This window comes from Cupressus sempervirens, chromosome 1 (assembly GCF_028749045.1).
Source record: "Cupressus sempervirens isolate cs-2001-9-10 chromosome 1, ASM2874904v1, whole genome shotgun sequence".
In the NCBI taxonomy this organism is placed as follows: domain Eukaryota; kingdom Viridiplantae; phylum Streptophyta; class Pinopsida; order Cupressales; family Cupressaceae; genus Cupressus; species Cupressus sempervirens.
Genome location: NC_143118.1, coordinates 663060532 through 663204710, shown reverse-complemented (window position 1 = coordinate 663204710; position 144179 = coordinate 663060532).

Genomic DNA, 144179 nt, shown 5'->3' with positions numbered 1-144179 from the left:
TGTGGGCTAACAATAGGTGCCCTAACTACATTAGGGTCATGACATGCCCCCGGCCTCTCAAATGATGACCCCCCCACCTCTACCTTGAGATTCTAATATATCAAAATAATTGGGGATCTACCCAAGGAAAAACTCACAATACGATTTCCTTAAGAAATACATTGGGACCTCATGATTATTGTAGGGAGGGGCATCAAAGACCATCCACCATCCATCCTAAAAATTATTTCTAATACCATCATTTATGCACCAATGGATGGGGAACTATTTAGTTGTCTCTCTAACAATATTTTGTTCACTAGGCTTTCTACACAATGCACAAATGCTATCTTTTGGTATTTCTTTTCTTTTTTTACATCTTGATATGATAATTTTTTTTCATAATATCTTTTTTGTTCATCCCTCTTAACATGCCAAATATCCATTTGACCACTAACAGAAGCTACATGGGTCATAATGGACTCGAGGGAGGATGCCAATTGTGCTCTCATTGGATTGGTTTGCTCGCAAGCTTTCACCTTACCAATGAGTGCTTCTAATTCATTTTTGCCTCTTTATATTTCATTTATTATATTGTCTTGTGTGCTAAGAAGTCTTCCAAATCGGTGTAGGTTGTGGAATTTCTTGTTCTTGTTGTGGAGGGTTTTGGCTCTCATTTTGTGGAGGGTTTTCATTTGGATCTTGTGGAGGGTTTTGGTTTTGATCTTGTTGGGGATTTGCTAGTTCATTAGTCACATTTCCTGATAAGAAACCAATTGCAATCAAAATAAATAAAAAAATTTAAAGCAAAATTGAAAAAACCTACAAAATAATACAAAAACATATAAAACAATGCAAAAAAAAGGGTAGACAACATACAGTGTAATCTCGATCTCAAACTTCGACGACAAGGAGGCATTTTGAGGAGGTGAGTGGCGAAAATATTCAATTCCTCTAACTTGTGTACATGTTGTGAGGAGAAAAAAATGCAAAATAGAGTTAAAATGGAATGGCTTGTGGGTTTGCAGCCAATTTATACAAAAAAATTTCTTTAAAAAGTGTGTACGCACTATAGTGCATACGCACTATGGGTTGGGCAGCTCAAGCCATAGCGTATGCATGCTATAACACGTATGCACTTTATAAAAATAGAAAAAAAGGTGGTTGTGTGTATTTTTTATGAAAACCTCCATGATGGATATGTACTTGGTGTTGGTAAATGTTAGATTGAAATACCCAATGAATTAGTTCATTTTTGTACAAATAATTTTGGGTATAATACTAGTAAGCAATTAAAAGGGGATTTGTGAGTTATAGTGAAGATTTTAGTAATTGAGAAGGAAGGTTTCTATGATTGAAAGCATATTTCAAGACCATCCATAGGGCACCAGCATTTTTAGGGCACCATCATTCACATCCATAGGGCACCAACATCTGCATTAGAATCACAAGCTCAAAACCATGTCAAGGACCATTGTTATTGAATAGCGTTGGTTAGACATTAGAGATTGTACATGTATGTGCATGTATGTTTTACATACACTCACATACATATAGGATCATGACCTATCTTGGAAGGCATCCATTGGAATCTATATATATGTGCACCGATTATTGTTGTATTGACATTGAAATTAATAAATTCTCAAGACCTTCAACAACGGATCAACATTATCATATTGCTCATAATAATTATATACTATTTGACTTATATCTTGTCTATATTGCAATTTCAGTCTTGAGAGGTTAATATATATTGTAGATTGAGATTTAGAGATTAATTTATATTGCATATCGAGATAGAGCACGAGTGATTCTAGTCATATATTCATTGCTAATCATAAGAGAAATAACCAGGAGAGAAATGATTCCTGAATGTTAGTGTATTAATGATCAGATTTTTAGTGGTTTGTATTAGAATGATATTTATATTTTAAAAGGAAATAGACATTTAATCTCATTGTAGAAAATCAAATGAAGTCCCTGCAATAATTTTTACTTGCTTAATAAACTACCATGCTCCTTTTAGTGACTATTGTTCGTTTCAAGTTTTATGGATGCTATTTTAGTTTCCTTTTGTGTATAGGAAACATGAGTGATTGGTATATCTTAGTCTTGACATAGTAATAGATAAAAATCTTAAGCAACATTTGTCCTAAAAAATTGTTTAGGTCATCATGAATTGAATGTTGCAGTTGGCAGAATCACCAAGGTTTTAACACCTTAGTAAAAACCTATAAATTTTAATTAACTATAGAGTTCATGCAAGATCTCTGCTAGGTATTGTAATTTCATCATGTTTTATCTCTATTATAAATTTCCTTGGCATTCCTTAGTGTAATTTATTTTTTTTTCTTTCCCACAAATGTTGGGAGCCTTAAGCTCTATCATTGAAGTATATCCCTATTAGGGTTTCGTATGCATATATGCTTTTTCATGTCTTGGCTTATTGGTAGATTGCTTTTGTCTGAGGATATTCTAGCATTAAAAACTGACATTTACTTCATAGTTTTGGAAATTTTCTTTTTAAGTATGGCCCATAAGTAGATGTGCTCTTTGCTTCTAATGTTATAGATTTTGTTTGCAAATGGTATGAAAAAATAGTTTGATAGCTTATTTTGGTGGCCAAATCTTGTTTGAGCAATAATTTCCCATTTGGGTTAAATTTTATTTGGAGTTGTGGGATGAAAGTTTGATAACAAGCTTGGAATTTGATGGCTGTATTGGTCATTTTTCCACTTTTGCACCGTATATGATGGGGCAAATTTTTTTTGGACCATATTGATTGATAGGTTAAATTTTTTGAGAACTAGAGATCTACAATACAATAGATTGGGCTCTTGCATACATGGCAAATCACATATACTAAAGGTATTCAAGATTGAACATATTACTCTACATTTATAAGGTACATCTATTCTTATACTTGCAAGTAAAAGTGAAAACTTGTTAGTAACCTGTGATTAAAATTAAAAGAAATATACAATTTGATAAAAGCTTAATTCATTTACAACCATGTTCTACAAAAGGAAACTATTTAGCTTGTATTGAACCCACAACCTCATATTGGTGTCATACATAAAAATTAATTTGTATTCATATTGAAGGTAGTCTGAATGTAGATTAGTATTTGTATCCTCCATGTGATTTTTGCATATGTTGAAGTTGTTGTCTATGCCTACTTTTGATTTGGGAGCATGTAGATTGATGAAGGGAGAGATTTTTTAGGGGCTTGTGGCTCTTATATTTTAGCAGCCAAGTCATACCCTTAGGAAAATAAAAAAGAATAGTGCCCCACCCCCTAACATGACTTCATGGGTGACTTACTTTTGGTCTATGGCTACCTTTGCATCTGCATAAGTGTTTTCATCAGTGTTGGTACAGGTTGCCATCTATGTTTTGCATTTGCATTGTTTCATGTATATGTGTGGGTACTGGTTATGCTTGTGTTGATTCCTTAATGGGGGAATACATTGCTTTGAGATTTTGTAAAACTATGTAGCTATCATTTGGTCTTAGAGAAGCTATAGGTGAAACTCTCTAGAATAGAATTATTAGCTGGTCACTTTTATTTTGAGCACTCTCACTAATAGGAAAACTATTTTTACATTTTTAATTTAATTCAAAGAGAGTAGATAACTGCTTGATTCAGCTATTAGAGAAAGCGAGAACACTAATGTTCTGTGAGGTTTACACTAATGTTCTTTAAGATTTACAAAAAATGTTTTCTACTTTTTCAAGAAGGTAGAAATATGATTTTACGAGTTGAACAATAATCGAGGGTTGCAACCAATAGAGAAATTGGAAAAATTATAGTAGTGAAGTTCATGTTTCATTGAGAGAATAGGTAATTGGTCTTTTTTTTTTCAACTAACTAAGATGGAATTTTTTCAATAAAAGTAGTAGCAATGGAAAATAGTGTAGCACTGATTAAAGTTAGGGAAGTTATACTAGAGAAGAATTGAAGTTCGCAAGAGGTGGGCATAGTGAGTGTCGATGCCCGTGGGAGCAAAGGAAGCTCAAAGGTCCTAGACAAGAGAATCGGTGTTACCAAAAGGCCATGTTTAGAGGAAGAAGCTTGGTGAGGTACTGATAGCAAGTAAAATAGACTTGCTATTATATAGGCTTAATACAGTTCATAATGGGAAAGGAAAGAGGAAGAGTGAAGATGACTGCTCTTAGTCATGACAGGGGTTCAAGTGAAAGCCACAATCAAATGGAGGAGAATGCCAAAGAAAATGGCATAGAGATGAAGAGAATGAGTTGAGGAATTTGATTGAGAAATGGATCAAATGAAAGAACTTGGTTTAATGATGATTCTAATATGAGAAAGCAAAGAAGACAAGATACTAGCATTTAGTCATATACTATGCACTCTCAATGGTACCACTACTTGTAAGTCTGCCACATCCCCTAAACATGATCTAACACTATCATAGATCCTCTTTTTAAAGGATGTCAATTGATTATTTTCTTTTATTTTGTCAAAGCTCATACAAAACCTTAGTAGGTTTTTATCTACCTATTGAATGATCTCCTTCACCGACACTCAATCATAGTGCTTGCCACTATTGTACATTGATGCATCAAATTACAAAAGTCTGCCACTTATTTTTCTATATTGTCTCATGGTACTAAAAGAATAATGAATTCTCCTTACAAATTCCATGCAATAGTATTGATTAGATGGTCACCATTATCATCAGTTGTTAATCTTTTCCACCTTTATGATTGTTTGCCTATAGGTCAAGCTTGTGTTGAGATGATTGTCATGTAATGATCCTCTCTACCTCTGATTATTTGGACTATAGGTGATCCTCATTTTGAGATATGATTTTCATAAGCATTATTTTTATGCTGCCCTCCAAATTGTTGAAGACTCCAACCAAATATAAAGACCTCTTTAAAATGTATCTAGTCTCTTCACATTTTCATATTGGCAAGTGTGATTGAACTTGGAAAAACAAATTTTGAAATAATTGTTAAGAATGAATATAATATGCATTGTTTTGATATTATTATGCATCAAGTTTGGAGATAATGCTTTTGGATTGGGCCTTCCTTCTCAGCTTGGTATACATTAAGGTTGATATATTTGATTCCATAGCACATTTGTGCTATTAGCATGGCTTTTAGAATAACCATTTAAATATTACATAGGAGTCCGTACAACTAGTATGTATATATCATATGCAAAGAATTTTTTTTAACCTTTTAGATTGAATACAATGTTACAATAGTTATGTTCAAGATGTAATTGACTGATTTATTTGCAATATGAGTAGTTTTATAGGGTCAATATTGTGTTCATATCAGAATCTCAATTTATTTTCATTTGTATTATGAAAATGTATTGAAATGTGTGTGTAAATTGGGACATAATTTGAATCTTAAATCATTTATCTATTGTAATGGAGTCAGTGGCATTCGATCTTCATATATTTTTGATACTAAGGACAGTTCTGATATTCAACATTATGATTCTACATTATTTGAATCTTACATTAATAGAAGGAATGGGTAGGTAATGTGTTAATATTCTAGAGTTATTTTAGAGGTAAATAATATAAGAGATAACTTAAAAGACATACTTACTTGTTGGCCTCTCATTTTACTTGAAGGTAGTGTCACTAAGAGCCATATGTCATTTCATTCTTGGTCTCTCATTTTACTTGAATGTAGTGTCTCTAAAATGCCTAATGGTTGATTTTAATTTCTATGAAAAACATTCCTTCACTTTCTACTAAACACTTATTTGGTGGTATTATATGATGCTTGATGGTATGAAATTTCTTGGCTATCCAAAGCTAATTTCTAGTTTTCTCTTATTGTAGAGCCATATGGAAGGAGCTTCTCAATATGAAACATTCTTCAATGTTTTAGCTTTAACAAGTTTGCTAGTAAGTTGGAAATTAAAACTCAAATATCAATACAGAAATTAGAAGTAATAGAACTCTTAAGTACCATAGCGTTTAGGATTTCCTCCACATACCAGAACTTGTATGCATTAAATAGATATTCTCTGTCACATTTTTCTCTTGTCAACTTAAATGGGGTGCATGGTGTTAAATCCTTCTGTTTGCTTATGTATTGAGAAGGCCAAGGACCAATTTACAAAGAAGTCAAAGAAAAAGACCTACATCAACAAGCTTGGAGATAAAGAACATTGAGAATAATGTGTTACTATTCACATTATTAATCCCCAATATAATTGTTGCTTGTTATGAAAGCCACAATTTTTATATATTTTCTATGTATTTCAAAATGTTAGCACTTCTTTCAAAATATAGCTATATGGGATTAAATGATTGTTTTATAAGTTGTGTCAACTATGGTGAAACTTTTCCCATGTTATATATATATATATATATATATATATATATATATATATATATATATATATATATATATATATATATGATGATGATGATGATGATGATGATGTTTCTTCAACTACTTTTTGACCTTTGTTGAAAATCCTCCCACCATCTATAGTAAATGTGCCTTCCTTTGAGTGCAAGAATGCTCGTATTCACCTGTTGATAATTCATTTTGACTTATCATTGTTTAGTTGTGAGTAGGCTTATCATGTAACAGAAAAGCATTATCCATGGTTTCTTTAATTCTCTCTCTCAACTGAAAATAATTTCATCAATTTTAAGTTTCCTGAATGGGCGTTCCACCATTTTGGGTAGGTGAGAGGCATCTAAAGGCTGAAAATAGATTTCATTATGTTAAAATAGCTTTTCCTTTGAAAAGATATATTTATGGATGTGCCAACTCATGTCTGGTATTTTTTTAACTTTTATTTTTTAGAAACCCAATAGGGAATTGTTAATGTTATTCTATGAGGCCACATTGATTTTGATTTAGAACCTTGGCCTTCAATTTTTGAGAGTGCCAAGGATCTTATTAGGAAAATTCTTACCAAAGACCCAACTTAGCGCATCCATGCACATGAATTTCTATGTGAGATATTACTCTACAAGTCTTCACTATAATTGTATTTGTTAGTAGATCTTACTTTCCTTGGCAGATATAGAAAATTAGCAGTGAACTTAGATACTTTGGAGAGTAATTGTTAAGAAAAAAAGGAAAGAACTTCTGAGAAAGACTAGGGCTTGTCTTTGGAAAGGGTTTGGAAACATTTCAAAATCTTCTTAGAAACTTCATGTGGACATATCATTTTTTCCCCTTCTATCAAAAAATTCTGAGTATAATTAAACAAGCCAAGCTTATAATTATTATAGGTCACCCTTGGATATGTGAAGATGGTGTTGCTCCAGATAAAGCTTTAGATCTGACTGTCGTGTCCTGAATAAAATATTTTTTTGCAATGAATAAATTGAAGAAGATGGCTCTTATGGTAAGTAGGCTGGTTTACTTATTCACACTATTAACTAATTGCATACATGAGTTTTAGATGAATTCAATTCAGTTATCATTTACCCTTGAGTACTTTTTTTCTAAGGTAAGGATTATAGAATTATTGTTGCAGTTTCATACAGTTTCAAATTTTTCATTTTGAATGTGTGTTTCCCTTTTATCACATTTATGTTTTTTTCTGACAAAAATTTCTTAGGAACTCCATCTCTCTCTAACCAAATTTTCTTTAAATAATCAAAAAAATTCCCCTCTACCTCCTTTGACTCAAATTACATCTTTGTTTTACCAAGGGGAACTATCTTATATTGAATAAAGGGGAACAATGATTTGTGACAATGTATTGGGACATCTTTGGGCTCTTCATATATATTTCCACACATTTACAATGGTTTGTTTGAAATGTTGCATTATGATCAACAACTCTTGATACAATGCTAATGCATGCTCACCTTATAGCCAAGGTGTGTTGTGGTGGATCATAAGCAACATACACTCTTGTTCTTGGGTCATATGCTTGTGGCATTTAGTTGATGACACTAAAGTGACTTTTGGTCTTAAAGAGAGATTCCAAAATGCAAATAAGTCAATCATTGCATTTGATGCAAATGATCTATGGATTTGTTTTGTAGGAATGATTTTGTTTCTAACCATAAGGCTTATTGAGTGGAATGCCATACTATGTCATGTGTGACAGTCACAGATGGGCTAGATTCCATGTTTGAACTTGCATTAGTTGTTGATTTGAATATCTATCTTATTTGTAGTCAATTAAGAGAATATGGTTGAAGGTGTGATACCTTGCAATTTCTATGTAGTTGACAACATATTGTACTTTTTGATGTTTTTTCTTAATTGTATTGTTGACAAGGATTTGCAGGGGAAAATTATCATCTAAGCATTTGGTGTGGAAGATGCAATAACTTATGATTTTATCCAAGCCACATCTTGACTTAAAATTATATGTACATATCTTTTTTGGGTATAATTAATTAAACAACTAGTAACAATTGTTTTAAGACTTGTAATGAATCATAATTTTCTCATTCATCTAGATTTTCAAATCAAAATTTGTCAAAAATTAGTATTTGTTTGGGTAGATAGTTGTGATTGAATTAGTGAGAGAACTAAAGGCTGAAACTGAATTGGTTTACATTGTGACTCTTGCATTTTTGGGAGTTTGATCCAACTCTAGAGTGGCTACCGAATCATCTTAGGGCAGTGTTTAATATTTTATGTTTTGTGTCCAACCTCTGCAGGCTTGTGTCCAAGTAATAGGGGCATGTAAATTGATTTAGGAGTTTTGTGATTTGGTTTAGAAGGGCTACAATCAAGATTGGAAGCCTTGGGTTTGAATTTTGACAACATCATTGGCAAACACATATAATTCTGGGAGTTGTAAACATTGACTAAGGTTGCAATTAGATATTAATGCCAACTATGGATTGTAGAGTGAGCTAGTGAAGGCATGTTGTAGCTACACATTGAATCTAGGAAGAATTATTGCACTTATATTTCCATACCCACAAATCAAATAGGTTGTAATCATTTCTTAATCTACATAATAAGATTGGATAATTTGGCATTTATAGAGATTATTAAGTGATTATAGTTATTTATGAAATTCCATGTAGTAAATATTACTTGCCAAATGTTTGTAAATTTACTCTTCATTGTAGATGGACATTGGATTTTCCTAGAATGCATGATAAGTGTTTGAAAAAATGTCAACACATTATGAAACTCATTTTAGTCACTCATATGTATGAGAATGTTGTAAACAAAGTAGCATATTATTTCTACTACATTGCTAATCAATATTGCATCATTAGAACTATTCCAAAACACCATTTGCAGCATATGAATTCAAAACAATACAAGCTAGAACAAAGAACAATAGGTACTTATTGGCTATAGTTAAACTAAAAGCTAGGTGAACAATTAATTATATTGTTCTTCATTAAGAGCATTCAAACTAGAAATTGTTTCAGTAGAAACATATACCATAAGTCTAGTAGCTCCATAGTTATGTGTCCTTTTTTATATATTTACATGTTATATTGATGTGACAAGTCATGCCTGGATCAACACTAAATTTATATTCAACTTTTATCATGACAATTTGATGCCCTAAATAATAGAAGAGGCCAAGATGTACCAAGACCACTACCAAGAAAGTACTAGTATTAGTTAAGGGGCTACTACAACAGTACATGGTAATGTCAAAAGAATCCCAATGGAAATATGTATGCTTTCATTTAGACTTAGTAGTAAAACTAGTACATCTATCTAAAATTTGATGAGACTTATCATCTCAAGCTATTTTATTTTACTTTAGATCTGTTCAATTTTATCTGTATACATAGTGTCATAGACACACTTGTATGCAATTTTTAATTTCATTTTTGACAAAGCCACCATAATTATTTATGTAGCTTCTTTATTTTATTTTTACATTAAAAATTGTGGTAAATATTATACACTTACATGTTAGTATTCATAATGGTTCCATAGGGTCTTTTGACTTGTAAGTTATGTTTCTTACATAATCCATTATTGAGATTTTCCTTCCAAACATTAAGTGTTTGTAATCTTTTCTTTGAAACTTGTTTAATATTGGATCTTTTTTTTTCAAGTACTCGCTAAAAAGATGGCAGAGCTACTAGATTTTGATAAGGATTTTTTCCGCTTTGAAGTTGCCTCGAAGGTACTGTCAATTGAATTCTTGGCCCCTTATAATGAATTATGAGAATTATTGTCATGTTTATGTCAATTTACAATTTTTTTAATTTTTCAAAATAATGTGATATATGATAGATCCAAGTGAAGACGTTGGTAGAAGAGATGCAAGCTATGAGCAAGGGCCTTGAAAAAGTTGAGCAAGAACTAGCTATTTTAGAGAATGATGGAGCTGTGTCAACATGATTTCATAAGGTACAAAATCAAATAGATCAACTTCAAGCTGTGCTCACTATGTCATATCATTATTAAGTTTGGGATTCCTTCACTGAATTATCTCAACATTCTCCCTCTATTATTTTCTCCACTAATGTATTGTGTCTATGGGGTTGATTTACTAACAAAGCTTTTATGTTTTGTGATGATTGAGGATGTACTATTGTATGATCTCCTCGTTGGATGCAATATCATAGATATAAGTTGTAGTGGACGTCTAATCAGACGCTTCTCTCAGATTGATGTTCTCTATTGTGTCTACTCTAACTAATGCATATCATTAATAACTATTGATATATCAAATACATTATTGTTTCCTTGAATGAGTCTTGATTTCTATTTAGTTTGGATTTTTTCTATTCCTATTTGATGTTATTGTTGAGTATATATGTATTTTTTTCTATAGCTTCTAAAAAATGATTAGAGCTATGTAAAGTTTGATGTGGCCTCCATCTTTCCAATCTTATTATTTTGACTAGAAGAAAAGACATTGTTCTTCATTTGTTGTCATGCTTTGCTTGAATTGAATTGAAGGGTGGTTTGGAGGTAGTGCTGGAACCTGGAGGCAATGTTGGAGCTATTATTCAAGATTGTCATTAACTATTATATGAGAGGCTAACTATTTACCATTGGTGGATGTTATCTAGATCAAATAAATATCAGCCATATAAACCTTATATTTGTACTACTTCAAATAATGGAGATAAATTTATATAAACAATTATATCTATTATGTCAATTTTAGTAATAGCAATAATGCTCTTAGAATAATAGAATCAAATTTAGAATGGCAAGAAGTTTGATATGTTTTTGATTTGTCTCTTTATGGATGAATGTCCATTTGTTCCATGTTGTATCAAGCAATTATTTCTTATCCAAGCCAATTAATTTGCAACCTTTTAAATCTCTACAAAGATAAAGTTGGAGTAGGAGAATTTTTCTTCTCAAAGGTGTCCTTTGATTGTAAAGAGTCCATTCCATTATTTGATTGTAAAGAGTCAACAGATAATGGAATGGACTCTTTACAATAAGAGGACACCTTTGAGAAGAAACAGATAATGGAATGGACACTTTACAATCAGAGGACACCTTTGAGAAGAAAAATTCTCCTGCTCCAACTTTATCTTTGTAGAGATTTAAAAAGTTGCAAATTAAATGGCTTAGATTAGATACAATTTCTTGATACAACATAAAACAAATTCGATGAAACATTGGTGGAAATTTTAACCAATTCTTGATAGTTTTCTATGAAGAATTGGTCAAAATTTCCACTAATTATATAAAAAAAATCGACCAAACATTGCTGGAAATTTCAACTAATTCTTGATAGTTTTCTACCAAGACTTGGTCAAAATTTTCACCAATTATAAGAAAAATTCGACCAAACATTGCTGGAAATTTTGACCAACAATGACAAATCAGAGCTAGCAAAAATTAATTTTTTTTGACAAATGTATTGGTTGAAATTTTGACCAACATGCAAGTTGGTAAAAATTTTGATTAGAAAAATTACCACAAACTACTTGGTGAAAATTTTGACCAACCTACGTTGAAATTTTGGCCAAAATTTGTCAAACATTGAGTTTGAATTTACTAGTGAGAGAGCCCTAATTTCTTCATCAAAATTAACATTCATGGAAGATAGTTGACTAGTAACTATATTAAACTCATTTTAATGATCTACAATAGATCCAACTTCTTCCATCTTCATATTAAATAAATGCTACATGAGAAATACCTTATTTGAAGTGGAGGAATTTTAATATACTTTTTCTAGGGTTTGTATCAACTCTTCAGTCATCTTTTTTTTTGTAATATTAAACATTACTGATTACACTCGACATAAATAAATACTTCCAAGTTCCTTTCTATCTAGAATTTCCTAGTCCTCATCTATCATAGCAGCTTTTTTCTTAGCTTTTCCTTGCAATGGCCACCATTAATCATTTTGATAAATATAGGCCCCCATTTGCATCTTCCATAAGTGAAAGTTCTACCCATTAAACTTGTCAACCTTTAGCTTACCCTCATTTGCCATCACTTTCACTCAACCGCAAGATTCCCACTCAACCGTGAGACCTTCCTATAGAGGATAGGTAAGAAAAATTAAAAAAATGATGAAACATCACTTTGATACCACTTATTAGGATTAACCATTGACAAAAAAACAATTACATGCAAATAGAATCAATATCAGAAAATAATAAATTACACAAAAGAGATTACAAGAAGTTCACTATTATTATTATCTAGTGATTACAATATACAATCCCTTACAACTCAATACAATTGCAAGAAGCTATAATATCATCATACATTATGAAATCCCTAATCCTAATCTATTTTATACAAGATTTTTTCACTTACAAAATTAGGCCTAGAATAAGTTCTTGTAGAATAAGTTCTTGCATAGAAAAGTTGTAGCCAACACCTTTTATAATAATAGTGTCATTCTTGGCTTTGTGGGCACTGCCCTCAAAAACCATTACAGGGGCATTGCTCCTCAACTCCACCTTATATTATGACAAGGAGTGCACCTAAGGTGCTAACCTAGAACCCTATGAGGGGTTCTACCCCTTGATCATGTCTTGGGGGCACTGCCCTCAAACACTCATAGCAATAAATTTTTGTTTTGTTTAGTTTTTTTTTTTTTTTTGGGGGGGGGGGGACTGTGATGAAGAAACCTGTGAGTCTGATTAGACTCCACATCACAACACATATTACAGTTTTCCAATAATTGATCTATGCAATGTCTGATTTATCTCTACAAAATCATCATTCTTTGAAATTTTATGTCTAATGGCCATAGGCGTTTCAACTATTCTTGAATCTTCCATACCAAAAGTTTTCAACATCTCCTTGATATACTTTGATTTTGTAATGTATATTCCTCCTACTTTTGATAGACTTGTAAACCAACAAAGAATTTAATTCTCCAAAGATTGATATCTGAAACTCTTTCTTCATTTTATTTAGAAAAAAATTACACAATGAATCTTGTCCTCCAAATATAATATCATCAATACAAATTTCAGCTAACAATTCATTTTTCTCTAACTCACTTTTCAAGTACAAATTGTTATTGTCATTAGTTCTTGCAAAACCAATCTTTATCAAGTAAGTATGTAACCTTTCATACTAGGCTCTAGGGGCTTGCTTCAAACCATACAAATCTTTTTGTTACTTACATATGATGTTTCTCTTTCTAGGCTCAACAAAACCTTCAGGTTGTTTAATGTAGACTTCATCTTCTAGTATCCCATTCAAAAATGCAAACTTCACATTCATTTGATAAAATTAATAACCTTTTCAAGAAGCCTATGGAAGTAACATTATTAATCCTTCCAACCTTTCAACTAGAGAAAAAGTATCTCAATAGAAAATTCCTTCTTCTTGTGCATATCCCTTACAAACTATTCTTTCCTTTTCCCTTGTCACTTTACCTTTCTCATTTAGCTTGTTTTTGAATACTAACATTGTTCTAATAAAATTCTTGTTCTTTGGTTTAGGTACTAGTTTCCATGTTTTGTTCTTTTAAATATAATCAATTTTCTCTTTCATAGCTCTTATCCAGTCCTCATTATTAAGTGCATCCCTAACTATTTTGGGCTTAAATTCACATAAGAAAAATGTATCCTTCTTCAATTTATTTCTTTTCATAACTCCTGAATCTTTATCTCCAATGATTTGATCTTTTGTATGATGTATCCTTACATACTTTTCTAGCACAAGTTCAAATCTTCTTACTTCTTGTAGTAATTTAGTTTGTTTAGCATGTTCAATCTCCTCATGTCTCTCTTGTTGTATCTTTGTCTATAGCATAGGTTCATCTATTAGATGGTTGGAAGTCATTGCCTGTTGCTCAAATTCAACACGATGGATCCTCAAAAAAAAATTCTCCATATGAAGACCATTCCTCATTTTCACACTTTGGGATAGACATAACTTCCACTAAATGAGTTTTCAAAATTTTAGATATGCAGTAAAATGGAGGCTCTAATTTCATGATTTTTAAAACAAAATAATTTGGCTTCTCTAATTTTTCAATCTTGCTTATTAACAATTATTAACTTTATGATTTTGTGGTTTTACTAAGTATTAAACTTTGACATTCTGATTTTGCGATTTTGATGAGCAATACAAGTTAGCCTATTGATTTCACGATTTTGCATCAAGAATGATTTCTTGTGTCTAATTTCACCATTTTTTAGTTCATGATCTTCTGACATTCTAATTTCATGATTTTGTGTGAGGAAGGATTCTTTAGGGCCATAATTATGAAGATAAATATTTGAGGAAATATTTCTTCAATACCATGACAAGACATGTGCATTAAAGAGCTAAGTATATTTTCATTTCTCTAAAATCAACACTAAAATAGATATGAAAATTTCTTTATGTCTATATGTGTGAAATGTTGGTCTATTTTAATGCATTTACTGACCATTTTTTAGAAGGACATTACAAGGCTGATTCACCTAAAATATTCTTGTAGTGCAAGATTTTGGTATTCTATGTTTGTGTAGGTCTAAAGATTTCACAACATGGGATAACCAATTCAAGGTCTCAATGCAGAGGAAGATCCATAACCAATCATGTAGCCTAATCAATCACTAGCCTAGGTTGACTAGTTGGATGTCCTCAATAACATGTATGTGGTTGCTTGGGATCTACAAACAAGTTATACTAACTATATTAGTGATACTCTACAAACAAGGTCTATGCCATCCTTGCAGAGTTCAAGGACCTTCATGAAAATTGTAATTTTGAAAAAATTCTTGATATCATACAATAACCATAGTTTTTTTTAAAGCTTCCTATAAGCTTTGTGATTGTAAATTTTGGTGAATGGTTGCAATTAGTTATTAGTTAGTTTCTTTTATAAAGGTCAAAATATTTTTATACCCTTTTTTCTATAAGAAAGGGTACCAAAACCTTATAGGATAGGATGTAGATAAAGTATACAAAAGGAATTTATCAAAATGTGTATATGTAATATAGGGTAGACATTGCAACCAGCCATATCCCAATTGTATTCATTTTTAGAATCAATAAAAAATACTTTTTTTCCTCCTCCAAAGTTTGGGTTTGATCATAAATATTGATATCTCTCAATTGTCTTCTTGGATTTATATTGTTGTTGATAGATTGAAATTGGGGCAAATCCTTGATAAGCAAAACTCATATATGAGTTTTGTGTAATTGGTCTCCATATTTTAAAATTTAAACACAATTATCGAGGGTTTATGAATTTGAGTTCTATGTTGAATGATTGATAATAGTGTACTTGTCTTTAAGTAATTTGACATTTATAGTAAATATTATAATTTATTCCATTATGTCAACACAAAAGGAATGGTCTTTTGTTTTTTCTAAAGAAAAGTACAATTTTGTGGAAGGTGATATTCTTTTTCTTGTTCATCTACATGCATACCTTTCTTCACCTATCATTTATTCATAATTAAAACCCTTTCAAACTTGATTTCTCCTTGAGATAATACTTGCCCACTCAAAAGTATCACCATAAAGTCTATGATAACAATTTCCAATCCATTTCAAGGGTTGAGATAGAAGGTACACTCACCTAGGTCAATATATTTTGAAGTGTGGAGATTGATTGTAAAGTCCTCAGTCTCTAAAGTTGGCCAAGAATATGTTGAGATTCTTATCATCAAGAAGGAAAAGCTTGTAGAAATTTAACCAAAAACTTTGAGAACCAACATATTTGCAACTCTAATGGATAAAAGTTTCTCACACTTCTATTATACAGTTACCTAGGGCTTTTTACTTTGAAGAAAAAAAGAGAACTGATGAATATTCTTGTTCAAAGTATATTCTTCTAAAGGGAAGAGCCCAAAAGATCTAGTAAATGATCTTCTAAAGAGGTGGTAGCTCTATTTATAATTTTTGAATACATTTGTTCATAAATGATTAGTTATTTGTAGTAAAAAAATAGAGGACTAATAGACATTTATACCTAAAATTTATGGAGGGAAGAAGATCAATTAATTCTGGAATAGAATTTCTTGAATACACTCCCAAGAAAAGGAATATAAAAGGAAAACAGATTACTAACATGTCTTTCACAGGATACAAGAAGTTTTCTGATAGAGAAAAGGAGTTCTATATTGATGATCATGATAACAATTAACAACAGGAGGGAAATCTACTTCACAACATTGGTTCCTTCCTTAATCAAGAACAACCCAAAACTCATCAACTAGATAATGCAATCGATAAAGACGAGGAGTCACAAAAACTCACTAAAAATCTCCAATTTTTTTGTGTAATATTGGAAATAGTAGGTCTCAAAAAAGATGAAATTTTGGATACAAAATGAATGAGAGAAAAAGTAGCAAGAGAAAAAGGTGAGTCTCCTAAATATACCACTCATAAAAATAGAAATTCTTCATTTCATACTATATGAAAGAATCCTTTTAATAATAATAATGGAGAGACATGCCATGTTCTAAATCAAAACTAGAATCAAAGGGACAAGAATGATGAAAATTGGAGAAAACACAATACTGATAATCAAAACAATATGGTGAAAAATTAGAGGGGACAAAACTATCACCATCAAGCAACAAGGGCTCTAATGATAATTGAGAGATATAAATAATTAGATTTCATTGAGATAGTTAGATATCCAAATTCCACATCAAATTAGAGAAGTATTGTAAATACTTCATAACTCTTTGAGTTTTTGGAATTTTGTGTCGACATGTTGTAATTAATTATCTGAAGTGGCTAAAAGCTCGTATAAAAAAGGCTTAGGGTTAGGAGTTTCATAATGTGTGATGCAATAATTGCTTCTTGTGGTGGTATTGAGTTGTAGGGGATTACAAATTGTAATCATGTTGTAATCGCTGGATCATAATAATATTGGACTTTTAGTTTGGTGGATGTATCCTAGGGATTAGGTGAACCACATTAAATCTTGATGTCTTATGTTCCCTTCTATGTGATTCAATATTTTATTGTATTGTTTATATTTTAATGGTTAATCCTAACAACTGGTATCAAAGTGAAATTATTTTTTCAATTATCCTATGTAGGAAAGTCTCAGTTGAGTGGGAGTCTCACAGTTGAGTGGGAGCAATGGAAGATGAGGGTAAGCTAAAGGTGGAGAAGTTTAACAAGAAAAAATTTTAGTTATGGAAAATGCAAATGGAGGACTATCTTTATCAAACGGACTCACGAAAGCTATTGAAAAGAAAAAAAAAAAAGAAACAACGAACTATGACAAATGAGGACTAGGATATTTTAGACATCAAGGCACTTGGAAGCATTCGATTATGCTTGGCACCATCAGTGATATTTAACATTACAAAAGAGAAGACAATGAAAGAGTTGATGCAAATCATAGCGACACTATATAAAAACCCTTTGCTTCAAACAAGTATTTCTCATGAAGCATTTATTTAATTTGAAGATGGAAGAAGGTGAATATGTTGTAGATCATTGAAATGAGTTGAATACTATTACTAGTAGTTATCTTCTATGGGTATTAGTTTTAATGAAGAAATTAGGGCTCTCTTGATTTATTTTTCTTTGCCTGAAAGCTAGAATGGCTTGGTATTGGTTGTGAGTATTTTTTTTGGATCTAATACCCAAAATATGATGATGTGATTGGTGTTATTTTGAGTGAGGAAACTCATAGGAAAAACTCAAGTGGATCTACATCAGGAAGTGCTTTGAACACACAACGTAGAAGTAGAATGATTGAGAGAGAAAATAATTTTGAAAATTGTGGAAAATCAAGAGGTAAGTCAAAGGGAAAGAGGTCTCAATCTAGAGGACCAAGAGATTGCTGGTACTATAGTAAACCAAGGCATAAGAAGAAAAGTTGTTGGACTTGAAAGAACAATGAAGGAGATAAACTAGAAGTGAAAAAGGAGGGAAATGTGGTAAGTAAAAAATCTCAAGAGGATGTTTTTCTTCTTTCTTTAGTAAGTGTTGACTTTCTTGGATTTTAGATTTTGGGGCTTCATTTCATGCTACACCCCATAAAGGTTATTTATTGATTATGTCCAAGGAGATTTTGAGTTTTTTTATTTGGGGGATAATGAACCAAAAGTCAAATTATTGGAAAGGGAAAAGTTCAGAATAAGTTGCAGAATGGAAATCATTGGCTACTACATGAGGTAAGAAATGTTCTAAGGCTGAGTAGGAATTTAATTCTAGGAGGAAAACTTAGTGATGAGTATTGTGTAGTTACTTTTAATGATAAAAATAGAAGGTTTCAAAAGATTCTCTTGTGTTTGTTTTAAAGAAAAGAACTTGTAATGTAATAATCATTATTTTGTTAATGATGTCAAACCTACTACCTTCTAGTGAGAAAATTGCTTTTTGGTCTAAAAGATATCATCTAGTTGATTGATGAAGATGATTTGAAAAGAGGAGATAAAAATAGCACCTAGAGAAAGGTTGAGTTATTTGGTATGTAAAAGAAGCACTAAGACCAAGTAAGACATTGATACTATAGTGTATTGGTTATCTACTTAAAGTATGAAATGAAAGATTACTCAAGTTAAGACTAGAAGAAGATCAAGTAATAAAAGTGTCTACCAAGCCTTGCCAAGTAGTTAGTGCAAGATGACCAGAAATTAGTAGAAGCCGAGTGAAAATCAATGGGTGCTGAGAAAAGATTGGAAATCATGCAAACCAAGTGATTTTTAGTATATGTCAAGTAAATTTTGGTTGGTGTTGAGCATTAGTAAACTTTAGTGTTTGATGAGTGAACTAGTCTTGATCAAGTAACAGAATAGTATAGTTGCCGAGGTAAACCATATTAACATTGAGTTCTAGTTAACATTGTTAAACAAAAGAACTGATGAATTTGAGCTTTCTTGAATTATGTGTAGTGTGTAGAAGATAACTGTGATGAGCTAGTGGCATAGAATTCAAGGTAAACTATTTTGAGGTGAATTCAAGGAAGATTGTAGAAGAAGTTTCTAGAGGAACCAAATGGAAAAGTGGGTAGATTCATTGTATCCTACCTAATTCTACATAACCCTAAAATGGACAATTATGGTTATGTAGAAAAAGATCTTAATTCTCTCTATATAGAGATAGTTGGTCAGAAGAAAAGGTTGTCATATGTGAGAACCTGATGAAGACGAGGAATCTAGTCTATCACTTCATTTAGTGGTTGAATAGAAGTGACTACAATTGGCATGCAAAGCAAGAAGGCTTAAGAGTATGAATGCTTGAAGGGTGAAACAACTTATTAGAGCTAAAGTGTGTGAATGCCAAGTAGAATGGAGGACTGAAACATAGATCTATAATCTGCAAGTGAGTTGTAATTTTCTATTGAATCAAGCCTTACTATTACTTTCTAATTATTTTATTAGTCTAGGGTAAATCATTTGGATTAAGGTTGACCTAACAATCATCTACAAATCCTTTAACCGGGTGACATTCTAATGGAATGGTCTAAAGTCCTCTAACAAGGCTCACTCCTAAAAAGGTGATTGAAATCCTTTAACTAGGTCATGTTTAGCAGTGTGTATTATAACCTTTAATAGGGTTATACTTTCATAAGCAACCACTTTAGAAGAGTGAGAATTAGAAGCATGTTACTAGTGGTTTTTCCTAAATTGGGTTTCCACGTAAAACCCTTCAGTCAAAATTGTGTGAATGTTCTTATGTTGTTTCATGTTTATATTTCTACAAAGTTGTTTTGACCTAGGATAGTGACCTACAAAGTATAAGTATTAAATCATCTAATGGATGTATGCATGATAAGGTTTTATGGATATGGGTCTACTAAGCATTGAAAATTTTTATTTATACATATGGACCTTGGATAACTGATTCACCTCCCTAGTTATTGTTAAGAATTCCAACATCTTGTAGTACCAAAAGGTGTGAAAGTAGGTACCTTATATCCTCATACAGGTCACACTATTTCCTTCTACTTTAATTTTTATAGAGAAAAATGATTGTTTAGGAATAGTTGTTATAGTTGAGTAGGGAGAACAAATAGTTGTTGTAGATTTTGATACAATACTATGGCACAACAGAATTGGGCACATGAGTGAGAAAGGTATGAAAGTAATTCATTCAAAGAAAGTTTTATTTGGTCTAAAATGTGTCAAAATTGATTTCTATGAAAGTTGTGTGTATGGAAAAAAAAGAGTGAGTTTCATGAAGACTGGAAAGGAAACAAAAAGTGAGAAAATAGAGCTAGTGCATATAGATGTACGGGGACCAGCTTAGGTATCTTCCCTTGGTGGATCTCATTATTATCTTACATTTATTGATAATGCAACTAGAAAAGTATGAGTTTATTTCCTTAGATAGAAATATGATGTATTTCAAACTTTTAAGAAATAGAAATACTTTTTTGAAAATGATGTTAGTCTCAAATTGGTTTTGACAATTGAGTGTTAACACACTTAAGAAGCTTTCTAAGTTGATGTCGAGTTATAGTATGTGTCGAGCTAGAAATTCAACAAGTGTTGATTCATTCAGATGTTGAGCAAATAGATAGTGTTGAACAAGTTTCAACTATCAAGTGACAATAGATGTTAAGCCAGTATATATGGCAAGTAAACTATAGGTGTCGAGAAAGACATAATTCCTATATGTGTCGAGCATAAGTAATCAACAAGTGTCGACTGACACAGTATTGTCATATGAATTTGTGCCTTCATAAAATCAGATGTAAATCATGTTGCATGACAACTACTATATAGATTTTGATTCTTAAAGATAAGATCAAATCTATTAGAGTTCCTGTATACTTTGCATGCAACCAGTCAAATAATTGTAAAGGTAAAGAGTCAAAATGGATGAATCTTAGTCGTAGATTCATACCTAACCCTAAGTCATGAAAATATTTTAAGAAGGACAAAGATTCATAATTCAAGGATCGAGAACATTGAAGAGAGGAATGATAGAGTGAAAGAGAGTAAAGAGAAGAAGGGTGAAGAATATACACAAGGTGACTTAGAAAAGTAGAGGAATTGTCAAATTAGTTAACAATACAATAGAGCATTAGCACCTTGTATAGAATCATATTAGATCAAAGAGCATCAAATTAGAATGGACTAAACATTGATCTAAAATCATATAGTGAAGATTGTAAGTGATCAGGTCAACACATTCCACTATACTTTCTAGCCATTGTATTAGGAGAATGAAAATCCTATGAAGATAGGTTGGTTTAACAACCATTTTGTAAGCCCTTTAGATAGGTACACAATTAACACAGTGTTGGAGCCTTTAATAGGGTAGGCCTCTCATAGGGAAAACCATTGCTAATCATCAAACTTTGTAACCTTGACAAGTTACATATTGTTGCAATGATAAGTTGTGGGTGTCATCCTCATCCCAGTTTTACCTTCTCTTTTTGGAGGGTTTCTAGGTAATCAAATATTGTGTTGTCTATTTTCATGCATGCCTTTACTTTTATGTTTATTAGAAATTTTACATTCATGTATTGATTTTAGCTTAAAGTTTTATAGCTTAAAGTTTGGTACTTTTGATTCACCCCCCCTCCCAGAAGTATACTTCCCGCTTGTTAATTCCAACAATTGGTATCACAGCCAAGTTCTTACAAGGAGAATCCCTATAGCTTGAAGAAAATATCTAGAAATGGAAGTCTACAAGCTTGGGAAGATCATAGAGAACTAGGAGATTGAAATACATCTCATTCTACATTCTTTGGAAGAAGCTAGGGAAGAATTGAGCGAATCCCTAAAGAGAAGAAAAGACATCACCGTAGCTAAGAATGATACATAGTACAAGGAGATTGACACCTCAAAAGTGTTTTCCAATGGAGATTCTAAGGAGTTCGATGCAGCAATTATATACCTGATGGAGAAGAACAGAGCTCAAGGAGAAGATATTAGATCTCTCAAGATTGAGCAAGAATCACAAGCCATGATGCTTTGTAAAGTGACTAAGAAAAAGAAGAGAGCCATTGAAGATAAAGCTATGATAGAAGATGACAAGAGAAACCTAGCCAAAAGACTAGAGGAAAAGTCAATTGAGCTTGCAAGAGTTTCCAACATGTAGCTAGACACCCTAAGCCAAATGATGAATGCCCATCATGAGCTGAATGTCAAGGACATTGAGATGTCCACACTGACGATACAAAATGGACAACTACAAAATGACTTGAGAAGAGAAAAAGAAATCAAGAAAGCTTCAACAAACTTAATGAAGCTATCAAGTATTTTGAGTAGCTATTGAAATCAACAAGATCTAGTAATCACACTTCAGGACTAGGATACACCAGTACTAAAGAAGGAGAGTCATCTAAGACTACAGAAGAAAGAAGTGACAAAGGTAAGAACTCAAAACCCACTTGTCATTCTTGTGGTAAAAAGGGACATACCTCTAATGTGTGTAGGAGCAAGAAAACAAATTAGCATGACAAACCTAAAAACATGGTTCATTGTCACAAGTGCAATAAGCAAGGTCATCAGGCACATGCCTATAGGACTAGAACCATCAAGACACCAAGATTTGAAGGTCACTACTACAATTGCAAGAAGTATGGACATAGAGCCTTTGAATGTAGATCAAAGCCCATGTGGACACCAAACCAACCAATAGAGAAAAATAGTCATGGACATCACTACAATTGGGACTACAACACTAGGTAGAGCTATCACTATTGTCAAGAATATGGACACATTCTTGAGAACTACATAGGAACACACTTTAGTGACAACTGCAATAGGTGGTTGAGTCAAACCACTTGTTGGAGCTATCTAAAGACAAGACACATAAGCAATCATTGCCCAACTAAATCAAAGGCACCCAACTTTGAGTTCAACAAAGGAAAAGAAAAATTTGATGTTGAACACATCAAAGGAGAGAGGAATAGGACATGGAAAAGAAGAGATGGAAGCAACACATCTAATGGAGGGATCACTTCACCTAAAAGGTCAAGTGGTCACATTTCATCCAACTAATTAGAAGAAGGTATGGGGACTGATATTTAAATGCATTATCATACATCAATTCCCAAAAAAAATCAGTACTAAAACGGATAGATCAACATGAATAAAGATTCAAGGTTAAATCTTCAAAATTCTCACATTGTTGCCAATCAAGGATAGTTGCCTTCAAATGCCTAGTTGTCTGCCAAAGTTAATGGAAGTTGAGATGGTAGTGGATGCCGATGAAATGTCCCTTTTCTGATTTTTTTGATATTTCAAGCCTCTAATCAGATTTTTAAAATCAAACAACCAATATTACAAAGATCTACCAATTTCTCAATAGACCCCAAATCGGGTATGTCTGAAATAGTGCCAAACACTTCACAACTTCACATATCATTAATAAATCTGAAAATGGACATTTTAAAAAAAAATTCAGCAGAATAACAGCCTAAAAAATTACATTTCCAGATCTATATAGCATTTACACAACAGCTCCCAAATGTAGGACAAAAACCATGCTCATCGGGCTCTTGAAATTAGCACAAAAATGCCCGAAAACACCACAAAATACTAATAATCTATCTCAGAAGTTTAACCATATCCCAATAAATATATTCAAATTTATTTTAACATCCTAAATTCATAAATAAAGCATCAAACCAAACTGATATGAAATACTCAACTTGAAACACCAAACTCTTACAAAAAAACACACCCGAAAACCCACAAATTTGCACTGTTCAGCACAAAGGAAAACTTTGCATGAGAATGTTCATGGAATGGCTTCAACCTCCCATCCTTAGCCTTTCTATAAACTTTCAAACTCCTATTCTTGGGTCTCCTTCTCCATAGGTTTGGCAGCCTCTGAAGAACAACAAAGAAATGAGCAAAAATCAAGTTCTGGAATGAGCCCAAAATGCCTCCAAACCCCTTAAAAGAGTGCATAACCCTAACTCACATCCAAGAGGGGTTAATAAAATATAATTTAATAATAATTTTTATTTATTATTCTATTGGTTTCCAAATATTAGCCTCTTTTGCCAAAACTTCACCTTTTTGGAGCCTGCCTGCCTTAGCAAAGTTTATTATATTTAATTATTTGAAAAGGAGACATGAAAAGTCCTCCCTTCCCAAATATTGCTTGTCCTCAAGAAATGAAGGTTGAAATTCTCAAGAATATGTGCTCCCTCCCAAGTTGCATCCTCTAGTGGTAATCCTTTCCATTTGACGAAATGCTCTATGACGCTCCAATTTCTCAATCTTTTCTCTCTTGTATCCAAAATCTCTTCTGGTATCAAAACTAATTTCCCTTCATCATCAAGAGGTGGTAATTCTATAGATACTATGGTTTTCTAGTCTAGAACCTTCTTTAGGAAAGATACATGAAAAATATTATGTATTTTTCTATTTGGTGGGAGCTCCAATTCATAAGCTACCTCTCCTACCTTCTTGATGATCTTATAAGGCCCATAGAACCTTGGCTTGAGTTTCTTTGCCCCACTCCTCTTCAAGGTACTTTGCTTATATGGCTGAAACCTAATAAATGCCAAATCTCCCACCTCAAAAGATCTTTCAATCCTTTTCCTATCAGCATATAAATTTTGTTGGTTTTGTGCATGTTGTAGATTATCCTTGAGGGACCTTATTATGTCTTGGCTTTACTTGACAAAATCACTTGCTCCAGGTACTCTGCTATCGAAAAGTATTAGATCAACAAAGGAAAGGGCATCATAACCATAAAGAGCATGAAAAGGAGGCATACCAATAGACATGTGATGAGATGTATTGTAACAATACTCCCCTAGGTGTAATCATTTCACCCAAGCATGTAGTTGATTTGAAACATAGTTCCTCAAATATCCCTCTATCCATTTATTAACTATCTCTGTTTGTCCATCTATTTGAGGGTGATAGCTAGTACTAGGAGTGAGTTCAGTTCCTACCAAATGAAAGAGCTCCTTCTAAAAATAGCTGAGGAATCTACTATCCTGGTCACTAACAATGTTTCTAGGCAAGCCATTTAATCTAAAAATTTCCTTGAAGAACAATTCAGCCACTTGTGATGCCTTGAAATTAGATGTGATAGGAAAGAAATGTGCATACTTAGTTAGTCTATCTACCATCACATATATGCAATCCTTACCTTGAACCTTGGGCAACCCAATGATGAAGTCCATGGAAATACTTTCCCATTTTTGTTCAGGAATAGGAAGTGGCTACAACAACCCTGCAGAAAAATTTTTCTCACTCTTGCTTTGTTGGCATACCATATATTCCTTAATGCGTTTAAGGACATCCTCCTTCATACCATTCCATGAAAACTACTCTCGAATTTTCCTGTATGTCTTGAAGTATCCCTGATGACCAGCCAAAGGTGTGTCATGAAAGGCCCTCAATATCCTCTCCTTAGTTTTTGATCCTAGCACTAAGAAGATCCTGTTCTTGTAATAAATCAATTCATCAACAACCTTGTACCTATTATCATCCACTAAATTATCCAAAATCTTGGTGGCAAAGGAATCTTTAGCATACTATAAAATTATGGAGACTTTCCAATCAGTAGAGATAGATGTTAAGCAACACAAAGTGGGCTTTCTTGAGAGAGCAACATCAACCACATTATTCTTTCCTTTCATGTATTCAATATTAAAATCATAAGCTTGCAATTTGCTTACCCATTTTTTTTTATGATCATTCAAATCCCTTTGGTCCAAGAAGAACCTGAGGCTATTATGGTCTGTCTTTACAATGAATCTCCCACATACCAAATATTGTCTAAACTTATGAAGTGCATGCATGATTGCCAACATTTCCTTATCATAGATGGAGTAACCTTTCTCTGATTGATTTAATTTTCTACTCTTAAATGCTATTGGATGTCCCCTTTGAGTTAGGACAGCCCCTATACCTTCTCCAGAAGCATCACATTCAACAACAAAAGGTAAAGAGAAATTTGGAATTGCAAGCACATGGCATGAACTCATTACCTCCTTAAGCTTATCAAATGTTTTTTGTGCCTCTTCTGTCCAAAAAAAAGCTCCTTTCTTTGTCAAATCAGTCAAGGGGGCAGCAAGCTAAGAAAATCCCTTGGCAAATCTCCTATAGTAGCTACACAACTCGAAGAAACCTCTCAACTGTGTAAGATTAGTGGGTGGAGGCCAATCCAAAATTGCTTGGATTTTTTGTTGATCAACCTGTACTCCTTTAGAACTTATAATATGTCCCAAATATAGGATCTTTGTCAAGCCAAACTCACATTTAGATAGCTTAGCATAGAAGGATTGCTGCTCCAAGATTCCCAAAAGAATGTCTATGTGCTTTAGATGCTCTTCCCATGTTTTACTGTAAATCAAGATATCATCAAAAAATACCAAAACAAATTTTCGAAGATGCTGGTTGAATACCTTATTCATACAAAATTGGAATGTTGCAGGAGCATTAGTGAGGCCAAATGGCATAACAAGAAATTCAAAGTGCCCATAGTGACATTTGAAAGCAGTCTTTTCCACATCTTCACTCCTCATTCGGATTCGATGGTACCTTGATGTTAAGTCAATTTTTGAGAAGTATACAGCACCATGTAACTCATCAATGAGTTCATCTATGTGTGGTATGGGATACCTATTTTTTATGGTCTTCTTTTTTAGAGCCCTGTAGTCTATACACATTCTCATTGTACCATCCTTTTTCTTGACAAGTACCACAGATGATGCAAATGGACTAGAGCTAGGCCTTATGAATCCCATGTCCAGGAGTTCTTTAATAGTTTTTTCAATTTCTTCCTTATAACCTCTTGGATGGCAGTATTGGGTTGTTATAACTGGTTTGGCACCCTGTTCTAACTCTATAACATGCTCAAAACCTGTATCTGGTGGTAATCCTAGAGGCAAGTCATTGAAAACTATACTATGCTTATCAAGAATATTTTGAATTTCAAAATGGAAATTACCTTGATTCTTTGGAGAGCTTGTTGGATGGATTATGACTCCTGCTGCCCATGCTACTTGTCCTCTTCGAAAAGTCCTCTCCATCCTCTTTGCAGAGACTGCCTTAGGTGCTCCATTCGATAAGCCTCTCAATATGACTTCTTTCCCATTGGAATGAAATTTAAACTCCAAAGTTTGATGGTTCATGTAATAGCCTCCAATGGAGTGCAACCATTGAACACCCAATACAAGATCTGTGTCCCCAATGCCAACCACATAGAAGTCATCACATAACTCATAATCTCCTAAGGTCATCTTGAGTTGTTTCACCACCCGTGTGCAAGGCATAGTGAATCCATCAGCTATAGTAACATTGAATTCTTCAAAATCTTCTTCTTTAAGCCCTCTTTTCATGACAAATCCCTCATCAATAAAATTGTGAGTTTCCCCACTATCAAGAAGAACTGTCAACCTTTGCCTTGCTATTACCCCTCGAATTCGAAAGGGATGGTATCTTGGGACTCCTGATAATGCTGCTAAAGTGCCATCCTTGCTAATTTATTTTTCTTTCTCTTCTTCTACCTCCTCCTTAGTGTCATGAAATTCCTCATGCTCATCTGAATCAAATTTTGAAGCAACTTCAATATAGTGCACTTGACCTTTCCCCAAACATCTGTGTCCTGGAACCCATTGTTCTCTACAAGTAAAACAAATATTTTCCCTTCATAATTCACTCCTAGTCTCTTCATCTACCTTCTTTTTTGCCACATTTACCACATCTTTTGGTGGTAGTGTTGGGAAAGTCTTTTTCTGAAAATTTCTCTTATGTTGCCAAAGATTTGGGATTTTTTGATTAGTGACTGATTTCATAGGCACGCAAGTTTCAAGTTGGAAGCTTCTTTTGATAGCTTCCTGTAAGGTTGAGGGTGAGAAAGCCTTAACCAAACCCTTAACAAAATCTTCTAAACCATCAAGAAAAAGATAAACAATCCTCTTTTCACTCATATCAAGTACCATAACAGCCACTTTTTGAAACTCTTCTATATACTCATTAACTGATTTGGTTTGCTTCAACTTTGACAATTCTTTAAAGTACTCTTCATCATCCTTGAGGTCAAATCTATCTATCACTCTTTGACTGAAATCATCAAATGTAGTTACCTGATCATGACCTTGAGTAGTCATTCCATGATACCACCAATCATAGGCTGCATCTTCCAAGTGTAGACTTGCAAATTGAACAACATCACTCTCCTTCGTGGGGTTAATTGTGAAGAAAGTCTATAATTTTTGTAGCCATGCTCTAGCTGAAATTTTATTTGTTCCATCAAAAGTAGGTGCTGTAAACTTGCTTATTTTATTTTTGAGCTCTCTTCCACTTATGTCATGCTCCCTCCTATTCTCTTTCTTGGGCATCAAAGTGTTCATCATATCCACATATTCTCTAAAAAGAACTGAACTACGAAAGTCATCATCTAAGCCATTGTAAGTAGCTCTTAATGCAATCAAGTTACTTGTAACCTCTTCCATGGGATTAATGGCTGGATATGGTACTGGTGGCTCATCTGCAGGCAAGAAAATAGTTTTGGTTGATTTAGATGGTGTGGATTTCAGATTTCTTGGCTCTTCTGAAGTGCTCCCTTTCTCATTAATAGATGCAACTCCTTGTAGTTTTTCTATCAATATTCGCAAAGCCTCTCTATTTTTTGCCAAACTATCCACTATTTCCTTTTGAGTATTTTGGATGTCTTGGAAGAATTTCTTTGCCATCTCATCTAGATCAGCCATGCTTTTCCCTTCCTTGGATTTTGTACTTTTACTTTCAACTGGAGGTTTGATCAAAATTTCTTTATTCTTTTCTCACTACAAATATCTTTTTTCTCTTTCACTTAGTTGCATGCGACCATAAATTTTGACATGCAATTGATTAGAAGCAACATGCAACCATAAATTATGACATGCAAGATCTAGGTAGTTGTCAAAATTGACATGCAAACTTCTACAAACCCTCAGGCTAGCAAGATCATGGCTCTGATACCACTGAAATGTCCCTTTTCTGATTTTTTTGATATTTCAAGCCTCTAATCATATTTTCAAAATCAAACAACCAATATTACAAAGATCTACCAATTTCTCAATAGACCCCAAATCGGGTATGTCTGAAATAGTGCCAAAAACTTCACAACTTCACATATCATTAATAAATCTGAAAATGGACATTTTTATAAAAATTTCAGCAGCATAACAGCCTACAAAATGATAGTTCTAGATCTATATAGCATTTACACAACAGCTCCCAAATGTAGGACAAAAACCATGCTCATCGAGCTCCCAAAATTAGCACAAAAATGCCCTAAAACACCACAAAACACTAATAATCTATCTCAAAAGTTTAACCACATCCCAATACATAAATTCAGCTTTATTTTAACATCCTAAATTCTAAAATACAGCAGCAACCCAAAATGATATGAAATACTCAACCTGAAACACCAAACTCTTACAAAAAACACACTCGAAAACCCACAAATCTGCACTGTTTAGCACAAAGGCAAACTCTGCATGAGCATGCACATGGAATGGCTTCAAACTCCCATACTTAGCCTTCCTGGAAACCTAAAAACTCCCATTCTTGGGTCTCCTTCTCCACAGGTTTGGCAACCTCTGAAGAACAATAAAAAAATGAGCAAAAATCAAGTTCTGGAATGAGCCCAAAATGCCTCCAAACCCCTTAAAAGAGGGCATAACCCTAACTCACGTCCAAGATGGGTTAATAAAATATAATTTAATAATAATTTTTATTTATTAGTCCATTGGTTTCCAAAGATTAGCCCCTTTTGCCGAAACTTCACCTTTTTGGAGCTTGCTTGTCTTAGCAAAGTTTATTATATTTAATTATTTGAAAAGGGGACATGATAGCCGAGTGAAAGGAAATTCTTATTGAAGCCAAGTAATGGAAAATCTAGTGAATGCTAAGTGATTGGAAAATCAATGAAAGACAAGTGAAATAGAATTGCATAAGGAGCCGGGTGGACAACTGTATATGCACTGAGCATTAAATGCTATGAAATGACAGGTATAAGATCAAGTTTTCAATCATTTTTCATCATTGAGAACATAGAGAAAGAGCAAGTAGAGCATAGAAATGACTTCCAAGTAGAGATTGATGCTTTTGCAAAGATTCCAACAAAGATTTAGCATCATTTCATCAATTTAAGCTATTTACTCTAATGTTGAGCTACATAGTTACTCAATTTCTACATGTTGAAACCCTAGTTTTTAGAAATGACATCTAGCTCTAGGAAACCCCAGGATAAGGAGTTGTTTGAGGTTCAATTGGTCAGCATTGAAGTTAAACAACCTGATTTTAGACCAATCCCTAAAGTTGCATGTAAAAATAACCCTACTGGCGCTTTATCTGTTATTCCACCTAAAGTTGTAATGGTGCAAGATGTTAGAAGGTGTTATAACTATAAGATAGGATCAATTGGTGATATGGAGATTAGGAAAGTGTATGATAAACCTTTTGAAAATGTGGTGCTGAAGGAAGAAATTCAAATTTTTGAGAGGAAGGTCTTAACCTATGCCCTAGATTTCCCTTATTTTCAAAATGGAATGGATGGGAGTTATGTAAAGTAGAATACATGATGGATGCCTATGGTTAGAAGATGGATAGATCAAACTATCAAAAGTAATCATAAATAGGGTAACTGGGTATCCAACCCTAACATGGCCAAAGACCCTAAGGATTGATTCTAAAGAAGCCATAGAAAAGAACACCAAGGTAAAGTGGAATAACAGAGGGATGACAATTAACATAATCAAAGATCCACTTGTAGAATTTGTTGTTAGGGTCATATCCCACAAATTCTACCAGTCAAGCTGATTGAATAGTGTACCTTGTATTGTAGTTGATGTAGGATACAAAATTGTCAAGAAGGATCATACATATGATCTAGCTGAACTGCAATTACAATAGATTATAGAAAATTTGGGAGCAATAAGGAGATCCAAGAGTGATCAATGTAAATTTGGATCAATTTTGATATGCCTATTTTTCTATGTTCATAATGAATTCCCCTCTTTTGGTAAAGTAAGTTGGAAGAAAAATAGGTTGTTAGTAGTATAGGTCAATGAATACATAAAGCAGATGGGGGCAAATTTTGAAAAAATAATGACTAGCTACTTTGAAGACTTTAAGAAGTCAATGAAATAGAGACTCAAGATACTTGTCTCTCTTATTGAACAACATATCAATGACATATGTTTCTTAGTTGACATTGATTTCACATATATCCAAGAAGCAGTACCAAGGGTGAGATGGTTGAGGCCACTTGGATATGAAATCAACATTGATGAGGCATTAGTAGCAATCACAACATTACTTGCAAAAGACATTGATAAAAGTGCAAAACCTTTCGGCACTTTTGATGTAGTAAGGTCTAAAGTAGAAATGGAGTTGAAAACTAATTCAACCCTAAAGAAAAAGGACATACTGATCAAGAAGCTTAAGGCCAGATTTGGTGAAGGAACAATAGAAGCAAAGGAAGAAGATGATGAAGATGATGAAGAAGAAGAATAGGGCCAAGAGCCACTTTCCTTGACACAAGGCATGGGAGAAGATGTAGAAGAGGTAGAAGGTGTAGAGGAGGAAGAGCAAGCCAAGGAAGCACCAAATTCAAAGCCAAAGAAAAGGAAAGCTCAAAAATAGCCTGTAGCTTAGCCCAAAGGCAAAAGGTCAACCAAGCCAAGCACATAAAAGCCTACTACAAGGGAAAGTACAAGAGCTTAAACAAAGGAGGCTAAGGAGTAGGAAAAGAAGAAGGCTATTGAGTAGGATGGTCTAGCCAAGAAGAAGCTGAGAAGAAAGTATGTCACACCTCTTGAATCAGATGAAGAAAGAATGGAGTTTGAGGACATAAGCCAATTTAGAGTGGTAAGTCACACCACTAAGTCTGATTTAGAAAATATATGTGATAATATTAGAGATAATCCAGAGTTATCTAGCTTAAAAAGCATTGATTTTGATAAGTTGAGTAGAGAACAATAGAACATAGTTGAAGAATCTATCTACACTATGATGGCAAAGTTCAAGAACACTCCACTTGAACTTGACAATTCAATGCCTAAGGAGTTATATTCTATTGTAGAAAATAAATGGCATTATTGCCTTAGTATGGAAAAAGAAATAAGAGAGTCAACATTGGCTCAAGTAATGCTTGAACTCACTAAAGGGAAAATTAGTAAGGCAAATAAGAAGTGTGGGAGCAAATTTGCACCCAAATATAGAGCACTTAGTATCCTTCAAAATAAGATTGAGGATGTTGTGAAAAAATCCACACAGATGTGGAAGTTAATCTATGGCCTCACAACTATAAAAGAAGGAGAAGAAGATCCCTTTGAAGGGAGAAACAATGGAGAAGAGGATGAAAATGAAAAGGAATATGAAGGACAAAAGGAAAAGATAGATGATATAATGGAGAAGGGGACACAAAAGGATGATATGGCAATTGTTGAAGGGCAACAAATAGAACAAAGTTAGCAAGACACACAATTTCCACCTCCAAGTCCTCTACATGTTACCCCCACACCTATAGATACAATAACTATACAAGATGTTCCTGACAATTCTGGTCAGAGCATAAATCCACTAACTACGAAGGATCTTAAAAGGTTTCTTCACCATTCTACATTACAAGCACAATTGTGTAAAAATCCAATCTTGGTGAGTGTGCAAGAATTACAAAAGGTTCTGGTTGACATCATAAGAGGTAAGGTGAATCCATAAGAACCACGTTCTCATATCCCAATAATTACAAGTGGAAAACCCCAAGAGCAAGCTATACAAGGTACATCAGCTAAGGTTGGCTCCGTAGTTACAATCACTATAATAGTCGAGGAACCAACAAAGGACCAAACATGACAAATGGATACTTATGTTCCTACTGTACAAGAATAGGGTACACCACAATAGATAATAGTGATTGATCAAGGAAAAACAAAGGAGGAGACCCTAAAGGAAAAGGAACAAGAAGAAATTCAAACACTAATAAATTTGCCAACCTTTTGGACTCCAACTAGAACATCTTAAAAGATGAGCACTCAAGCAATACCACTTCAAATTTCAGCACTAGGCTCGAGCTCTACAAAGGTTGCAAGCGTATTTCACTATGGAGACCCTTCACTAGATGAAGAAGTAGTCATTCCTAAGTATGACTATGCAACCATGGACATTGATAAAATAAATGAAGTGTAAGAGACATTAGAAAAGAAAAAGAAGCAAGAGATACTTAGAAATGAGTATAAATAGAGGAAAGCACTAATTGAGATAAAATACATCTTTCTAGATGCATTTAGCTTGCAAGTACCTAATGAAACTAGGCCAATTATGGAGCAACTATCTAGTATAGTGGACTAGGTACAGAATGAAGACCTTGATACAAATGCCAAATTGTTAGAAGTGTTAGAAAAGAAGTTCCAAACAAAGGTGAATGAAAGAATATCAAGTGAGATAGCACTATCATAGGTAGAATTGGCCAAGAAGATTGAAAAGGTGAAGACAGTACTTGAGAACATATTCTCATTGTACTCAAAATTGTGTGATCCATCAATTTTCACATAGGAAACCAGCCAAAGGATAATGAGCTTGGAGAGAAACCTAAAGATATCAAGCATGAAACTACCCAAAGATCCAACTCAGAGTGAGAAGCATTTTACCACTACGCTTCACACTCAGAAGGAACTAGCTGTGTTAACAATAGCTGAAGCAAATACAAAGGTCAAATTAATACTAATACAATCTGCTATAACCCCACACATAGAAATTTTGTAGAAAGAACTAGCCTATGCTGAATTTTTTTTAAAGCAAGACCTTAATCTTTCTACATAAGAATGCCTAGTTCACCTTGCAGTAGAGTCAACCATCCAACTTAAATCACTAGAAATTGCACTAGAAAACTAGGATATGGTTCTAAGGATAGAAATGGAGGTAAATAAATCCTTTTTGGAAAAATATTCAGTTAACATATAGACCCCTTCGACATAAGTGTCAAAAAGGGGGAGATAAAATTTTGGGGAGATAAATTTTGAGGGAGAAATAGAAAAGCCAAAAGGAAATTATAACTGCAAGGGAAGATGTGTGAAAGGGGGAGTAAGATGTGTGAAAGGGGGAGTTTGAAAAAAGTACATAGAATAGGGTAGATAGAGAAAGAATGACAAGGCAAAGCATATAAAAAACAACATGAAACAAATCTAGCATGAGAATTTTTTGAGATAGAAAAGCCACATCAACTCAGGGGGAGTTACAAATTTTGAGGTATAAAGTCCTTCACAAAAATTTTGAACACTTTTGAAGTTTTGTATATATGCCAAACATAATGTATATTATACTCAAAGAGATTAGATTCATCATGTGTAGTTAAGTGTTTTTGACACTCATGTCAAAGGGGGAGATTGTTGGTCTCATATTGGTTTTAACAATTAAGTGTCAACTCACTTAGGAAACTTTCTAAGTTGATGCCGAGTATACTATAGAGTTACAGTATGTGCTGAGCCAAAGATTGAACAAGTGTCAAGTCATTCAGATGCTAAGCAAATAGATAGTGTCAAGAAAGTTTCAATTGCAGAGTGACAATAGATGTCGAGCTAGTATATATGCTGAGCAAACTATATGTGTCGAGCATCAGTAATCAACAAGTGTCGAATGAAACAATATTGTCATATAAGTTTGTGCCTTCACAAAATTAGATGCAAATAATATTGTATGATAGCTAATATATAGATTTTGAATCTTAAAGATAAGATCAAATCTATTAGAGTTCGTATGTACTCCGCATGCAACCAATCAAATAATTGTAAAGCTAAAGAGTCAAAATGAATGAATCTTAGCCATAGATTCATACCTAACCCTAAGTCATGAAAAGTTTTTAAGAAGGACTAAGCTTCAAGATTCAAGGATCGAGAACATTGAAGAGAGGAATGACAGAGTGAAAGAGAGTGAAGAGCAGAAGGGTGAAGAGCATACACAAGGTGACTTAGAAAAGCAAAGGAATTGTCAGATTAGTTAACAATAGAATAGAGAAAATGTTAGCACTTCATATAGAATCATATCAAATCAAAGAGGATTAGATCATAATGGACTAAACATTGATTTGAAATCAACATTTGAAGATTGTAAGTGATCAGGTCAACACATTCTACCATACTTTCTAGCCATTGTATTAGGAGAATGAAAATCCTATGAAGATAGGTTGGTTTAATAGCCATTTTGTAAATCCTTTAACAGGGTGACATTCCAAGTGAATTTTTGTAAATCCTTTAGACAAGTACACCATTAATAGGGTGTTGGAGCCTTTAACAGCACAGGCCTCTCACAAGGCAGACCATTGTTGATGGTCAAACTTTGTAACCTTGACAAGTTACATATTGCTACAGTGATAAGTTTGTGGTGTCATCGCCACCCCAGTTTTACCTTCTCATTTTGGAGGGTTTCTGGGTGATCAAATATTGTGTTGTCTATTTTCATGCATGCCTTTACTTTTATGTTAATTAGAAATGTTATATGCATGTATTGATTTTAACTAGAAGTTTTATAGCTTAAGGTTTGGTACTTCTAATTCACACCCCCCCCGAAGTATACTTCCCACTTGTTAATTCAAACAAATGAGACTAGTAAGAAATTAAAATATCTTAGATTTGATAATGGTGGTGAGTATTGTAGTCATGAATTTGAAGATTATTGCTCCACTAATGGTATTTGTAGACAAAAAATTGTTCCAAGGACTCCACAAGGAAATGGAGTGGCTAAACCCATGAACAAGACTATCATGGAGTACACAAGGAGCATGAGGTTGCATGCAAGGTTTTACTTAAACATGTGGAAAGAGGCTATCAATACTATTGTGTATTTCATTAATAGAGGTCCCTCTACTCCTTTCTATTGTGGTATTCCATAAGAAGTGTGGACTGGTAAGAAGGTGAATTATTCTTCTCTCAAAACCTTTGGTTGTGAAGCATTTGCACATATAGATTCTAAAAATAGAACCAAGCTAGAGTTAAGTCGAATAAATGTACATTTTTTGGATATAGCACTGAAAAATTTAGTTATAGGCTTTAGGATTTTGAAATTCATAAAATTGTAAGAAGTAGGGATGTCATATTCAATGAAAAAGTGTTGTACAAAGATCTATTGCAACAACATGAGAAGAAAGAATATGATTATGTAGTGTTGGATGATACACAAAAAGATGATGTTCCAACAATTCCTCATGATTTGCAACAACTGCAACAACAAATACCACACACCCCAGTGAATGTTAGACAACCAACAAGGCTACCTAGACCCCCAGAAAGATTTTCTCCTTCTTTGTATTTTATGTTACTAACAGATGCTGGTGAACCTTAATGTTAAGATGAAGTTTTGCAAGTGGATACTAAGATTGAGTGGGAGTCTACAATGGAAGATGAAATGGATTCCTTGTTGAGAAATAAGACTTGGGATTTATGCAAGTTGGCTGCAAGTAAATGAGATTTACAAAATAAATGGGTTTATAGGTTGAAAGGAGATGATGGAAGTAAGAAATATTTAATGCTAGGTTAGTTGTAAAAGGATTTGCATAGAAAAGGGGCATTGATTTTGATGAGATATTCTCTCATGTTGTTAAAATGATTTTTATTCATACTATTTTAAGTATTGTGGCTACTAAAGATTTGCATCTAGAGTAGCTTGATGTTAAAACAACCTGCATTCATAGTGATTTGGTTGAAGAGATATATGGCATAGCCATACTGAGTTGAGGTCAAAGCTAAAGAGAATTTAGTGTACAGATTGAAGAAAAGTTTATATGACTTGAAGCAAGCACCTTGGCAATGTTATCTAAAATTTGATAGTTTTATGCATGAGCATGGAATTAGTAGGTGTCATTCAGATCCTTGTGTTTATTTTAAGAGTTTGGATGATGAAAGCTACATTATTTTATGTTTAGATGTTGATGATATGCTTGTAGTTGGGTCTAACATAGATCACATTAAGGGGTTAAAAGAATAGTTAGCACATTCATTTTCTATGAAGGATTTGGGGGCAGAAAAAAATTCTTGGTATGAATATTTGTAGAGATAGGGAAAAAAAGGAAAATAAATATTATTTTAGGCTGATTATATTGAGAAGGTGTTGCAATGTTTCTCCATGGAGAATGCTAAAGCTTTCAATATACCTTTATCTAGTCATTTGAAGTTGACTAAGGAGATGTGTCCAAAGACACAAGAAGAGATTTGAAGATTATTTCTCCACTAATGGGATTCCTAGGTAAAAAATTGTTCCAAGGAATCCACAAGAAAATGGAGTGGTTGAATGCATGAACAGAACTATAATGGAGCATGCAAGGAGCATGAGGTTACATGAAGGGTTTCCCTTAAACATGTGGGTAGAGGCTATCAATAATTTTTTTTATTTGATTAATAGAGGTCCCTCTACTCCTTGGGGTTGTGGTATTTTAGAGGAAATATGGATTGGTAAGAAGGTGAGTTATTCTTTTCTCAAAACCTGTGGTTGTGAAGCATTTGCACATATAGGTCCTAAAAATAGAACTAAGCTAGAAGCTAAGTCAAGGAAATGTATATTTGTTGGATATTGCATTGATGAATTTGGTTACAGGATTTGAGATTTTAAAAATTGTAAAATTATAAGAAGCAAGAATGTCATATTCAATGAGAAAGTGTTGTACAAAGATCTGTTATAGCAACATGAGAAGAAAGAAGATGATTATGTAGTGCTAGATGATACTCCAAAAGATGATGTTCCAACAATTCCTCATAATCTATAATGGCCACAACAACAAATACCACACATCCCAATGAATGTTAGATGGTCAAGAAGGCTAAGTAGACCAATAGAAAGATTTTCTCATTCTTTGTACTCTATTTTGCTAATAGATGTTGGGAAACTTGAATTTTATGATGAAGTTGTGCAGGTGGATACTAAGATTTAGTGGGAGTCTACAATTGTAGATGAAATTGATTCCTTGCTGAAAATAAGACTTGGATTTATGCAAGTTGCCTGTAGGTAAGTAGGCTTTACAAAATAAATGGGTTTATAGGTTGAAAGAAGAGGATGGAGGTAAGAAAATATTTAAAGCTAGGTTAGTTATAAAAGGATTTTTATAGAAAAATGGCATTGATTTTGATGAGATATTCTCTCTTGTTGTTAAAATGACTTCTATTCATATTGTTTTAAGTATTGTGGCTACTGAAGATTTGCATTCGGAGTACCTTGATGTTAAAACAACCTTCCTTCATGGTGACTTGGATGAAGAGATATATATGACACAACCATAGGGATTTAAGGTCAAAGGTAAGGATAACTTAGTGTGCAAATTGAAGAAAAGTTTATATGGCTTAAAGAAAGCACCTCAGAAATGGTATCTAAAATTTTATAGTTTTATGCATGAGCATGGATATAGCAGTTGTCATTCAGATCCTTGTGTTTATTTTAAGAGGTTGGATAATGCTAGCTACATTATTTTATGTTGGTATGTTGATGATATATTTGTAGTTGGGTCTAACATAGATCACATTAAGGGGTTAAAAGAATAGTTAGCACATTCATTTTCTATGAAGGATTTGGGGGTAGTAAAACAAATCTTTGGTATGAAAATTTACAGAGATAGGTAAAATAGAAAATTTTCATTATCTCAGGTTGATTATATTGAGAAGGTGTTGCAACATTTCTATATGGAGAATGCTAAAGTTGTTAGTACACCTTTACCTGGTAATTTGAAGTTGACTAAGGTGATGTGTCCAAAAACACAAGAAGAGGAGGATAAGATGTCCAAGGTACCTTATGCTTCAATTGTCAGAAGATTGATGTATGCTATGGTATGTACAAAGATAGATATTGCACATGTAGTGGGAGTCATTAGAAGGTATATTCAAGTCATCTAGGAATTAACCATTGGAATGTAGTAAAATGGATTTTCAGATATTTGAGAGGAACATCTAGTAAGTGTTTACATTTTGGGGGCTTTACTACTGACTTATAGGGATATGTTGACTTAGATTTGGCAAGGGATATTAATACTAGGAAAAGTACTATAGGTTTTGTATTTACTATTGGTGGGGCAATAGTGAGATGGGTTTCTTGATTGCAAAAGTTTAATGCTTTATCCCCTACAGAGGTAGAGTATGTTGCTGCTATAGAGGTAGCCAAGGAGATGATATGGCTTCAATTCTTCATGAAAGAATTGGGACACCCTCAAAGTGATAAATATTTGTTTACAGACAGCCAAAGTTCCATTCATCTTGCAAAAAATTCTTCTCTAGATTCAAAGACAAAACACATTCAGTTGTGGTACCATTTTATTTAGTCAGTTTTGGATGATGGACAATTAATGCTGGACAAGATACATATAGATGACAATCCAACATATATGTTTACCAAGGTAGTGAAAAGGGAGAAGCTAAACTCTTTTTTAGCTTCAGTTGGTCTTCTAGACTAAATAGAATAAAAGAGAAGCAGATCTAGTGGGAGCCCCATGTGGTAGTGATAATGCTATAGGATCAATCTTCAAGTGGGAGATTATTGTTTAATATGGAGCCTAATCAGTCCCCAAGTATGAGATTGTTAGTTTGTAGTGACTGATCAGGAAAGTACTGTACACACTTCATAATTCTTTGGATCATAATCAAGTTGTAATAACTAGATCATAATAATATTGGACTTTTTATAGCCCAAGGATTGGGTGAGGGTAAAAGTAGAAAGATGAGTCACATTTCTAGCTAACTTATCAGAACAAAAAAAATTGAGTAGTTGTATCTACAAATAAATTTTGTTCAAACATATGATCTAGATAAATTTATTCTAGCTAAGTTATATACGGTCTCACACTTTTCCAATTGGAAATGTCTATTAGATGAATGTTTTATACTAGTTTGCATCAAATTATTAAAGAAATAAAATTACTTTTGAAAACTAACATTTCAATAGCTCATACTATTTTCTTGATATTTTTTAATAACATATAAACACCATTTTATAAAGCTCAAAGTGAAGAATATTCTCATATAAAGTTTGTAGTGTTTTAATTAGATATATTATATTGTAATTAAAAAATTGTACAAGCATGCATTTTAACACTCGAAAAGATGTCAATTTTGAGAAAGAAAAAAATATTAAAAGATATCAAAATTTTAAAATATATATATATGACATTCTAGAGTAGAGAGTACTTTTCTAGAATGTATAATTTTTCTTTTGGTTAGAATATATTTGTTTTGAAAAATTTGGTGGGAGATGAAAACTATTGATTTCAGGTGAGTTAAAATTTAAATCATTATAAAAGAGAAAATATAGGTCTAAAGTCAATTTTTATTTTTTATTGTTCTAGCTATATATGCTATCTATGACATAGTTTGAGACCAAAGGGAGATAATTTTATTTTCATATAGTTTTGTGGTGGGAACTAGACCCCTAATTTTTTAGCATTTTTTAGCAAATAAAATACTATTTGTAAAAATTAGGAAAATACATCAATTCTTATTTCAAATAATTATTAAAAGTTATAATCATAAAATTCATCCATTTCTATACATTTCATTAGTTTACTTCATTTCTAGATGGTAAATAATAATACGTGTTTTATGACATTAAAGGTGAAGAGTTACTTTTGTTAGCCTTTTCCTTTACATAAGGGTGACACAGGTTTGTGCTTTTACCCATGAACCATGTTAAATCTTGATGTCTTGTGTTCTCTTCTGTACGATTCAATATTTTCTAATATTATATATATTTGCATGTAATTATTATTTCTGTCCATGGTTAATCCTAACAAAAATTAATCTATCGAAACACATGTGATATTCTTAATGACTCTTTTGAGGAGTATATTCTTGATATTCCTACAAGGAGAATAAGACAACAACATAATTAATAGGTCTTTTCTGATAATGATGAAAAACCAATGTTAAAGGATATCATCTAAAGAAGAAAGAAGGGCTCGTACAATTGCAACAGTTGAACAAGTGAGGAGTAATTATAAGTTGAGAAATATGACTATATATCTTGATGTTGGAATGAGAATTGAAATACCTACTTTGCATAAAAGTGATAAAAAGAAAAGGGTGTCCAATGATCAACAAAAAAAAAAAACCATAAGTATTTCATCCTGTAGCAGGTAAGCAACTGGTAAATAATAGTACATTCATTTATAATACTTTATCTCAATAGAAAATTTTAGTATCAATTTTAGAAATTGTTAGAACTTTGATATATGGAAAAGAGGTCTTAAATTATGTCTAAAACTAACAAAGAAGGGTGTATCAATGTTTGTGAGACTTTGGTTGTTTATTTTGGGACAAATATGAATGAGAATATCCCATGGATGGACCCTTTCTACGTAACTTTATTGATAAACCATAAAATAGTAAGGAATTGCATGGAGGATTTAGGAGAAGCTATGAACATAATGCCTACTAAAGTCATGAAGGAATTATGATTGAAAGTAGACATCCCTTATGGAAATTTTTATGTTATGGATAACAAATCAATACTTGTGGTGGATGTGATACATGATGTTAACTTCAAGTTTCTAGCTTTTCTTGATATCTCCTACAAGACATATATTACTAAGGTTGGGGTTCTCACTTATTATGGTATGTTCCTTTCGAGAAAATAGTTAAATTTAGTTGGAGGACATATACAATCAAAATTGTCCTATGCAACTATATATAATCAGATTTATTGTCCAATTTTGTAGAAATAATTAAGCCCATATATAAGATGCCGAAGAATGGAGAAAAAATGATTTGGGATGATGAAGTTTTACAAGCATTTACACATATAAAGAAAGCAATAAAATAAGCCCCTAGTCTTAAAGCCCCAGATCTTGAAAAATGATTTCAAATATTTTTCATTGCCTCATATCATATAATTGTCATAGTCATGCTTCAAAAGAATAAAGGAGGTTATGAACAATCTATTACCTTCTTTAGTAGAAGCCTGCAAAGTTCAGAGTAGAATTATGATATCAATGAGAAACAAGCATATGTTTTGGTAAAAGTAGTTAAAGCTTCTGGGTTGTACTTGGTAGGCATTGATGTGGTAGTATATGTTCCTAATATTATAGTTAAGGATATTTTTAGACAAAATGAGACTATAGAGAGAACATGCAGATGGATAAATCAAATGAAAAAAAATCATATAAATATCCAAATAACCAAATTAGTTAGAGGTCAAGGATTAGAAAAACTTATGGCTAATCAAAATTTGGAATGTATGATAAGATTGTACCTTCTTGTGGCAGTATTGAGCTATAAGGGATTAAAAATTGTAATCAGGTTGTAATCATTAGATAATAAGAATAGTGGACTTATTGTTGGTTGATATAGCCCATGGATTGCATGAACTACATTAAATTTTTGTGTCTTGTGTTCTCTTCTCTAAGATTTATTATTTTTTGGTATTGGTTATATTTGCATGTAATTATTATTTATGTCTCATTAATTCTAACAAAGTGTTGAAGAAACTCATCAACCCTTATGTGAAGATTGTAAATTGGATAAACCTCAAATGTAAACTATGATGACTAGTGTATGCAATATAGAAAAATAGAAGACACACATACAACCCTATAATAGGTATTAGGGTTAGAGAACAAGGGAAAGTTTAACAAAGAAACAATGTGGATGTGTCTGGAGATTCAAAAATATGGTGTTGCGATTATATATTATTACCTTCAATATCTAGAAGTCAGGATCAAAGAGGGATTGCTAGCCTTGCACAAAGGAGAAACACCAGAATTATAATGGAACTCATTGCTCATGGAATGATTGTATAGTACTTTGGGTATTATTTTATTAAATATATGAAATTGGAGTTGGATAGGGATGGTGAAGTTTCACCTATCCAACTGTGGTCAACAATCATGGCTTCTGACTAGAATGAGCCTAGTTATAGATCATTTCAAAATGAATTTGTGATATCACTCAAGAATAGACTCTTGTTAAAGTTGAGGATTTTCCACGTTCCTTTCTTATATTTTTGAGACCCATTGACTAAAAATGTTTTCCAAATTTATGTCATCAGTGGGCGGATGTTTATTTCTACTCCCACACTACTATTATTAAGATAGACCACTGATCTATAAAATGGTTTATGAAGATCTCGAAGAAAATGATGTAAGATGTATTAGGGATGGATAATGTTGGATTCACCATGATTTTATTTATTTTTCCAAAGGGGGGGTTCTTAGATTTATCCGTAGTGTTGGGATTGATGCATGATCTAATGGATCTTGATGCAAGAGTGTTAACAAATGAAAATGAAGCAATGAATATTGGTAAGAGAGAATAAATGTGGATTGTTGATCTGATTGTCTGAGCATTCCAGAAGATACCAAACCCTAATTAAGTCACATATTTTGGAAGCTAAAAGATTTATTTATATGGATGATTGAGAAAAAAATTGAAGTTTTTGAGAGGATGACAGTTTGAAGATCTAGCTAAGCTATAATAGAGAAAAGCTACTAAGTGGAGATATAGAATGAATTGGGTGGAATCTATCACATGAAGGTGATGTAGCAATATAGAGCATAGTGGATCTAAACATGCATAAAGGTAGATTCACTTTACCAAGTCATTTATAGACACAATACATTTCTATTTATTGTATTCATAAATCTCATTTAGGGCATTAGCAAGCCTTGCATTGTAAATCTCCTAATAGAGTGCACACTTAAAGAATGTTGCAAAATCATTTCCTAAGGTACACGTTAATAAGTCTTAATTTATTACTCCTAAAAAAGTAAAATTTCTCCTAATGGGGTAAGTCATCAAAAGTGAGATTATTGTATGCTCTAACCAAGAAATCTTTATGTTGAAGTAGTGAGGGATTTATGGGTGCCACCCCACCATAGTTTTCCCTCTAATCATGTTTTTGTGCATGACGAAATCTTTGTGTCATATGTATTAATTGATTATGTGATGTGTAATATTAATAGCTATTATATATTTTTACTGTTCAAAAAATGTTGTTATGATTATGCATGCAAACCAAGTTTAGTAATGAAGAGTATAAAAGGTCATTGAGGGTTAAAAGTTTTAAGAGCTACTAATTCATCCCTTCCTCTCAATACATTACCTTTCCACCTAAAATTTCAAAGACCTCATGAATGGGAATGTATATAATATGTCATGATTATGGAGAAAAGAACATGAATATTTTGAATGATATATCTCCTTAGAATCCAAGCTCCACTACCTTCTTGAACGAAGAAGCTTGTTGCAAGAAGGATATGCTTGAGCTTGATGAATGATTGTAGATGTTTTCTTGAAATCTCATGAGTGCATGTATGCTTGCTCTTGGTCTCTTGTAAAATGATAATGTAAAGCTTTATAGATGAAAATGAAATTCCCAAGCCTCCTTTTATACTAGCTTTTGGGATAAGGAAGACTCAGGAGAAAGAGTGAACAATTCGCACACCTGATATACCTCAAGCGTCAAAATAAAAATAAAAATTCCTTAGAGAAGAGGTTGACCTAGGTTGACATCTTCTATATGATTCGATTCTATTGAAAAATTATTAATAACTAACCATCTTGACAAAGTCCTTCTATTAATATTGTTTTTACCGTTTATAGAAAAACTTGGTATCCATTTGAAAAATTTAAAATGTGCCTTGTAGAAAAGAGAGGCGCATAAAGTAGATCATCTCTAATTATCCTTTTTTTTAAAGTGAATATACACCAAACAATCAAAGAGTGTGGAGATATTAACATCGTTACAGTCTACCCATTCAAACAAGCTTGATTTTTTTGGTTATGGATTATTCCAAAAGGCGAACAGACCCTTATTTTTTCCATCTAATTATTTGTGGTCTGGATCTTGGCCAATAGCAGATGAGATAAGATTCCTCCTTTCTCACCGTCTATTCCACTTTTGTCATTGAAACAATCGTTTTTTGAATGGGTACGGTGAATTTCTACTTTTCGATTTGATAGATTGAATGGGGCACCGAAGCTCTTGTGGCAGGGCAAGAACGTACTAATTTCCTTCGATGGTGTTTCAGAAATTGCCCTTCTGTATTTAGTGTTAATAAAGAAAGCTATTTGTCTCGCATGCCGAAGTTCATTAGTGTTCTTTTGGTTCACTATTTTTGTCATAGAAATAAAATAAAATAAATCGTTTAGACCAATCACATTTCAAGTAAAATATATTATTATTTTAAAACAATTTTAAAAATAGCTCAAAATTTAATGGAAACTATGATTAGTCTAAAAATATAGTGTTTTCATAGGTCCAAATTAATTTAATAATATCTGCATAAGTGGACATTCATTTCCTGGTATCTTGCTGTAAATGTATCAAGATAGCGTATCTTTTTGTATGTCATGATTTGTCATTCATTCTTCATCATTGTTGCATTTTGTGTTAAATAACCCTTTTATAACCATTACATATGTTATGGTTCAAATGACTAAATTGGTTGTGCCAAAGTTGTTTTACCCCATATGAGTTAGCTACAAACACATTGACTTATGCACAAAATGTCATAAATATACAAATGAATTATGCTCGGTTAGTATCTTTGCAAATAATAGTGAATCCTTGTGAAGTTCCTTTAATCACCAATAAATCAAGAAGACAATTAATTAACTTGTTTGACCCAAAATATGTGATTGATAGATAAAATGTATGTTGGTTTATAGTTTTAAAATGTATAATATATTGTGAAATTATCATTACTTAATTCAATGCATTTCCCCATCACTTCCAATGTTGAATCATCATCTTTAAAAAAAATCTACATTAAATAGTTTACAAAAGTTACATTTCATAAATCTTCCTACATTTATAAATATAATAAAAGTAACATTTTCCATAACTTTTCCTATTAATAGTAGTAAGTTTGTGATTCAAACAATCTAATGTGTGGGATGCGTGTGATTGATGTCTTTCCTAATTGTTTTTACCCTTTGATGCGTTGGAAACTTTAAACCTTGTGGGTAGTTGACCAAAAATGTATTCTTTCATCTTACATATGCATGAAATCCTACTCATACAAGATTTTGACATTTTTACCTAATGAATTGTTGATAAAAAGGAAGCTAGAGTAATATTTTTTCATTCTAAATAAAATAAATGTAATTCATTCATTTATGATATTTAAATTTTGAGTTAAGTTCTAAATTGAAATTTAGATAGGAATTTGTGAATCATGCAAACATTTTATCAAATCAGCTTTATCAACTCATTGTTCAATTGTTGGACTCTTACAAAATCTATTTTCCTAAAGAAAAAAAAAAAAAAAAAATCTTTGAGTTGTATTAGATGTTAAGAATGCTACACCATTATCTTTGGGTTTTCTATATTTTGTTCAAATGTCATGTATGGACAATATGTTGTAGACTAATTGTTTGTATTATAAATTCTCAAAACTTGTCAATGTAAATAAGATTATAAAATGTATAACAATATATTTTTTCTCATAAATATATAGTATATATTAAAATGAATGAAAATATAGAATAACTTATTATCTTGTGCATAATATGTTTTAACTTCTTTGGGAATATCTAATGTACTATTGGAATAGAGATGAATGTAGCTAAATAAATGCAAGAAAGTTTTCTAGAATTATGATTGTGTATGAGTTTCTAACATCAACATTTCACATCACACTTACTGATCTATCAACAAAATGAGAGAAATTGTATGACAATAGAAATATAAGTTGCAAACTAGAGCCCAATTAAGGTATAAGAAGAGAGTGAGAAAGAGAGCACATAAAATGTGAGGAAAAAGCACAAGAACTAGACCTAGAAAGATGCAAAAGACAAAACCAAATTAGAAGAGGAAAATAATAAAAAGACTAAATGAAATGAAAAATAAAATAATTAATGTAATACAAAATGTTAGTCAAAAAAATAAACAATACACATAAGAGAGACATAATAAAACCTATATAAAAGAAAATAAGTAAGGAATAAAAAGAAGAAATGCAATGGCTACAAGTGTACAAGCATAAATAAGAAAATAAATAGATAAATAAAAATGAAATAAAATAAATAAATAAAATCAAATAAGACTAAGATGTGAAGCAAGAGGGAAAATGAATATAAAAGTAAAATAGCCCAAACAAAATGAGCAATAGAAAATGTCAAAAATTTATATAAGACTCAAGTATAGGGTAAATAAGCTAAAAGGAAAATAAAAAGACACTCCAATAAAAGCCTAAGAAATAAGAAAATAAAAATTGAAAATAAATACACCAAAAAGACCAAACCAAAAAGGAGAAACATAAAAATACAAGCAAGGAACTAGAAAAGATCAAAAAATAAAGTGGAAAAATAAAATAGTAGATAAGAAGAAAAATAAGTGATACATAGCGTAAGAGGGAAAAAATAAAAACTAAAAAAACTAAAACAAAGAGCGAACTAAATAGAAAGGAAGAAAGAAGGAACAAGAGAAATTAAGAAGGAAATTTAAAAAAAATCAAATACATAAAGAACAATTGACAAAAAATTGAAAGCAATAACAAAAGAAACAAATATATATATATATATATATAAAAGAACACACACACATGTGTGTGTGTGTGTATATATATACATATACATATATACATATATATACATATCTATATGTATATGTATATGTATGTACATACATACATACATACATACATACATCCATATATATATATATATATATATGTATATATATATATATATATATATATGTATATATATATATATATATATGTATATATATATATATATATGTGTGTGTGTGTGTGTGTGTGTGTATCTGTATGTGTATATATATATATATATATATATATATACAGATACATATATATATATATATATATATATATATATATATATATATATGTATCTATATATATAGATACATATATATATATATATATATATATATATATATATATATATATATATATATATATATATATGTATCTGTATATATATATATGTGTGTATGTATGTATATACATACATACATACATGTGTGTGTGTATGTATATATATAAGAATGTACATAAATCATATATGTATATGTATACACATATACATATAATATCTTTGTTGGTTCTGGTCTAGAGTTTATATTTCTATTGTCATGCACTTTCCTTCATTCTATGATTAGAAATGTTGATGTGAAAAAATTGGACACAATCAAAATTCCAAAAAACTTTCTTCCATTTATAATGGATTGTGGAAATCTAATGACTTTAATTGTAGCTAAATAGTTTTTACAAAAAGGGATGTGTGGACATCTCGAGTCCTGCCTATAGAGCGGGAGAGAGAATAAGGTATAGAAGAGGGGAAAAGAATGTGTAGATACATGGTGTCCAAGTTTGTATTTTATTATTGTTTGGAAGTAGTAGTTGCAATTTTTTCCTTTATCAATATTTCACAAGCTTTCAAAGTTCACTAAGGAATTTTATTCAAACAACTAGTTTGCTCACTTTGTGCTTTAGCATATGCATGTAGGCTGCATTTTTTACCTATAGAGAACACTTGCAAATGAGATACTAGAACTTACACCAATATGGTGTGATGGTTAGTCTGGTAATTAGTTATATATATCATTGTTATTGATTGTATTTTTATTTTAATTTTATTTTATCATGTATGGAGTTTTTTTATTTTGGAGTATCTTGAAAATATCGGTTGACTTTGGACATGTTGCGAACATTAGGCCCTAGAAACACACAATTGGTTGTAATATTGGTGCCTCTTAATCCCTTCTCCAAAATCTTGGTCATTATGCCCATAACTACCCTAGAGCTTACATAAGCAATGTGTCTCAGCATCATATATATATTGCAACATATTAAAATTATTGAAATGGAGTTGCTGCCAACTACCTCCAAACCTAAGGTTTGTCTTGTCCTATGAGAGATAATCAACCATTTATACCCTAGATGCACACTCATTTCTTATTTTTCTTGTCTTTATTGTATAGAAATGTACATATAGTTTGGTAGCATTGTAACATTTTTCAATTCAGCGCATGTAAAAAGTTAAACAAATGACACATGGTGAGAAATTATGATTCCATCTCCTATCACAAGTTTTTGATATGAAACACACTTTATATATATGAGATTCAACATCTTTCATTTGATGTCTATGTTACTATTATACAATTTGACATGAAACACACATTAGATCTATGAGATTCAACATCTTCATTTTGATGGTCTATATTACTATTATGCAAATATAATTTTATGTTATCAAATCTTATTTATGTCTTTACTTACCACCATGTGTTAGGTTTGTCAATTGTTATTTGTGTTTCATGTAAATAAAAAATTGTACAAATATCTTTTTTCATTCTCCAAATTATTATCAATCTTATTTTAATCTTCAATATCAAAGAAAAATCTAAATTTATTATTACAACTTCAAATAATTTAGAAAAAATTATAACTAGGTATGTGGAACAAATCAAGAGAGTTGATGTAGTAATTTTGTTTCTTTTCAAATTTTATCAAATAAATGAGCTTTACTTATTGTTTAAGTTTTATATTTCTTTTTTAACATTCTTAGATATCATGATTTTTTTAATCATGTTATATTAATATTTATTTACTAGATACTATTAAATATATTATATAATAAAATAAGTTTATAACTATATTTTTAATCAAATGTATATATAATTGATTGGAAATAATATGTTACTTGATAAATGAACATTTATTACTTATACATGTTTCTCGTGATCTTTTAAAACATAAATATTTCATATCGAATTTAGAAATTTATTTTTCAACAAAAAATATATTTTATGTAGAAGCACATTCTTTAATTAATTTTTTAAATATTGATATTTATTTACAAAACTATAAATAAAGAATAAGAAATATTAATTAAGGATATTACAAATATTACATGTCTCCTATTGCTTACTATACCGAATAATAAATTTCAAAGCTTTTATTTTCAATATCCTATAGAAAGAGAAAGAAATAATTTTTAAAAATATAACTAAATATACATTGTAAGAATTTTTCAAGTTTTAGATAGTTTAATACCCCATTTTTTCCTATTCATGGGCATCTATACATGACTCTCTGAATCTCAAATCTATAGGGAAAAAATAGAGCATAAATAATTAAATTCATACTATCAACCTCTCAAAGACAACTCAGCCATGACTAACGAAGATTAGAAATTCCAATCCTAAACCCTAAAGAGTTGCATAGCCATCGTGGTAGGTACATTAGGCACAATAGAGAGAGAGTTCATGACCAATCTGCCCCTCAAAGGAGCCACAATGTTGCTCATTTACTCTTGACATAATGTTCCAGCCCCTCCAAAAATGTTACAAATCAAAATGAAATTTTCAAATATTAGAAGTCCCAATATCACAGGACACAAAGTATATATATACCCAATCTAAAAGAGATAATCCAAAAAACATGAATATACCATATTTTCTACGAAAATAGATTAGTTTACATGCAAGAAATAGACAATGATATGAAAAAGGTAGCCTTAGTACAAAAAAATCAATTTTACAAGTGCAGTTTGATGATTATAACATTGAAATTTTCATTGAGCCTCACAATTTAGACTGAGATTGTATGTTTTACCCAAGTAGTCACAGACCTCAAAAATATTAAGAGAGTCTAATTTGTCTAGTGACTGGTACATATTAGATGACAAGTCCATGATATGTGTCAAATTAAGAGATCATTTTTTTTACAAGGTCAAAGATTAATTTTGGGTCCACATAATGGTAATTTATGTCAACATAATGGATACAAAGTACTTTTACCTTTTGGGAAAATAAAATCAATTGAAATTTTGTAATGCTAAAATTTTCAATTCACCTCCATGAAGAATTGAATTCTTTCTATTTGTTCTCTTATACAATATAATACCAGCTAATATCATTATATTTGTACTCTTTGCAATTTGTTTTAAAACTAAAAAATATTTTAAAAATGTCGAAGTAATAATATTTGAAAACTCATTCCTGCAGGTTGATTCCCACCATATGTTGAAATACTTTAGAATATTTGAGGGGGGGGGGGGGTGTTTAATCAGTTATCCAAGGTCCAGATGTATAGATAAAACTTTTCTCAACTTAGTGAACCCATAAAACATTCATACTCATGCATGCATCCATAATAGTATGCAATCACTTAAATCTTGTAGGTTATTGTCAAATCAACTTGCACAAATTCATCAACACACTTGACACAATGATTTGTGTGGAAACCAAATTTGGGAAAAATCACCAGTAACATGCTACTCTTTTCACTCTTCTAAAGTGATGCCCTATGAAAGGTCAACCTTATTAAAGGTTACAATACACAATGTTAAATGTGACCCTGTTAAAGGATTTCAATCATCCTGTTAGGAGTGAGCCTTGTTAGAGGAATTTAGACTATTCACTTGGAATGTCACCCAGTTAAAGGATTTACAAATGACTATTAGGTCAACCTTAATCCAAAGGATTTACCCTAGATTGATACAACTGTTAGAGAGTAATAGTAAGGTTTGATCTGATACAACTTACAACTTCATTTGCAAATTACAGATCACTATTCAGTCCTCCATTATGCTTGGCCTTCATACATTGCAGTTTTGACAACTTGATCACCCTTCAAGCATTCATCTCGTTAAGCCTTCTTTCTTAGAACACCAATGCAATCTCCTCTTAGGTCACTTGATGAAGCAGAGCTCTTGACTTCTTTTCTTCCTTAGGTTTTTGCATCCCCCTCTGTTGCTTCATGACCAACCATTCTTATAAATAGGAAATTAAGATATTTTGTTGACTCACTTTCCATCATCCAAATTAGGGTTAGAATGGATTAGGTAGGATACATTGTATCTACCCCACATTTCATCTCTCTTCTAGTAACTTCTCCTAGAATCCTCTTTGAATTAGTCTAAAAAATGGTTTATCTTGAATTCTATGCCACTAGCTCATCATCCTTATCTTCCACTTGGTTCACACAATCCAAGAAAACAAACTTGTCAGCTTAGATTCATCTAGTCCATGATCTTTTTCAATAATGTAGCAGCTCGACATTATCAACCTTTTGATTCTCAACACATACTGTGTAGCTCGACATCCTCTATAATATCACTCGGCATCAACTAAAGTTTACTGGTGCTTGACATCAACTAAACTTTTTTTGACATCCACTATTCTACTCAACATACACTAAAATGAACTTTTACTCAGCACCAACTAATTTTCTCCTCATCTTGCACTAACTTTTCTCGGCACCTACTATCCACTCGGTCAAGCTTGGTAGAAATTTTTTGTGTAATTTGTTCTTCTAAACTTTCTTAGTGTAACAAGTCTTTGTAACCTTAAGTAGATTATCAATGCAATCATGTCATCATTGTCTTAACTGATCCTTGTACTTCATTACATAGTCATAACTCAACCTTTCCTCTAAGTGATGTTATATTTTGATCAAATCCTCTTCATCAATCAAATAAGTGATAGTACTCAAATCTTATAAGAAATTGCCTCACTAGCAAATAGCAGGTTTGACATTAGTGACAAAACTATGATTGAAGCATGCTTGTATGTTCTCAAAAATCTTCCTTTACAATCTCCCTCTTTGATTGGCTTCTTCAATCTATTTTCAACAATCTCCCTCTTTGGCATTGAATGACAAACCAAACTGATCAACCAAATCAACCAAATGGTAAATACCTTGTTCAACCAAACTGACAAGGTTAAAATAATAAGATACTACCAATACCAAAAATAAAATAGTTCATTGTATTGAAATCTCTCCCTCTATCAGCAACTTCCATCTTTTGAATAGGTTACAAAAATTATTTTCTTATAACTCCCTCTTAGTTTCATCTTATATCTCTCTCTTACTAGGTAGATATTAGGATTTCTTCCTCTTTCTTGAATTTGTCTATCTCCTTCATTTCTCTTGTGTTCTCCTCTGATCAGAAATATCATCAATTAGCTCCTTCTAATCTATCAGCAACACTTTCCATCTCTTTGACAACAATCTTTCTCCCTATGGTGATGACCAGTTTAATACTCTTTCTACTTGTGATGATGATCAGTTTAACTCTTTCTCCCTCTTTGACAACAATGCCAAAGACACATGCCAAAAATTTGTCATCTTAAACATGCATATATAGGCTTTTTTAGTTTCTTCAGTGTCTCCCTCTATCACCTTGCTTGTGACTATTTTGAAATTTCAGCTCTTTGATTACTTTAGGCCGTTCCTAAAGTAAAACCCTCTACATCAATTTGTAGCATATGACAATCATCGTGTTGTATGTAGGGCACTCCTTCTGTTACTTAGTTAGCCTTTGGTAGAGGTATCACCCCTAGTTTACCTCTTAGATACTCATGAGTATCCTTAGGTAATACTTTTGTGAAGATATCAAAAATTTTCTCTTTTGTGTTAACATATTCCATCTTCACCTCTTTATCTTGAACTAATTCTCTCAAGTAATGATACTTGATTGCAATGTGCTTAGTCTTTGTGTGCATCACTAGATTCTTTGATATATTGATAGCACTTGTATTATCACAATAAAGTATAATTGGTTCTGTGATTTATTCCTTTATTCCTTTGAGTAGCTATTTGATCCATACAATGTTTATGCAATTTACAACATCAACAATATATTCAGCTTCAACAGTAGATTGTAAGGTAAAATTTTGTTTTTTGCTTGTCCATGTAACTAGCCTCTTTCCGAAGAAAAATGCTCCTCGACTAGTGCTCTTTCTATCATCATTGTTTCCATCCCAATCATCATTAGTGTAGGCTCCCAATTCAAATTTCTCATTCTTCTTGTAGTATAGACCAAACTCTTATGTTCCTTTTAGATATCTCATTATTCTCTTTACAACCATTAAATGATTCTCTCTAGGATTTGTAGAGAATCTTGCAACTATCCTTACAAATAATGTAATATCAGGTTTTTTGTGTACTACATATTGCAACTTGTCAATCATAGACATGTACAATGTTTGATTCACCTTAGCTGAATCATCGTTCTTTGACAACTTGTGTCCTATCACCATAGGTGTACTTATAGGTTTGGAATTCTCCAATTCAAAAAATTTCAAAATTTCCTTGACATACTTTGACTGAGTGATGTATATACCATATTTCATCTGATATATTTGCTAACCCACAAAGAACTTGATCTCTCCAAACATAGACATTTCAAATTCTGATTTCATCTTATTTGTAAAATTTTTACATAAAGCATCTTGACCTCCAAATATGATATCATCAACAAAAAATTCAAATAACAAAATACCTTTGTCTTTCTCTATCTTTATGTATAGATTGTTGTTATTAGATCAGTCCTTTCAAATCCAATTTTCATAAGATACTTATGAAGTCTCTCATACCATGCTCTTAGTGCTTGTTTCAAACCATATAGAGCCTTATGTAGTCTACATACCATGTTTTTATTATTAATATCATAAAATCATTTTGGTTGTTCTATGTAAACTTCTTCCTCTAATATGCCATTTAGAAATGTAGATTTAAGATCCATTTGATAGACTTTGAATCCTTTGTATGTAGAATAAGCAAGTAGAGTTCTTACTCCTTCCAATATAGCAACAGGGAAAAATTTCTTTCCATAGTCAATTCCTTCTTCTTGTGCATATCCCTTATAGACTAGTCTTGTTTTGTTCCTTGTGACTTCACCTAGCTTATTTCTGAATACCCACTTGGTGCCAATCACATTTTTTACTTTTGTCTAGGAACTAGACTCCATATTTTTGTTCCTCTATTTGTTCAATTTCTTCTTCCATGGCTTTATTCCAGTTTATATCTTCTAATGCATCTTTCACTGATTAGGTTCCTTCATGTTCAACAAACATGTCTCATTTCTCGATATGTTTCTTGTCATTGATTTAGCATCTTTCTCTCCAATAATTTGAGCTGCAGGATGATGCCTTCTAACATATTTAGACAATCTTTGCTTGGCTCTTATTTCCTCATTTTGTCTTTCAGTATTAGAATCACTGTGTGCATCTATGTCAAGTAGTTCAGTATCTCTTTCATGTACACTAATCTTAGAATCAGAATGTGCATTAACTTCATTCTGTAACTTGACATTTGAATGTGGCTTGATTTTTGAATGCAACTCGACATTAATGGAGTGTGACTCGGCATTCACTAAAACTTGTTTTTGGCTTGTGACTTGATTTGTAGCATCTTCTTCAGTAGGCATACCTTCATAATAGTATACAAATGATTTGTAGTCTTTTGATTCTTTCATAAGTTCAACCTCATGTACTTTTGTATACTCATTAAAATTTACATTTGCATTTTTCACAACTTTGTTAGTGTTAGTATTTAAACATTTATAAGCTTTACTTCTTATGGAATAGCAGAGGAATATACCTTCTTCACTTTTTACATCTAATTTTTCATTCCTGAAATCTTTAAGAATGTAACATTTTCTTCCAAATACCTTAAAATATTTCACATTGGGTGGGTATCCATACCATAATTCAAAAGTTGTTGATTAAGTACCTTTCTTGACTTGTACATGGTTCAAGGTATAGATAGTTGTACTTACAACTTCTCTCCAGCATTTCAAAACAACATTTTTCTCCATCATGAGTGTTCTAGCATAGTCCATTATAGACTTATTTCTTCTTTCAATAATTCCATTTTGTGAAGGGGTTCTAGGTGTAGAAGTTTTTCTTTTGACTCCTCTGTCATTGCAGAACATTTAAAATTCATTTGATGTGAATTCTCCTCCTTTGTCAAATCTTAAACACTTTAGACTTTTACCTATTTCCTTTTCAACTCTTGCCAAGTACCACTTAAATATTTGAAAAGTATCAAATTTCTATTTTAGAAATATAACAGTCATCATTTTGGAATAATCATGAACAAACAACATAATGTACTTATCTCCTTTGTGGCTTTGCACATCAATTGGTCCACACAAGTCAGTATGAACAATCTCTAGTATTTCTTTAGACGTATAAGTTTTTCTCTTAAAACTTGACTTTGCCAATTTTCCTAACTAACATTGTTTGCACATTGTATTATTAGGTTTCTTCAACTTAGGAAATCCTCTAACTTTATTCATGTTACTAATACTAACCAAGTTATCAAAGTTAACATGACATAATCTCTTGTACCATAGCTATACATCATCAAATTTTATAACAAGACAAGTAGCATCCTCTATGTCAAGATAGAATAAATTACTTCTAGTTTGATCACCTTTTCCAATCATTTTGCCATTGGTCTTATATATCATAGCAATCTTTTTTTCAATCTCAACCTTACATCCCAAATTATTTAGTTGTGACACACTCAACAAATTATAGTTAAGTCTTCAACAAAGTAAGCATTGTCACATAAAATCTTATCTATGATTTTGATAGAACATTTTCCTTTTATCAAGCATGGTGCATCATTACCATATCTTACACTATTTCCTTCATAACAATTTAAGGTAATGAACTTACTTTTGTCTCCATTCATATGATGTGAGCACCCCTTGTCAATGATCCATCTATCATTCTTGTTCACACAAGTCACTAGTGTAGTTGCCTCATGGTCATTAGATTTGTCCTTCATTACAACATACACCACTTCATCATCATGTTCATGAGAATCATCCTTTGTTTCCTCTTCAACAATGTAGCAAGACTTCTTGCCTTTGTCTTTGTAATCCTTGTTGTCTTCATCTCTTCTTCTTCTTTATTTATCACCACCTCTATAGTTCCTCTTCTCTGGACATCTAGTAGCAATATGACCAACCTCATTGCAATTGAAACAAATGATAGGTACCTTATCTTTGAAATTTCCTTTACCTTTGTGAAATCTTCTTGCGAACAGTGCTTCAATTTTTTCAACATCTTCCTCATCTGTATCACTGTCACTAGACACATACTTCTTCCATTTCTTTTTCTTCTTCTCATCAGGTTCCTTGAATGACACTTTATCTTTGAAAGTAGATTCAATCTTTTTAGGTTTGTTATTATCAAAATTAGACAACTCAAAAGTAGTGAGTCTACCTACCAGACCTTCAAGTGATAGATCATTCCCTTGAATACATCTCAGTTCTTGAATTGTAGAAACTCTAATAGCATATATAGGTAATAGTGTCCTTAAAATTTTTCTCAATACAGTATCATCATCTATTTTACTAGTAGCTTCTCTTATTGCATTATCAACTTCTTTTATTCTTGTAACATATTGAGCAATATTCTCACCTTCTTCCTGTACACTCGAAAGTGTCCCACTCTAAACCCTTCTATCCAAACAATTCCATGAGTTTGGAATGTTCGGATGTCGGCTTAGAGCTCCCTATCCACGGAGTGCAAGAGAGTATATTTTAAGAATAAGAAGGCTCTCAGATGAGCCTTAGAGATACTCTTCTTGCTAGTAAACCATGCAATGGGAGGTTCCAAAGACAAGATGCAAGAATGCAAATGTCCCAAGGAGTTCCTCAAGGATGCAATGCAAATGAAGATTAAGCTAGAATGAGAATGTCAAATGCAGCTATTCTAAGCATGGATGAGAGTGTTACAATCCAAATATTAAGCTATGTGAGATAGATTATTGCAAAATAGAAGCTAAACTAACATGCAACATGAGTCTAAGCTAAAATGCTATGGTATGAGAGAATGTAGACAAGAAATAGAAGTTCTCCACAAAGCTCCAAAGAAACCTGTTAGAAAACCTGCAGCATAACAATATTCAAAAGATGGATGGATTGAGGGGGAAAGCTCTCTCCCTTTTAAAGATGTATGGATGGTGGAGATCAAGATGAAGATGGTGGATGATCAATGGTGGAATTTGAAAATAGGAGTGATCCATGTACACACACAAATCAACCAATAGAATATAAGTTGACTTGTCATATAAGACAAAAGTCACAAAGCCTTTTCTTTTAATTGCAAAATAGAAAAAGGACTTTATGTGTGCACTTTAATTGGGTTAGAAGAATGGGGTCTTTTATTTAATTAAAAGGGGACATGTTCTTTTAATCAAATAATGAACTTAGGATAGCATAGTCAAACTATAGGTTATAATCAAATAAATTGATTATTAGAAATTTGGCTTAGGTAAGTGATTAAATTAATTTAGCCAAAATGTTGAAAAGGGGGCTAATAGTCTAGATGACCATTTTTAGGTGATTACATTTGCCCCTCTTTGACTAATGTGTGATCGATCTGGGAACACATTATGTCAAAGAAAATCGAAGCCAAGTAGGCAATGATAGATATAGATGTCTAATTCCGAAGAGTGAAATGCAGAAATAGATAGCAAGTCCTAAATGCACAGCCTGATAGCAGTAGTACTGAACACTAGGAAGAGATGATGTTAGAATTCAAGAAGAATACTAACACTTAGAAAAGCAGATAGAGTGAGAGCAAGTGAGAAGATCAAACAAATGCTCCTAAGCAGTGATAGAGTATTTCTGCCCCCTCGGGATCGAAATTGAAATGAGGTAAGGGGATGCAAAAACTAGCTAGAAATGAGAAAATTAGAATATAGCAATGTCCAAGATGACAGATAGATGATTAGAACCCAAGAATGACTATATAAAAAAAATTGATAAAATGCCCCAGTTTGACTAGAGTTGACCTTGAAGGATATAGCATAAAAATAAGGTCGAAATGAGTAGAAAGGTGATTTTAGACATGAAATAGTGAATTTAAGTAGATATGAAGTATAGAAATGATGAAGACATGAAGAAATGAAGATCCCCAAGTGATGATTCAGAGATTAGACCTCAAAAGGTCAGCTAACTGCTCAAAAGAAAGTAGAATTTTAAAAGACAATTTTGACCATCAAGATGAACTCGAATTTGGATTTCGATCCCGAAAATGAATCTAGGACATCAAAGTTATTTAAGAGGTCAAAACTTTATATAATGTGATGATAAGATAGAAAAGAGATGAAGCGAAAGATTAAGAAGGTGAAAAGACATGAACAAGAAGAAAGTAAAGAAATATATGAAAGGAGTTAGCTGATATGTCCACAAAAAGATGAAGAAAGAGAGCTCTCCCCATATGCAAGAATGCAAGACTAAGCTAGAAAATGAACCTAAAATGCAAGCTAATATGCAAAGTGGTTTACCAGCAAGAAGCGCATAACATTTAGACTCTTAATTTCATCATTGAGCATTTATTAGGGACATCATGAGATCATACAACCATCACTAGTATAACTATGAGGATATGAATATGATCGATATTAGATAGGTATGTGGAAATCCAATCTAAGCATCAGAGACATGTAAGTCAAGATAACTACACGATTAGATTCCCTAAGTTTAATTTAGCAAGATTACACCTGTATCAAGGCATAAGCGCCAGGATAAACCCTGAGTGCGGTCTTGCAAAACAATCAAGGATGATACATTTATAAGTCAAAGTGTTGAATAGGAAAAGCATGAATGCTTACAACACTATAGACAAACAAAAGTATACCCACAAGCAGAAATCAAGAAAATATGTCCCATGCCCCCAGTCTTCTAGTCAATGACATCCTTGAAAGACTATTAGGGAGGGAATACATGGCAAATAAATCATCATAGACAGCACACAAAGTAGATAAATGTTAGCATAGCTCAGTCATTTAAGTGTTAAAGTGTGTGTGTGTAAGTCACTTGGCCATTTCTTCCAGACTTGATTCTGATAGTGAGATATCGTGTCATCGGAGACCGTAGGTAAACTATCTGTAAAGTGTTGAAGAACACTTGATGTCAAGGTGGGGGAAGTGTTGAGAAACACCATTTTGTGAGTTGTCCAAGAAACCCTAATGCACAAGAATACCTCAATAGGCTAAGCAGTTATGCCCCCAAGATGAGGACAAGAAACAATTCCAAGCTAGGAAATGTGTAGCGAAGTGGATGATTGAGATTGATAGACATAGGTGCAAGGATTTCAAGTAGCGCCTATTTCCAGGTTTTCACCACTTGACAAATTTTTTTCAATTTTTTTGTATTTTTGTATTTTTGAATTTTTTTGGTGATACATCAAAGTGCCTATTGCTAGGTTTTCACTAAGATGATCATTTTTTCAGGACATTTGCTGATTTTTAAGATTTTTTTCAGGATCATATATGATTTTTTGGATTTTTTAGAATAATTTAGAGATCACTAGTTCTCAAGCAAGATCACATCATTTTCTCCCAATGTCTAGCAAGGTGTAGGACATGATGGAGCAGAAAGTTGGTGGATAGACAAAGATAGATAAGAAAGGAGTATGAAGCAAGTGAAAGTGATCCTCAAGGGCTGGCTCCTCAAGAGTACCCAAGCTAGGGAAAGAGGTGAAATAGTCATATGAAGCATGTTTTGGATAAGCAATGGAAGAAATGAGCAAGATAGCATGTAGGATAAGCAGTGAAGCCAACAAGTGAGACAGCATGAAGCATGTAGTCCAAAAGAGTAGACATGTCAAGAGACCTATGAGAACCATGTTTCATTTATTATGATCAGGGTCAAGGGGTCAACTAGATAGTATAGCAATGGGATAGAGCATAAGAATAAAGCTCAAGATAGAGGCTATGAGTGAATGGGAGAGCACAATAGAAAATCTGGTGGATAAGATAGCCAATATGCAAAGATAGCTCAACATTGTCAAGATCAAAGAGAGAAAAGGGGATAGATGGATGATGGAAGAATTACGCATGATGCCTGTTTGCCAGGTTTTCATCATGGTACTTATCCAAGGTACCACAAGATGTAGGTTTCACCATAGGATGCATTTATTTCTCTTTAATTTTGCTACCAAGGTGCCACAAGAAGTGGTTTTCACCAAGGCACATTTTCATTTTTTTCATTTTTTCTTTTTCTTCTTTTTTTTTTTTGAATTTTTGAATTTTTAGAAAGAGCTCAAGCTTTTTGAATGTAGACAGTGCTCCTATAGGAAAGATAAGTCATAATAAGCCAAGACCATAGAAAGGTATGCTCAAAGATGTTGATAGGGTGATGAAAGAGAAATGGTAGTAGGAAGAATATATGGAGGATAAGAGTTCATATATAGAAAGGAGGTGTAAGCTTTAGAGGATTTCATGTGGGTAGCTAAAATATTGGACAAGATCAACATTGACACACACCTTGAAGGGTATTGGAACAATGGAGGAATCATGGATGAAATAGCTTGAGATTTAGATGTATGAGGTGGTAGGAAAATTTTAGAAGAAGATGGAGTGGAAGCCTTTGGAAGCTTGAATGTCAACTTTGAAGTATTTTCAATATTCAAGTCTTTTAAAAGAGACTTGGGAATCCACATAACTTTAGATTTTCCTTGTTCTTTGGGTGCTTGAGATTGCATTTCTTCAATGATGATTTTAGGAACCCACATTTGCTTTGATTTAGCTCTCTTAACAGTGGAACTTTGCGGTCTCTTTTGTGCATTTTCCTTCTTAGCATTCACATGTCGATTAGATGGGACATAGTGATCTTCATTTTTCAATGGATTCTTATGTTTATTCTCACTTCCAAAGGAATTGGGATTTGTGGATGAATAAGGATGATATGACTGGTTTAGATGTATAGATGGGTGAAAAGTCATCAAGGATGAGTGTCTTTGTTGATCTTTAGGTATGATGGGAGAGCTAGGGAATGAGGTAGGAGTGAATGTAGGAGATGGAGGAACATAAGGCCCCAAAATGGATGGAAGGTTTGAATGCTTTAGCTTAGATGGATAAGGACCAAGGATAGATTTAGAAGATGCAAAAGGATAGTGGGAAGGGATATCAACATCTTTAGAATGAGCAACATGGTCAAAGTCATTAATAGACTCATGAGTACCTTTGATAGGAACAACATTTTTAATAGTAGCACTTGAAGCTTGAGCACAATTTTGAAGTGGATGTGGAGAAGTAGAACATGAGGGGATGCTTTGATCTTGACAAGTAGCCTTGGATAGCATATGAAGAGAACTTTTCTCATAATTTTCACTAAGCTCAAGGGAAATGGAAGTGGTATCTTCATCATACTTAGGAGGTGGGAAAGATATAGGATATGGAGGGGAAAAATATTGAAAGAGATGAAAGGGTACTTGATCTTGATCTTTCTTGACATTTATAGATTTTTCTTTTTCAGAGTCCTCTTGACATGGAGCCACTTCTAAGGACAAGGGAGAATTAAGAGTGAGTGGAGTAGTGCTTGGATTAGTCATAGTAGTGCATGAAGGTTGAGGATGTTTAGGATTGGTAGCATGGAAAAGGTTTGCAGCCAAGTGAAGGTTAGCTTGAGTTTCTTTTAGAGGTAGCCCTTGAGGATACACGTAGTCAATGTGGAAAGCATTAGGTTCCTTTTTTGATAGAGGCATGTTGGAAAGCTTTGAAGTGTTGGGAGATGGATGAGTATTGGAAGAAGTGGAAGATGTAATAGAGCTGCTACTAGACATAGGTTCATTAATGTAATCTTGCTCAAGAGAAGTATCCTCAGCACATGAGTCACTAGAGGTTCCAAGATCAACAATCTCATCATCAATGAGATCTTGGATTTTATGTTTAAGCTCTATACAATCAAAAGTAGCATGTTCATTATGTTGATGATAAGCACAATAGATATCCAAGAATGGGTTTCCATATGAGCTAGACTTAGGTAACATGATGATCTTATTGCCAAGAAGTTTTTGCAAAGTGTCATCATAAGAATCTTCCAAGGGAGTAAAATTTCTCTCAAAACTATGTCTACAGTCCTTTGGTTGTTTCTCAAGTGAATAGAATGCATCCATGTCTTCATTATTAACTTTTTCAAAGATAGGTCCATCATGAAATTTTGGCATAGGCTCAAAGGAGGTATCACTTGCTTGTTCTCTAAAGAGGTCTTTAGATCTAGAAGATGAAGACATTTGATGTCTTGAAGTAGAGCATGTAGACCTAGAAGAAGAGGATGACCTCAAAGAAGGTGACTCACATGCATCTAAAGACCTTAAGGAAGATTCATGTAATGATTCAATCTTCTCCTCTAACCTTTTCTCAAGTTTAGACTTCATTTCTATCATGTGCTTGGAGAGATGAAGGTAAGAAAGATCATTTGTCTCTTCTAGTTCTTTGTATTGCACATATAGATCTTGAAACTCTTTAGTGACATGGAGGATATCATGATCATCTAGATTCGGTTGAAGTTTGGTAGCACAAGGTTTAGATCCCATAGTTTTAGATGCAAATCCAAGCATAAAAGAGCCTAGAAGATAACCTGATGTTGAAACTATAGGAGGTAGAGTGTTCACTTGCCAAGATAGTAGAGAGAGATTAAAGTGACTTGTCAAACAATATGTCCAAGAAACTTACGACATAAATGAATCAAGTCAATAGCTAGGCAAGATGCCCAAATAGCCAAATAGATAGAGCAAGTGGGGTGACAAGTGAACAACTCTCCAACCCAAGAGTGTAGTCAAGAAATCAAGAAAACCATTTTAGCAAAAGGATAACTAGCAAGCATGCATAGACCATGAAGATAGAAAGACCAAGAGCACTAAGACCAAAGAGTCACTTTAAGCATGTTCAAGAACTAGAGACATAGCAAATCAAAGTTAAATGATGAGACTCCCCTTAGGAAGCAACACAAGAAAAATGTTAAGACTTGATGCTTTGACTTGGTTGACAAAGTTTGACAATAGTTGATAGCATAGCAAATTTGATGTTCAAAAACAATTTCTTTCCAAGAAAGATAGTGACACATGGAGTATTCTTCAAACAATCAAGCAAGGGAGAAAGCAACCTTGCATGATACAAGCATATGTGATGTCTCAAAAGAATTTTCTAGAATTATCATCATGTGTATGTTCAAAAGATTTTCACAGGTCTAGTACATTCAAGAACACATCAAGCAATATCTACCTAGAAGTCATGGTTCATTACTCAACAACTTGGCCCACGCTTGATGCTCCTTTGCCTCACACCAAGTGGTTGCCCACAAGAGATATTGGCTTTGTCATGGAAATGCCATAAGCATAACCAAGGGAACACATATGGTGAGTGTAAATCTTGGGGTGATCCGGGTAGTCCACTAGGATCAATCCTTGCACCAAGAAGTTGAGCGGCTAAAAAAAAGGTAGTTACTAACTTAGAGTTTTTAGATCGGGCTTCCGTTCATAGTGTTCCTCTTGCTCCCAATTACGGGACACCTCACCTTGTGATGAGTAACCGATCTCGCGATCACAAGAGTACCTTAAGCATTCTTGCCTAGTGATCTCCCTATGGTCGAAATCCCATAAGCGATCACACTAGACGAAGATAAACACTATGTCTACCAAGGTTTTGTGTCCTTGATAGCCTTGAGTTTATAGTGGGTTGGAAGAGCCAGGTAATTGGCTTGTTCCCACTTGGGTCGTTCCTCTCAGGTTGTCCGAGAGCAGGCCCTCTAAAGGATTCTAACTACACAAAGTGGATCAAATTTTGGAAGTCAAGATTTCTGGTTCACCACAAGGGTGAAGAGCATACTCTCCTATTCCAATCATTTTCTCCCAAACACGCCAAGAAGATTCAGTTACCCCTTGCTTTTGAAACCAAATGGCAAGTCAAGATTTCTGATTCACCACAAGGGTGAAGAGCATACTCTCCTATTACCAAAAGACTCCAATCACAAGTTTTATGTGCCTATGAAAAATGAACAATTATTCAATGCCACACATGAAAACAAAAAAGCAAGAAATTTTGAGTTTTTATGCTTTGGGCAGCCCTGCAAACAATCGTTAGTAGCCCTTGTGCATTTGAAGCTTTGACATGCGTTCTTTTTATGCAATGTTTCAATTTTTTTCACAAGGATGGCAACCTGAAATCACAACTTGTTAGCAACAAAAGTTAGTGTGAAATAACATAAAAATCTGCAATAAAAAGTGGTGAGTTACTTCAAAAATCTAATTTATCCTCCAACCAAGTACATGCAAAGAAAGTGCAAGTTAATCACAAATGCTTTCATTTTTACTCTTCGGTTTTGACCTAGTCAACAAGATTGGACTTTTTTGCTATGATTTCGTATCCAAAAATGAAAATGAAAAAAAGAGACCCCTGTTAAAAATCAGAGAGCTTTCCAAAAATGCAAGAAATTTTAAAAAATCTTTTCATTTACTCCCTAGAGATTGATTTTGTCAAAACAAGCCAAATTTATCGAATCGAATTTTTTATCCTTAATACGATCTCAAAATTCAAAACACAAAGAAAGAACCCCCATTAGAATTGAAAAAAATTTCTGAAAATGTAAGTTTTTTTTAAAAAATCGCTGATTTGCGATCAGAAACGACTTTTTATGAAAAACAAAGAAAAACTCACAACTCCCGAAAATCACGTCAAAATGCTCTGCAAATCGGAGTGAGACATTTTGAGCATATATCCAACCTGCAAAAAAAATTTCAGAACCAAACTCCAAGCGGTTTAAAAGATATGATCAAATCTTTAAACCAACTAAGTTTTTGGCCTTCAAACCAATTTACTTATGGCTTGGCCTTAAAATCAAAGTGATAATTCTACAAAAGCATTTGATTAGACCCAATATGCTACTGTAAAAAAAATCAGAGATAAGAAATGAAAGCAAATGGAGCTGAAATTTTGATTCAAGCCCCACGGTGGGCGCCAAAAATGTACACTCGAAAGTGTCCCACTCTAAACCATTCTATCCAAACGATTCCATGAGTTCGGAATGCTTGGATGCCGGCTTAGAGCTCCCTATCCATGGAGTGCAAGAGAGTATATTTCAAGAATAAGAAGGCTCTCAGATGAGCCTTAGAGATACTCTTCTTGCTAGTAAACCATGCAATGGGAGGTTCCAAAGACAAGATGCAAGAATGCAAATGTCCCAAGGAGTTCCTCAAGAATGCATTGCAACTAAAGATTAAATTAGAATGAATATGAAAAGTGCAGCTATTCTAAGCATGGATGAGAGTGTTACAATCCAAATATTAAGCTATGTGAGATAGATTATTGCAAAATAGAAGCTAAACTAACATGCAACATGAGTCTAAGCTAAAATGCTATGGTATGAGAGAATGTAGACAAGAAATAGAAGTTCTCCACAAAGCTCCAAAGAAACCTGTTAGAAAACCTGCAGCATAACAATATTCAAAAGATGGATGGATTGAGGGGGAAAGCTCTCTCCCTTTTAAAGATGTATGGATGGTGGAGATCAAGATGAAGATGGTGGATGATCAACGGTGGAATTTGAAAATAGGAGTGATCCATGTACACACACAAATCAACCAATAGAATATAAGTTGACTTGTCATATAAGACAAAAGTCACAAAGCCTTTTCTTTTAATTGCAAAATAGAAAAAGGACTTTATGTGTGCACTTTAATTGGGTTAGAAGAATGGGGTCTTTTATTTAATTAAAAGGGGACATGTTCTTTTAATCAAATAATGAACTTAGGATAGCATAGTCAAACTATAGGTTATAATCAAATAAATTGATTATTAGAAATTTGGCTTAGGTAAGTGATTAAATTAATTTAGCCAAAATGTTGAAAAGGGGGCTAATAGTCTAGATGACCATTTTTAGGTGATTACACTTCCATTCTCATATCATCAAACTTACCTCTAAGACTTTCAACTTTGGCTCTTTAAACATTTGTATCACCTCCATAGATAGTAGCTAGGGCATGCCACATTTTCTTTGCACTATCAAGATCTTTGATATCATCAAATTTGGCATAACTTAGGGTAGAGGCAATCTCCAACATTGTTTGGTTGTGTTCTTTCTTCCTTTTCATATCTTTAGCAATTGGGGCTCCAGTAGGATCAACATGCTCAATGGTAATGGTAGATTGTGCATGATCTCGAAGTCCTCCAAGATATAGCTTCATCAAACTTTTCCATGCATGAAAGTTATCTCTATTAAGCTTGGGTACTTCTCTTTTAGACATCTTGATCTTTGTGCTTCTAGTACCTTCAAACTAGTCCTCTTAAGAAGATGGCTTTGATACCAATTGTTGGAATATTTTAGAATATCTAAGAGGGGGCGGGGGGGCTAAATTAGTTATCTAAAGTTCATATATATAAATGCAACTTTTCTTAGCTTAGTGAACCCATAAAACATTTATACTCATGCATGTCTTGTAGGTTATTGTCAAATCAACTTGCAGAAATGTAAAACAAGAAATATAACAGATTCATCAACACACTTGACTCAATGATTTACGTGGAAACTCGATTTGGGAAAAACCACCAATAACATGCTACTCTTTTCACTCTTTTGAAGTGATGTCATGTGAAATGCCAAACCTGTTAAAGGTTATAATACGCATTATTAAATGTGATCATGTTAAAGGATTTCAATCACCCTGTTAGGAGTGAGCCTTGTTAGAGGACTTTAGACCATTTACTTGGAATGTTACCTGGTTAAAATATTTACAAATGATTGTTGGGTCAACCTTGATCCAAAGGATTTACCCTAGACTAATGTAATTGTTAGAGAGTAACAGTAAAGCTTGATCTGATACAACTTACAACTTTATTTGCAGATAATAGATCACTATTCAATCCTCCATTGTGCTTGGCCTTCATACATTGTAGTTCTAATAGCTTGTTCACCCTTCAAGCATTCATCTCTTTAAGCCTTCTTGCTTAGCATGCCAATGCAATCTCCTCTTAGGTCACTTGATAAAGGAGAGCCCTTGACTTCTTGTCCTCCTTAGGTTTTTGCATCCCACTCTACTACTTCATGACCAACCATTCCTATAAATAGGAAATTAAGATATTTTTCCATTCATTTTACATCATCCAAATTAGGGTTAGAATGGATTAGGCAGGATACACTATATCTACCCCACATTCCATCTCTCTTCTAGAAACTTCTCCTAGAACCCTCTTTGAATTCGCCTAAAAAAATTTACCTTGAATTTTGTGCCACCAACTCATCATCCTTATCTTCCACTTGGTTCACACAATCCAAGAAAACAAACTTATTGGCTCATATTCATCGAATTCGTGATCTTTTTAAATAATGCAGTAGCACAACATTATCAACCTTCTGATGCTCAACACATATTGCATAGCTCAACATCCTCTATAATATCACTCGACATAAACTAAAGTTTACTGGTGCTTGGCATCAACTAAACTTTACTCAACATCCATTGTTCTACTCGACATACACTAAAATAAGCTTTTACTTAGCTCCAACTAATTTTCTACTTGGCTTGCACTGACTTTTCTCAGCACCTACTATCCACTCGGTCAAGCTTGGCAGACAAACTTTGTGTAACTTATTCTTCTAAACTTTCTTAGTGTAACTAGTCTTTGTAACCTTAAGTAGATTACCAATGCATCATGTCATCACTATCTTAACTGATCCTTGTACATCATTACATAATCATAACTCAACCTTTCTTCTAGGTGTTGTTGTTACATCTTTTGATCAAATCCTCTTCATCAATCAAATAAGTGATAGTACTCGAATCTTATAAGCATTTGTCTCAGTAGCAAATAGCAGGTTTGAAATCAATGACAAAATAATGATTGAAGCATACTTGTATGTTCTCAACAATCTTCCTTTACAATCTCCCTCTTTGATTGGCTTCTTCAATCTATTTTCAACACCAATTGAAATCCATTGCGTTGTCAACTTTAAAGAATTTCAAATCAAGGAAACAATGATGTCATTTTTATCAATCTTGGCTAAATATTTGCGGTCTCTGCAATCTCCCCATCTGCTCAAATTTGCAATAATAAATGAGGAATTGTCATTGTTAAGAAACATATTGAAATTACATTATCAAAAATTCAAATTGTAAATAATTGCATGAGTATTGGTCACAACAAATGTCGGGAACTCTGCCATTTCCACACATTGCAAAATCATCAGTGCTTTCTTTAAATTCTATTCCATTTTCACAACAAAGATGTTAAGTAACCCTTTTGAACAAGAGGCATCCTAGTGTTAGAGAAAATTTACAAGACCTTTGAAATAAAAGATATTTTAAAATGACCAAGACTTACACAAACAAGAAGAGAATTTAGTAGTTGATATCGACAACTTCTATTGAGTTTTGTTCCATCCCCTCATATATAAGCATAATTGTTTTTATTAAGGGTAAATATTCAATATGCAATGCTACATGTCGAAAGACATTGTGCAAAGCATAGATGGGCAAGTGAAGCTCATGGACAATGCTACATAAAATATTTGGAAACAAACACGTTTCTTTTACCCAACTTAAATTGTCTAGCCTTAATTTCATTCAAACTTTATGGGTCAGAAAATAAATAGACTGTCAAGAAAAATGTATACACCTAGTTGAAAAACAGTAATAAAAAAATAATAATTCCATTTAATGATTTTTTTTGAGACAACTATAAGTAAAATAAAAAATGGAGGAGTGTGCACAATTTGTGAGGCAGATATTAGTATCAAATAGAACATTGAAAACTTTAGTCCCCACCTTTAGAAAGTAGGGACATGGTTGTGAGAATATTAGTAAGAGATTTCAATGATACGAAAACTCTGGTAAACATATATGTAATATGAGGAAATATTATAATAAACACACCCAATTTGAATGCAAAAAAACAAACACATAGGTGGGCATAAAGTAATAGGTGTAAGTTACCGATAATAGCTTGCTTTAGAAAGGGTTTCAATGATGTGATAGAGTATAATTCCTATAATAACATAGGAAAATTGGCACAGATTTCAACACATATTTTGTTTATGGGTGTAGTAGAATTGAACATTCAATTTAATAATTGTTCCAAGCCAACACAGATTCTATTATTAGCATGATGAAGACTGTCACATGGTTTCTCCACTAACATAGTCTACTACTCACTACATCTGACATGAATTGCACACTATACCTTACACTTAATATTTCTTGAACTTGTCTTTTATACAAAATTGGAGAATTTTTATTCGCATATTGTCACCTCAAACAATATTTGGCATCTAAATCAAATTGTGCAATGGTGCTAATATTTATCCACCCTTATCCCTTGAAAAAGAAAAATTTCATGAAGACCAGCTAAATGGCAATAAAAGTGTATGAAACCAATTAATCCCAGGAAAATTTTTAGATTTATTGATTTAGTGTGTGTGTTTATACCAATTTTTTTTAAATGAGCAATATCGTTATAATTATATATTTTTCAAAAAAAACTTTGAGCTTTCTTATTTTAGTTTATTCATTTTTCAAACATGAGAAATGCCACCATGGTCATATTTTCTTGATTTCAACAAGTATGATGAATTTCCCATTTTTTTTAAACAAACGCTCTTTTTATAACAATTTGTGGGTCTATAGTAATAGAAAACGGAACCAAAGATTTTGAACTGCTTATTAGAAGGAAAATGATATATATTATTGTTCAAAACTAAATCACAATTTGTGATACCAACGAACTAAACATGGTAGAACATACTATAGAAGTGGCTCTTATCCATTACCTCTTATGATTCACCACAAGCCCTCCATTTGGTGAGCCAATATTATGCAACAACAATATAAGAAAACATCTTATGCGAAATCTAGTCTTGCAACAAAAATAAACATCCAAAGAACACAAAATGTCAAATAAAATTGTTCTAGTTCATAAAAAAGAAAATTCTTTCAACCCTAAAAACCCAAAAGCTGCACTTAATTATTCTAACCTTTTTAGAAATACCATAGATTTCATGAGAATTTATGCATCGAATTCGTCAAATTATTTCCACCTCAAAACATGCAAACAAACCCAACTCAACAAGTAATCCGGCTCTCCAACCACAACATGCATAGAGATTTCCAACATGCGATGCTCCACCTTCTAATAATGACAATTGTCACGCTTTCAATATTTTAGGTAATATTCTTATTGAAAAAAGAAAAGAATGGCGAAGAAAATAGCAACAACCAATAGGAAAAAATAATTTATAGAAATGATGTCAAAAAAATTCAATATATGTTAAAAACTATAGTTTTAGAGCATATTATCAAGAGCACAATTTCCAACAAGCGAAGTAATGCCTTTGAAAGTAGTCAAAAGCTTTAGTCTCCTACCTATTCAAAAGAGACTAAAAAGATACATCATATACCACTATGACAAGTATGGAATTGATAGTGCTAAAATAAAAGAAGAGGAAATAAAATATTTTGTACATATGGTTGAAACTTTTTAATTATCATATTATATTTTAGAATTGATTGTGCCTCAACATTGTGATTGGTGAAATGAAAAATATTAAATATTTGGAAATAAAAAGCTAAAACCAAAAAACCAAAACACTGCAGTTTAGTGAAGGTGAGCATTGCTTCTACCACGATTTTTGAAAGGGAAAGGGCTTCTGCTCCTAATAAAAAGCAAAAACCTTAAAAAACAAAACAGCTCAAGTGAAGGTGAGCATTGGTGCTATGCCGACAAGAACTTGTGTTTCTGCTCCTATTCTTAACATTTCCAAAGACTGCAACGACGGCACGGCCGTTGTCAAAGGAGGTAACTTGAAATTTCTCTTCTTTAGATATGATTGGAATTGTATCCACTGAAATGCATTCAACGCAGCGGACTGGATCATTCTATAGTTTACAGAGGAACGCTGGCAACTGTTATGAATGATGTTTTCCTCTAATCCATTAATAATAAATATTATTGAAATTCCAACTTATGTCCAAACTGTATTTTGAATATTAGAAGTTGTTGAGCCTCACAGTTGAAGAAGAACCAGTAAGAATTTGGAGGAGAAGACATATTTGTTTATACTCGTCTTCGCATCATTTTTTCTGCTTCCTCGAAAAGAATCAACGACTCACCGAATCTCTTTCTTATACAAAAGATTCGTTCCATGAAAATGCCTCTTTTTCACGAAGTACTCGCTTTACTAATTCGATCTCTTCTCAATTTCATTCCCTGCTTGCCCTTTTCTTACCCACAACTCTGTTTTTGCCCTGGCTGGAAACCCTATCTATCTACCCTACTTTCGCTGGTTCTCTCTGTGTTCAATTGAATCTAATACCATGGCATCAACATCTGCTGCCTCTGTTCAAACAGAGAGGGAGCTTGAAAACACTTGTCAAGAAGTGGCGTCGTCTTCTTCATCTTCTTCTTCTCCGTCATCTTCTGGAAGCTTTGTTCCATGCCGCTCAATGGAATCGAATTCTATGGCATCTACTTCAGCTACAACTGGCCGTATACCAGAGAATGAAGGCGCTTTCCATGAAATCTCACCATATTCATCTACACCTCCAACGCCCATCCAAAAGCCCTCTTTTGATGTTTTTATTAATCACCCGAGGACCAGATGTTAAAACAACATTAGCCAGCAGAATCTATGATATTCTTGACAGCATGAGAGTCCCGGCTTTTTTGGATTCAGAGGAACTGGAATTTGGCGATTTCTTGCCTACAACTCTAAAAGCAGCAATCCACGGTGCCACGCTGCATATAGTAATTTTTGCAGAGCGCTATGCAGAATCGGCTTGGTGTTTAGAAGAGCTATCATTGATGCTTAAAAGTGGTGCCAAAATTGGTCCCATTTTCTACCATGTAGAGCCTTCTGATATCAGATTTGTAGCTCAGGGGAAAGGAAAGTACGTTGCTGCCTTTAACGAGCACGAAAAGAAGTGCAGATATAGGCCAGAAAAGCTCCAGGAATGGAAGAAGGCACTCTCTGACGCCTCACTATACAGTGGCCAAGTCATAAAAAATAATGAGTAAGTATCACACGTTTGGCCTCTCAGTCTTTAAGAAATATGCATTTTGTTTTATGACTATGAAATTGAACTTTGACATAGACATCTGTGTAGAGTTTGATTTTTGAATGTTTTTTCCCTTGTCCAGTGATGAGATGAGGCTGTTTGAGAGCATTGTGAATATTGTGGTGAAAGAAATACGCAATGTGCCCTTAATAGTTGCAAAACATCCGGTCTGTCTGAAGGAAAAAGTGGAAGACTTTGAAAACACACTCCAAGTTACCCAAAGTGATCAGGGTGTGCAAATTCTGGGCATTTGGGGCATGGGTGGTTCTGCTAAGACCACTCTGGAAAAAGAACTATACAACAGAAGATCCTCCTCTGTGGAGAGATCTTGTTTTATTTTTAACATTAGAGAAGCTACAGGTTTATTGCAGAACAAGCAGATTCCGCCCCTCAAAGGTCCTTGTGTGAATGAATCAGTTGACAATATAGAGCAAGGTAAAGCTATTCTTGCAAGGCATTTGAGATCTTTTAGGGCGCTCATTGTATTGGATGTGGATGATGTAGATTAACTGGATGCACTTATATCTGTGAAAGATGATCTTGTAAAGGGTAACAACTTTTTTGTTGGCATACATTCTTACAATCCTCTCCCACCATGGATTTGAGAAGCTTGTTAAAAAGTTTGTAGAGGCCTGTCAAGGATTGCCCGTCTCTCAGGGTATTTGGAGGACAACTATATGGAAATTCCAACAAAGAATATTGGGAGTCTTTGTTTCATAAGATTTCAAGAATTTTGCACAAAAATATCAGAGAGAAACTCAAAGTTATGATGCTCTTGATGATGAAGAAAAAGAGGCATTCCTTGATACAACATGTTTCTTTATTGGAGAAGAGAATATTTTGGCAATTGAATTCTAGGATGGATTAGGGTGGAGTGGTCTATACACTTGGGAAAGACTTTTAAATCAGTGTTTGATTGAGATTGGTGATAATAATTGCAAATCAATATTCAACCTCCCGAATTTGGTCATCCCAACAAATTATTGATTTTAACAAACAAACAAAGGTGAGTTTAATATTTTCTTTTAGTTTATTGCGTAAGAATGCATGTCTGCTGAAGAGATTTAGGAAAGGAAGTTTCAAATCATCATTCAACCTCCTGAATTTAGCTATCCCAGCAAATTATTGATTACAGCATAATAGAGGTGAATTTAATATTTACTTTTAATTTAGAGCTAACAATGCAAAAGAAACACCTTTTGTTTATTTTTTGTGTAAACAGTTGGTTGAAAGACTAGTGTTGTTTGTCCATTTTCCTATCTAATTGTTTTTACAAAATAATCTATTTTCACTAAAAACTATCATTTCTGTTGATAATTTGTAAAGATGTATAATTTATATTAATTTTTGTTGTGTATTCAACAGCCATCATGACTGGTCTTTGCTATCTTGATGTGTTAAATGATTGATCTTTACTTTTGTAAGGAACCTACATCTTTTCCAAAACCCTACTTATCTTTTTGAGATCTCATTATTGTATCTGTTTGAGTAGCTAATGAATTTGTTTTTATGTAAATAAGATTCTGAACAACTTATTTTTATTTTCAGAAAACAAGTAGCATTTGAAGAATTAAGCTTGCCCCAACTGAAAGAAATAGATGGTTGTCGTATGTATGTATGTTATGCTTGCTATTTCTCTACATGCATACACTAATTATAATTTTCTGTACATATTTTCTATATTTTATAGGGTTTCCTGAATTTCATAATTTTGGTATTCAACACTTGTGCCCATTCGAATATATTATATTATAAGGAAAAAAAAAATTAGTTAATTAGTGAGTTTGCTAAGAATTGTGGTTGCCGATGGCAGGAAGAGCACTTAAGTGGTGAAAATTCATTTCCCAAACACTCTTTAGTTGGGCATTATTTTAGTTGGGCATCAAGGGAGTTACTCTGGCTTCGCTGGTGTGGTATTCGACAGAGTAATCTTCCAACACAACTTTCTTTGAGAAATTTGAGAGTTTTACAACTATCTCAATCAGTAATTTGGACTAATCTCTTGGAAGAGCTATGGGAGGCTGAGAACGATGTGAGTAGTGCTTAATTTTTGCTCTATTAAATTTATATTTCAAGTTCCTTTTATTACAAGTAATTGTAGAATGCTGTATGCCCCTCTCTCATTGGAAATGTGGTGCAGGCTCCCGTCATTTCTGATTGCTATGGATTTCGAAGATTCCCAGTCTCCATAGGGTGTCTGAAGGAGTTGAGAAAGATAGCAATAAAAGGGAGACGGAAGTTAAATATTCTGCCCAAAGAGTTTTGTCGCTTGCAATTATTAGAGCACCTCGAATTATATCATTGTTTTATGTTATCATCACTACCGAGTAGGTTCGGTGATTTGACAAATCTGCAGCATCTAGACTTGTTGGAGTGCAGCAGCTTAAGGAGAGTGTCTGTTTCTGTAGTGCCTACCCTCGTTCACATCTTCTCTGGACATATTATTGCTATTGTTATCAGACTTTGATGGACTAGTTTATGTAGATGGATTAGTGGTATTGTTTTGACACTATCAAACATTATATTATGGATTCAGTTATCATGTGATGAGATCATTTAGACTTCACATTTCATATATGTATGATGATCACTATATTGTTTTCAGTTACTGCTGATGATTAGTTAGATGGTTGATTATCTTGTGTGCTTTATTATGCATACTTACCCCATACTTGCATGTGTATGGTGTGCGTGTTTTCTTATTGTATGGCGTTTCTGATGTGGTTAAGGAAGGGAGTCGTAGTCACCTGCTTAGTCGGGATCTACACGATGCACCACTTCCTGCCATTGCCTGTTTAGCTTAGCACTATATATTTTGTATGTACATGCATGGCTTTCTTGCAGGTTGCAAGTACCGGGTATCGACTTCCCTGAATTGCCAGGATGAGCGTACCATATTATACTATCTCAATGATAAGAGAGGGGAGATAAATTCTCAAGTCCAAATTCCAAACCCTAAAACCATTTGTCCTAGTGAGTTAGGACAAGTATCTGAGTTGAGTACCCACTGAATGTGTCGGATGACATATTTTGTAATTTTTAATCTTTTAGACTGATTTGGTATGAATTGTTCTATGATGGGTTTTCATAGTTTATCATGAAGGTCCATGGTGAATTTTCTATTAACTAAGTTTTAATAAATAGATTTAATTAACAAATTAATTATTTGAGAGATTAAATATCATGATTTTGATATTTTGATTATTAATTAAAGGAGAATTAATTGAGAGAAAAGAATTAAATTAAAAGAAAATTAGAAATTAAAATAAATAATAATTATAAAATATTAATTACTTAATAAACAAATATTAATAATAAAAGTTATAAAAATTAAAATAAAAGTTATGAAGATTAAAGTGGGAGTTATAAATATTTAAATGAAAATTAATTTAAAAGTTATTGGAGTTATAAGTTTGCATAGGAAATGATGCAGTTCCCTATTGTTCATGTGTCAACAACACGGGGGTTAGTGCATCAATTAAGCACATGGTGTCTACAACCCTAGGGCTTATCTAAAAAGGTTGGAAATAGGTCCATACTTAGTTGGCGATATCTTCCAGCTGATTCTAGAAGCATTCTAGGGTTATCCGAAAGCTCTTTATATTCGGGCATTCCTTAATAGCTTGGAGATAGCGGGGACATAGCGTGGATAGTATGGTTAGCGTGGAGAATAGTTGAGGCATTGGAGGATTCGAGAAAATTCTGAAGAAGGGAAGCTTGCTCTGCGGGTTGTCTGAGGATAAGCGAGTTTAGCATCAGAATCTGGGTAGATTCTTGTGATTTCATTATGATACTTCTGCATCTTGCTTTCTCCTGTTTTCTTCGTATTTTCCATATGTCTTCATTGTGCATTTTCAATATGTTTAGATCTGAAATAATACGAATTAGGGTTGCAATTTCATGGACAAATCCATTAGAATTAGTCATCAGAGAAATTTTTAAAAGAACAAGTTTCATAGAGAGGTTTTGAAAATGAAAGCTTGTATTTTTATAAACATATTGTGATTCTGTATATTATATATAACCCTTAATTATATATATATACATACATACATATGTATATATATAATATATATTTATATATAATCACATCCATACTGCGGCCGAAATGTTTTAATAAACGAATTTCGCAACTTATGAAATCGCATTGCGATTTTATGTTAAAATAAATATATTAATGCATGCTTGGGTGGGGGCGGAATCGCACCCCGTACCCGTGCTTTAAAGGAGCGCGCGATACCTGCTGTGCAGTGTACCCGCGACTGTAGTGGTCGCAGGGTACCTGCGACAGCAGGGTACCCGCGGCAATAGTCATCACAGTGACAGCCGACGGCATCATCAATTCGGCTTTGTTCTATGGAAACTTTGATAATCGATTTCCTTTATGAATCGAAATTAATAAAATTCGGTTCCGTTTTTTATAAAATGCAAAAAAATAATAAATATTATATTATATATGTACGTATGTATATGTTTAAATATAAATATATATATATATATATATGTATGTATGTAATATATATATATATATATTAAAATATTTAAAGTTGTTAATAAAAGATTTATAAATTCATCTCTTTTTAGTAAAGAATAGTTTTGTAATTTTATAGTTTTAACTATTATGAATTAATAGTTTAAGATTATAAGATATATGAAGCATATGAAAGTTAAGTTAGTGGAAACGTCTTTCAAATGTTATGATTGGAAATTGAAGTTTAGAGGGAATTTTTAATCCATTCAAAAAAATACATGGAAAAACGTAGGAAAATGTTCTTTCTCTAAACTTGGGATACAAAAACTGAGATTTTGCATATGAATTCAAATTTGAAAACTTAGCAAAACCAAAACATGTGTTTACTTTGTGTATTCATTATGCTAATGTTTTGGGTTGACTAGTGTTGACCGGTATAGGATGTCTACCAGAGGCTTGGGGGTTATGTGAATGTGATGTCTTGATGATGTTTTAATCTCGATCTTTATAATCCCAACCATGATTATGTGATGGAATGCTCTATGAATTGGTTGTGAATACTGATTGTTATAGTTAAGCTTCTTATGTCGGGAACCTTTGACTTAACCATTATTTTGGTCATCGATCAGTTATCCTTGGATGTATTCTAGTCGCCATGATGGGACTAATATGTGGATTTATTATTGATGATGTCATGATGTGACATGTTTTGACTCAACCATTTTGAAGTCTTCGATCAGTATGATTTTGAAATATATTTTGGTTATTGAGAACCAATGGATATTTTGATTATCAGTGATACTTCAGTTGTCAATAGAGAGCTGTTGTGTTCATGAGTTTCTATGGATGTTGCTCATGGTGATTTGATGCTTTTATGCATATATAATGATTTTTTAATCATGGATATTTGTTGATCCTTACTATGGTGATTTTGCGGACTTTCTTTATGTTTATGATACCATGAGCATTAGGGTAGGATATCTGCATGTAGTGTCGGGAAGTGGCTTGCAATGGGGGCCGGGGCCCTAAGAGGCTGCCAGGGTAACTCATTGTAAGTTGGTTAATAAGTGATGACATTCACACACTTAATACTAACTGAATGAACCTAAAAAGATAAGAGTTTTGGTTCTCGCCCATGCCTTGAGTGCTTGTATAGGCTAGGATGGGAGTAGAGAGAACGCATGGTTGCGACCTTGCATTCCATAGTATGCCTTGTCAGTATGAAAGGATACTAGTGGCCGCATGAGATCTGTATGGACCTGTGGAGTTTAGCTAACTGCCAGGGTAACTTGTACGAGATAAATGCGATGACACTTTCCCACTTGCATAGTAGGTTCCTACATGTCATTATGTGCCTCTGGGAAGTAGATGTCTGTTTTGTGATTGGAACCTTTGAGTTAGTATACTTTTAGGTTTCCTGGACTTTAGAGTCGTGTGTTATGTGGTTTTGATAACCTATTTTGGGACTTGAGATTCGTGTGTTATGTGGTTTTGATAACCTATTTTGGGACTTGAGATTATCTCCTCAGCACGGTGGGAGTGGACCACTTAGGTACCACGTGGTCGGGTGGTAGTGTATTTTCCACTCTTATCATTTGAGATTCATTGAGACTTTGTGGTTAATGCGTTCTTCATGATGGTGGATATGTATCCTTTCATTGATGATTAGCATATGTTAGATGATGATATCTTATGCTTTACTTTTTATGTTAGTAGGATGTTTAGGAGTGACATTCCTACTATGATAATACCGATGATCTCTTCGGTGCTTGGAATGTTACGCACGGAGAGATGGCTAGGATCCACGATGGTCTAATGATGCTATTAACGGTTGGGAGGAACCGTGCACTTAGTTTATTTATTTGATCTTTCTGATAGATGTAAATAGCTTTTATGATGATGTATCATGAGTATCATGTTATTATCCTTACTTGATGTATCATGGATTAGAATAGGATGATGTACCTTATTCTACATATGTATATTCTTTTAAACCTTCATACCCTGTGACATGTACAGTGGATGAATGAGCAGTTGGATATGTAATAATTGAACATTGGACTTATCATATTATTTCATGTGGATGTTGTACTAGATGGATTCATGTAAGTAATTCACGTTAAGGGGATCTTAAAGAATGTAATCTTTTGTATATGTTAAGTTTACTCTTTAGATGGACATTGCTATTGCTTCCGTTATTGTGCATAAGTTGTATGTGGTAGTTACTTTTTAAAAAAAAAATGCTACCAAACTTAGTGAAATACTAGATTAATTCTTTGGATCCCTTGACGGAGCATTACAGTTTCTTTTAAGAACTTGATTACCTTGAAATATCTCAATTTTGAAAGGTGTGAAAAGCTGATGCTTGGGTCGGAAGATTTTCAGAACATTAGAAAGCTGGAGTATTTGAGTCTTTCTGGCTGCAGCCAATTAGAGGACCTGCCTGAAAAAATCACAAATCAGGCATCCTTGAGAGAGCTCTATATAGATGGTGTGGACAGGTTGAAAGAGGTACCAATTAAAGGAGGGAGTGACGAGTTGATTAGTTTGCCGAACTCTCTTGGAAACTTGCCTTCCTTAACAAAGCTTTCAATTGAGGGGTGTCCCAAACTAGAATCTTTGCCGACCTCTATTGGAAAATTGTGCTCCTTGACAGATCTTACAATTGAGAGGTGCCCAATCAGCCAACTTGATTTTGGAGCAGCATTGACCAACCTGATGCGGCTGACACTTAAGGAAACAGCAGTGTGCATGGTTTCATTTTCTCGAGACCATTATACCCGTCTCAGAGGTTACATCTCTCTTATAAACCTTGAATTTCTGACTATATGGAGCTGTCCAGAGCTTTACACTATTAACTTCTCTCAGAGATTTTAGAGTAGCAGATTGTGACCGAATTGGGAAAATTGATTATATGGACTTGTAGTGCGAGGTTGGAGGCGCCGGGCATAGAGAGCTTGGAGAACTTGAGGACACTGGAACTGAGAGCAGAGAGGGGATCAGTTATTCAAAGTTGCATTCAAAAGATAATGGTAATAAAATATTAGTTTCTAAGGACACAAATGATTCAATTTATCTTTATCAGAAATATTTGTGCACTGATTGAATGTTAATACCGTGCAGAAATGGCCAGATGAACTTACAGTGATCTGTACGCGAGAGGGTAGATGGGCAGTGATAGCTGTGTTACCACAGCGTTCCAGGTGACTCACAGGTCATGGTGATGAATTCTGCATCCTGCGTGGAAATGACAGACCGCCAACAGGAGTGGAAAGAGGGTTGGCTGTGAGAGGAGCAGAGCAAAGACTAGGGATGGAGGCATTATTGCCACTTTTACAAACCATTTTTATCTAATTTGTGAACTTATTAAGTAAAGGCGTCCCCTGCAAAAAAATGCACTAAAGACTTAAAAGAAAAACACAGTGATTTTTTCTGAAATTTTTTGTGGTTTTCGGTCACAAAATGTGCTAATCACTATGAATAGATTTGAACTGAAAATCTCCCATTTAAGAAGCTTACAAATTACCATTGTGTTGGAGGCTCTTGCTTAATATGATTTTTGTTGATTTTATTTATTTTCTTAAATTTTCTACTTTGGTATTTGTGTAAATGATATTTTAGAAATATTTAAAAATTGTTGTAAAGTTCATTATTTAGTCTTATAAATTATTGATTTTCATATAAATATTATTAAAAATATTCATTAATTTTTTATTTAAATTTTATTTGGGGTGTGATATTTAAGCCGATAAGCTTATATGTGGGACCCTTGCTCCTAGATTTTACAATTTTTTGCCAAAAAATTGTCAGCCTTTGTCGGATTTCATATTTTTCGATAGTAAATCTTCCCTTTAGCAATTTCTATTTTCTACTTCCAAAAACAATCACTTTTATTCCTAACTTAATCTATCATTTCTATTTTCTATTCTACTCTTAGAAAATTATATTTGAAACAATTCTAAAACATAAAGTTCATTCTCCAATAATCAAATCATATCCTCTTAACTTTCTAATTTATCATTAATATTTTTGCACATATGCTGGAGAGTACTTTGTAGACAAAATGTGTGGTTTCGGAGTTTATAGCTTTGTTTATGAGCATTGATATGAGGGTGCATGTCATGAGGGAATAAAATAAGGGCTTGGAATGTATACTTTCAGAAATGGTGAAACATAGTCTGTGTATTGGCATTTTGGTGTCTTACATACACCTAACACTCTAAATGTTGGAGTACCCAAGGGAGTCACCCATGTAAAGGTTCTATATGCACTCTAGATATGCTATAAAATTAGGAGTTTTGCAATTTTCTCCAAGAAAATGTGTGAGGACATTGCTTGGTTGGATGATTCTGAGATACACTTTTCTACGAGTAATTGAGATAACATTGATAGAGGTTTTGTGTCAAATTTCTGAGCTAAATATGGTTATGTTTTTGGATCAGGAAGCAAAGCGTGCAACGAAGATGACATTTAAAGTTATTTGAGTTGATGATAGATGTAATAAATTTGTTGCAACTACCAATAAAGCAAGAGTTGTGGCAGTAAAGGCTGCTTGAAAAGAATGCATAGTGATTTTTCTCCAATGGAAGTTTGAATCTTTAGAGTTTTGTAAAGAGTTCTGGGTAGTGTGTTATCAAAGTTCTCTAATATACTAATTTGTGCTAGAGAAAAGGAGTTTCAATTCATTATCTTTTATGTCTAATGTTTTGTCATGTAAACAAGAAAAAAATAAAAGTGTTTGATCATTTTTTGCATTCCAAAAGAATGTGGAATGCTAAAAATGATCAAACACTTTTATTTTGATCAAATTTCCTCAAATTTGTCTTTTACAAATACAATTTGATCACATAAGTCACTTCAAGTGAATGAAACCTATTTTGAGTTATCTAGAAGAAATATGCACCCCTCAAGAATATTATATAAAATCTCTATTTTGTCTTGGGAGTACTCTTGTATAACGAAGTTGAGCTTTAATTGTTGGCCAAGCAAGATTATTATTTATAGCGAAAAACTACATTTCCACGAAGAGGTCACTCCAAAAATCATGCCAACTTAATTTTTCATGGAAAAATCAGCTACTTTTAACAAATATCACAATATTTTCAAACCCATGAAAAAATAAGGGGTAACAAATGGAAAGCAACAAAAAGTAAGATGAATATTAATGATAAATTAGAAAGTTGCGTGATTAAAGCTCATAATAAGAAAAATATGATTTAATCAAGATCTTAATGTTGACTTTTCTTTATTAGTCCCTGTCGTAAGGCAGGAGACTATAGTTTTTTATTGCTTTTGGAGTATTAGTTTCATCTTTGGGAGTTGTGCAAAAGGGAAAAATCATGGAAAAACTTTAGCGTTGAATTTTTTTAAAGATTAAATAGACCTTTATAAATATAAATTCATTTTTTTACTATTGGCTACTTGCAGTTTGGTTGGTAGACTTTTTCTTTTTTCTTCAGAAATATTAAGAAAACTATGGTCATTCCAAGTGCCCATGTAAAAATTGGATAAGTGGGACAAATGTTCCCCTCTTTCGTTTGATAGTTGGAAAGGTGTTGGACAACTGGTGATAAGCTTTTGTATCAGGTGGCTCCTTACTATTTTTTGAAATTCACAATATTTTAAATTACTAGCAACTAGTGTCCCTAAGGTTTCTTCTTTTCCACATTTTTAATTTTTCATTTGTTAAACATTGAGGTGTGCATCTTTGGTGTACATTGTATGGGTGATGCTAGAAAAATGACTTTGGCTCAATCTCTCTATGATGATCATAATAAATTAAAGGTAACATGGACTTCACAAACCTGTTGAAGGTTTGATTTTTGACATGCAACTTCGAGCCATTTGTTTTAGTGAAATTATTTTTTAAGGTCATAGAATTTGCAATGCAGGATTCAAATGGTTCTTCTAAAACAAGTTGAGCAAGAGGTCATTTGAAACATAGACTTGGATTATATATGGTTTAGTTGAGGTAGTTGAAAAGATGAGGACAGTGTTATATCCAAGGCTTGGACTTTGTTGGTTGGATAAGCTTAGCCAAAATTTTCCCAAAATTTTTGGGATAAAATAATTTTCTATTTAGTGGATTTAAGCATTTTGGTGTTTAATGCATGCAAGTTTCTATTTTATCACGTATCTTAATTTAAATTTTAAATTAAATTCTATTGGCTTACTAAAAATGTTGACTTAGTTTAACAATTCCAGCTCCATTTCAGGCAAAATTCTTTGTTTGGGGTCAGTTTTCCCGAGTTCTTCAAACTTCTTTTTTCTTTTCCATGCTCTACATGAAGTAGATAATTATTTTACTTTGCTAATTATTCAATGTGAACACTATATGTCGACTAAATTTTTTAAATGTAGTCCCAAATTCTGAATTTGTTTTGAATTTTTAAGGACGCGTATATGTTTAATTTTGGTTTACCCTAATGCCGTTCATAAAATTAGTTTTCATAGTAATCTAGGACAATTAAGGCTGAAACCATAAGAATCAAGTATCCAATGTTGCATGAGTATTAGTATATTTTAGGCTTTTGCAACTTTGATTATCTTTGTTCTCTATGAGATTATAATTGTATTTTTTAAGCCATTTCTATTTTGCAGAGATTAGGGTAGGGTCTTTATAATGTCGCTCACCATTTTATCAAGCATTTTTTATCAGTGCCCATGGGTGAAAATGGCATCCATAAGTTTGTGCAAAAAACTTATTATTAGATAATGTACTTGATTTGGAGGAAGTCTATCTTGATGCAAATTGTGGAATCCTCAATTTTGGTATTAGACTATAATTTTTTTAAAATAGTACTACAATACGATGTTTTGTATACAAAATCCCTTACGAAAGTTCACTATAGAGAAATGATAAGTTACTGAGTTTCTTGTTTGGAGGCTAGGCTATACCCAATTTCTCGAGTTACAATAGATTGTGGCTTTTAATGTTGTGATATCTACCTGCCTAATTTCTCAAGTTACAACAGGTTGTGGTTTCTAATGTTGTGATATTGTAAGAACCAATCCTACAACACATTTTCCAAATCACACAAAAAAATGCTAAAAGTGTGGAATAACAACGCCACATCAGACAGTGCTGAAATAAGAAAGAGTCGAGCATCTTTGTATTTAAAAAATAATCAAGGTTAACAAGCTGTTAACTCAAAGTACAACTCATAACACAAAATTGTTTGTAATCATGAATATACATTAAGTCAATGAGCAATTTAGCATATTATTAAATTTCTGATTTGTTTGCGTAAATATTACATTATGTGAACTATGGTGAAATAAATGTATATACATCTCTTGCTCATCATATATGTGAATGTTATTAAATCACAAATTTAAAGTTACAATATCCGAATCGAGGTTACATCAAATGAACGATATTGTACATCATTTCCAGGATGAAGATACAAGACTAAGGTTGATTCTGAAACTTGACAGATATCCTGAAGTGTATCCAGTCTCCAAAGCCCACGGACATCATCCACTACTAACTGAGACAGGAGTGTGGCCCAGGCACTTTTACCTCACCAACCACAGAGTGATTACTCCCCCAAGATCCTTCCTGACATGAATAATACCTCGACCTTGGCATGAGAAGCCAAGCTTTTTGGAACAAGATGGGTGAAATGGATCTAGTGTAACCATGAAGCATACTACATGCAATCCATGTGCCTAGCAACCTAATCATGGAAAATGATAGGGAAAAGAAAAGAACACTACACATTCTACTCATATACAGTAAAAGAAAAACTGTATCATATCTATCCACATGTACATTTCTTTTAAATAAGCATAACTACACATATGCAAGATAAATTGAGCATAGTCACACACATATGTTACATGTCAGATATCAACATACTAAAATGCAATATAAAAATGGCTTGGCCAAGCACATCATTCGTTAGCATCATTGAAAATGAGAGACAAAACATAATGAATCCTACTTTTCATAACTTGACAGGTTGAGAGAAACAACACAATGAATCCATCTCACCCTTCCCAAATTGCTACATTACACCCTTCCATAAGGCAGTGAAAACAATATCCACACATACACCTCTTAAAAGTTATCCCAACAACATGGATTTCATATAATAATTCTATTCCAAGCATAGAGGAGGTGTGAAACACAGAATGAAATAAGATATCTGAATTGAATTCCTGCCCCCTTTCTCTTAAGGAAGTTTTACCTTTCTTCAAACACAAGTTACTAGACCCAAAAGTTTTAGATTTAAGAGTATGGTCATCAAGTTCCAAATAAGTTTATGAATTTAAGCAACCTCTTCCTAATGCTGTTACAAGTGTTCTACCATCAATAATATTAGGAGGACCAGATTATCAGACTGATCAACATACCTTTAAACTAACAGTTCATTTAACTTGTCCAGACATTCCTATACTCATCAAGGAAACTAGAGAACTACGGACCTTAGTGAAGAGGTATTATGCCCATGAATTTAAGCTTCCAACTAAAAACAAAACTACTGATCTTTCTCTTAAGGAAGTTTTGAATTCAGTCTGAAAATTGGATTCATACGAATTCTCCTCCTTCATGGTTCATTTTTACATTTACCTAGAGCATTCTATATAGGCTCTACATCAATGTAGGCTATCAAACAAGAAGGAATTCTATAATCAACAAACCTCACCAATCTTAACGTTTCCCCAATTCTTCTGCTAGCTGTGAAAAAAAAAAGAGTTCAGCCTGGACACATCTCCTACAGTACTTCAAAACCAAATACTCGATCAATTTGCCGATTCTAGGTAAAGATGAATCATAACTACCTTCTAAAACCCCATGCACTAAGATTGCTGACTGCACAATGCAAGGAGATCTAAGTACGGCCAGGAGGGTCTTGAAAAACAATTCTTACTAGTTGAACATGTGATTTGAAAACCCAAGACTAAGAACATAAGCTCACAGTGCAGGGAAAATGTTAAGCAAAAGAATAATCGATAAGACAAGTCAACATTGAGTTCAAGGTAAAATATAACTTGCCCCAAACAATAGAAGATGGAAAAATAAACCACTTAAGAGAGTCGGTTCTATCTATTCTAAAGAAAACACAATACAGATTATAACACCTCGGCTTCACAATTTCAGTTCAGAATCAATTCAGAACTATGGCATTAAACTGAGATTGAATATAACAAGAACCTAGTACTTGTGGTTTATGCAATACTCCTCTAGACCGGCTATGCTCCAGCTACCTCCAATCTTTCCCTTCCCTTCCTCTCCAAGTTATTTTCTAGCAGATACTGTATGTTTCTTTCACCAAGAACCTTTCCTACGTCCACACACCCCCGTCTCCACTCCTTTCCCTTCCAGTTACCTTTCTCTGCCACAGATGGTTCCCCCACTAGTCTTTCATTTTTTCCAAACTTATCCCCCTTCCTCTGAAGTTCAGCGCCCTCATTTAATTCTCCTCCTGCACTCCCCTTCAGCTGTCGTCTTCTTCTCCAACTCCCATTCCCGCTTCTCTATCCTCTAGAATTCTGATTGAAAATTTAATAAATATTCTCTCCGCTCCCTTCATACTTCTCTCGAATCCGTTATTCCTTATGCCCTATAGATAATCACAATAAAAATGGAAGAGTCATGGTAAATTTCAGTATATATATATAAAATATAACACCATCATTATGTTTTAATTTGATCTCTACATGCTTGTTCATTTGCGTAGTTTAATTCTTTTTAAACCATATATATATATATATATATATATAAACTTAAGTAATTACATTCTTCATTTACCATTTCCAACCAAGTAATAAGCATTACTTCTATATAATTTAATCTAATAATTAAACAAAATAGCATGTTGCATTAAATCAATCATAAAAAATAAAATAAAAAATACTAAGTGTGTGTGTGGCTGCAAGATCATTCGATGCATCCCCTTCCGAGAGGCTAACCCTCTCTACCTCAACCAAACTCTCGTCCTGTCATACATCCACTCAAATACTTGCAACAAGTTTTGAGTCAATATCCATTTAAGAAATAACTAATTGACATCTTAAGCATCATAATAACAATGTAATAATTCATGCATCAATATCCACAATGTATCATCATTATGAAACATAACTTATAACATCATCATCTAGAAATCCATTACTTCATCATAAAATAACGTTATAAGCCTAATCACATTTAACATAGAAATATATAACCAAAATTTTCAATGCATTAGACATCCATTTAATCACACTAATAATTACATCATAAAACAATAGTTAACTTAATCATTACTTAAATCCAGATTAAATCAAGGTTTGACCAAGTCAAAATCACCAAGATTGCCAGATAATCCCCACATAGGCAAAAACAATGAAAGTAACAAGGTGGGTCGTGACATATATCTACCTTATCTTTGTGTGTTTGAACTTTGACTACATTTTATTACTTTTACACATTTGTGTTTTGTTAATTATATTTATGAGAAGTTGCCTTGTTTACATATATTCTCCACTTTAAAGGTGTGAATATAATTCATACTATTAAATATTATTACAATTATTTATTCTCTACTTCAAAAATAACATTTTAATTCTAGAATTCTAGAATACTAAATCTTACTTGAACACAAGCAAGCTACCTATATACCTTCCTAGGTAGAAACCTTAATATTTATGTTTAAGAAGTTCTATGCATGTTCTGCAATTATTAATATATAGTAAGGAGAAAAGTGGACAAAAAAATAGGCTCTTTGTTACAAGAAAGTTATAGTCACCATAATCAAATGATCACAAGGTTTTTAAAGTGTCCTTTGAAAAAAAATACAAAAATAGTTTTAAAAAATTGATAAGTATATAAATAATTCTGCATGTACCAACAAGCTATCATTGATGGAGGTGCAGATACCTTATTTACCAAAAAAAAGTAAGAAAATTATAATTTATTCAAATTACTAAAATATCAATTGGTGGAAAATCTCATAGTAATAGCTTTATGTTGTCATCATAACTTTTGTGGTAGTGTACCTCATATTGTCAAGCCAGTCTATTAGGTAAACAAAAATTTGGTGCCAAAAAAAATTACATATTGTATTTGTAGAATAACAATAATCTTTTACTAAAATGAGAACATCAGAAGAAACAAATCTACCCATGCTTCTAAAATGAAAAAAGGTTTTTTTTTAAAATTGAGAATTTATTTCCACTCTCTTCTTTACCATTATTGAAATGCTACAGAATTCATGATTTCATTTCTTAATTTAGTAGATGGGTAGTCGAGCATAACTTCTCTTCTATACATTAGTAGTTTTCAAAATATTATATGGCACAAAGCAAAGACTATCATCAACACACGTCTATTTTGAAGAGGTGCTTATTTTTTAAAATTTCGGTATTTATTTATTTGAGGAGAGCTTGATTATTTATTGATCATGAATTTATCATTGGCCATGTAACTATAGATTTTTATTGAAAAGATTTTCATTGTACAAAATAATAAAATAATTTTAATATTCAGTATTAGAAAAAATAATAATTTAACTTAGAATTTTTATCTTGGAATTGTTGATCTTTTCCAAGACTGTTAGATAAAATAATAAAAGAATTTTAATATTCAGTATTAGAAAAAATAATAATTTAACTTAGATTTTTTATCTTGGAATTGTTGATCTTTTCCAAGACTGTTATTCTGCCTTATGGGTGTTTGGTTAGGTTCTGAAGATCAGATTTCAGACACCGAACCACTTTGGTGCTATGCGCTCATGTACATGTAGTTTAAAATATTAATAATTATTTTTTATTATAATTGTCTAAAGTGTATTTTTTAATAAAAAATGAAACAATCTTTGTAAAAATATAAAAAGTTGGAAAATTGGTAGTTTTAATATTTTTTAGATCAAATCTATCTTTTAAATTTATAAATATTTTTTTAAAATTATGATTTGTTTATTTATTGTTTTTCATTTGGTGTAAGAGCTAATTAATTTAGGGTGGTATATCTAAGGTGATATGTGGTATATGATGGACCAATAATTTTCACGCATATTGTAATTTTAAAGTGTACCTCTTAAATGTTATGTATTATTATGTTGAAAATTTTATTGACACATTATTAAAAATAAATATAATTATCCTAATGAATTTAAGTCATTTCAAAAATTGATCATATTTATCTTTACAAATATTACTTTGTGTATCAAATAAAATAATGTAAAACTTTGAATTATGTTAGAGATTCTAAGTCAAAAGAATTGAAGGCAATTAAATTTTCTTATAAAAACTAAACTTTCTTTATTATGATTGATGCACATCAATTTATTTAGAAGGGAAACTCTCTTTGAAAATAGATATGTGCATGATATGGAATATAAATTGCATGGTGAGAGATTATAGTAGTGAGCCATTTAGTTGACATATTGTAATGGCCTAAATTTTTCACCCTAGTGTAAAAGCCATCTTTACACTTTTTCCTCCTTTAGACTAAGACATTATTTTGCCACTCGCATTCATTTATATAACTTGTCAGTTCATCACTTGATCAAAAATCCATGCAAGTGACAACCACATACACATGTAGGCCATAGAGATAGCATAACATGTTCACATATTTGAACTTTTATGAGATAACTTTAAATGAGCTGCTCTTAATATTTGAACTTGAAGCATTTATATTTACAGTTTCAGATGGAGCATTCTCCTAGCATCATGGACGATGCTCATTATAGGCAGGGATTTTAGTTGCGTGCAACTCTTGTTTGTTAAAAGTTTTTTGTTCACAAGAAAAAGATGTTAATTATGTGGTTTTAATATTGTTAGTTCCAAATCTAATAGATTTTCCATAGTTTAGATAATTATGCATTACTAAGCTTAAGATTTTAAATATTGAAATTACACACACACACACACACACACACACATATATATATATATATATCATTCTAATTCAAAATTTGAAGTAGGTAATACTCTTAACAAAATAAAAAATTAATATGGTGGATTATTAATGATAATTTGTAAAACAAACTTTTAATAGATTAGTTGATTAAATTATTTCTTATTAGCAATTAATAAATAGTTAAAATAATTTGAAATCTTAAATAAAGTATATTTCTATTTCATAAAATATTATTTAGTCATGAAAAATTAGTTTAGATAATTTTAATAATTGTATTTTAATTATATCAATGATAAATTAATTTTATTTTATTTTTAAATTTAATTTCCTATGAAACATGTCACTATAAAAGCATGTAACTTCAGGTTATTTTTAAAATTATAGTAAGGAGTTCATATAATGGACAATAGTTCTTTTTAAAATATGAGATAATTAACATTTTAAAATATATATTTAGAAACATAAACACTGATTAAAATTATTTGGTTTGTTTGTAGCAAAAATCTAGCCAACAAAAATACAATAGGGAAAGCCTCCTAAAAATGGTTCCTATAACACAATATCAATTCACCCAATCATATAATTTCTATAATATATAAAATTTTAGACATGTTTGAATTATATAAAAATAAGTATTTATGATTGGAGGAATCTAATTTAGCAATATATTGTCTATGACAAGTACAACAAGTACCTGATTATTGTCATTTGTTGTAATTAATTATTTTTATATGTTAAGGGAATTCAAACCCAAGACCTCCCACATGAGAGGCTCACAAGTTACTGTTGTGTTGTAGGCTCTTGCCTATGAATTATAATAATAATATTTAATATAGATTCATTAATATTGTATTTTTTTTCCATAAAAATCTAGTTTTGAATTTGGTAAGATTAAATCAATTATCAATCTATTTTTTAAAGTTATTTTATAAAATATGATAAAAATAACATACTTTTAATATAAAAATATTAATAATTAAAAATAATACCCAATTTACTATATAAATATAAATTTATTATAGCTTAATTATATTTATTTATTAACATCTTTTATTTTATTTTATTTTATTGAAAAGTTCTTATATTGAGGATTAAGATTAAAATTAGAGATAATTAGTTGATAGATGAATTTGGAAGCACTGAGAAAAAATGTGCTTTATTAAGGTTTGTACAGCTTCCATTCGAGCCCTCACTGGTTTGCCACCTATCATACCACATTTAGTGCGAGAATAGTTTTCATTTATAATGGCCTTGGCCTTCTCTATCACAACAGCTAATGTTAGTGCTAAGGTGTTGCTATTGGAGAGAATGGCTCCACCGAACAAATGATCGCACAAGTTCATTCTCAAGGTGTTCGACAAGGTAATTCCTCTCTTGATATTGTTTTGAATGTCAAGGAGTTTAATAGTGCATGCACTTGGCTAGAACAACAAACCCTAATTGGGTATTTTGTGGGTCACACTCCTTCTGAAAGCATGCTGTGAGAATGGGTTTCCAAGGTTTGGACACCTCAAGGTGTTCACCTTGAAAGCATTCAAAGCCTTACCAAATGCTTTTTCCTTTTTCACTTTCGCACTCCAGGCCAAGCTAAACATGTTTTTATTTGAGGTCCCTAGACTGTTAGGTCCTTCCTCCTGGTTTTTAAGCGTTGGTCATGTGATTTTTCTGTTTCTGATGATTGCCAGCTTAAGGTGCTTGTTTGGGTGGAGTTTTGTGGGCTTCCTATCCCATGCTAGTCCTTCTTGTTAGCCATTAGGAAAACTGTCAACAAGGTTGTTTGTCTTGAACCGGACAATTTTTTTAATGCTTGACCCCAGCATAGGATTTGTGTTGTGGTCGACCTTTTTAGAGACCTCAAAGATTCAATGGATATCTAGATAGATGGTACTATCTTCACTTAGAAGGTTCTTTATCTAAACCTTTGGAATACCTATTATCAGTGCTAGTCCCCTAAGCACAAGATAAGGGATTGTCCTTTATTGGACCACAATTGTCTACCCATCCTAGAAGCTAAACCAACTATGGCAACCAAAAAAGATGAATGTACTACGGTGGTGAAGAAAGGAAAGGGTGTGGTTGTGACTAAGGTAAGCTCATTGGCTTTGGATAGTAGTAGACCCAGCTCAAGCCTGACTCCATTTGAGCCTTTAGTCCCATTGCTCCCATTGCCTCATGTTTCAAATCCTAGCATGCAGGGGACAATAGGTGCTCATACCCCTAAGCCTCATCCTTTATAGATTCAAGTGCCACAAATGACGTCGATGATCACACAAAAAATCCTACATCAGTCTCATAGGCTAGACATCCACGATGAGTTTCATAATAATGGGGAGAAGATATAGAGGGTCATCTCTCTTGATGAATCCTTTTTTGATAATCCCACATTTTTGCACAATAGCTTCTCCTCTCTTGGGGATGAGGATGACATCCAAGCTGGTTTACCATGAATTGCCTCTCATTGAATATGTGGTGGCCAACAGATCTCCCTCGAAAATATTTTGTTGATGATAGCAAGCATCAACTTGGTAATTTTTATGTGCTTTTTCTTCAACAAGGTAAAGTTGCTAGGTTTCTTCTCACCTTAGCTTGTCATGTTATTTGGCTAGATAGTGCTCTTTTTAGTCCCAACATGAGGCCAGACGAGGTAGTGTTATTACTCTTCTCTCCTGCCATTTACTTTCTTATGTTATTTTGCATGGTTTTGACCCTTTGCACAAGGTAGTTTGGATTTTGTTGTCTTTTCAAAATCATTCTTTTGGCATTGTTAACATTTATGCCCCTAATGATGTTATGGAGTGGTCACACTTATGGGGTTGGTTGGCAGATCATTTGCCACTTGTGACCTAGTTTTTTTGTGGGGATTTCAGTATGGTTGAGATGGCCACTAACAAGGAAGGACTTTTTCCTTTTCAATGGGTAGCTGGTGAAAGAGGCCTAGTTTTACATGTGGAACAAGATAGGTCTTTTTGATCCCAATGCAAGCCATTGCCGCCCTAATGGGGTTTGACATACATGGTCCAATTTTCAAGCTAGGTCTGACAAAGTCCTAAAAAGACTTGACAGGGCCATGATTTATGTGTAGTCCTTTTTTTCCTTTTCACACAAGTATGCCCTACCTATCATCCCTTTGATAGATGTGATGCTTTTAGATCATTCCCCTATTCTCTTTTCAATCACTTGGCAAACATCTCAACCTCGTCCTTGCAAAACCTACTTTTATCTCAATACCACCTTGATGTCCCATCCATCGACTATTACCCACATTCTTTGAGTCTAAAATCTTGAGCCTCGACCTGACACCCACGTTCGGTGGATTCAATGGTAGAATGATGTCATCAACCCTATTACAAGGTTTCTTCACATTTATGGTAGACAGTTGGCTATGTACCACATAAGATCTTACGAAGCCACAACCAAAGAACTGCATATGGCCTCTAAAGCCCTAGCCATGAATCTGTTTGACATGTATCTCTAGGTTTGGCTTTCCAACCTTTAGCATCAAAAGCAAGTTGCAAATAGTCATGTAGCTAGAGGAGCTTAGATCAAGGCCCATCTCCATTGGTTGGAGGTAGGCAATCAGGCTCCCAATTTTTTTTTAAATTCTGTGTAGGCTCACCATTTTGCGGTTGGCATCCAATGCATTAAAGAATACCAAAAAGTTCTTAATGACCTAACAAACATTCTTTAGGCCTTTTTCTATCATTATGAGAAAGTTTCATAGCTCAGGGGCCCTCTTCTACACATGACCAAGCTTTACAAGCTTTCCTTGCTGTTACTCCCAGTAGGCTTGCTCCTAAGCAATATGCCTTCTGTGAGAAAAAGCTAATGCTTGCAGACTTTAAGGAGGTTGTTATTTCCATGGTTGATGACAAGGCCTCTGAATATGACAGCTTCCCATGTGAATTCTGCAAAATCCTATGTGAATATTGGCCTTGATTTGCTTCAGGTTTACCATGAAGCTTACAACTCTAATTCCCTAGCCAACATCATTAATAAGGGCAATATTAAATTCATACCTAAAGCTTGTGATCCCAAAGAAATTTTCAACTGGAGGCCCATCACTTTGTTGAATCTATCCTACAAGATCATTGTCAAAGCCCTCTCTTTTAAAATTTGGCACTTGCTCCCATAGATTATTCGTCCTGAACAAACTATTTTCATCAAGTCCAAAAATATTTTGGACAACATTATTGATGTTTGGGAAGGTATGGAATGGGCCAAATAGTCCAAGTAGTAGATCCTTTTTCTCAAGAATGATTTTTCCAAAGATTATGACTGGGTTGAATGGACTTTTATCTTGGCCATGCTTCAAGCCCTAGGTTTTGGTCTAGTCTTTTTGCAGTTTGTGTAGATGCATTTTGGTGATGCATCTTCCTACATTTTGGTGATGCATCTTCCTACATCACCATTAATGGGTGATAGTCTGAAGCTTTTGGGGTCTATAGATCTATTCATCAAGGTTGTCCTCTTTTGCCTTCTCTTTATGTTTTAGCAGCTAAAGGTTTTGGCTACCTTCCTGCCAATGCCTTCTCTTGGGGTGTGGCGCATGGAATTTCTCTTCTAGAGTCCACCACACAACTTGTTAATGGTCATTTTGTAGATGATTCCTTCCTGACTTTATTGGAAGATGAGGGCAATAATTCCAATGCTTGGATAATTTTTGCCTTGCCTCTTGGTATGCTATTCAATGACACAAAACCCTTTTCTATAGATAATCTTTCTTGCCAAGTCCTCAATGGGTGCAGCAATATGGGTGGAAATGGGTCGAACATGGCAAAAAATTTAAGTTCTTGGGCATTCCTTTTTCTTTTCAAGCCTCCCCTGTGGATCTATGGAATGTTGATCTCACACAGATCGAAAAGAGGCTAGAATATTGGATCACTAAGCCTCTCTCCCTTGCAAGGAAATTTCAAAATTGTTCTAAAGTGCTTGTTGCTATGCATGTTTACTACTCCTCTTGTTGGGCCCCTTCTAAAGCTTCTTACCTCAAGCTTGAGCATCTCCTCCAAGACTTTCTTTGGGCCTTTGATGATGTGCATCATTGATTGCATAGAGTTTCCTTGGATTTTTCTGCATGCCCAAAGCCTCTAGTGGGCTTAGGCTTCTTTCCACTCCTAGTACATTGTGGGACATGGAGTATAGATGGGAAAATATTTCACCCCGTATATGTAATATTTTAAAAGCTTTCTACCAAGTTGAATGGAGCCTAGAATCATTAATAGTACTACTTGTGTTCCTAACCTTATTAGTTATTGGTCTAGTTCTTTTTAACCACTAGTTGCTACTTTTGAGCCCATCTATTCCCAATGAAATCCACCTTGTTTGTGTAGTTACCTTCTTCCAAAGTGCACAAATTCTACATTGCTTCCTCCACCACTACCATATACAAGGAAATCAGTGTGGAGAAGAATAGATGAGTATGTCTTTATGGTTAGTGTGAGATTGGGGTGGGAGATTGGATTTGGTACAATATTTTCACTAATAGTATGGTGGATTACACTATGGAATTGGCTTAGGGCCTTCAAAATCAGAGGGTTTTTTGGAGTTAGAGGTTTGCTTTGAATACAATATAGTTAAACTTTACCTGCAAATGGAATTTATGCTTTCTATGTCATTTTCTTGAAAATTTGGAAAACATATTTGATAAATCCATTTTGTGCATCTCGTAGAGCCAATCAATAAAACCGTTTAGAACGTATTTGACAAACCCATTTTGTGCATCTCATGGAGGCAATCACTCACTCAAACAGTTCATGTGCCTTGTTTGTGCTTTCACATTTGTATTTTATATTAGAAGATTTAACAAAACATTAATTCATCATCCCTTGTTTTGTAAAAAAAAATTCATTCAAATTATTTCTCCATGTGATCAACTTGTAGCTTATCTGTGGAGAGATTTTATAGACTTGGAAAACTTGAGGATTGATTATAAATATAACAAGTAGTGTCCTCAAAATTCATTTACATATGCAAATGCTGTGAAATAGAATAATGGAAGTTGAAGGCAAGAGACAGATTCATGCGTAACCTGAAATGGAAGGCAAGACCCAAGGAACTAACCTAAAATGGCTCCTGCGTAGACCAAAAGACAAACTCCTACTACCAAACAAACTCGCCAAATATCAAATGATGAATTATGATTCTTTTTTGTTTTCATTATGAACTTGATTTGGTCAAAATTTCAACCTAGGCATAAAAACCTTAATTTAGTTTAAATTTCAACCAACACAGGCATAAAAACAAAAAGAAAAAAGAAATCATAGGCCAATATGGCCTTTGGTTGAAAAATAAGGGGAAATGTACTAGTGGAGCTTGATGAATGATTGAAGATTTCTTGAAATCTCATGAGTGCATGTATGCTTGCTCTTGGTTTCTTGTAAAATGATAATTTATAGCTTTATGGATGAAATTGAAATTCCCAAGCCTCCTTTTATACTATCTTTTGGGATAAGGAAGACTTGGAAGAAAGAGTGAACAATTGGCACACCTAAGCCACCTCAAACCTCAAAATGAAAATTCCTTAGAGAAGAGATTGACCTGGGTTGACGTCTTCTATATGATTCAGCTCTATTGAAAAATTATTAATAACTAACCATCTTGATAAAGTCCTTCTATTAATTGTTTTTAATGATTTTTAGAGAAATTTAGTATCCATTTGGGAAAAAACTAGAATGTGCCCTTTTAGAAAACATAGAGGCACATAAAGTAGGTCAGCTCTAATTATCCTTCATAATAGAGAACATGGTCTCCACATAATCTTCTTAGCCATTCAAACAAGCTTGATTGTTTTGGTTTTGGATTACTCCAAAAGGTGAATAGACCTTGAAAATTTCATTCCAACCAGTGGTTTTTCAGAATGGTTGTTACTTATTATAATTGTGTTATCATTATTAATTTGGTTGATTGTGTGGTGTGCTCGAGCTTCTTTTTAATTGTTGTGCATTAGGAAGAGGAAATAATTTTTTTTCATAAATTGCCTTCATTTTTTCTTTGCTAATCCTTTTGAGATCCATATTTTATGTCTGGTGATGCCTTGAATAGGGCGCCCAATCTATTGTTGCAAGGCAAGAACATAGTTGTATTTAATGTTAATAAATAAAGCCATTTGTTATGCCGAAGTTCATTAGTGTCCTAATGGTTCACTATTTTTGTGCAAAAAACATAGCATATCACTATTTTATTATTAGTATTACTAAAATACCATAATAATTTTACAAGTTTGTTCTATATTAAATTATTTCTCATTTTCATATAATGAAAACTTAGAACTACTATCTTAATTTATATCAATTGAAAAATAATAAAGAATTTTTTAAATCATTTTTTTCATTTCACAATGTTTAAAATGTTATTTCTAATTTCAAAAATGACCCTTATAAAATAGAATAATTTAGATCAATCACATTTCAAATAAAATATTTTATTATTTAAAAAATAAAAAATATAACTCAAAACTTTATGAAAACTATGATTAGTCCAAAAATATCATGTTTTGATCAATCCAAATTAATTTACTAATAGGCACAAGTGGATGCAATAGTATTGCCACTTTGAATGGTGCAATCACATGGTCTTCTAATCTATGCAATTGATATGATCAGAGACATTCATTTCCTGGTATCTTGATGTAAATGTATTAGGATAGTGTATCCTTTGTTCATCCATTCTTTGTCATCCATGCTTTGTCATTGTTGCATTCTATGTTAGATAACCCTTTCATAATGATTGTATGTTATGGTTCAAATGACCAATTTTTTTGTGCCAAAGTTGTTTTATCTCAAAGTTGGTTTACCCCATATGAGTTAGCTACAAACACATTGATGCAAGCCTTAGACACAAAATGTCACAAATAAATAAATGAGATATACTAAATAGACTCATTGCAAATAGTAGTGAATTCTTGTGAAGTACCTTTAATCACCAATAAATCAAGAAGAAAATTAATTAACTTGTACTTTGGAATTGGACTTTGGAACTCTACTCATGTACAAGGGAAACTTTTAGACCAAAAAGACAAGTGATAGTCCTACTTCTATTAGAATTCTTTAGAATAACAGAGAGGGGGGGTGAATCAGTTATTCAAGGTCCAAATGCCCTATTAATACTTTTAATAATAAATCCATACTCTTTTTATCTGTTCAAACTTAAATCAATCGTATAAGCAAATTACTGTAAATCAACATGCAAAGATAAAACATTCAAGATCAACACATGACACAATGATTTACGTGGAAACCCAATTTGGGAAAAACCACTAGTAACATGCTACTTGATTCTCACTCTTCTGAAGTGATGCCCTGTTAAAAGCTTGCCCTGTTAAAGGCTTACAACACACTGTTAAATGTGACCTTGTTAGAGGATTTCACCAATCTGTTAGGAATGGGCTGGTTAAAGGTCTTTAGAACATTCACTTGGAATGTCACCCTGTTAAAGGATTCGTCTGATGGTTGTTAAACCAACCTAAGTCCATAGGATTTATCTTACTGTTACAATTGCTAGAAAGTAACGATAATGGTTTTTTTTAATCTGATATAACTTACAACATACTTTGCAGATTTCAAATCACTCTTTTAGTTCAATCCTTATGCTTGGCTTCAATCACTTCAGCTCTGACTACTCGTCTCCCTCTCAAGCTTCGTCTCCTTGAGTCTTCTTACTCATTCTGCCAATGCAATCATCCTTGTGGTAGTCTATTCAAACAGAGTTCCTATGTTATCTTCTCCTTAGCACATTCTTCAGCATTTCATGCTTTTATGCTTGACCACAGCTCTTTTCTCTCACTATCTCCTCTATTTCGCTCTTTTCCTTCATTAACTTATGTCTTCTTATATAGAAGTCTGATTTTCCTTTGCCGCTCAATTCTCCCTCTCCAATTTTGGGTTTCAAAATGAATTAGGTAGGATACAATGTATCTACCCCATATCTTGTTCTCTTCTTGAAACTTCGCCAGTTGTATCTTAAAAACATTCTATATGGTGTTCTGTGCCACCAGCTCATCATTCTTATCTTCCTTTTAATTCACAGATTTCTAGATAACAACCTTGTTGGCTTAGATCTGGCGAATCTTCGATTTTCTAAATAATGTAGCAACTCAGCATTATTGAGTTACTGGTGCTCGGAACCTTTGTGTTACTCGGCACCTGCTCGGCACTTGAACTTACTCGACACTTGATTCTGCTCGGCTCTTACTAGCTTGCTCGGCTCTTACTAGCTTGCTCGACACTTGAACTTAGTTTGAGCTTTACAAAAGACTTAGCTAAAAAATTAGATCTTTGATATGTTTCAGTGTGCTCATTCTTTTTATTTCTTAGTATGTCATCCAATACACTGTTTCATCAATGGCTTAACTGATCCTTGTACTTCATTACAACATCATAACTTCAACCTTTCTCTAGGTGTCCCAGTTACATCTTATTGATTGCCTCCACCTTGACAATCAACTAATTGATAGTATTTGGATCACTAAAGCAATTTTCATCCCTACAAGTAGCAAGTTTGACATCAACGACAAAACAATGATTGAGGACATTCTTTACCAGTTCCATAAATTATTCCAACAACTTTTCTTATGATCATTTCAATCGTTTCCAACAACTTCAACTCAAGATAAACATAAATTGTGGATAGAGTTGACTCATATTATTTAGATACATAGTGATCAACATATAATTATAGGTGGTGATTTCAATGCCATCCTCAAGATGACAGAAAAAAATGGGGGTATTTTTCCACCAACAAAAACTATTCAATATTTTTTGGGATTTGTAGAGTATAATAACTTGTTGGATGTTGAGCCTAATAATGGTACCTTCACATATATATAAAAAACAGTGAATTTTGCCTAGATTGCGGTAAGATTGGATAGGTTTCTCATTTCACAAAAATGAAAGTTAACTAACAACACGTTCCAATCAAAAATTATGCCATTACCAGGTTTAGACCACTTCCCTATATCACTGTTCATAGGCCCCCTTTGGCACAACATGATTTCAAACATCAACCATCTTTTAAATTTGAACGGATGTGCTTCGTCATCCATAGTTCCTTCACCTTATTAAGCAATGGTGGATAAGTGTCCCATAGGGTGAAGGATAAAAAATGTACCAATTTTCTACCAAACTAAAGTATACCAAGAAATTTATTTAAAAATGGAATGAAGTGGTTAAATGAAAAACATCTTTAAAGAGAAAGGGAAAGTCAAAAAACAGTCAGTTGAAACTTTTGACATTATCATTAAACAAGGCATGGATGATGACACTTATCAAAAATAGAAAGCTTTACGAATAGAATGGGAAGAACTATGCAATAGAGAAGAGGAATATTGGTGACAAAAATCTAGAGAACTATGGTTAAGAGATGGGGACAAAAATAACTCTTTTTTTCATGCATCGGCAAAACAAAAAAGGGCAACAAGTTGTGTTCTTTCCACTAACATTGTTGATACTGGTATAAAATTTTGTGATAAGATTTCCATCCAAGAAGAAGGGGTCAGATTTTTTAAGAACCTTCTTGTACCACCTACTATTCCTACATCCAGTGGATCTTTAGAGCATGATCTTCTAAATAATATTCCATCTATTGTATCATATGCTGATAATAAGTCTCTTATGGCTCCTTTCACCATACAAGAGCTTAGACAAGTTATTTTTTCTCTTCCTCCAGATAAAGGCTCGAGTCCTTATGGTTATACATCTTTATTTTTTCAAGCTTGGTGGAATTTCATAGAGTGGGAAGTTCTGGATGTCATTGAAGAGTCAAGAAAAAGTAAAGCTATGTTAAAATATTTCAACACTACCAATATAGCCATCATCCCAAAGATCAAAATCCCCAAAACTTTTGTAGACTTTTGATTGATCTCATTATGTAACACAATATAAAAGATCATAAATAAGGCAATCTACTTAAGAATGCAATATCTCATTCCAAAATTGGTTTCTCAAGAACAAGGTGGTTTTGTTCAGGGTAGGGAGACAATGGAAGAAGCATTGCGGCGCATGAGGTACTCCATTTGATTAACAAAAATAAATCCTCAATCTTCATGGTCAAGCTTGACATGATGAAAGTATACGAAAGAGTTAGATGGGACTTTCTCTTCAAAGTGCTACAGAAATTTAGATTTGCAAAGGGATGGTGTAAATGTATTAAAGCTTGCATTACGAGTGCTTGGTTTTCAATTTTATTAAACAGAGTCCCAGCGAGTTTCTTGTCATCCACACAAGGGATCCAACAAGGGGATCCTTTGTCTCCAATTCTATTCATTCTCATGGCATAAGCCTTTAGTAGAACTATTCACAAACAACATACACTAGGAAACTAGAAAGGTGCTAAAATTGAGGGTACAAAATCTTTGGTAGCACAATATTTTTTGGTGGATGACACTTTACTTTATGGGGAATCTAATGTTAATGAAGCCAAGTAGATTAAGCAAACTTTAGATCTCTAGACTTCAGCTTTAGGATAGAAGGTTAATGCATGTAAATCAAAAATCTATTTGTTCAATACCAATCAGTCTATTTCAATTAGAATCATCAATATCATGCGCTTCTCAATTGGCACATTTCCATTAGTATATCTTGGTATACCTCTTTTCACAAGGGCTAATAAAATTAGCTACTAGCAGCCCATTATTGAAAGAATTAAATCTAGAGTTGTAGCCTAGAAGGCTCGATGGCTTTCTCTTGCAGGCAGAATTCTCCTTATAAAATTAGTATTGTTGGCTATTCCAAATTATTATTTAGTGGTACTCAGAGCACCTACAATAGTGATTCAATCAATTCAAAAGTGACTAAGGTATTTCTTATGGATTGGGAATGTGAATGGTGTGAAGAAAATTTTGCTTGTTTCTTTGAAAGAAATGACATAGGTAAAGTTATTAGGTGGTGCAAGGGTTCATGTCTTGGTAAATCGTAACAAAGCTTTTGAGGGGAAGCTAGTGTGGCACATGTATTCTAAGCCACATACTAAATGGTGCCAAATTATGCAACAAAAATATCTTGACAATAATTTCCCGTCAAGAGTGTTATCTATTTTGGATCTAGTCAAAGGTTTAGCCATTTGGGATTTTATGACATCTTTAAGAGATGTTTTGGTCAAATATATCACATGGGAAGTGAACAATGGTGTGATGACTAAATTATAGAGAGATTCATGGAATGGAGCTCCTCCACTCATTAAGATTGATTTAAGCCAGGATTTGGTTACTCAATTAGAAAAAGTCAGGGATGTCACCTTGTGGACTTTGTCTCAGCTTTATTTCTTTTTTCTAGGAAAGTGATATGGAAAGATCCAGATGAACTACCTTTAATAGATCAAGATAAGAAATTTTTTTAGAAATACTTTCAGGGAAACCAACCTACTTTTCAGACAAGGAAGACAAGTTACTTCTGGTCTTAAGTAAAAATGGTAACTATTTAGTTAAGGAGGCTTATAGACTTTTACAATAGTAGGAGGTCAAAAAGGTTCCATGCCAGGCATATTCTTTTTGTTGGAATCCGGTCACTCTCCTTAAGGTAGGATTCTTTTCTTGGATAGATTTAAAGAAAAGGGCATTAACAAGTGATAGGTTAAATAAGCTTCATATCTCCCAACCTTTTAATTGTTGATTGCGTAATCAAGAAATTGAAGATGCGGATCACTTATTTTTGAACTATCCATTTGCACAAAAATGTTGGCCTTTTGTTCTCAGAAAATTGCACTACTTCACCCCATTGCCCAACAAACTATGGGACCTTTTTCAGTCATGGCTAGAGTTGTACTCCTCTTCCTTCTTTTCTAGTCTATGGAAATGTACTCCAGTACTTTTGTTATGGGCAATTTGGTGGGAATTGAACAAGAGGATATGCTGAAACAATCCTTCAAACATTGAGATGGTTCTTCAAAATCTAGAAAGATTTATTTTTGAGGTAATTAATACTAGTCATTCAAAGGTCCAATGTTACCCAATAGTATCTAATTGGGACAACATAGTCATTCATGAATGGAAAGGCATACATATTCCTATAGGTTGGTCTCATAGCCATAAAAGGCAAGGTGTCCAAGATAGATCTACAGTGCATTGGTATCCACCTAGCCCAGGTTTTGTTAAATTAAATTTTGATGGTTGCTCACATGGTAATCCTAGTATATTTGGAATTGGGGTGTGTATTAGTGACAATCAGGGTGATGTATTAGAAATCAAATCTTCTCCATTGCAGTATGGTACTAATAATATGGCTGAAGTGAAAGCGTTATTTGCAAGATTAGTGCTTGCTAGAAAAGGTGGATTTCAACACATACAAGTGGAAGGTAAGTCAATGGTTATTATCAATGTATGTATTAAGTAGGAATCACATAATTGGAGATTAGCATATACATTACAAAAAATCTAGCTACTATTAGATACTTTTCAAGAAATATGTATGTCACATACCCTTCGCGAAGGAAACATGATGGCAGATTACATGGCCAACTAGGGGTGTGATGGCCTGGACATTGAAATAGATAAATCAATGGGCTCGTTTCAACATTACAATGATCTTCACAAACTTGTTGCAATTGACAAAAAATATACTCAGCATATGTAAAGAGTTTAGTGACAACATATGTAATGTTTAGTGTATTTTAGGTTGTCTTTGGGATCTTTGAGGATGTCTCAAGATGGCAGTTGCACTAGCTTTTTGAGTCCATTCTCTTGAATATATCATTTTGTATAAAACAATGATGTCGGATTTTCTTTATGGTTCTTTCCCAACTGAATTTTTGAACCATTCTATTATATATTAATATATATAGCGGCACACCCATTTTTGCTTTTAAAAAAAATATTAATTTACTTGATTGACCTTCAATGTGTGATTGGTAGGTAAAAAGTTATGCTGGTTTATATTTTTATAATATATAATATATTGTGAAATTATCATTTCTTAATTCAATGCATTTTTCCATCACTTCCAATGTTGAATATCATCTAAAAACATATCTAAATTAAATAGTTTACAAAAGTGGCATTTCATAAATCTTCTTACAAGTAGAAATAAATTAAAAGTAACATTCTCCATAACTTTTCCTATCAATAGTTGTAAGTTTGTGACTAAAAGAGTGTGATAAGTGGGATGTTTCTAATGTGTCTATCATAATTATTTTTACCCTTGGATGCATTAGAAACTTTAAACCTTGTGGGTAGTTGACCAAAAATTATGTATTCTTCTATCTTACATATGCATGAACTTATCTTATTAGGGTTAGAGCATGGATTTGTATCACCTTTCAGGCTAACTTTGAAGGTCCCATGGGACCGAATCTGGCGGGATACATTTCGACTGGAACAAGTTTGGTCGAATTCATGTGGCCCTAAGTAGATGCCACACAACATGTACACCTCTGTGGCTTTCTGACCAAAATTGATCCAACTGAACTAACTCTGGCTGGATCTATTTCAAGCAAAACCCTAAAAATTATATAAGCTACAAAAAATCTAATCCGTAGCTCATTTGCATGATATGAGTTTTCTCAAATCATGGAGCAAGAAGGGCTATAGGAGTAATTCAGCTAGATCAGGTAAGTCAACAATTTTTCCTAATTTTTTAAATATGTTTTACAGTTTTAAATTGTTCAAATATTATTTTTTATTACACTTCTATGTTTTTAAGTAGTGTATTTATTTTTGAATAGTGTAATATTAGATAAATTAGAAAAAATATTGAAATTTTGTAAGGTTTAGACATTATTATATAAATTATAAAACATTATTTAGAGAAAATAGTAGAAAATTATATAGAAAATTTAGAAAATTTAAAAATTTTAGAAAATATGAGAACAATAAGAAAGTTTTGAAAGTTTAGAAAATAGTAGAAAATAGTTATTAAATATAGAAAATTATTTAGAGGGAATATTAAAGAATTTTAAAAAAATAAAATAAAAATTATATATATATATATATATATATATATATATATATATATATATATATATATATATATATATATAAATAATTAGGTAAAAGTTTAGAAGCTAGTGTTTGAAAGATTTGATAAAAACTTTTAAAAAAAGAAAATAGTACAATAGTTTTTTTAGCATAAGTAAAACTCTATCATTGAAGCAAATTAAATATGTATCTAAAACCATTAGATTGAACTAAAGCAGACTCTACCTCTTATAGTGAACCCAATTAAATTCTAATAAAAATCTTAACATTGAACAGTATAAATTATAGGCAGGAGTGGAACTTAACATTGAATGTAATTAAGCCACAACATTAAACCTAATCAAACTCTAACTAAAACTCTCACATTGAACCAAATTGGACTCTAAATCCTATATTGAACCTTAAATCCAAATATGTTGACCTAAACCCTAAATTTTTAACCCTTTATCTCTCTCTAACTCTTAAACCCCATCTCGCTAAACCCCAAATCTCTCTCTAACCCCATAATCCCTAAACTTGTTTCTCTCTCACTCTCTCTAACTTAGATAACTTCATCTCTCCCAACCCTAACCTCCTCTCTCTCTCTCTCTCTCTCTCTCTCAAACTTTTAACCCTCAGTCTCTCTCTAACTCCTAAACCCCATCTCTCTAAACCCTAAATTGATCTCTAACCCCATAATCTCTCTCTCTCTCTCTCTCTCTCTCTCTCTCTCTCTCTCTCTCATACATAACCTCATCTCTCCCAACCCTAACCTCTCTCTCTCTAACCTATAGTTCATATTAGAGTAATAAAGTATTTTCTTATTAATTAAATTATATTGATTTAATTATTAAGTCACTTATTATCTCTAGTTTACTTAAGATAAACTTTGAGCATATAATAATTATTATATTATTATTAATTATCATGCAACCTAGGTTAGTTACCTATTAAGGTTTTGAACTCCTTTTATAAGGATTGATCTCTTTGTAACATTCATTCACTTTTGATTATAGAAATTTCTCTTTTTTCTCATCAAGAATGTCTCATCTATGGATCTGGCAATTCCAACCTCCATAGCTTTTGCTTCTCTCTTTCTATGGCAAGTGTTTGCATGCAAGTGATTCTTTGGAGCTGTGGGGTTGATCTTTCATTTACTTCAACATGCTATCAGAGCTCTAGATTTTCATGCCCCTATTCTATGTATGAGAGGTTTGGCTTGGCTTTCAGATCTGTGCTTTTTCTCTAAGAGGGTTTTATTTTTTTAGAGTTTATTTGTATTGGATCTTGGGCAGGTTAAATTTTTTTGGTGCACTTTGAGCCCAAATGGACCTCACTGTTGAGCTCAAAATACCGAAAAACCCTTATTTCCATATAAAAATTTTCCAATTTGGACACAGTAAGAATTTGAGGCAAGAAAAATAGTACTCCTAGATTGGGCACATTTCCCAAGGCTATAATTTTCTAATTTTTGACATGAATATTGAGAATTTTTGGTATAGAAATTGTAATTTTTGATACACAAATCAAGATTTTTGGCACACACATTAAGACTTTTTAGCCCACAAATCAAGATTTGTTGGCACAAAAATTGAGATTTTTGACATGTAAATTGAGGTGCTTTAGTACGAAATTTGATGTGGTTTAGCATGAATCATGAGGTAACTTTTTTATTAGTGGACACACTTTCGGAGACATTATGGCATGGATCCCAAGGTAGTGTTTTTTTGCCCTTTCAACACTTTTTTGACCTACATGTGATTTTTTGGCTATAACTTTCTCTTCCAAACTCCATTTTTCGCAAATGAGATATCGTCAAAAAGATGATTCTGAGCTCGTCACGATGGTGAAGTGTATTTGGAATTTTGATGTTTTTTGGTTCATAGTTCATGCATTCAAACTTAGAGGTTCTATTTTGCACTCTAGGAAACATATCTTGAGACATTTTATTTTCTAGATTCTGCTCCAAGCACATCTCATTCAATTTTTTTCTTTTTTGCATTCTGGTGGATACCTTTGTTGTTTCAAGTCTGGAGATCAAATTTTTTTCTTCTTCGAATGATTTCTCGTGGGTTGTATTATCTATTGTATCAGCCTTATGTCTCTTTTGATCTTTGTTGACATCCTTTTGTAGTATTTTTGAAAATGCACTAAGATAAAGTGACACTCTATTATATTTTGGGATCTTGGACATCTTCATGTTTTGTTTTACTTACACTATAGTCTAAAGTGCCTTGGGAGGTTTCATGCTATCCATATTCATCATCTTCCTTTGTCAAGTAAGTATTCCTTCTATGATATTATCCTCATGATATGTCAATGACACATTGTTGGTTTAAAGAATAATTTTGACAGCTAAGTGTCAATACACTTAACCATTTTTCACTATACATGCCGAGCAAAGAGTAGGAGCTGAGTCATAGTCATGTGCTAAGCAATCCAATTTCATCAAGTGCCAAAGGATTGAAATCAGAGAGAGAACTAGAACAAGTGCCTGCATTCAGCAATCAAGGATTGCAAACTATCAGGTTTATAATACCTAATACTCTCTTACCATTGTATTAGAAAGGAAACCCTATGTAGTTAGGTTGGCTTAACAGCTATTTTTAGATCCTTATCAAAAGGTGATTAAATCGTTTAACAGGGTAACACTTCATGTAAAGTGTTTGAAAATCCTTTAACCAGGTCACTATTGACACAGTGTAATGCCTTTAATAGGGTAGACCATCAGAAGTGGTTGAACAATATTGCTGCAGTAATTTTGTGGGTATCATCCCCACCCCAGTTTTACCTTTTTATTTCTAGAGGGTTTCTAGGTTACCAAATTCTAGTGTTATGTGTTGTTGATGCATGTATTAGTTTTATGTTTATTTGATGTGTTTACATGCATGCAATTTACTTTCAGTTAAAAGTTGTATTGGTTAAAGTGTGATACTTCTGATTCACCCCCCCCCCCCCCCCCCCTCTCATATGTATTCTTTCCATATTTGAATATTCCAACAATTGGTATTAGAGCATATAAGGTTCTCACAAGAAAAAGCCTAACAACTTGGAGGAAAAGATCTAAGGATGGAAGTCTTTAAACTTGGAAAGATCATTGAAAACCAGGTGATAGATGTGCAACTTGCTCTACATAGCTTGGAGGAAGCTAGAGATAAATTGAGAAATTCCTTGAAAAGAAGGAAGGATTTAGCCATAATTGAAAATGAGATAAACTACAAGGAGATTGATACCACAAATATATTTTCCAACGGAGATACTAAAGAGTTTGATGCAGCAATTGCAGAACTGATGGAGAAAAACAAAGTTCAAGCAGATGAGATAAGATCTCTCAAGATGGAACATGAATCATAGGCCATAATGTTATGTGAAATCACTAAACAAAAGAAAAGAGCAGTTGAAGATAAAGTCATGATGGAAAATGACAAAAGAAATCTTGTAAATAGACTTGAAGAAAAATGCACTAAACTGACAAGGATCTCAAACATGCAGATGGATACACTTGCCCAAATGATGAACCTTCATCATGAACTCAATAAGAAAGACATTGAGATCTCTACTTTGAAAATGTAGAATGAACAATTACAAAATGACTTGAGAAGAGAAAAGGAAATTTTAGAGAGCTTCAACAAACCAAATGAAGCCATCAAGTATTTTGAGCAATTGTTGAAATCCCCAAGATCAACCCATGATACATTAGGACTTGGATACAACAGCACTAAAGTTGGAGAATCATCAAAGAGTGTTGAAAAAAGAAGCAACAAAGATAAGGATTCAAAACCCACTTGTCATTACTGTAATAAGAAGGGGTATACTGCTAATGTTTGCAGGAGTGGGAGAATCAATCAGCCAAACACACATAAAAGCAAGAGTTACTATCACAAGTGCAAAATGCAAGGACATATGACACAAGATTGCAGATCCAATGTCACAAGGACACAAAGATTTGATGGACATTTTCATAATTGTAAGAAATATGGACATAGGGCATTTGAATGTAGATCAAAGCCTATGTGGACATCAAATCAGCCAACAAAAACAAAAGGGAATGAAAGTCATTATCATTGGGATTACAACACCATGTACAGTTGTCATTATTGTCAAGAATATGGACACATACCCCAAAATTGCATAAGAACACATTTCAAGGGGAACTATAAAAGATGGTTGAGTCAAACCACATGTTTTAGTTTCTTGAAAATTGGTCATATCAGCAGGAATTGCCCAACAAGGTCAAAGGCACCAAGTTCTAAGTTCAACAATGGAAAGGCAAAGACAGATGCTGAACACATCAGAAGTGAGATAAATAAGACATGGAAGAAGAAAGATGAGTGCAGCACATCAAGTGTAGAGATCACTTCACCTAATGGGTCAAGTGATCACACTTCATCTAATTAAGAAAGAATGGGTGTGTGGGACTGATATACTAAGTTATATCATACATCAGTCCCAAGACATAGAAGAACTGCAAAGAAGCAATCAGCATAAGCAAAGATGCTAAGTCAAATTGAGAATCTTGCAAAATTTGCCGAAGTTATCTTTAGGTGCCGAGTTGCTAATAGTGACCGAGTTGATAGTTGATGCCAAGCTATGAAATATCAATGGGTGTCAAGTCATGTTGAAATCCTTCAGGTGCCGAGTAGACAGTTGATAGTGCACTAAGCATTAATTGCTCTATTTTGAAGGGTACATAGGTCAATTTTTTATCATTTCTCACCATTCAAACGTGAAGCAAAGATGAAAAGAGCACAAAAGATCAAAAGCAGCTTAGAAGCCATTTGCAAAGATTTCCACAGTGATTCAACACGAGTTTCATCGATTTGAGGTATTTTACTTGAGTACCGAGCTACACAGTGTTTATAAACTTGTTTAAACTATAAACCCTAGTTTGGAAAACCATGGCATCTGGGTCTGGAACCACTAAGGACAAGGAGAGTCATGAAATACAGTTGGTCAGTAATGAAGTCAGGCAATTAGAGTTCAAGCGCATTCCAGAAGTTGCATACAAGAATGATCCTGCAGGTGCATTATCCATTATTTCTGATAAATTTTTCATGGTCCAAGATGTTCGTAGATGTTATAATTGCAAAATTGGAGCCATAGGAGATCTAGAAATTTATAATGCATATGACAAGCTATGTGAGAACAAAATACTAAAAGATGAGTTCTCAATAATCAAAAGAAAGGGATTGACCAAAACCCTAGAGTTTCCAACTATTTTCAAAGTTGAATGGGTACGCATAGTTCTGAGCAAAATACATGATGGAGCCTTTTGGTTAGAATTAGGGCCAGTGAGATTTACCAAGAAAACTGTTCATAGGGTTACAGGTATTCCAACCCTAGATCGGCCAAAGACCATGCATAGTGACAAAAAGGAAGTAATAGAGAGAAACACGGGTGCTAAATGGAACAATAGGGGAATGACTATTGATACAATCATAGAACCCCTACTATATTTTGTTGTGAGAATCATTTCACACAAATTCTATCAATCAAGCAGGTTAAATAGTGTGCCTTGTATAGCAGTTGATGTTGCATACAAATTGGTTAAAAAGGATCATACCTATGATCTAGCAGAGCTCATGTTTCAATAGATTAATGAGAATCTGGGAGCTATAAGGAAGAGCAAGGGAGCTCATTGCAAATTTGGATTAGTTTTGGTGTGCATGTTTTTCTATGTGATGAAAGAATTCCCTTTTGTGGGTAAGGTGAAATAGAATCTAGATAAAACAATTTTTGAATAGATCAATGGATATATTGAACAGATGGGTGATAATTTTGATGCCCAAATGACTACCTACTTTGAGGACTTCAAACAGTTCATGAAACAAAGAATGAGGATTCCAGTCTCATTGACTGAGAAATATGAAAAAGACATTTGTTTTCTTGTAGATATTGATTATACTTATATATAGGCAGTCATACCTACAGTGAGATGGCTTAAGCCACTAGGTTATGAACTCAATATTGATCAAGCCTCTACAACAATAACAGTTCTCCTTGCAGAGGAAGTTGACAAGAATGCAAAAGCCTTTGGAACTTATGATCTTGTGAAATCAAGGGTGGTAATAGATTTGAAGACTATCTCAGCAGTAAAGAAGAAAGAAAAATTGGTAAGGAAAATCAAGACAAAATTTGGTGTTGAAGGAGAAGGAACAACAGAAGAAGAAGAAGACATTGAAGATGAGGGAGATGAACCTCAAGGTCTGACTCAAGGGTTAGGAGAAGATAAAGAGGAAAGTGATGAGGAAGAAGAAGCCGAGGAAGCACAAATTAGAACCAAGGTCACAAAAAGAAAGGCCACAACTCCTCCTGCTCCTCAACCAAGGCAAAGAAAGTAGCTGCTCCTGCACCAAAGAGACCTACTACAAGGGCTGCAGCACAAAAAGCCCAAGAGGAGGCAAAAGAGAAGAAGAAAGCTTCAAAGAAGATTGCTGCCGAGCCAAAGAAGAAAAGAAATTTTGTTGCCCAGCCTCAAATAGATGAAGAGAAGACAGAGTAAGAGGACAACAGCCAATTTCAAGTGGTAAGTCACAAACCTCAGACTGCTATTGATAAATTATGCTCAAAGATTAAGAATGATGATTTGAAAGGTTTAAAGAACCTAAATTTTTCTAAGCTCACCAAGGAGGAACAAAATAAATTAGAGGAATCAATGTATGCTATGATGGCTGATTACAAGCACACACCTCTAGAGTTAGATGAATCAATGCCTAAGGAATTGTACAAAATTGTAGAGGATAAATGTCATTTTTCTTTGCAAATGGAAAGGGAGATAAGGGAATCAACATTAGCCAGGTTGTTGCCTGATTTGACTAAGGATCAAATAAAAAATGCAGTTAAGAGGCATAACAATAGATTCACTCCCAAACATAGAGCTTTTAGCATTTTGTAGAACAAAATTGAGGATGTAGTTACAAAGTCCACAAGATTGTGGAAGATAGTTTACAAGAAAATAGAAGATGTTTACAATGAAGAATATAAGGCAGAGGCAAGTGCCAGGAAAAGAAGAAGGTTGAAGAAGAAAAAGAAAAGGAACAAGTGGAGAAGAAGGTTGAAGAAGATGAAGAGGCACATACAGAGAAGAAAGAGGAAGAGAAAGATACAGTTGAGCAACAAGATCAAAGTGTGTAAGACACACAGCTATCACCTCCTAGTCCTCCTCATGCCATCATCACACCTGCAGAGATTGTCAAAATTAAGGATATTACAGACACTTCTAGTCCAAACATCAATCCATTAACTATAGAGGATTTAGCAAAAATCCTTGACCAATCAACACTAGTAACAAAATTTTGTTCAAGTCCTATATTGGTTAGTGTTGATGAATTGGAGAATCCAATAGCTAAAACAAAGGCAATCAAGGTGAAAACACAAGAACCACCTTCGACCATACAATCTACTGGTATTATATTCCTTCCTCCACCACCTCTACCAAGTGTAGTCACTGATACACTTCAAATGCCGAGTGTAGCAGCAGGGGAAGTCAAAGAAATATCTGAACAGCCAATAAGTTCAACCCCACCTATTGATCACCAAAAGGATAAAAAAGTTGAAGAAAAAGATGAGACAAGTAAGAAGGAGGAGTCTGCAATACAAATGTTTGTTGCATTACCCAAATCTGGTACTCCAACACAGACTCTTCATCAGCCGAGCACTGATAGGTTACCATTACAAATTAGGACACCAGGCTCAAGCTCATTAAGGGCAGTCAGTAAACTTCACTATGGAGTTCCTGAGCTTGATGAAGAAATAAAGATTCCATACTATGAATCCAACACTCTCACTGAAGAGAAGATCAATCAAATTTAGAGTGCATTGGATAGAAGAAGGAGACAAGAAGCACTAAGAAGAGAACACAAGCACAAGCATACCTTGAATGAAATCAAAGACATATCCATAGAAGCTTTCAACTTAAAGTCTCTAGATGAGTCAAGGCCAATCATAGAACAACTATCAGATATAGTTGACTAGGTGACTAGTGAAGACCAGGATACAGATGCCAAATTACTGGAATGGTTAGAAAGAAAGTTCCAAGGCAAGGTAAATAAGAAAATATCTGGTGATGTAACACTATCACAAGTGGAGCTGGCTAAGAAAATTGAAACAGTCAAAACTATACTTGGAAACATATTTTCCCTGTGTAACAAGTTGTGTGATTTTTCCACATTCACACAGGACACTAGCCAGAAAATACTGAGCTTGGAGAGAAATTTGAAGATTTCTAGCATGCAACTCCCTACAAATCCAGCTTAGAGTGAGAAGCATTTTGCCCAAACGCTTCACACACAAAGAGAGTTAGCTGTCTTAATAGTAGAGGAGGCAACCACCAAAGCCAAATTCATGCAAATTTAATCCTCACTCACTCCTCATTTGGAAGTACTTCATAAGGAGAAGATGTATGCAGAGACAGTCCTCAAGAAAGACCCTAATCTTTCTACATCTGATGGACTTGTACACCTAGCAGCAGAGATTGCCATCCAATATAAGTCATTGGATATTGCACTAGCAAACTGGGATGCAGCTCTGAAGGTACTCCTTGAAGTAAACAGTACATTTTTGGCCAAGTATGGCATTTCCCTATCGAACCCTTGACATAAGTGTCAAAAAGGGGGAGATTAAGTATGGGGAGATATAAGCTGAGAAGGAGATACAGAATGAAGTATGAGATATAGAATGAAAGGGGGAGAATTTTGAAAAAAAAAATTGATATAACATAGTGGTCAGAATGTAGAAATTAGGACAGAAGTCACTAAGTTTACAAGGCATAATCAACTCACAGGGAGTCATAAGATATATTGTTATTTGTTCTTAAAATTTTTGAGCAAATAAGAGGATGCATGAAATAATGTAAAGATCACAGGATCTTAGTTAAGTGTTTTTGCCACTCATGTCAAAGGGGGAGATTGTTGGTTTAAAGAATAATTTTGATAGCTGAGTGTCAATACACTTAACCATTTTTCACTATACATGCCGAGCAAAGAGTAGGAGCCAAGTTACAGTCATGTGCCGAGTGATACAATTTTGTTTAGGTGCTGAGCTATCCAGGAAACAACATGTGTCGAGCATCAGTAATGCTTCATGAGTCAAGTAACTTAGAATATCAGCATAAGAATTTGTAATTGCACAAATTATGACGTAAACTATTTTTGTAGCCTACACAAGGTAAATCTCGAAAGATCTAGAGATAAGACCAAATCTTTCACATTTCCTATGCAATCTACATGCAGCCAATTGGAAAATTGGAAAGGCATGCAACCAATCAGCAAAAGGCAAGTATTGAGCGGGAAATTGAGATTCAATTTGGATCGTAGATCCATACTTAACCCTAAGTCTTCAAATTCTTTTTAAGGAAGAAAAATGTTTCACTGTAACATGGATGAGAGAAGTAGAATAGTGTTAAGGGGAAAACATAGTGGAATTCAGTGAAAGGAGACATAGAGGGTAAGAGCAACAATTCAATATTCAGTTGATCAGAACAAAGCAAAGGAGATGAACAAATATCAGATCCTAGAGGATCAAAATTAGAGAGAGAACCAAAATAACTGCCTACATTTAGCAATCAAGGATTGCAAACTATCAGGTTTATAATACCTAATACTCTCTTACCATTGTATTAGAAAGGAAAACCTATGTAGATAGGTTGGCTTAACAACTATTTGTAGATCCTTATCAAAAGGTGATTAAATCCTTTAACAGGGTAACACTTGATGTAAAGTGTTTGAAAATCCTTTAACCAGGTCACTATTGACACAGTGTAAAGCCTTTAACAGGGAAGACCATCAGAAGTGGTTGAACAATATTGCTGCAGTAATTTTGTGGGTATCATCCCCACCCCAATTTTACCTTCTTATTTCTGGAGGGTTTTTGGGTTACCAAATTCCAGTGTTATGTGTTGTTGATGCATGTATTATTTTTATGTTTATTTGATGTGTTTACATGCATGCAATTTACTTTCAGTTAAAAGTTGTATTGGTTAAAGTGTGATACTTCTGATTCACCCCCCCCGTCTCTCATAAGTATTCTTTTCATATTTGAATATTCCAACACACATGCCATTATAGGTGTTTGTACTTCTTTTTCACTCTCGATGTTCCTAGTTCTTCTTTCAACAAGAGATGTTCCATTTAGTTTTAGTGTTCATGTCTTAACTCTCCGGATTATAGGGGGTTTATGTTGGTTCTGTTTGTGATGTCCTAGCTTAGGAATACATTTTAATAAGGAATAAGGAATTAAATAGTCAAAATCCTAATAATTTTAAATTATTATATATATAAATATGTTGACCTTATGGTCAAATCATTTGTCAATTAGTGACTAAACACTTAATCATTTGGTTTCTTAAATTTCTACCAAGCTTCATAGATTCTACAGAGCTTCACAAGAAAAAAGTAGTGTACGTTGAGCTTTACAGAGTCTACCTAACTCTATTGCTAATACTAGGGTTTTGAAGACCACTCAAGTGATATTCTAACACTCAAATAGCTTTGGCACTTGATTGACACTAGTGCTCATGTTGTATTATGGATCCTAATCAAACTTAGAGGTTTATTTGGTACAATTTTTTCCCCTTATTATTTCTATGGGGGTTTGGGAGTAGTGCCCCCAAGATAGGGTCAAGGGGTAGCGCCCCAGGTGCACTCCTTGTCACAGTATAGGGTGGGGTCAAGGGGCAACACCCCTGCAATGGTTTTCGGGGGCAGCATCCCTGAAGCCAAAAATGCCCTTATATTGTAAAAGATGTCAGCTACTAGTTTTCTATTATTCTAGCCCTAATTTTTTAAGCGGAGAAATCTTGTATAAAAAAGGTTTAGGGTTAGGGATTTCATAATGAATGGTTATATTGTAGCTTCTTGCAACAATATTGAGTTGTAAGGGATTACATATTATAATCAAGTTGTAATCACTAGAGAATAATAATATTGGACTTGTTGTTGGTGGATGTAGCCCAAGGACTAGGTGAACCATGTTAAATCTTGGTGTCTTGTGTTCTCTTTTATGTGATCTATTATTTTCTGGTATTGGTTACATTTTCATGTAGCTATTATTTTTGTTCGAGGTTAATCTTAATAGATCGATCGACATTGATCACTCAGGTGTAGGCATGAATTCAATATCACTAATGACTTGGTGAACATGGGTGAACTTGGTTGACACTACAACTCGGTCAACACTACCTTCTTTCTGCTTGGTTCATATGGATAGCTTGGTAGACACTACATCTTGGTTAACACTACTTTATGTATGTTTTCCACTATGAAGCTTGACTTATACTACTTTCTTCTTGTTCTGTGAGCCGACTTGGTCAATATTGTTTGAATATGGTATTGTAGCCAACTCTAGAAGGTAATTATTTGGATTGGTATATATGTAATACATCTTGTCATATCCAAATTTAAGAGTGTAAGAAGTAAGAAGAAGAATGAATGTGAAGTAGAGGACAAAGGCTACAATAAGTATAAGGAAAATAAGAGTCTTATCCATCACATAAAGGTGGCCTTTTACATCAAAGGAATCTCATATAGCAAATTGAGTTGTAGAGTAGAGATTAACTATTTATTCATCCTAATAGGTGCGTCAGTCAAATTCTCTACCAAGGTGGACTTAACAATCTTATATTGAATCTCCTCACCAAGTGCTTACTTTATTTTATTATATAAATCCTTTCACAAGGTGGACTTAACAATCCTTATTGCTCCTAACAAGGCATAGTACCAGAAGTGATCAATTGTAAGCCTTAATAGGCCAACTTTATACTATAGTATTAAAGCTTATGGGTATCATCCCACCCCAGTTTTACTTTCTATTTGGAAGATTTATGGGTTACCAAATATTGTGTCAAGTGTTATAAATGTCTTATTTCTTTCAATATTTCATGCATGCGACTAGAACAGAATAGCTTATGAAGGATTAATTGTTGAATAAAGTTTTAAAAATTATTGGCTCTTGATTCACCCCTCCCATCTTAGTCACCTAGCCCACCTTATATTTCAAACAATTAGTATCATAGTGTTGGTTCTCACATAAGAAGTTTAGCAGCTTGAGAAAAGATTAGAGGTAATGGAAGTATACAGGCTAGAAAAAGCTATTGAAAATGAAAAGTTGGATCTGCAATTGGCCATGAGACAATTCAAGAAAATGAAGCAGTAACTCTCTCAATCCTTACAAAGAAGGAAGGAACTAGCAACACAATTGAATGACAATCTATACAAAGAAGAAAAATTTTAAGACATGTGTCAAGAATATAGAAGTTTAGATGAAGTTGATGCAACAATCAAAGACCTACAAGAAAATAATCTCACTCTTCATGAAGAAGTCAAAAAGGTGAAAAGAGAGCTAAAATTTAGTCAGTCAGAATGTGTGAAACCATGGAACAAAAATGCATGGCAAAAAAAGAGAAGAGATTTCTAACTAAAAAGATAGAAGAGGAGGACAATGAAATCCATCACCTATCTCTTCAGCAAGTAGATTTGATTGATCAGTTGACTCAATTGTGAAAATCAAGAGCTTATACACTTGAGGATAGAAAAAGAAAGATTGTAGAATGATCTTAGCATAGAAAGGAAAACCAAGGAAAGGAAAATGAAATCTCAAGAAAGAATAAATTAGTTAGACAAGAAAACTCAATTCAGACACAAAGGAAAAGCTGGATTAGGCTATATAGATGAAGGTGAATCATCCCAGCAAGGAGCTCAATAGAACAAAAGGCCTACTTGTAATCATTTTGAAAAAATAGGGTATACATCAAATAAATGTTGGAACAATGGTAAATCAAGATTCAATGGAAATTTTTATAGTTGTAACAAGCATGGACATAGAGAAAGTGAATGCACAAAGAAAACTATGTTTGAGGGAAAGTGTTTCAATCGCAACAAACAAGGGCACACATCTTTAGAATGCAAGACCAAGAAATGGAATCCAACAGAACAAATTGTGAAAGCTATGTTTGGTTGGGATTATAAAACATAGTGTAGATGTTACTTGTGTGGTGAGTATGGGCACATTGGAGAAAATTTCATAAGAACTCACATGAGGAAGAGAGACCCTACAAGAAGGTGTTTTGTATGCAAAGAACTTGGTCATTTAGCCAAGAACTATGTGAATTGAGGTTGAGTTGAAGATGAGAAGAAAGAAAAGACTGACAAAATTAGAAGTTAAATGAGGTGGCAATGGGTAAAGAAATCTCCAGAGAATGCAAGTCAAATTCATGAAGGTTTTGGCACCCATTTCAATGAGTTGGGTGACTCAACCATTTCAAACTAGTTATCCATGGAGATTATTAGAACTATGATTGAAAAGAACACATCTTATACTAGTTCTAGTCAGCAGGCAAGAAGATCCAAATGAACATTTTAGATGCATTGAGATCACCAAGTTAAATGAATGTTGAAGTAATGTCTTAGACCTAACTGAGAAAGATAGGGTTGCAAGACCTTACCAAGAAAGGTTGGGTAACAAGACCTTACCTAGCAAGGTCGGGTTACATGACCTAGCCAAGCTTGGATGTAGATGACAAGTTCGGAGTTCTAACTGAGTGTTGAAGGCTTAGCCAAGTAGAAGACTTAAGGGTGAAAGCACAAACTTGTGTCACCCCTTTGCAAAGGAAAAGGCTAACAAAAGTATAATTGTTCACCTTCAATGACATTAAATTGGTATTATTATTTTGAATTTGTAAATGAAATAAACTAATGAAATGTGTAGAAATAGATGAAGTTTAGGATTATAATTTTTAATAATTATTTGGAATAAGAATTGATATATTTTTCTAATTTTTATAGACAATTTTTTAGCTACTGAAAAATGCTGAAAATTGGGGGTCTAGTTCCCACCACAAAAATATAGGGAAATAAATTTTTTTTCCTTTTGATCTCAGACTATGTTATACATAACATATATAGCTAGAACAATTAATAATAAAAATCATCTTTAGACCTATAATTTTCTCTTTTATAATGATTCAAATTTCAACTTATCTGAAATCGATAATTTTCATCTCCCACCACATTTTTCAAAACAAATCTATTCTAACCAAGAGAAAAATTATATATTTTACAAGAGGACTCTCTCCTCTAGAACATCATATAATTTTAATTTTTTTTATATGATTTAATACTTTTTTCTTTCTCAAAATTGACATTTTTTTAGTGTTAAAATACATGCTTCTAGAATTTTTTAATTACAATATACTATATCTAATTAAAACACTATAAAATCTATATGAGAATATTCTTGACTTTGAGCTCTATAAAATGGTGTTTATATGTTATTAAAAAAATATCATAAAAAATAGTAAGACTTATTGAAATGCCACTTTTCTGAAATAATTTGATTTTTTCAATAATTGAATACAAACTAGTATTAAACATGCATTTAATAGCCATTTCCAATTGGAAAAGTGTAAGACCATACATAACTTAGCTTGAAAAAATTTATCTAGATCATATGTTTTAATAGAATTGATTTTTAGATAGAAATACTCAAATTCAATCATTTTGATAAGTCAGCCTAAAAGGTGACACAACTTTGTACTTTTACCCTTAACTGATTTGAAGACTTAGCCAAGTTGATGACTTAATTAAGCATCTTATGCTTGCCAAGTTGAATAGGTTATCACTGAGTTGTCTATAGTACATTGCATTAATGGTTGTTGGAAATGATTGAAAAGATCATGAGGGAGATTTTTGGAAATGATCATATATAAAAAGTAATGGAAGTAATGGAATTGGTAAAGAATGTTCTCAATCATTGTTTTGTCATTGATGTCAAACTTGCTATTTGTAGGAATGAAAATTGCTTTAGTGATCCAAACACTATCAAATGGTTGATTGACAAGGAGGAGGCAATAAAAAGTAATGAAAGTAATGGAACAGGTAAAGAATGTTCTCAATCATTATTTTGTCATTGATGTCAAACTTGCTACTTGCAGGAATGACAATTGCTTTAGTGATCCAAACACTATCAAATGGTTGATTGACAAGGAGGAGGCAATCAATAAGATGTAACCAGAACACCTAGAGAAAGGTTGAAGTTATGATGTTGTAATGAAGTACAAGGATCAGCTAAGCCATTGATGAAAAGGTGTATTGATGACATATTCTAAGACACAAAAAATGGGCACAATGAAACATATCAAAGATGCAAGGTTTTAGCTAAGTCATTTGTAAAGCTTAACTAAGTTCATTAGAGAGAGAGAGCCAAGCAAGCTAGTAAGTGCCAAACATATTCCTAGTTGAAGTCGAGAAAGTTCAACTTCAGTAAGTGCCGAGTGAACTTCAGATGCCGAGCAAATACAAGTGCCGAGAAGAAACAAGTACCAAGCAGATACAAGTGCTGAGCAGATACAAGTGCCGAGCAAAAATAAGTGCCAAGTAGATACAAGTGCCGAGCAGATACTAGTGCTGAGCAGAAACAAGTATTGAGAAGATACAAGTGCCAAGCAGATACAAGTGCCAAGAAAAAACAAGTGCCGAGTAGATACAAGTGCTGAGAAAATACAAGTGCTAAGCAAATACAAGTGTCGAGTAACACAGAGATGCAGAACATCAGTAAACCAATAGTGCCGAGTTGCTGCATTATTTCAAAGATCGAAGATTTGTCAGATCTAAGCCGACAAGGTTGTTATCTTGAATTCTTTGAATTAAATAGAAGATAAGAGTGATGAGTTGGTGGCATAGAACACCATGTAGAACATTTTTTGGAGAATACAACTGGACTCTAGATGAAGTTTCTAGATATGAGCAAGATATGGGGTAGATACATTGTATCCTACCTAATCCATTTGAAACCCTAAAGTTGGAGAGGGAGAATCGAGCGGCAAAGGAAATCTAGATTTCTATTTAAGGAATAACAAGGTCACGAAGCAAAGAGAGAGGAGAGGTCAAGCCTGAAAGTATAAAGTGCTGAAGGAGGTGCTAAGGAGTAAGAAAGCACAGTTACTCTACTTCAACAAATGACCACCGATATGATTGCATTGGTATGATGAGTAAGAAGACTCAAGGAGATGAAGCTTGAGATGACAAGCTGTCAGAGCTGAAGTGATTAAAGCCAAGCAAAGGATTGAGCTGAAGTGTGATCTGAAATCTACAAGATATGTTGTAAGTTGTATCAAATCAAAAAGCCATTATTGTTACTTTCTAGCAATTATAACAATTAGTTTAAATCCTATGGACTTAGGTTGGTTTAATAGCCATGTTGTAAATCCTTTAACAGGGTGGCATTCCAAGTGAATGTTCTAAAGTCCTTTGATTAGGCCCATTCCTAATAGTATGGTGAAATCCTCTAACAAGGTCACATTTAACAGTGTGTTGTAAGCCTTTAACAGGGCAGGCTTTTAATAGGGCATCACTTTAGAAGAGTGAAAATCAAGTAGCATGTTACTGGTGGTTTTTCCCAAATTGGGTTTCCACATAAATCATTGTGTCATGTGTTGATCTTGCATGTTTTATCCCTGCATATTGATTTACTGTAATTTGCTGGGATGATTGATAAAAAGTTTATGGATTCACTATAATTTGAAAAAAAAAGTATTATTAGGGCATTTAGACCTTGGATAACTGATTCATCCCCCCCCCCCCTCTCAGTTATTCTAAAGAATTCTAACAATGACTTAAAAAAAAAAATTGGTTAAAAGGAAGAATCGAAAGGTTTTTTTTTTTAACCATGAATTTCAGAGCAAATAGAGAAAAGCGTTATTGAGCCCTTGAGCATTCTAGAGAGAATTTTTTGACATTTATCCTTGCATCACCAAGTATAATGGTGCCTTCATCTAATAGAAAAGTAAAGAAAGGTTCTGAGGTGTTCGTTAGAGGTGTTGAGCGAGAAACCCAGGCGTTCAAACTTTGTCTAGCAATCACAAGGGAACTAGATCTAGTTGGACTACATTCACAAATCTGTATAAAGGTACTATTAATTCATGGCATTAGGTCATTATATCAGTGTTTGATTCAAGAATTGGGAACTCTAGAATTGAATCAAGCATATGAGGCATTATGTGTGGATGGTAACTTGAAACTTGAGCATAAGAACTTGGAAATAAAGGGTTTGACCCACATTCTCCATATGCCGAGGGATTTTCAAGGAAAGTGGATTAGATTTATTCCAAGTTGAGTCCATGACATCCAATTTTGGCCCAACCAACCCATCCAAATAATGAAGAAGATGATTCCTAGGGTTACCGAGTTATCTATGACCAACAAAGCTAAAATAACTAAAACCCTAGGTTGGGTTTAACTAGTGAAGAAAGCTCTTGCTAAGTGGGATGGTAGATGAATGAAACTGAATGGCATCATAGACATGGAAATTAAGTTTGGGATACATGTAATTTCTCACAAAATCTATAGCTCCAGCTGACTTAATAGTGTTTTGTGTGAAGTTGTAGACCTAGCATACAAAGTAGTAAAAAACAATCTATCATTTGATGTCGCCAAGTTGTAGCCAAACCAGCTAAGCAAGAATATGGAGAGCATATGAGTGTCCAAAACAAATCCATGTAAGTTTAGCCTACTGTTGACATGCTTATTCTTTTATGTTCCTTCCAAGGGCATTGTAGATGGAAGAAGGTTATACCTTGTTAGAAATGCTTTAGAATAACTAAGAGGGGGGGGTGTGAATCAGTTATTCAAGGTCCAAATGTCCTATTTAAACATTTTCACTAAGTGTAGTGAGCCCATTAAACCATTCATTCATCCAAGATTTAACTTTCTTATTCAACAAGTTACTGTAAATCAACATGGAAGCATAACACATAAAAAGATCAACACATAACATAGTGATTTATGTGAAAACCTAATTTGGGAAAAACCACCAGTAACATGCTACTCAATTCTCACTCTTCTAAATTAATGCCCTATTAAAGGCTTACAACACACTGTTAAATGTGACTTGGTTAAAAGATTTAACCACCCTATTAGAAGTGGGCTTGGTTAGAGGACTTTAGAACATTCACTTGGAATGCCACCCTATTAAAGGATTTACAAATGGCTATTAAACCAACCTAAGTCCATAGGATTTTCCTTTACCCTAATTGATACAATTTCTAAGGGGTTTTGACCTAATTACAAAATACAACTTATCTTGTAGATCTCAGATCACTCTTTAGCTCTTCACATTGCTTGGCCTTTGATCTCTACAACTTTGTCAGCTTGCCCTCCTTTCAAGCTTAGTCTCCTTGAGTCTCCATTCTCAATGTACCAATGAAATTATCTCTTCTTGGCTACTCATAGAAGTAGAGCCTTTGTGTTCTATTCTTCCTTCTCCTAGATGTCTTCTCCTTGACACCCTTTAGCCACTTCGTAATTTGGCACTCCAGTAGGTCTTGCTTCTTGGTCTGTGACTCCTTAAATATAAGTCTTGGAGTTTATTTTCCCACTCGATTATTCCCTTCTTTAATTTCAATTCATATGGATTAGGTAGGATTCATTATATCTAACCCATATTTTGTTTCTTCTAGAAACTTATTGAATAATCCTTTTGAATTCACCCAAAAATGGTTTACATAAAATTTTGTGCCACCAACTCATCATCCTTATCCTCCAACTGGTTCACAAAATTCAAGGTAACAACTTTTCTGGCTAAGATTTGGAAAATCTTTGACATTTCCAATAATGCAGCAACTCGACACTATTGAAATACAGGTGCTCCACACATACTATGTTACTTGACATCAACTAAGATTTTTTGATGCTCAGTACCTAAAGTTCACTCGACACCTACTAAGATTTTCTGATGCTCAACACCTGAAGTTCACTCAACACCTGTTATTTTTCTCAGTTTTTGAACTTCACTCAGCACGCACTAGATTTTAAATTTTCTCAGCTCTAACTAAAAATTTTCTTGGCTTCAACTAGCTTGCTCAGCACCCACTAATGAACTTAGTTTAAGCTTTGCAGTCAACCTTATTACAACTTATTCCTCCAATGTTTCTAAGTGTGACCAACCTCTATATCTTCAAGCTTGTTATCAATACATTATTTAACCATTGTCTTAATTGATCCTTGCACTTCATTACAATATCATAATTCAACCTTTCCCTTAGGTGCTCTTATTACATCTTGTTGATTAAATCCTCTTCATCAATCAACTAAGTGATAGTACTTGGATCTTATAAGAAATTGTCATTCCTACAAATAGCAGGTTTGACATCAATGACAAAACAATGATTGAAAAACATTCTTTTAATAACAATCTCCCTCTTTGATCTTCAACAATGACCTTTTCAATCAGATTTCCAACATTCTCCCTCTTTAGAATTGATGGCAAACCAAACTGATCAACCATTAAACCAAACTATTCAACCAAGTTCTCAAAATGCTAACTAGGTTAGAATAGTAAGTCAAATGCCAAAAAGTAATTGTGTTACCATCAGTTTTCACATCTACCTCTTTGTGGTAACTTCTCCCTCTTGGTTGCTATATTATTTTTCTTTCCTTTCTTCCTTCTTACAATTTCTCCCTCTGTATGGATTGCTCATCTTTTAATATTCTATATTTTGATAAGTTTCTGCACTTTCTCCCTCATACTATGATCATTTGTTATTGATCAGTTTCTACTTTACTTCTCCCTCTTTGAAAACAATGTCAAAGACATACTATTTCAACATCTTAATATGCAAGTGTAGAATTTGCAGGTTCTTTCACTTTCTCCCTCTGTCACCTTGCTTGTGACTGATTTGGAACTTCAACACTTTGATTACTTTAGGAATAATCCTAAAGTAGATATCCTTTGCATCAATATGAGAATATTTCAACAATCAACTCATTGGATGCAGGGCAGTCTTGTTTTTACTTCAAGTAGCCTTGGCTAGGGGTATCACCCCTAACTTACCTCTAAGATACTCAAAAGCATCTTTAGGAAGTGCTATTGTGAAGATGTCAGCAATCTGTTCCTTTTAGCTAACATATTCCATCTTCACTTGCTTATCTTCCACCAATTCTCTTACATAGTGATACTTGATTGCAATATGCTTGGTTTTAGCATGCATTATAGAGTTCTCTGATATGTTGATAGCACTTGTATTGTCATAATAAAGTATCACAGGTTCATTTACCTCTTCTTTCATACCTTGCAACAAATGTTTGATCCATACAATATTGGTGCAATTTGTAGTAGCTACAACATATTTAGCTTTAGTAGTGGACTATTAGGTATAACTTTACTTTTTACTGGTCCATGTAATCAGTCTTTTTTCCAAGAAAAGTGCTCCTCCTCTGGCACTTTTTCTATCATCAATGTTACCTCCCCAATTTAAATTGGTGTAGGCTCTTAACTCAAACTTTTCACTCCTCTTGTAATACAAACCAAAGTTATTAGTTCCTTTTAAGTACCCCAATATTCTCTTTACTGCCATTAGATGATTTTTTCTTAGATTTGCAGAAAATCTTGCCACTATTCCAATAGCTAATGCAATGTCTAGTCTACTATGTACAACATATTGCAACTTTCCAATCATTGATCTATACATTGTCTGATTCACTTCAGCAGACTCATCATTTTTGGATAACTTATGTCTCATTGCCATTGGTGTGCTAACTGGTTTTGAGTCTTCTAATCCAAATGTCTTGAGTATTTCTTTGATTTATTTTGATTTGGTCACAAATATGCCATGCTTCAATTGATGTACTTGCAAACCAACAAAGAATTTGATTTCTCCAAACATTGACATTTCAAACTCATGTTTCATTTAATTAGCAAAATCTTTGCATAGAGCATCTTTTCCTCCAAATATTATGTCATCTATAAAGATTTCTGATATCAAAATATTCTTACCTTTTTTTTCCTTGATATACAAGTTGTTGTTGTCATCTATTCTCTCAAATCCTATCTTCACAAGATATTTATGCAATCTCTCATATCATGCTCTAGGTGCTTGCTTTATGCCATAGAGTTCCTTATGCAGTTTGCAGACCATATCATTGTTGTTGTCATCAAAAAATCCCTCAATTTGTTCTATGTAGACTTTTTCTTCCAATATACCATTCAGAAAGGCATACTTGACATCCATTTGGTAATATTTGAAACCTTTATAGGCAGCATGTGCAAGGAGTGTTCTCACTCGTTCAATTCTTGCAACAAGGGAAAATGTTTCCCCATAATCCAATCCTCTAGCTTTGTTTCTAGTTATCTCACCATTCTCATCAAGTTTGTTCCTAAACACCCATTTGGTACCAATTACATTCTTGTCAGCTAGTCTAGGAACTAGGTTCTAGGTTTTATTCTTCTCAATCTGATCTATCTCCTCTTCCATAGCTTTGTACCAATCATAATCTTGTAGTGAATCTTTTACTATTTTGGGCTCAACCTTGCTCAACAAACATGATTCATTCCTGAGTCTATTCATTGTCATTGGTTTGGCATCCTTATCACCAATGATTTGATCTATAGGGTGATGTCTTCTCACATGCTTGGCTAATCTTGGTTCTGTACTTCTTTGTATGTTTAATCTTTCTACTTTAGAGTCATTTTGTACTTCTCCTTCTGGTATTTCATCATCTCTTTTATGTGTACTATTTTCAAAATTAGAATGTGCATTTTCTTCATTCTGTAACTTGGCTTTTGAATGTAGCTTGGCATTCAGTGGTTGTGACTTGGTTGATACTAAATTTTTTTGTTGATTCTCAACTTGATTTGCAACATTGTCTTCAATAGTTATTCCTTCATAGAAATATACAAAAGATCTGCAATCTTCTAGTTTTCTAGATTCATCAACTTGTACTTCTTCATGCTCATCAAAATTTACATTTTCACTCTCCACAATCTTGTTAGTGTTAGTATTCAAACACTTATATGCCTTACTTCTAGTGGAGTATCCAAGAAATATTCCTTCATCACTCTTTGAATCAAACTTTTCATTTTTAGTATCTTTAAGAATGTAGCATTTACAACCAAATACTTTGAAATGTTTTACATTAGGTGAGTGACCATACCACAATTCAAAAGGTGTTGCATTTGTACATTTCTTGGCTTAAACTCTATTGAGGGTGTAAACATAAATACTTATAGCTTCTCTCCAGTACTTTAGAGAAACATTTTTCTCCATCATCAAGGTTCTTACATAGTCTATCACTCATCTATTCCTTCTTTCAGCAATACCATTTTGAGGTGGAGTTCTTGGTTTTGATGTTTACCTTTTGATACCTTTTTCATTGTAGAATATTTAAAATTCTTTTGATGTAAACTCACCTCCTCTATCTGATATTAGGCACTTCAAACTCTTTCCTATTTCTTTTTCAACTCTAGCCAAATAACACTTAAACATTTGAAATGCATTAGATTTTTTCTTTAAAAACATAGCAATCATCATCCTTGAATAGTCATCTACAAATAGCATTATGTATTTGTCTCCTAGGCATCTTTTCACTTCTATTGGACCACATAAGTCTCCATGGACTAACTCTAGTACTTCTTTGGAAGTGTATGTTTTTCTTTTGAAACTAGACTTAGTCATCTTCCCTAGTTGACATTGTTTGCACATTGTGTTTTCAGGTTTCTTCAATTTAGGCAACCCTCTGACTTTCTTCTTTTTGCTAATGCTAATCAGATTGTCAAAGTTAACATGACACAATCTTTAATTCCATAACCACACATCATCAAGTTTAACAACAATACAATTTGCATCTTCCATATCTAGGTAAAACAAATTACTCCTAGTTTGTTCACCTCTTCCTATCAAATTTCCATCAATGTCATAAATCTTGACAGATTTGTTTCCAAATTCTACTTTGCAACCTACATTGCCTAACTATGATACACTCAACAAATTGTAGTTCATTCCTTCAACATACTATGCATTATCACATGAAATCTTCTCAATAAGTTTAATGGAACATTTTCCTTTGATTTGACATGGAGCATCATTTCCAAATCTAACACTATTTCCATCATACTAAGTAAAGGTAATAAACTTTCTTTTATCTCCTGTCAAGTGATGTGAGCATCCACTGTCTATGATCCACTTGTCATTCTTGTTCACACATGTTACCAATGCTATTGCTTCTTCTTCATCTTGATGTGATTCATCCTTCATGGACACATAGACTACTTCATCATCATTCTCATCAGAATCTTCTTCAACAATGTAGCATCTTTTTCCTTTGTCCTTGTAGTCTTTGATATCATCTTCTCTATTTTTCTTGTACTTGGTTCCTTCTTTGTAATTCTTCTTCTATGTACACCTTGCACCAATATGACCTACTTGATTGGAATTGAAAAAAATGATAGGGAGCCTACCTTTGAATTTACCTTTTCCTCTATGAAATTTTCTAGCCAATAGTGCTTCCAACTATTCCACATCTTCCTCATCTATGCTACTATCACTGGATGCAAGCTTTCCTTTTCTACTCTTCTTCTTTGATGTCACCTCCTCAGTGTCTTTCAATGTCAGCTTGGCCTTGAAATTAGATTCAAGGTTCTCAAGTCTATAGTTATCAAAATTGGATAGTTCAAATGCAGTAAGTCTTCCCACTATTCCTTCAAAAGTCAATGCATTTCTTGGTATACATCCTAACTCTTGGATGGCTGAAACTCTAATAGCATAGATAGGGAGGAGGGTTCTCAAGTATTTTCTATTGATAGTCTCTTCTTCTATTTGACTACCTAGACTCCTTATTGCACTTACCACTTCCTTCATTTTGGATCCATATTGAGTAGCATTTTCACCTTCCTCCATTTTCATGTCATCAAAATTTCCTCTAAGGCTTTCTCTTTTTTCTCTCTAAACATTCTTATCTCCTCCATAGATATTTGATAGGGCTTTCCACATCTTGAATGTAGTATCAAATCCTTTGATGTCATCAAATTCAGAATAACTGAGTGCAGAGGTAGTCTCCAACATTTCCTGATTGTGTTCCCTCCTTTTGCTTAAATCATCTACAGAGAGGGGTCTAGCTAGATCTACATGTTTTGTTCCAATTGAGATTTTTGCATAATCTCCTATTGATCCAGGGTGAAATTTCATCAAACTCTGCCATGCAACAAAGTTTTTTTTTAAAGCTTGGGAACTTCTCTCTTAGACATCTTGATCTTCCTGCTTCTAGTACCTTGAAACTAAATCAGCAGATGGCTTTCATACCAATTGTTAGAAATGCTTTAGAAGAACTAAGAGGTGGGGTTTTGAATCAATTATTCAAGGTCCAAATTTTCTATTCAAATTTTTTAACTAAGTGCAGTGAGCCCATTCAACCATTCATTCATCCAAGCTTTAACTTTCCTATTCAGTAAGTTACTGTAAATCAACATGTAAGCATAACACATAACATAGTGATTTATGTGGAAACCCAATTTGGGAAAAACCACCAATAACATGCTACTCAATTCTCACTCTTCTAAAGTGATGCCTTGTGAAAGGCCTGCCCTATTAAAGGCTTACAACACACTATTAAATGTGACCTGGTTAAAGAATTTAACCACCTTGTTAGAAGTGGGCCTAGTTAGAGGACTTTAGAACATTCACTTGGAATGCCACCCTATTAAAGAATTTACAAATGGCTATTAAACCAACCTAAGTCCATAGCATTTTCCTTCACCCTAACTGATACAATTGCTAGAGAGTAACAATAAGGGGTTTTGACTTGATTATAGAATACAACTTATCTTGTAGATCTCAGATCACTCTTTAGCTCTTCACATTGCCTGGCCTTCAATCTCTACAACTCTATCAGCTTTCCCCCCTTTCAAGCTTAGTCTCCTTGAGTCTCCATGTTCAATGTACTAGTGCAGTTATCTCTTCCTAAACACTCATAGAAGCAAAACCTCTGTGCTCTATTCTTCCTTCTCCTAGATGTCTTCTCCTTGACACCCTTTAGCCACTTCACAATTTGGCACTCTAGTAGCTCTTGCTTCTTAGTCATTGACTCCTTAAATAGAAGTTTTGGAGTTTCTTTTCCTGCTCAATTCTTCCCTTCTTTAATTTCAATTCATATAGATTAGGTAGGATTCATTATATCTAACCCATATTTTGTTTCTTCTAGAAACTTCTTGAATAATCCTTTTGAATTTGCCCAAAAATGGTTTACATAAAATTTTGTGCCACTAGCTCATCATCCTTATCCTCCAACTGGTTCACAAAATTCAAGGTAACAACTTTGTTGGCTCAAATTTGGTGAATCTTTTATATTTCCAATAATGCAGGAGCTCGACACTATTGAAATATTGGTGCTCGGTACATATTGTGTTACTCGACATCAACTAAGATTTTTTGATGCTCGATACTTGAAGTTCACTCGGCACCTACTAATATTTTTTGGTGCTCGACACCTGAAGTTCACTCAGCACCTATTAGTTTGCTCAGCACTTGAACTTCACTTGACACACACTAGATTTTACATTTGCTTGGCTCCAACTAAAAATTTGCTCGGCTTCAACTAGCTTTCCCGACACCCACTAATGAACTTAGTTTAAGCTTTATAGTCAACCTTTTTACAACTTATTCCTCCAATGTTCCTAAGTGTGACCAGCCTTTATATCTTCAAGTATGTTATCAATACATCATTTAACTAGTGTCAACTGATCCTTGCATTTCATTACAATATCATAACTCAACCTTTCCCTTAAGTGCTCTTGTTACATCTTGTTGATTAAATCTTCTTCATCAATCAACTAAGTAATAGTCCTTGGATCTTATAAGCAATTGTCATTCCTACAAATAGAAAGTTTGAAATCAATAAAAAAACAATGATTGAAAAACATTCTTTTAATAATAATCTCCCTCTTTGATCTTCAACAATGACCTTTTCAATTAGATTTGCAACATACCTATTGTATATCAAATCAATGAATTTATAGATAATATGGGAGATAATTTTGTAGGCATCATGGATGTATATTTTAAAACATTCAAGGAGAGAATGCAGAGCAGGTTTAGGATACCCAAGCAGCTACTTGATGACTATGAATAAGACATATGTTTCATTGTGGATTGTGACAAGGTGCATATTTAGGCAGTTAGGCCAAGAGTGGCATGGGTAAGTCCTCTTGAATATGAGGTAACCATTGATGATACAAGATATATCATTGAGGCTCTTGTCAATGAGCTAGTAGACCCTAAGGCACCATATTTTGGTACTTATGAAGAGGCAAAGACCAAGATTTATTTGGAAATCAAGATACCTCAAATTTTAAAGAGAGGAACAAAGAAAGTTGAGATGATTCAAAAAGAAAACAAGAAATATGATTCCCCTCTTCTGATCACAAAGGATAAGGGTGATGATCTTGAAGATAAAGAAGGAGAAGAGGAACATGATGACGAAGTAGAATCAAAAGAAGAAGAGCCTCCCAAGAAAAAGGGGAAAGTAACAATTAAGAAACTTGCAAAGTCCTCACCCCCCTTATTCACAAGAAGACTTTCCAAATCCAGGAAGAAGCTCAAATTATAGGATGAAGAAGAAGTTGAAGAAGAAGAATACCAATTGGTAACATTCAAAATGTCTACCCCCATTTTTGAAGAAATACTTATCATCATCTAGTACCATCTAGCTTAGAGAAGGCTACAACTGAATCATAGATAATTGAGCTAAACATTGTTCCACTAATAACTCAATTGACTTTTGGAGCTATCTTACTAAGTGCAATGATGAGTGTTATTACTTGTTGGAATTATGATATATTTATCATTAGTGCAAAAACTTATTCAATTTAGAATGCTTACCGAGCTCATCACTTACTCTACAGTGTATACCGAGCATTCAATGGTTACCTTATAAGTTTAGTAGGTAAACTGTTCTCACCGAGCATTCTAGAGGATACCAAGTGAACGAGCAGTTCAGCAGTGTTTATCAAGTGAAGAAGGTAAACAAAGGACTCAGTGTTTATCGAGTGAAGCAAGGTAAATGAAGAAGTTAGTTTCTACCGAGTGACACTATATTTAATGAGTCACCTATAGTTACCGAGTGATGGAAGCATAGTGTTTACCGAGCACAATGTTTACGGAGTGATACTACATCTATCGAGTCACCTATGGTTACTGAGTTCAGAACTACATCTGGTGATTAGTATGGACCAAGCCTTCACTTCTACCAAGTGCATGATGATGCTAAGTAATGTAGTGGATGCCAAGTATCAGAAGGTCACTGAGTCAGTTCAGTGAACCCGAGTTATTTACTATTGGGCCGACTCAGTAATGTTTTGTTCACTTGTGTTTTGGCCGACCTTGTACTTGTAAATATTGGAATGGTATATATGTAATGTATTATATCATTTGCAAGTGTGTGTAAGATATGATTGAATGTATCAAGAGAGACATGTAATGTTTTACGAATCAGTAGAAGAGCAGAGTCTTTAGCAAGGTCTACAAGAAGCAGTAAAGATTCATTAGTCACAAGAGGTGATCTATACTTCAAAGATCTAATCAGAAAATCAAGTTTCTAAGTAGATTCACTGTTTCATCCTAAGAGGTGAATCAATTTTGTAAATCCTTTAATAGGGTAGACTTAACAGTCTTTGTATAAATCTCCTAATAGAGTACATACTTCAGTGTATGTTTGTAAATCCTCTAACAAGGTGGACTTAGCAGTCCTTTGTGTTCCTAATAGGGTAGATCATTAGAAGTGATCATTGTAAGACTTAACTGGCCAACTTCATACTGCAGTAATGAAGTTTTGTGGGTATCATCCCCACCCTAGTTTTACTTTCTATTTGGAAGGTTTCTAGGTCACCAAATCATTGTGTTCATGTGTTATGAATGTTTATCTTTCCATGCATACAGTAAATGGATAATGCTTTAAGTGCTAAGTTGATTTAAAGTTTTAATGTTACTGATTCACCCCTCCCCTCTCAGTAACCTAGCTTATCTTGAATATTTCCAACAATTATTACCACTTCATCTACTGAGAAGCATGCTTCACTCTTCATAGCAGTAGGCCAGACCGAGTTTTAGCAAGGTATTGCAAGTACTCCTACTATTATTTCTATTTCTCCAATTAATAATATTGTTTTTGCTACTAATGTTTGAATAGTTCATGCAATGATAGTTGATGTTAAGCCTCAACCAAACATTGAGGATCCAAGAAAAGAAAGGGAAATTATTCCTTTATCTATTCAAAAGGAAAAAGAAAAAGAGGTAGAAGTCACCAATGATGAGTTTGATCTAGAGGAAGACATCATAATTCTAGATTGGGACCTCTCTAATCTTACTCCTAATCAGATGTATACTCTAGGAGTACTCTAGAAGAAAAGGGCTAGACAATAGAAGTTGGAGTAGAGAAGAATAACATGAATCAAGTGATTGAAGACATTAAAGGTATATTTGTTGATGCACTTAGTATAGAGGTTGATGAAAAGAAACCTATTTTGGATCAACTTGTTGACACAGTTCACAAGTTTTATGAAGAATTGAATGGACAAGAAAACTACTGCAGATGGTAGAAAGAAAATTTGATAACAATTTTTTGGAGAAGGTGGCATAAAAGATTGCTATAGATCAAGTGGAAATTTCCACTATTCTGTCTACTTTTGAGAATTTTGTAAATAATGTTGTTTCTTTATTTGTAAAGTTAAGTGATACATCCAATTTCACCAAGGAAATAAATGACAATTTGTCTAAGATAGATACTAATTTGAAGGCAAGTGCACACCAGTTGTCACTTGACCCAAGCACTAGCTCTACACATTCCATCAAGATCAAGTATCTGACAGACTTGTAGGCAGAATTATTGAGAGAAGAAGCTAGAATCTGGGCTACACTAGAAGATATTTAGAGTTTGATCATTCCTAACATGGATGTAGTGCAAAAACATATTATTCATGCTAAAAGATTAATCCATGACAATAAATTTTCAATTGTTGGTCATATTATGGAATTATCAATTGAAGTATAGATAGCTTTGCATGCTTCTAAATTTTTACTAGAGAATTGGGACAAAACCATGTCCATAATTTTGAAGGTACATAGTGATTTTCTTTCACATTTTGGTGTTACCTTGTAAATATGCATTTGTTGGCATTTGTGTCAAAAAGGGGGAAATAGTTATTATCATACACAAGGAAGATATGTATATACAAGAAAGAATACAAAAGGGGAAATATATCTATAACAAGGAATTCATGTACAACAAAGCTACAAAAACAATTTTGAAAAATAAAAAATAGAGTCAGTGTCAACTGAGTTGTAGACCCAACCATATGGATAGGAGGAGTTTTGACTTATATTTTTTAAGATTCAGAATTTTGGTAATATAAGTGTTTTTGTCACTAAAGCCAAAGGGGGAGATTGTTGACCTTATGGTCAAATCAATAATCAATTAGTGACTAAACACTTAACCATTTGGTTGGTTACATTACTACCGAGCTTCACAGAGTCTACAAAGCTTCACAAGTAGAAAGTAGTGTAAGTTGAGCTTCACAAAGTCTACTGAGCTTCACAAGCAAAAAGTAGTGTAAGAAAAGCTCCACAGAGTCTACCATGCATAAAGTAGTGTTAACTGAGCTACAGTGTCTACCAAGCTAGCTGTATCAACCAAGAAGAAGGAAGATAGTTTTGACCGAGCTGTAGTGTCAACCAAGCCCTTTAGTGTCAACTGAGTTCTCTAGTGTTCATTGAGTCATCAGTGCTAACTAATTTCATGCCTACTCTCGAGTGATCAATGTGGACCAAGAACCAATGTCAACCAAGTGTCAGATCCTGCCAAGTTCATTGTGTTTTTGAGTGTCAGAATATCACCCGAGTGGTCTTAAGAACTTGAGTATCAGTAGTGAGCCAACTTGGTGCAGATTGTTTGAATATAGTATTGTAGAAAACTCTATAAGTTAATTATTTGGATTGGTATATATGTAATACATCTTGTCATATCCAAATGTAAGAGTGTAAGAAGTAAGAAGAAGAATAAATGTGAATCAGAATAAAAAGGCTACAAGCAATATAAGGAAAAACAAAGTCTCATCCATAACATAAAGGTGATCTTTTACATCAAAGGAATCTCATACAACAAACTGAGTTGCAAAGTAGAGCTTAATTGTTGATTGATCCTAAAAGGTACATTAGTCAAATCCTCTAACAAGGTGGACTTAATAGTCTTATGTTGAATCTCCTAACCGAGTGCATACTTCATTGTATTTTATTTTCACAAGGTGGACTTAAAAATCCTTATTGCTCCTAATAGGGAAGATTACCAAAAGTGATCAATTGTAAGCCTTAACAGACCAACTTTATACTGCAGTAATAAATCTTGTGGGTATCATCCCCACCCTAGTTTTACTTTCCATTTGGAAGGTTTATGGGCTACCAAATATTGCATCAAGTAGTGTTATGAATGTTTTATTGCCTTCGATCTTTCATGCATGCAACTAGATCAGAATAGCTTATAAAGGATTAATTAGTGAAAAGTTAAAAGTTTTATTGGTTCCTGATTCACCCCTCCACTCTCAATCACCTAGCCCACCTTATATTTCCAACAACATATATATAGATAGTATATATATAATTAATAATATTGAATTATTATATATTATGATAATACAAATATTATCATTTATTATGATATAACAATTATTAATTCAAACATAATATAAATTTAATAAATATAATATAATATTTAAATACATAAATAAATAAATAATATAATTATACAAATAAATAATAAATTAAGATATAATGATAATCAAATATTATAATTGTAAAGTATAGTATGTATTGATATATTCATATAATGTATATATTTGGTAATATAAATTAAACATGTTTTTAATCATCTATATCAAATAATATTAAATAAATAGATATATGAAAATATCCATATAATTATAGTGATTATAAATACATTATTAACATTTGTCATCTTCCAAATAGATGTGACCTTTGGATAAATGTGACCTATGTATAAGTATATATATAGGGAAAATATACATAGGATTTGGGATGAAAAGGAATATTTTTAGAAGAAGAAGGAAGAATAGTCTATAATGCAAAAATATCAGATTGGGGACATTACGCTATTTCTTTCTTGGTTCGATGGAGTGACCTATGTATTCAGTATTTGATCTTATGTACTACGCAATTGAAGTGGCTGGATACCTATGCATTTTGGTGAGATGGATCATTTACCATATAGACATTCTTTTTTTCCTATTTTTGGAGGCCATGAAGATACCTCCATCATTGATTGATAAGCTCTTCAGACTTAGTCTTCTCTACCTAGTCATGTTCTATATAGTGGAGGTTCTTTAGATCAACAATTTGGTACTGTTTGCAGCTTCATGCTTCAGTGGTGTTCTTCATGATCATCTTTTATTCCTATCTTCTAGGACATTCCCTAGTTCGGAGGCTTCTTTAGTCCTTCACTAGTTCTTTTTAGCATTATTCCCATCTCTTTTTGGAGTAGGGTTGTTCCCATTTGGTTTTCTCTATATCTCCTCATTTAAGAGATTTGGTTGTGCTTGGGTACCTCATTAGGCTTTACTGTCAAGCCCTAATTCTACTTTTAGTAGTAGTTTCTAGGTTTTTAGCTACTCCCTTAGTTTATCTTAAGGGGGCATGTTACAGTAGTAAAGTATTTTCTTATTGATTAAATCATATCAATTTAATTATTAAGTCACTTATTATTCCTAGTTCACTTTAAAACTTTGGGCATATAATAATTAATTGTTTTATTAATTATTATCATGTAACCTAGGTTAGTTACCTTTTAGGGTTTTGATCTCAGTTTATAAGGATTGATCTCTTTGCAATATTCATTCACTTTTGAATATAGAAATTTATCTTTTTCTTCATCAAGAATGTGTCATCTATGGATCTAGCATTTCTAGCCTCCATAGCTTTTGCTTATGTCTTTCTGTGATAGATCTCAGTTTATAAGGATTGATCTCTTTGCAATAGTCATTCACTTTTGAATATAGAAATTTATCTTTTTCTTCATCAAGAATGTGTCATCTATGGATCTAGCATTTCTAGCCTCCATAGCTTTCCCTTATGTCTTTCTGTGATAGGTGTTTGTATGCAGGTGATTCTTGGGAGCTATAGGGTTGATCTTTCATTAACTTTGATTGTTCCTTTTTCTAATTTGTAAACCCCATGACTAGGTTCATTTTTAATTATTGTTATCTAAATTTTATTTGTACCTATTACTGATATCAAATGTAATGTAGTTAAGATTTCTTTAAATGTGGCACAATAGGTTTGTTAAGAAAGATTCATTTAGTGTGTTTTGATTTAATTAGTTTTTAAAATAATGTGTGTGTGTGTGTGCGCACGCGTGGGCATGTGTGCGTGTGCGTGTGCGTGTGCGTGTGCGTGCGTGTGTGTGTGCGTGTGCGTGTGCGTGTGCGTGTGCGTGTGCGTGTGCGTGTGCGTGTGCATGTGCGTGTGCATGTGCGTGTGTGTGTGCGTGTGCGTGTGCGTGCGCGCGCGCGCGCGCGCGCGTGTGTGTGTGTGTGTGTGTGTGTGTGTGTGTGTGTGTGTGTGTGTGTAGATAGATAGATAGATATATGCATGTGCAAATCTCTATTATCAACTATCCTGTTATGTTTGTTTATATATTTCATCATTATGACATCTAAGGATGATGATTCTAGAGAGGAAAGTGTACATGGTTGTCCCCATAGTTGTTCATCACATAGATCCATTACTAGTACCCAAGATAGACATACATTGTTCATTGAGACTATTCAACGCTTATAGAGTGCACTTGATGCTATTGATAAGAGTTTACAAGAGTCACCTACCCTACAACATAGGGATAATGTGAGTGGGATTAGAGATGAGTTGATCAGTATGATGCACATTGTCCAGGGCTTTAACCCTTATGATAGTCTCAATTCGGACACATTTTATAGTGCTACATCCCATAATGTTAGTGGTGGTTTGAGGTGGAGGAAGATAGATGAGATGGTATTAGTGGAGAGTGTGAAGAGCATATTTCCAAATTACTAGTCATTCAAAATGGTCAAAGGGCACCATACTATGAGGTGTATTGATCCATTGGTGGCACCTTTCATATCTCCTTGTTGGTTTTTTGTACATCATGTGTGGCCCCAAAAGGATGAGTTCCCCTTATAATTGTGCAGACAATTAATTACTGAATTTCATCTACATCGAGATGTTGATTACACTGATATTCCTAGGCATGTTAGGCAGGGTCAACGTAGGTTCTCAAATAAATTTAGACACCCAAATGCTCCTGCACCCATTAATAAATAGGCATTGATTGGTGCAAACCTTTTGGTGATGCCAAAACATTTAGAGTTAGTTGCAACTAAAGATAGAGTGGTAGATGATACATGTAGAGATGTGTACGAGAGGATTGCCACTATTGCTACCTAGGTGCATGAGATGTCTTCTGATTGAGTTCATAGATACATGACACACTCATGATTTGAATTTATAGGTGATGATAGTGCTACATCATTTTTAGTTGATGTTATGTATCATAGGGTTGACATCTCATCTCTAGTAGATGTCTTCTTGGAGTCTTTAGTAGACCATTTGAGGGCTATCAGTACATGTTTTTCTACTGATCTACTTTTAGGCTATCAATCTATTAAGTTGTTGACCAAAGAACCTCTTAGTGTGGTGCCATCATATGTGAGTGATATTGTGAGAGGTACATCAGAGGCATAGGGTGGTCAAGTGCAAGATGACATACATGTTGTAATTATAACTCCACCATAGACCATGGTTGGGGAGGATGCAACCCCCCTATTGAAGCGGGTTCTTACCCACCATGATGTTTATTGTTTTAGATATGCTCATAGATCCTATGCTTGACATCAGAGATATGACCTTTAGTGATATAGACCCAAGTGAGATAGGTAGACATATATTTGCAACAACGATGCCATATGGGGACTTGTAGACACCTATGCATCCTGTACAACAGGAGACATAGGTAAAAACTTTACAAATATGTCTATTTACTTGTCTATAGATCTTCTATTTATTTTTAAATATAATATTAAATTAAAATTAGTAAAGTATAACTTGTGACATATTTTCTTCTTCTATTGCATACAGACTACATCTACAGCTCCTGAGAGTGGAGATGGAGAGATGCCCATTGATGCTAGTCATCCTAAGTCGCATGTACATTTTATTGTACATATGTTATTATGTATTTAATATATACACATGATCATGATACATTTATTCTAATATTAGACACAGTGTTTGAGATATCCTATTATTTGATCACTTTGTGGAGCGCAACATGATCATGTTTGATATTTATACATGTCATATGCATGAGTTTGGCTCATATGTTTTAGATGTTTGATGTTTATTTACAATTATATCATTTATATTTATAGCTATGGGATATTTTATATTTACACCATGCTCATATTTGACATATTTCATATTTGCATGAGTTATTTGACCATTTACATTTATAGTAGACATATTTGATATTTTCATGAGTTATGTGACCATTTACATTTATAGTTGACACATTTCATATTTTTATGAGTCATGTGACCATTTACATTTATAGTTGACTTATTTGATATTTGCATGAGTCATGTGACCATGTTTATAGGTATTTGGTATATTTGATATTTAAATTTATAGAATATCTTTTACATAAATGTGGGCACATTTTTTTGAAATATCTATACATTATTTTTTAGATAATTGTTAATGTGTAAGAAATTCACAAGCTCTATAAATTTATGAAAATATGTTTTACATAATTGTCCAAGTGTGTTGTAAATGTGTATAAAAAATGTTTTAGATATATTTGCATGTGCTAAATTTACAATTAAGTAAATATCTACATTTACATATAACTATTTCATCTAAAGAAATAATTACATTATATCTACATTTAGAGACTTAAAGAAATGTAAACAAAAAATCAATTTATGTATATATAAATTTGAAATATATTTTTGAATCATAAACCTATCTATGAATGTACACATAAGAAATACACACATATCTAAAGAAATTAGAATATTATATGTACATTTAGACACTTACAAAAATGTAAAAAAAAAGCAGGTATAATTATTGAATGAACACTTAAAGCAATAAGTAATGAGATGACATGTACATAACTTGTATAGGTGTATGTCAAAGTAGTATAGATATATAAGAAAAATATCTAAGTAGTGAAATATAAATACTTCTTAATAGAAAGTTGTTGATACATATGGTCAAGATTCTCTCGATCTTAAATTATCTCCAACCACTTATCATGCTCCTTGATATCTAACCTCCAGTTTCATTTGCTACATCCTTTTTTTGGCACAATGTCAAACTGAATCTTTTTGGCTAAAACCACGTGGTTCTAATACAAAAAAAATTGGCCAGACATGTATTCAACAAATTGAACACCATTGTGGTGAATTTTCATTTGTTAATAATAGATGCCTACAAAATAAGATTTACTTCATTGAGTATTCTTAATAATATAGATAAGAAATATTTTTTTACAATTAATCTCTCACTCTCTAATTACTTGTGTAGATCTCATAAGGGGATATTCTATAACTTCTTTAACAACTGAACCAGTTGGATGCATCTGTAGGTTGTTTAGTCCATTTGATTTTTTCTTGTGTGCATCTAAGTAAATAATAATCTACACCTTCCACATTTTCAAGATTTGCATACAACAAAGATGTCACCTAAAAATGTAAAAAATTAATGGAAACTGTAAATAAATAAATATGAAGACAATTAAATATAAAAATGAAACATGTTTGAAAAAACTCACTTTGAGCAACTAAATCAAAAACTCATTCATAATTAGTTGAACACAAAGGATTATGAATGTCTATATCATTTTCATCTTCTTCATAAGGAGGACTTTTGATTATGTCTTTCCATGTCCATTCAAAGACATACCCATTCGCAATATTCTTGCATTGACCCATTGCATTGTTTTGAATGTAGACATCACAAAAACATGATTTTTCTCTTACTTGAATTACTGTAGGTTTGTGTTGTTTGGTAGTCATCAGTTGATGTAATCTTTTAATTCCAATAATAAAATTGTAAGGATTTGATCTATCAATATCTATTCAAGCCATGTAAACCTCTTTTAGAATAGGAGGTGCCAAACTTCCCAACATTACTAATAGAAATGGAGCTTTTGGTGCTAAAATTGTTTGGAAAATGTATGAAAAATCCTCTGCCAAATGGTGTCGCCTTTTACAAAAGAAATACTTAGATAACTTGGAACCTTCTGGAGTTCCTTCCAGATTTCTTATTGTCATAGACCCACAAAGGGGCTTTGTCATTTGGGATTTCATGATGGCTTCTTGAGAAGTTTTTACTTCATTCATATCATGGCAAGTGAACAATGGGGATAGTGTCAATTTTTGGTTTGATTCATGGAATGGCCCCTCCCCTACCACTATTGATTCTTTAAAGGATTTCTCAAACATAGTGATTCAAGCTTGGGGTACATGTTTTTCTAATTATGTCTCAGCTATACATAGATTCACAAGCCTAGTCATTTTTCAAGACCCCTTAATTCTTCCTATATCCCACAATCAAGCCACTTCTTTCAAACAAGTATTAGTCGAAAGGAATGTTTTTATGTATAATTAACCAAATTGCCTCTTTTGGGTTCTAGCTAAAGATGGAAAATACTCTATTAAACAAGGATACTTAGCTCTCCAACACAACCATTTTGATCAAACTACATATCATGCTTTTAAATTCTATTGGAATAACTCAATTTTTCCAAAAGCAGGATGCTTGGCATGGCTTGCATTAAAGAACCAAGTTTTAATTAGTGATCAGCTTCATAGATTGAACATTTCTTATCACTTTAATTGTGTGCTCTATCTGCAAGTTATAGAAACAATAGATCACCTCCTCTTAAACTACCTTTTGGCCCAAGCTTGTTGTTAGTTTGTTCCTAATAAGATTAATTTCCATATATCATTACCTAACTCTCTGTGGGATTTATTCTAGGTATGGCCAATCTTATATTTTGAATCAAAGTTTTCATGTCTTTGGAAGTGCATCCCTACATTTGTAGTATGGGAAATTTGGTGGGAAAGAAACAAGAGAATTTTTAGATAGACATCATCTCCAATCCCTCAATTTCTAGAAGGATTGGCGAGATCAATTGTTGAGCTTGTTAATGCTTCAATAGGTAAATATAAGGGTAAACATATTTTTTCTCCTTGGGATGGTTGTGTTATTCATTAGTGGAAAGGTTAAATTTTTCCTTTTCTTCCTACTCCATTGTGTCCATCCAAGATCCTCTTATCCGAGCGCAAACCAAGTGGATTCTTCCAAGTGAGGGTTATTTAAATCTTAATTTTGATGGGGCCTCTAGAGAAAATCTAGGAAACTCTTGCTATGGCATTGTCATTAGAGATTTTAAAGGTCATGTGATTATAGAAAAATCATCTCCTCTCCCTCCATATACTAATAAAAAATTTGGGGCCTTGGCCTTTCTTTTTGGTTTGGAACTTGCAAAATCACTATCTATATCTATATTACATGTTGAAGGGAATTCACCCATTATTATTAATGTGTGTATTAAATGCCAGGTATATAATTGGTCCACACAGTATATATTGCATCAAGTATGGCCTCTTCTTGATTCAATCTCTAAATGTTATATCATGCATACTTATAGAGAAGGCAATTTTTTAGCTGATTGTCTGGATAATTTGGGTACTAAAGGGGTTTATATTAGCTCTTTACTTTCCCCTCTTTAACTCCTTGATTTACCTAACTTTTTTAACATTATGATAAAGAACATGTTTAGAATAATGTTGAACCCTCCTCATATATTATTTGATAGTAAATCATGACTTCTCTGCAATTTCACATGTTTTTACTTTTATGGATCTCACTTGTTCTTTTGAGATATTGTATGCAGTTTAGGGTCTTGCATTGCACTTTCATCAGATGGCTTTCTAATATCATTGTTTCAATTGGAGTTTTGGACAAAGATCAATGATGGAATCTTTTATGATAGTTTTTGGTTTGGCTCTTCATTTTGTCTCTAACACCAAACAATGAATTGTATTTATATGAGTTTTGGCCTCTTTGTAATCACAATATTCTTGATTTGGGAATCAAAAGGAATGGATTCATTAGTGTTGATAGATACTCTCTCTTGATGTAGTATTTCTTCTTCTACATCCATTTTTTTTATCAAGAAATGACTTGAGTTTTTCTTTTCTGGTTCTTTTCTCTGGGAGCTTTTTTGAACTAGTTATTATTAATATAAATATAATGATTCACCAAAAAAGGTCTATAACACATTAAATTGGCAAGTTTTTATGTCAATAATCAAAATATAAAAGTAATCAGATCAAAGAAAAATGGAAAGCTTACCTTTCACTTCCCCAAAAAAATGTTTATTATATGTTGTGTTACAAGGAGAAAATTTCAATTTGCACTATGCAACAACTTGATTTTCTTTGTCTATCTAGCAGATGGTCATATACATCATATTTGATTAGTACATAAAAATATTATACCTGAAAAAAATTTGATTAGTACATCCTAGTACATCATATTTGATTAGTACATCCTATGAAAAAAATTTAAATTTTTTTATGAGTAATCAAATCTATATATAATTAATTGTTCATTTAATTAAATATGTGCATGAATTTTTAAAGTTTAACTTTTGAATACATGTACCAACACAACCATCAGATCAAATCCAAGGTTCTAAAGCATTTATCCCACAATTCACTAGATCATCAAAGAACAATATAAAACAATGAGCTACATAGCTCCTATTGTGAATCCTTGTTGATCTGATTTTAGTTTGGACAAAGTAGTGAAAAAAAAATTAGTCATTATCTAGCAATGAATAGTGCAAGCTGAGTGCATTGTATATGTTGAGGATAACCCTCTAGATAATACATGTTGAGTAGTTAGTGATGAGCACTAGTAGGTTTCCAACAGTTAGTGTGTACTGAGTAACTTAGGTGCTAAGAATATAGATGATGTTGAGGAAATAGTGGTTGCCGAGTGATTCAAGTACTAAGTAATAGTATGTGCTGAACCATTTAGAAGTAGAGTATCATCATAAAGAGCATAGTGAATGATGAGCATCAGAGTCTATTGATGTTGAGTTACCTTTCTTTAACATAGGTGTTTGTTATGGCACAAACTTTTATGTAATCTATTTTTGGCCAACATAAACATGAATTTTGATATTATGAGATAAGGATCAAGTCATATTATGCATCCCTATGCAATACATGAAGCCATTCAAACAAAGGGAAGCATTAGACAACATTAGAAATCAACCAAATTTGTTGATTATGATCTAAACTATTCTCTAAATG